Genomic DNA, 139597 nt, shown 5'->3' on the forward strand with positions numbered 1-139597 from the left:
ATTTAGGAGGCAGAGGCAGGTGGATCTCTGTGAGTTCAAGATCAACCTGGTCTACATAGAGAGTTCCAGATGGGTTGGGACTACTTAGCAAGTGCTTGTCTTAAATTAAAAACAAAAACAAAAACAACAATAAAAAACGCTACTCTGTAGCAAGTGAATAGAAGACACTGGCCATCCTTGCCTCATGCCCTGCTCCTATCCTTTCTAGGCTTTGGGAATGCAGACAAGTGGAGGAAATACTGTAAATCCAAATCTTGTCAGTCCTCCACTTTTTGTACAAAAATACTTAAAAGGTCTGTAAGTAATTCTTAACTGTTTTAGGCTTTCCCGGTGTTTGATATGGGTAAGGCACAGATATCTAGAATCACAGCAACAACTTCCTACTGAAATCACTGGGGAAAATATTTAATTTGTATTCTGAGTACATAAATATCTCTGTTCGAAAACAAATGCAGTTTTATATGAGAAAGATTATCTGAAAACAGTGAATGTCACCCACAAAACACAAAAGAGGGCACAGTGAAAGCCAAGCTGGAAATAACATGCTCATTGTCTCCCAAAGTCATAGAAAAGGAAAGCTGGCAAGTGGTTCAATCAAATGAAGTCCCCGTTTACACAAGTATAGTGAGTCAGGAGAAAGTGCGCAATGAGTAGAAGCAAAACAAAAAAAAAAAAAGCTTGGAGGGACTTAAGTTTCAGTTCGGACAGATTTCAGAGAGCAAGTAAAATGATTCCAAAGAGGTGTATCCATACACAGTCAGATAATTGTCTTAAAAATATGGATGGGTTTTGGGAAAACGTACATACATATAAGCAGACAAAGATGGGATAATACAGTTTACCTACAAAGAAAGCAGAATGAGATGATTTCTCATTCATGTTAAGTTCAGAAGAAAAGGAAGGAGTTGCAGAGTTTGGTGGAAAACTACACAAGAGTCAAAAGCTGTCGAGCCAGGTTCATTTCCCTGCAGGAGGGGATGGAGAAAGATATTCCCATCACATATGCTCCATGCTAGCTTCGCAGAAACTCTGGTGAAATGGGCTTTGGAGGTCAGTAAGAAGGAAAACGCTGGAATTGGCAAGCCTTCATTTCTTTAACATTTAATACACATTTTGTTACCAGCAGCTGACATGTCTTACCTTATTTAGTATATTTCAAATATTTACTGTTCACCAGAGGGGTGGCACATGCCTCTAATCCCAGCACTCTGGGGGCAAGATGCAGGAAGATCTCTCTGAGTTCACGGTCTATCTAGTGGGCCCCAGGCCACTCAGGGCTGCATAATATGGCACTGTCAAAAAACTTTAAAAATTAGCATTTTTCATTGAGTCTTAGCTACTACTATGTAACCTCACAAGACAGAATTGCCCTGCTCGCTGCTCTGTTCATCCTAGAAAACTGTCTAGAAGGAGGTGGTGTTTGGGTAATAGTTGTCGGAAGATGAGTCAATTAACTGAGGCAAAGGTTGGCCCCAGTCTCTCCAAGCAATGTGTTTTCATGTTTGATAATATTCTAATTTACGTCTCAATTTCCCAATACTGAACCATAGTCCTTCACTGTTGTGTACTGGAAGTACTTGGTTTCACTGACACGGTAAATGGTCTAGTGAGTCTAGTATGGGAGTCAATGGGGCTAGTGAGCCCCTCCTCAGGACTGGAGCTCGAGCCTGCTTCTTCTGGAGCCAAACCAAGAAGAGGACATCAGCCTGTTCCTCATGGCGGACAGCTCGCCAGAGCCAGGAAAAACTGTGGACAATGCAGCCAGCACAGAGGGACACTTTATCAAGCACACCAAAGGACACTGCCATGTTTACTGGTAACATGAATAAACAAACTCGTTTTCCTGAAGTCAGTTTGGCGGGATCCTTGTATGTCTCATTAATCAGAACTGTCTACACTTTTGAGTTCTTACCGAGTTTTAATACCAAGCTAAGTCAGCTCCACAAAACAATTTAGGAAGATTTTTCACTTCATCACACTCCAGAACATGCTGTAAAGCTGTTACTCATGCCTCGGCCACCCATGTTCAGACATATTGACAAATAGACACTTGGCCCAGGAGGAAATTAAAAACAATATACCCTTTATTATAGGCACCATTGGACTGAAGAACAGCTTAAAATCCATGGGGGCTGCTCTTTTCATGGAACTTCTCAGGGGCTGGAAGCTTCTGGAAAGTTGTGCCCCTCCTCCACCTCCCCCACTGGCGTACAATGGCAGCGGCGGTGTGTGGGGGGGGGGGAGTGGGAGCTAGAGGACTCTCAATTAACTTCACTTACTGCATTTTCCTAAAGAATTGCATATTTTATTTTGATTTTTCATCTAATTACATCTTTCTCGTTCCTAAGGCTTTATATTGTCATTTTCCTCATTTATCCAATGCCTACATTTCTGGCACTTGCTCATACCATACACAAAAATCTGAACAGGTTAAAGAATGAAGCATGTGACCTGAAATTGTAAAACTCCAGAAGAAAACAGAGAAGCTTCTCATCACTGGTCTTAGGAAACATGCTTTGGGGGTTATCACCCCAAATCCACAGAGAACAAAAGCGAATGTGGACAGAAGAGGCTGTATTTTTATTGTTCTTTGTGTGTTCTGCAAATGGGTCTTTCAACCTTTTGTGATGATGTGTGAATCCTTCCTAGAGCTGGTGTGTGTGTGTGTGTGTGTGTGTGTGTGTGTGTGTGTGTGTACACAGGAACTCACAGAGATCTGCCCCCCTTTGCCTCCCGAGTGCTGGGATTAAAGGCATGTGCCACCACCATTTTTTTTTTTTTTGGTTTTATGAGTCAGGGTTTCTCTGTATTGTTTTGGAGGCTGTCGGTCCAGCCTGGCCTCAAACTCACAGAGATCCGCCTGCCTCTGCCTCCTGAGTGATGGGATTAAAGGCATGCACCGCCACCACCACCACCCGGCTTGTACTCACTTTTTAAGAATCTTTATGTAGTTAAACAGTTGTGTCTCTCAATATTTATGAACTTGACACCAGCTAGGGTCACCTGGAAGAGGGAACCTCAATTGAGAAAAGGCCTCCTCTTAGGTAAGTATGTGTGGCATTTTCTTAGTTAATGATAGATAAATGAGGGCCAGTAGACTGTGAGCAGTAGTGGCCCATGTGCTATAGGAAAACGGGTGGAGTAAGCTATGAAGAGCATCGGTTCTTCTGCAAAAGGCATGTAGGTTCCTAATTTCCATTTCCATTCTTTACTCTTTAACTACTGTGGGCAGCAGAGGTTTTTGTCAGAACCACTGATCAGCTATGTCCTGCCAGCCATCTCCCAAATAACCACACAGAGACATTACTAATGATAAATGTTGGGGCAATAGCTTAGGCTTGTTGCTAACTAGCTCTTACATCTTAAATTAACCCATATTTCTCACCTATGCTCTACCATGTGGCAGTACCTTTATTCAGCACAGCATGTTCATCTCCTGCTTCTGCATCTGGCTGGTGACCCTGTCACTCTGCCCTCCTTTTCCCAGCATCATCTTAGTTTGACTCTCCTACCTAACCTCTTTTCCCCTAGCTATTGGCCAGTTGGCTCTTTGTTAAACCAATGAAAGAAATACATATCCACAGTGTACAAAAAGGATTATTCCACAGCAAACTATTGCCCAACTGTTGTAAATATGAACTAATATTAAAATCATATTCTTTCCCTTAAAGTAACCCAGTTTTCCTTATTAAAGCTTACAAAGTGTTCTTTTTAATTTTTTGAAATTAAAATTTAACCTACACATTTTTACTCCCTCTAAGGATTTTTTTAATTTCAAATATCACTTTAAAATTATATTTTCTCGTTTCTTGGAGTTCCTTCTTAATAACATCTTCCCTTCATGTAGCATTTTCATGACTCTGAGGAGTTTCATCACTGTGTTCTCATTCCTGCCTTTTTCCTCCTTTCATTTTGGTTAAATCAAACCAACTTTATTTTAATTTGCCAATATTAAATATTAAATATCTCCCTTTAGGCCTCTCATTGTTTTAAATTTCCAGCATTTGCTTCATAACATTTTAGCTTCTTTTGTATTCCCTTTTTCATAAACACAGTCCTAGAACCACCCATACCAACAGCAATGAACTTCAAGGGTCTTCAAGGTTTTGCTTGCCTTTGCAGGTAGATCAAAAATGGCAATGAGTTAGACAAACTTGGATTCTCCAACTTATGAAGTAAAAAGTCATTGAGTTAATCAACTTCCCTTAGCATACTGAGACGAAGGTGAGCCATGAAAAAGAGCAGTGCCCACTCCACAGTGCTGATCCCAACCAAAGGGAATGGTGCCAGCAAGACCAAGTGCCTCTGGGGCTATTGACTACCATGACTGGCGAGCCAGGCTCCTGCCAGGCTCTATTGTTGCTCTGTGAGGTGAAAGCTGTCATCTTGGGCTATAAACAGATCCCAGGCTATGACTTGAACAATCTCCATGAACCTAAGGCTGTTAACAGTCAGGCACCTCTTCTAGGCTCCTTTCTTCCCCTGGCTTTAGAGGTGAGGCTTAGCTGCTTCAAAGGAGTTTTAGGCAGACAGTGAGGTCAGACAGAGAGAATTTAATTTCCCCTATTCACTGTGGAGGGTGATATTACCATATTTAAAAACTAGAATGTAAAAATTATCATTACCTTTAAAAGGGATACTTGCCATAGCTTCCTATGTTGATCTGGAATGTCCAGTACTGGACATACAGCTTAGAACCAGATAGTCCTATGTTTTTCAGCAGCCGCACAGGCTAAGGCCCCTCTTCCCAACAGCCTTCTGAAATTCAGACAGTACTGAAGTGAAAATGATCTCTGGAGACAAAATGCTGCTGAACAAAACTAATGCCTTTATTAATATCAATACGAATTAGAGTCACGATGCAAATTAAATGACTTCCTCAAATAGTAACAAAATTCCTGTCACTAGAAGCATTCGTGAAGTTGTGCAACCTCCTCTTAGGGATGCTTGGGGACAATGATGCATAGGACATTAGCATCATTAATCTCAAAGTCTCGTTTCAATTTTTTTAAAGTCTGTGAGCCGTCTAGCACTTGGAAGTGCCATAAACCTGGGAACAAAAATTTCCTCAAAGTTAAACTCAACTCTGTGAGTTTGAAATCAAGGAGGAGCAAATATATAATAATGCAAACTGGGGTAAAGGATGGCCTTAATATGCGGCTGATGTATGCAGATTTTTCTACTAATGACAGAAAAGTTACAGTGGGAATTCTTTCCGTGAAATAACAAGCTTCAGCCCATTGGCATCACCCTGGCAGGCTGAGGGAGCAGTGGGTCCCAGATTTAATTAGCAAAAGTTGCCAAATTATTTTTTCTTGCCTTAGGCTACAAACCCACCTGCACCTCTGCAGCCTCAAAACTCAAAGTCTCTAGTCTGTCCCTACATGTGGTGTAACTTTATAGGCTACAAGTTATCAGGAAAAGCTGCCCACCCATGTCTAAGTTAAGTCTAAGCAAAAGTGGCCTGTTTGTCAGTATCAAATGTAACATGGCCAGGAAACCAAGGAGTCCAGTTTGATGACTCCCACTGGATACTGAACAGAGCCCCTCCTTGTTGTGAATTATTACTTTAACTAGACAAGATGTGTTACGTTTGTTTATGCTGCAGAATATTACTTTAACTATGTAAAGGTGTGCTACTTTTGTTTATGATGCATTTGTTTAACTGTGAAAGATGTGTTGCTGTTTTGGCCTAAGATACCTGATTGGTCTAATAAAAAGATGAATGACCAATAGCTAGGCAAAGCAGTAGAAGGGTAGGTGGTGTTGGTGGACAGAGGGAATAAATATGAGGAGGAAACTAGGCTCAGAGAGGAGAGAAACAAGGCAGAAGGAGAGGAAGACACCTGGGGCCAGACAGGCAGACACAGAGCAAGTGGGGAAGTAGGACTTACAGAATGAAAGAAAGGTAAAAGGCCCAAGGCAAAACGTAGATGAAGAGAAACAGGTCAGTGTAAGTTAAAAGAGCAAGCAAGAAATGAGCATAAGATAAGGCCAAGCATTCACAACTAATAATAAGTGTCCATGTCATGATATGTGAACTGGCTGGTAGCCCAAAAGAAAAAGCCTGCTATACCTCCTCCTGTAGCCAAAGATAAGGACCTCAGATAAATGGATAATCAGTTTGACTTTAGATGACTTTGGGTGTTTGTTTAATTTACTTAACTCAGTAATTCAATCAACTTTAACCAAATGCCCTTCATATGTTGAAGCACTTGGCCTAGATTCATGGAGAAGATCCAGAAGGTAAATGGGGATGGTTTTTGCTGAAGATAGATAATAGATTATAGAGATGAGGTATAGAGATGAGATATAGATAGATATGAGATATGAAATATAGATAGATAGTAGGTGGATGATTGACAATTTGATGATACATATGAAATAGATAGATGATAGATGTGGGATTGATAGATGAGAGATAGACTGTAGTTGGATGACAGATAGTAAATTAATGATATATAAATGATAGGTGATAGATAGATATGAGATATGAAATATAAATAGGTAAATATATAAAAGATAGATAGATAGATAGATAGATAGATAGATAGATAGATAGATAGAATCAAGTGATAACTGCTGTAGCCTTGCTCCAAATGTGTTCGATGACCTAGGATGGATGTGTGAAGTCGGTGTCATGAAGAAATTATGACTATCCAGATAGCCTGGGCTGTCTTTATTTACACAGTTTCAGTGGTTTTCACGAACAATTTTATAATCCGTTTTACTTCCTAAGTTTCTAAAAATGGTTACAATAATTACCAATTTGTTCCTCCCTCAACTTTCCCACCAGTAGCCATTACCTTTCTAATCTATATCTCTACTATTAGAAACACAAGCAGTCTTGTGAGCTACAAAGGAAGTTTTCTAACTAGGCACACCTACAGGTAAGAATAGTGTGCCCAGTTGGCAGCCCATCAGTTACAGCGTCATGTGGGGCAAGAGATAGTTTCGTCTCTTATGGTTAATATTTATGTCTGGTAAGGTCTGGGTTCTCGCAGTCAACTCACCAGACAAAACTGGATCAATCCATTCTACATTCTGTACTATTCAATCTCCTCTGGGGGATATACCAGGTTTTCTCTTTTATCCTATAAGCAACACAACTCGGAAACTTACTCTTAATAGTTAGCAATGTTTATCCCTTGTTCTCATGTCCTTCTCCCTTAACTTCTTGGGGTATTGGCACAGTTATCAGAAATAAGAGACCTGTGGGCTTTCTATGATTCTACTCCATTCCCTGTCTCTAGATTCATCTATTTATTCACATTTCTCCAAGACTTGTGTGGTTAAAATCATTCTTTACAGAACAGTTATACAAGTATGGAATATTAAGCTTCATCATGTGTGATTCATTCAGGTTAGCAGTACAGCTCCGTGTGGCACACAGGCAGTGTGGCACGGTGAGGGAGTGGCAGACTTCCTATCATTTACGTCAAGTGGCATGCGTCTTACCCCTCTGAACTTCCCTCTCATAGGCTTATAGTTCAATGAGGGCAAGTACGACTCTGTGGAATACTGAAAGCAAATTTGGAAAGTGCACACAGGGTTGTAAACTTCTCCTGATCATGTACCTTGATGCAGCAACAATAGAGAATGTGAAAGAGTAAAGTTTGGGGTCACAAATCAGAGAAATGACAGATTTTTTTCCAAATAGGGAAAGTTATTTTGGAAATAGAAAAACCGCTTTTTGTATCCAAGATTTTTACAAAATTTTGAAATTCAAATGTCATTTGTGGACCCTCACTGAGCCCAGCACAGGCCCTGCACCTGAGAACCTCAGAGGGATACTCCAAGGAGTCCTCCAGCTGGTAAACTTGGGTGTTTGCAAGGATCGCTGCCTCTGGCAGTCACTGTTGTCAAGATATTTCTTAACATTAAGATGGGTTTATGGTTTTTAGTTCTGTCTCCTCATACACAGAGTAAGTGACTCTCCTTGCTACGGGTCTTAGGGTACTTACCTAAGGTAGTCAAATGCCCCTCTTCCCTTCTCATAATGATGGAGCAGAATGGAGGGATATATGCTAGACACTGAATCTATGGTTGTGCACATGTATGCATGTGTTAGAATTAGAATAGTATTAAAAACAATATTAAAAACTAGGTGAAAGATGTTTTGAAACAAGGCAGGATGCTGCATGTCAAACTAAGATGGCTAGCATTTAAGTAGCACAGTCATAGTGATGGGGCTAGGCTGCAGAGAGATTATTCTGCTCATAGTACAGAGAAGAAACCTGCAGGACCAGTTCAGGGAGGTCCATTAGGGAAACACTGTAGAAGTTCAAATGAGAGCCAATGAGGACTAGAAATGTCAGAGAACACAAAGATGGGAACCATGCATCTTTAAGAACTGCCCAGGAGGGAATGTTAACTTGGACAGAAATCCAGTCTGAGGTGGAGGAAGAAGAGGAAGAGGAGAGAGAGAGAGAGTGAGAGAGAGAGAGAGAGAGAGAGAGAGAGAGAGAGAGAGAGAGAGAGAGAGAGAGAGAGAGAGAGAGAGACTAGAGATGATACAAGGGCTTTGGATTGGGGGTGACGGGAGGGCCAGCAGATGGAACATCTCCAAAAGGTTGTTACTTCTAGAAACTTTTATTTCATGGCCTCTTTGGAGCCCTTTCCAAGTAGTTCTCCACAGGGAGAATTGCTGCATTAACTGTGGGAGCTGGCAATGACAGAAGCAAAGGAAGTACTAATTACAGGCCAAGATAATTAACCAGCATTGGGATCAGCTGCACGTAACCTCAGCTCATCTGCTCCTGGAAATGGCCAAGGGAGGGAGCAAAGGAAAAGAGTGGGCGGGACCTTTTGCAAATGCTAAGGGAGCAGCTGAGCTCAGACCTCGACACTTGAGTTTGATGGGTTTGGCACTCTAGCTCTGGTGTCTGGAGCCCTTGGTGTGCCAAATGCACTGTAACCAGCAGGGCAGTTGTCCAAATGTCATTCATGCCTCTGGGCTGCTAATTACTGGGGTCTCCTATAGCCTTATTGCTGTACTCCATTAGGGTGACGTGCACAGGAAATGGATTGTCAGCCATTAGACCATCCAGGTTGACAAAGGTCAGGTCTTGCCTTCTGGGAGAAAAAGTCTGGGTACCAGCTTTCTAATCTGGTGCTCAGAGCAGGAAAAAGGATCAGGATTGGGAATGAGGAATAAATTCCTGTCCCAGCTCAGACATACAGTCTTGGACTTGCACATCATTTCGTTCACACAGCCTGCCATGGCTTCTCCCAGGTCATGAGGCTCAGATGATGTCAAATGCACAGAAGAGACTTGTAAATGGTGAGGACCTTAAGGAGTGACTGTGACCATCAATGTCATTTCATAACATGAGCATTTGGGTATACTGGACCATAAAGGAATAGCACGTGGCTCTAGTATCCTTGCTGCCACTGGTAGTTCTATGACCTCAGGCAAGTAGATGCCTCTGTGCCTTAGGCTCCTCATCTGACAACCAAGAAAGTCGGTCTAGAAGCACACATGAGACTTGCGCGTGAGGTTTCACAAAAATGCTAGGGATCCACCCTAGATGTGCTGGGATAAATCCTCAGGGAAATGAGACTTGTGTGGCCACAGAGAGCCATTGCGATGGAAGTCTAAGCCTTGCCACCTTGCTGCTCTGCACTGCACGCATGCTCACCAGGCACCTAGACACATGTATCTCTCTTCTCAAGACAAGGCTGACCAAAGCCCCGAGCACTGATCCTGCATCCTCAGCCTACAGCTCTCATCTCCAACATCATTAACCTGTGCCTAAACTGGTTGTGACTGTCAGTCTCCAACCTTTATCTCATCAGTGCCAAGATAGAAAGCTCACATTGTTCCCTGGGTGAGTTCTGGGTGGCCTTGTCCATTTCTGTTCTGCAAGTGTAGTCTTGCTGTTCTGAGTCTGTATCCAGGCTATGAGGAAACCTGGAGCTAAACGGTCATCCTGCTCTGGACCACATGTTGGATCACCCAAAATGAGCGGTGGAGCCCCCTCATCAGGCACCAAGTGGACAAAGAAGCCTACTCCAGCCTAGTGTACTTCCCTTCTAGGACCTATGTGGCCTGTTGGCAAAGCAAGCAGGTAGCATTTTCTGCCTGCAAACTGCCTCCCCAAGCCCTAGGTTCACTCTTCTCACCCATTTTTTCCTGACTTCCACCAAGCCAAGACTATTTTGACAGTTCTGCTTCGGCCTGTGATTTCACAGCCCCCTCCCAGATGAAAAGCCATAGCTAAAGCGGTTTCTATAGACCTCAGGGAAAAGCACTGGGCTTCTCTGCCCCCAATTTGTTGATTTGTGAAGTAGGAGTGACAATTTTTGCTTTGTAAAAGCATCGCCCGACTCCCACCCTCTCCCCCCCTCCGCTATTTCTTCATCTTTCTTATGTGTGTGCAGGGGGTGGGGTGGGAGGTATTATTTTGATTCCGTCTTGCTATATAGCCCATGCTGGTCTTGAATTCATTTTCTCCCTGAGTATTGAGCTCATAGGTGTGTCCCACCATGCACAGATGTTGGTGATGCTTAATATTGACCAAAGTTTTGTGGGATTGAAAGATGCCTAGGAGGTTGGCAAGGCACACTCCTGGGTGCATTTGTGAGGGCATTTTCAGGGGCTATTGTCATGCAGGGCAGCAACAGAGAGTCAACCTACTATGAAGGTAGACTGCATAAATCAGGCTGGACATCCAGACGGAACAATGGCAGAAGGGGTTCTCTCTCTCTCTCTCTCTCTCTCTCTCTCTCTCTCTCTCTCTCTCTCTCTCTCTCTCTCTCTCTCTCTCCCTCTCTCTCTCTCTGCCTGTCTCTGTGCCTCATCTCTCTCTGTCTCTCTCATCTCTCTCTGTGTGTATCTGTGTCTCTGTCTCTGTCTCTCTCTGTCTCTCTTCCTGTTCCCCTTTGCTTCCTGCTCTGTTATCCTGTCCTCCACAGCACCCCACCTCACCTCAGTCCCACAGCAATAGAGCCAGCCAACCAGGGACTGAAATCTTTGGAAGCATGAGCCAAAAGGGACCTCCCCTCTTTAAGTTGTTTTTCTCTCTTGCAGCAACAAGCAGCTAAGAGCACATCATTGGCCAACTGAACTTTCTCCACCAAGTCCTTCAGCCTCAGGTCTTAGATATTGCTTTATGGTATTTTCCCTTTCAACATTCCGCCACTACTGTTCTGGGTCTCATGGTCACCTGTACTTTTGGTCCGGCATCTCTTTACATATTAATAGTCATCATTATTGGCTTAAAGTCTTTCTCCAGATCATAAACCATACAAGGTGAGAAACTGCCTTGTCCATTACTGTCAAATTTCTACGCCTGCTATATTCGACCTACAATAGATACATGACTGCTGACAGTGAAATACAGGATTTCTCCAACACGCAGCAAGTTCAACAAACATTATTCTCTCCTTTCTGCTCTCAGAGAGCCCCAGTAAGCTGGTCCCAAAAGTAGAACCCTGCACAGGGCAGGACTCAACAAGTGCTGGAGGCCATGCTGGCCTCCTCTGGGCCCTATGACATCTCCAACCCAAGCAGAAACTGCAGCAACCAGAGTCTGGACCAGCGGTGGGAGCCCTGAAACTGCATCCAGAGACTGATGAGGATGGAGCTGGACCAGCGGTGGGAGCCCTGAAATCCTCAGGAGAGTTCTGCCAGGGTATCTTTTTAGTGGGTAATCTTTTTTAATGCTGAGGCCTGGCCATAGAGATTTCATTGAATGGTCTTGAATAAAGTCTGGGTTTGTTGTTTTAACATAACTCCTCTGGATATTCCCAGTGCGCAGGCCTGGATGGGAGCCATCAGTCTCCATTTTCAGAGCCAAAAGCTGAGGCCCTGGAGGGAAAAACATTAGCCCAGAGCGGGAGCTCGAATTGAGCAGACCTGCCTCTTCCCACAGCTCCCTCCACACACAGCAGCGTTAGATGCTCTTAATGGAGAGCAGAGGTGGCTTTCCCGGCATCAAACAAGGCTGGAGAGGGGGAGATCTAGTTCTCCCCACCCTGGAAGGTCTGTGATTAAAAGCCTGTTTATGGAAGAAGGGTGTAATTATGAGTGAATGAGTATAATTCCTTTACTGTGATGAATATTAATTAAAGGTAAACACAGCATCAGTATTCATTTGGGGTAAAAAATTAAAGCTAAAAGGCAGACTGCTTTTACTAGGGTTGTCGCTCACATTAGAGAGTAATGAATTGACAGGACCCCAGGAGCAAAATGTGGCTCTGTTTCCTCCAATCCTCTTGATTTGGAAGTTGGCCAGAAGGAAACTCTGCTGAAAGGCTGGCTGGCCTGCATCTGCTTGCCACACTTTGCCTCCATAGAGTCTAGGTTATAAAGACTCCTCAGGAACGTATGGGACCCTGTGGGGAAGCTGGCCTTCTCAGCCTTCCTAGAGGAGAGGAAGACGCCAAAGAGGCCCAGTGGCCTGTCCTGTTGTTCTACACTAATCCCAGGGAGAGGGCAAAAGGACAGGCATTCCCAAGGCCCGGGAAAGAATAAAAGTGCCTCAGCTTGAGAAGGTTTCAACGATGCAGCCTGCAAGCCTCAACCCAATCTTCCTGACTCAAAACCTTTGGAGCTGAACCGAGGAACAGGCTCCCTAACAAGCTCTCGTTCTGACTTCTCTTCCAGCTCCAGACCTTTGGCTGAGATACTCAGTCTCTGTCCTGCCTAGCCTTCTGTGTCAGTTTGACACAACTTAGAGTCAACTGAGAAGGCAGACCTTACCTGAGGAGCTGCTGAGATCAGACTGGCTCGCGGACATGACTGCAGGAGATCGTTAACTCACCTAAGAGAGCCCTGCCTGCTACGGGCAGCACCATTTCCTAGGCAGGAAGTCCTGGGCTGTTTGGGAAAGTCAGCTAGCTATGACCCTGTGAGAGAGGCAGCAAATAGTGCTGGTTCATGGCTTCTGTTTAGAGTTCCTGCTTGAATTCCGGCCCAGACTTCCCTCAGTGACGGACTATGAGCTGAAAGTAGAAGACAAATAAACCACTTTGCTCCCATAAGCCGTTTTTGGTCAGAGTGTTTTATTACAGCAGCAGAGACGACACTTGACAGGGTCTCAGGTGAGTCGTCCTTTGACTTATCCGTCCACTTGATAAATGTTTATCTTTATGCACTGGCACTGTGGTAGCCTTGAGTGAAAACCAGGGGCATGCCCTCTAGTTTGCTGTGGTTCATCTAGAGAAACTAACATGAAGGAAATGGACTTGTATTACCCTGTGAAGGTGGCTACGAAGAGGGAGGACAGCAATATGGGGAGGACAGCAGGGAGCCTCACTTTAAATGTAATTCAAGATGGCTTCACAGAGGATAATGAACAGAGAAATCGGTGGTTGGCACCTTCTGCCAGCAGTGCAGGGGCGGAACCTTGGAGGACAACGCTATTCATGCAGGTCCCGTGTGGTACACTGGAAAAGGAAGCCATGTGATTTAATGTACCGGTTGTTGTTGTTGATGTTGTTGTTGTTGTTTTTCGAGGCAGGGTTTCTCTGTGTAGCTTTGGAGCCTGTCCTGGAACTCGCTCTACAGACCTGGCTTCAAACTCAGGGAGATCCGCCAGCCTCTGCCTCTGCAGTGCTTGGACTAAAGGCGCGCGCCACCAGCGCCAGGCTTAATTTACCTTTCTGAGATAGGTCCCGCAGAATCAGTTCCTCTCTAGTAGGGCCCTTGGTTGGCTCCATAACAACTGCTGAGAGGAGGGCCGCTGGGGGAGCGGAGCCTGCTCTTGCCCCCTCAGCCCTGTCGTAAGGTAGCCATCTCCCCTGAGCTCCCGTCCTCTCTCCTCCTGCTGGACAGTTTTTAAAATGGGATGTGAGAGTCCAGTCCGCAAAGAGTGACTGCTGATTAATTTGGACTGAGGCCTGGGAGTCGAGAGCCTTTCTTACTCTGGATTAGGCAGTCAGTGGGCTGGATTAGAAAGCTGTCACAGGGTTCGTCACCCAGACGACTGGAATCTCAGCATCCAGAAGCCTTAGGCAGGACGACTGCCACAAGCTTAAGGCCAGACTGGACTACATAATGAGTTTAGGGTCAGCCAGGGATATGTAGGGAAAGCCTGTCTCTAAAAAATGTAAACAGGAGTTACCCAGCAATTTAGGTTTCAGCTAGCATGTATTTGGTTTCCTTTTAACAGGGTCTTTTCTGTGTTGTGCACATTTTGTAGATTTCCTCCCACACTCCAAACACAATTAACACTGCAGTGGCCCAGATCGTGTACTAAATTATTTTCATAGATCCTAAAATTACTCTTAATCTGTTTTATTGCTATGTTTTTTTAAACATTAGTGTGACTTCCAAAGGTCTAATATGTTGGGGAGAAAATCAATAACTAAAATAAATACCTTGAATCACAGTCCCTCAAAAACAAAATATGCAATACTACTTTAAATAATTAAAAAGACCCAAAAGGTTTAAATAATCTACACATTCTCAAACTTAAAGTCATAATTGAGTTGAAATTTAAAAAACACACTTTTAGTTGCTAAAGGATGATACTGGTAGAGTTAACACAAGGTGGGGGTCATTACACGACTCTGAAAGGACGCTAACAGAGACAACTCAGGGATCCCAGATGCATGGGTGTGGACACTCAGAGACCACTCAGCTGTTCCCCTCACACTGTCCCTTGAGGCTAGAATCCTTCTCTCTCAGGCCTTCCCGTCTCCAGGTGTTATTTCCCCAAACAAAGAGTTCCTCTAAACCATCCAACATGCTCCCTGCCATGAATCCAGCCTGACTTATTTTCCTCCCCACAGAGAGGGGGACAAGAATACTGCCCCATTCTAAGATTGGCCCTGTCTTAGTCTCCGACCACAACACTCCTATTTTTTCAAGCTTCTTTGGACAAATTGTCAATAGCAGATGACAAGCTTTGCAAATTGTAATGCCAAACAATGCCTGACAAGAAAACTGGGTTTGTTTTCTGAAAGAAACGAGGAAAAGTTCAAGTGATGGAGGAAACCACTGGAGAGATAAAAACAAAAGCAACCAAGCTATATCTCACTGCCTGCTCCTTGCAGCTCTGGGGTGTGTGACTGTGTGTACTTGCGTGCGTGCGTGCGTGCGTGCGTGCGTGCATGTGTGTGTGTGTGTGTGCGCGCGCGCGCGTGCGTGTGTATGGGCAGGCATGGGACACACATGCCACAGCGCACATGTGGAGTTCAGAGGACAAAATTCGAGAATCTGTTCTCTCCTTCCACTGTGTGGGCCCCAGGATTGCAATTGAGCTTAGGTCACCAGGCTTGGCAGCAAAACCGTTACTCACTGAAGCACCTCGCTGGCCCCAGCTTCAGGTTTGTTGCTGAGTGTTTTCCCCATTGATAATAACCAGAAGGTCAGTCTTCGGCTGCCCATGTCCTTCAGAGCAGTCACTTGGGTCTCAGATCTACCTACCATTGTTCTAGATTTCACCATAAGCTTTTGGTGGTTGTTTTTGTTTGTTTTGTTTTGTTTCATTTTTCAATTCAGGAAAGTTTCTGATGATTTTCCATTTTATTCCTGTTTCATTTTGACAACTTCGGAAGCGTTGGTAATTAGCATTGCTGTATAGAGCTCATAAGATTGAAATGCACTGGTTTTGACCCTACATTCCAGTGACACTGTGGGTTAGTTCAGAATGGAAGCTTTTATTCCATTGTCTTTGGTCTCCATTACCAACCAACAGAAGCCTGGGACTCATTGTTGTTACAGTCTTCCAGAAGTTTTCTTTCCAGACACTTTTAAATTGTTTTCCTAAGGTTTTACTAAAACATGCCTAGTGTTGAGTGTGTGTGTGTGTGTGTGTGTGTGTGTGTGTGCGTGCACATGCATGCATGTGCTGCTGTGAGCACACATGAGTGCCTCCCCTTTTAGTCTAAGAACTCCAGGCTAGATTATTCTCTTATATTTTGTCTTTTTTCTCTCTCATTCATTTTGTCTGTTTTCTTAATGATTGCTGTCCAGTCTGATTTATCTTGGGTCCTGGGCGTCTCCTTCAAAAAAGTGAGAAATCCATGCAAATATAATAGCTAGGACTAGTGAAAATGCAAAGGACACATGACAAGGGAGCTGTGGCTTGGCTGTGGCTCAGCTGTGGCTGGGGCGTGGAACCAGCTCTCTTTCCTGGTGTTCCAAGGAGGAGGAGTTGCTTGCTAGGTTGGCTACAGATGGTTTTCTGCTGGCAAACTCCCATTTGTCAGATAAAAGCATGCACTTTCTGTGTAACCATAAATCTCATATCTAAAGTCTCAGGCATATGTATGTCAGTCACATAAAGGCGTGCGACAGTAGGCTGGGGTTTTCCCAGAAGGTCACTCTGGGGACACAGTTGTCTTGTGTCAGTTTTGCGATTGCTTCCTCTAGTTCCAGACTGTGTTTGACCACAAACTAATCACAAAAGTTTTTTCTCCAGTCTACACTGCAGTCCATTTACTGATTTCCTTTTTAACTAGCTTTCCCTACCTCATTTCTAGGATTTTTAACTGAAATGCTTTTGATTGAAATTATTTCAAGGATACAAATATCAATTATGTGTTGTTCATCTCAATAAATGCTGTGAACTCCTGCCCCCACTTTCTGTTTTTGTTGTTGATTTTTGTTTGTTTTTTAAAAGGTCTTTCTAATATGCAGCCCTGGATATCCTTGGACTTACTATGTAGACAAGGCTGGGCTTGAACTCAGAGAGAGCCACCTGCCTCTGCCCCCTGTGTGCTGGGATTGACCATGCCTGACTGCTGTATAATCTATTTCCTCTATATTTACTATTCCTTTGAATTTTGGCACTGAGTTAGAATGGGGTTGGAGGTTATTTGTTATAATTCCTTCATCTTGGTGTTTTAAGGTTAGTCAATACATTCATATTTTAACATTAATATGGGTTCTTGCACATGGGCACAGTGGTACACACCTATAATTTTAGTACTCAAGAGATAGAACTGGGAGGAGTGTGAGTTTCAGGTTAGCCCGAGCTATATAATTAGTTCCATCCCAGAGCTACATAGTGAGATTATTGTCTAAAATAAGTAAATAAAGTCAAATAACTGAACAAAACCCCCAACATACTCTATGTAGAAGCTGTGAAAAGAACAGAAAAGATAAAATGATACACTGAAGAAAATATCTAAAAGCCCACAAGACAGAGGCAATTAACAATACCAGTTCCAGACTCCATTCTAAATGGGATGTCTTCATCAAATGCCTTCCCTTAAGTCTCAGGGACCTGTGCAGAAGAGACGGTGGAAAGATTGTAAGAGTCAGAAGTGGTGGGTGACTCCAAGGAATCTGTGTCTCCCAGATACAACAGGACTGATGCAATGCGAACTCACAGACAGCACAAACAAGACCTGACCAGGTTCAAGCCAGAGGAATCTCAGCATTGAGAGGCAGAAGTGGACACAGGCTCCGTCCAAAGCTGAGAAAGTATCTGCAATTGATACTCACCGGCAAAGAGAAAATCAGTTTCCTCCAGTGTAGTCTCACTGGGTATATAAACCACACCACAGGGCAGGCCCCATGCCCAGGAGTAGTTGGCCAACACAAAACAAACTCAGTAGTATTTTTTGTAGACTTTTCCCCTCACTTTGCTTTGAACATTTTTGTTTGTTTGTTTTATGGGTCTTTTGAGTATTTATTTTGATTTTCATCTTTATGATTTTGTAGGGAAATTTGTATTTGTGTGTTTCTTGGTTTTGTTTTGTTTGTTTTCTTTAAAGAGAGAGAGAAAAAAACAAAGTAGGAGGGTAAAGAGTGGGGAGGATCTGGGAGGAATTGGGTAGGGGAAACATAATCAAAATACATACTATGAAAATGTTTTTTTTTCATTAAAAAAAGTTTAAAAAGAAAGGACTATAAAAATATTCACTTTATTACTTAGGAACTGAAGCTGAGGAAGGAGAAATGGTGAGTCACCAAGTGACCAGCAAGCCAATCACCCCTCCTCTACACAGATCCTATATTCGCTGAAAAAGAAAACCACGTTTTATTCAGTCTATTGAAGAAACATACTATTGGCTGTAAACTCACATGTAGGCATATACATGTACACACTACACACCAAGAAAATGGAAAATGAAAAACCAGTGTAGAAGGCATGTAAGTGGTCACTTAACTGTGTGATCACTGATTGGATGCATCCTATGGGATCTTAGATCAACGCTGCCAGCAGTCCTGAACTTGACTTAGTCAATGTACAGCTCCCCTTCAAGTAGCCAGGTCTAAGATAGAGGAGAACACTGTGTCTAAAGGGAAGACCTTTACAATATGAAAAAAGAATCGGATCCAACACTGGAGATTTAAATTGGAAGGTCAAGCCTACAGCTAAGCAATAGTTGGGCTCGTTTCTTCAGGATTCCAAGCATGTCCTGAAAATGTCTTGTCTTGAAATTAGAAATAGGAACAGTTGACATGGGAAACTAGTTATGGACACATAGTGAACGATGAAAATGAAAGAAGTATTTAGTAAAACACTAGATATTTTTAAGAGAAGAAACAAGGAGGATGAGATGTAGGTAAAACAGAAAAGACCCACAGGGGTCCTGGGATATCCTAGGGGATAGGACTGAGTGACTTGTGGAATCACAGGAAGTTAGTGTGGGATGGTCTTCTAACTCTGCTCCAATGTCTGTCCTTCTGCTTCTGTCCTTTGTCTCTCTCACAGCTTCTGGTTCTGTATCTCTGTCACAGTAAGCCAAAAGCATGCATGCTGAGCCACAATGCCTAAGACTTGGCTGCTGGCTCTGAACCTCAGCAAACACTTCCTTTCTCCATGTACCAGCTTTGTCTATAAAACTAGAGTAACTGCAAGATTCCCCACATAGGCACTTCTCGTCCCTCTTACCGACTTTATTTCTGAGCTATCATCATGATTTTATTATATGCATTCCCAACCCCTTGTCTCTGCCTCCCAGGGACTGCATTCGCCTTGTGAGAATCCAGATCTCTTTGATCACGATTCTCCTGCCTCTATGCTGCTGAGTGGGGCTTGGAAACAACTTACTATCTGAGGCAATTCGAATGAAAAATGTTTCATGTAGACCTACATGCTTGAACCTTTGGCCCACTGCTGACACTGCTTTCTGGTAGGGTTATGAACGTTTAGGAGGTGCAGCCTTGATAGAGAAAATGGGTCTCTGGGATCAGCTTTGAGAGTTTACAGCTTTGCCCTGTTTCCAGCCCAGCCTCCCCACTCCTACCCCCGCTTTCCATGTGCAGTTGAGTGAGATATGATTGCTTAGTTAGCTTCTTGCTTCTGGCTTCTGTTGCTATGCCTCCCCCACCATGATGGACTCTCCCCCTGGAACCGTAAGCCAAAGCAGATTCTTCCTTCTGCAAGTTGCTTTGGGTGATGGTGTTTGGTACAGTAATAGGAGAGTAACTAATACAGCATCACTTGTTCTTCTACATTATGAGGCCAAGGGTCATGGGTATGGCCTCCAGGCTGCCTGGCTGCCATATTGCAGTTCCTTAGCTTGCTTACCCTCTTTGTCAGTAGAAACAATTTCACAGCTTCCCTCTCTCTGCCTGCCATTACTCACACCTTTCGCTAAGGACCTTGCTTTTCATAGTTCGGAGAAAATTGAAGCAATCAAAAGAGTATTTTCAGGTCCTCTCACAATATGCCCATAAACCTGCCGCATTTTCAAACAAAGGCTCTGCCTTGCCCTCTGTTGCTAATGATAGACTGTCCACTTCTTATCTAAAGCTGTTCCAGGAGGGAAACATATTTACAGATAGGCACCTGGGAGAAAGGCATAAGAAGATGAAGGCTTGGACCGCAAGGATGAGCCTAAAAGTCAAGGTACATGAAAGACTGCCAGCAAACCACCAGAAGCTGCGGAGAAGCACAGTTCTGCTCACAGCTCTGGGAGAAACCAGCCCTGCCCATGGCTTGACCTGGACCTCTGGCCTCTGGACTTTCACATTCAAGCCACTCTGCTTGCCGCTTTTGTTAGGACGGCTTAGCAGGCTTCTACAAAGCTAACGCTTCAGTCACTAGAAGAGGCTAACTCTCAAAGCTCACATCACATCACTATTCCTGTCCTCTCAACACAGCACTCTCCCTTCCTACAGTGCAGGGCTGCCCCTCGCTGTGGCCCTCATCAGCATCCACACAGGTCGCTGTTTGTCCATCACATAACTTTTAACTCTCATTCATCCCTCTTCCTGCCCTGGACTTCCTCTTTTCTCTGCAACATTTGATTCTTGTCTCCAGTTCCTCTCCTACTTGCCCTTAACTTTACAAAATGAGCTTTGCCTATTGTTGCTCAACATAAAGGGTCCTACACAAGATCACCCATGATCTTCATGATCTTCAGGTCTCAGCCTGGCTCCTACCTGAGCCTCTAGGGACATTCACTGCAGCAGTTCACTGCTTCCTCCTTGGTTTCTGATGGCCCCCCTTGGCTTTCTCTGACTGATTCTGTTGTCCATGGGGTGGCAGCGTATCTTTTCTAAGACTGTGATTTTTGAAATCCCAGGGTCTTGAGCTTGGTCCTTGGTTCCTATATATTTTCTTAGTGTGTTCAGCCAGGCTCAAGGTTTGTTCTATCATCCTCGTATCTAAGACTGTCCTCGCATGGTCTATGACCCTTGTGATTCGATGTCCCCAAAGAAACTCCCATTTTCCTCCAAAAGTCTGCTCACCAACATTCTCCAACTCAGTAAAGGCAACTGCAGAATCTGGTATCATTTTAAATTCTGCTTTCCCTACTGCCTCGGACTCTTTAAATGAAGGAGCCCCGGTGAAGCTACATTTAAAATACCTTTGCAATCTTTCTCGCCCTCTGTACCAAGCTACCATTACAGTCGCCTCCTAACCGTGTCCCTTCTCTTCTCTGGCACCTTGCAATCTGCCCTCGGCACAGCAGTCAGAGATCATGTAAAACACAAGTTGCTGTGTTCTCAGGTCCCTCTCAGCAGCCTCTAGCAGCCTCTTTCTTGTTCCTTCTTGGTTCAGAGAGAAAGCTTAGACTTAGAGAGCTCCTCAGCATGCCCTCCCCTGCCTCTAACCCTTATGTCTCTCACTCCCTTCTCCCTCCCTCCAGCCACTATGCCTCTTCACCCTCCTAGAGCATCCAGGTTGTTCCCAGAGCCCGCTGCTCCCAACACTATGCCACAGGTGTCTCCTGAGGACTGCCCCTCACCTCCTCTCAAATATTTTTTTCAATAAAGGTTTACAGGGACCAACCAGCACTGCAGCCTCTGCTCACAGTCACTTCTTTGTCCCCCCAGTCACCACCCAGCAATACACTTGTTCATTTACTCTGCTTACCATTCATTTCCTGTCTCTATGAGCCAGAGTCAAGGTCTGGGCTTTCGGTCTTGTTTGTCTGAGGATGAAATAAGTACTTCACACACACACACACACACACACACACACACACACACACACACACACACACGCACACGCACACACACACACACAGGAGAGAGAGACAGAGACATAAACAGAAACAGAGACAGAGAAGAGGTGAATGGCTGTAAAAAAAAAAAGATTGAGAAAATGTCTCATCAACCGAGCAATAATCACCACTATTAACCAAATGGCTAGTAATCATAAACCACCATGACCATCACCTCCATCCCTCCAATCAAGCTTTGCAATGCAAATATCTAGGAACTGGGCTAGCAGAGCACTGCTTGAGGGGAGGCCAGGGGTAAAGGAGAACAGCAGGGGACACTGCAATTTAATGAACCTCAGTCAAGACTCATTTATTTCCAGTTGACTTTGCAGAGGCTCTTTGAGTTTTCGCCCAATTGCTCTCCTGTGCCAGCCTTGGATGGATCCCTTGAACCAACTCTGGCAGGGCTCTGTTGAAATCACTGCTCTGTGCTGCTAGGGAGAACCATGGGCCTAATTCAGCCAGCAGGAAATAAAAATTAATAACCTCAGAGAAACCTCAGCCTGGTTTTGCTATTGCCTCATTTCTAGGGTTTTTCAGTCATTAAGACCATATAAGAAAATTAATCCCAAAACTAAGAGCTGGTAGTGGTTATCACTTTTGAACAAGGACAGACAGGCTCAGGTTTCCAATGATGGGCAGAGGACACAAATCATTTTTAATATTTTTGCGTGGAAAATTGGCCTAACGATACTGCTGTTTTACATAATGTTGCTGTCTGTAATTTTGAATTGGGTGTAGGGATCAAGGATAAAAATGAGGACTAAGAAACAATGGCAGTCACCCCAGAGGGAGATGTGACAGTGGGGGAAGGAAATGGGCGAATTCCAGAATCACCTTGAAGTAGAGTACCTTGGGATTTTCTGGTTTGAGAGAAACATAGTGTTCATGCACAACAATCCAGTCTGGGACTGAGCCCCTGGGAGAACAGGACGACAGTATGGCACTTATATTAGAAGGAAAAGGCATCCACCTGACATTGGGACCTTGTTGGTGTCTGGCACTTGTGTGGATGTGTCCATACAGGCTATCTTAAATTGTTTTGTACACAAGTCTGTCCATTTTTACTCTATGTCCTTTACTCCATTGTTCTGGGAACAAGAAAGGATCCAACCTCAGAGTCCTTAACCACTAAGTCCTTCCTGCCTTGCTTGTTGGCTGTCTTCAAAATACAAGACTTTTCCGAACAATTCTTGCAGAACAAAATTGTCCAAATCAGCGCCCCTGCACCCCAACCCCACAGCTACCTTCTGAGTGAACACCAACCCTTGCCCTGAAGAGCTCGTCTGAAGTTCTTAGTATCCACATCATGGCCCACAGCAGACGCAAGGAGACACTTCAGTAATTGAAAGCATTTAAGAAAAGACTGGACAATGTCTTACACTTCTAAACACTTGGGGTATGAGTGGATCTCTTTGGGAAGGAGGATTCCCGACACTCAGCAGTGGCCTGTCACTTAGACTTGCCCAGAAGAGGCCACTTGGTAAAAAGAAAAGGGGTCAAGAATAGACACTATGAATTTGGGGTCTCCAAGAGCCTGTTACCATTTTTTTTTTTTTTGGTTTTTCGAGACAGGGTTTCTCTGTATTGTTTTGGAGGCTGTCCTGGAACTCACTCTGTAGACCAGGCTGGCCTCGAACTCACAGAGATCCACCTGCCTCTGCCTCCCGAGTGCTGGGATTAAAGGCATGCGCCACCAACGCCCGGCTGAGCCTGTTACCATTTTAAATTCATTTTATATCTGCAACCAATGGTGATTGGGAGTTCAGGAGTGAATAGAGCAGCATGATCCAAAGGAAACTTCATCTAGGTTGTCTGGGGACCTCTGGGACCCAGAACACTGTAGGAATAAGTGCACACAGTATGGCAACATGGCTGACATCAGGGCCCATGAAGCTTCAGATAGTCCAGTGATGGCCAGGGACATAGACGGGGACTCTGTACATCATCTCCTTCCCATTTACTTTCTAAAAAGAACAGAATTCACATTTAAGCTAGAAATGTTGGTGACGTAGGAATATCTGTGAGTTTGTCAGGCCATTGGGCATCAATGGAATCACTAAGGACAGCTGTGTCTGAACCCAGGCAACCACCTGCCTCTCAGAACAAGAGCCATTAGGTCTGTGTCTGGCACCATCAAGGAAAGAAGAGGGGACTGAGCAATGGGAGAAGCTACCATTTTCTAGAGGCCTCACTGGGGACCCTGGCCATCCTTTCTTGAAAGCAGCAGGTGAAACAGCTCAGGAAAAGTGTGTACTCTTAGGGAATCACACCAGTCATTCTTGATATTTGAGAAGTATCTGAACCTCGGGATGTTCTTTATGTAAAAGGAGTAGCTACTATCTATAGGGAGCCCTGGTGTGAGAATGAGAGACACTGGCCAGGTAGACAGCCCATGCAGGGAAACAGCCCCTTACGGAATCTAGAGACTTCTTTGTCCAGTTTTGGATTGATGGGGCTGGCACAAGTCTTTGTGGACAAGTCACACCACATCTCTGCATCTCGGTCTCTTCATCTATAAATGGCAAGCTGATTTTCTGAGACTCCTAATTCCAAGGTCACTGCTAGTTCCTTTGTCCGATGCTGATTCTGACTTTGGGATGCACAGAGCCCCTCAGCATGCATGTATGGAGCAGCTACATGAGGCAGAGAGAAGCTGGCACCGTGCTTGGGGCTTCCTGGCACAGGGAGAAGTTTACAAGGCCGAGCATCAGATGGGAAGATGACAAGAAGCTGTGTCTTTCCTGTGTGGCCTGGGCACAGTCCCATTAGGCAGGTACTGGCTGGAGACTGGGAGTCTTTAGCCTCTACTGCAGCACAGCTCCAAACCTCAGCATTTTCTCAGGACTGGAGTGTACCTGGGAAAGCTCAGATCCAGTCAGTAGCCTGCTGGGTACCACCAACACAATGGTGGGAGTCTTCACGTCCACAGCTTCCCTTAGTAGAGTCTAGTCTCACCACAAATTAGGAAGCTGCTGTGGCGTGTGGCTATCGCATATTGTGACTGACAGACATTAGATATTTAAGGCTGGGAGAAACCATCTGTGCCTATAGAGTGTGTCTCCGGAGAGGCTAAAAGAGAATTCTGGATGGGAAGGTCTGTGACAGTCACCAGATTGCCATGGGGGAGTCTCAGTCCCAGACTTATAATGGTCTAGAGTTCCCTCTCCTTGCCCTACATTTGCTCAGAGCCCCAGAAAGAGGGAGCAAATGTCTGCAAACAACCCATGAAATTCCCAGCCATCTATACCCCTCCTCTAGAATGGGGTAGGCGAGAGATCCTGGGACACCGGGACAAGACAAATCACTTCCTTGTCTGTGTCTGGGATATGGAGTCTGAGCCAAAGATGCTGGGACAAGTACTGAGACAACCTTTGAATGCTTTGAGACTAGTGGAAGGGGTTGACTTTTTAAAATGTGTATATTCAAAGACAACTAATGAATACTTCTATTGCATCCTCCAAAATGAGTGTTTTCTCCAGATCTCAGAATTGCCTTCTTTTGAGATTAGATTTTGACACTTTGGCATTTAGGATGAGGATTCCGTAGTAGACAAGCCCTGTTTGTGCTGAAGGCAGTCCTCTAGTGTCCCCTGGTGGCTAGTACTTGTTACTGCACCTTTCACAACCCAATTTGCACCAAGTTCTAGCTTTAAATTACCTTTAACCCACCTGCCTTTGCTTACTTGTGTGTTGGCACTCAGAGACTTCCTAATCTTCTAATACAGTGTTAGTGACAGAGTCAGATCTATTTTTGTCATTGCCTAACTCTCTCCAGTTCTGTGAGGTGCCTCCCCATAACTTCCACAGGACATATCATCCAAAGTAGAGATGGGGACAACTGCGCATCCTCTCTTGTTGCCACTTTTCTGGGAATTTCCCTCTAAAAAGAACCGTTTAGTCAAAACAGTCACTTTTGGCTTACTAGAGTCCTTTTCTCTGTAACAGTCTGTTCACACGATTCCAAGGGCCCACCCCTCACCTGTTCTCTGGAGACAGGAGAAGCAGATCGTGGTCCTGTGGGCTGAGCTCACACACCTCCCTACCCACAGTGCTGATGGTGTGGCTTACACAGGGCCACCTTAAGGACAGAGAGGAAACATTGGGCTCAAGCTATGATGCTCAATGCAGCCACCAAGACTTGACAATGCTGGCCTTCAGGAGGTGGTGGTATTTCTTGTTGTTTTGATTGTTGTTTCAGTGTCTGGTTTTTGAGACAAGATCTCGCTATATGGTCTAGCTGAAGTGAAACTTGGAGGCGTTTCTCCTGTCTTAGCCTACCACGTGCTGGGGTTGCAAGCGCACACCATCATGCACTGAGGTAAAGGTGAGTTTTAGAAGCGTTTTGGGTAGGAGTTTTTAGTAATAGGAACTGCCATTCCCAAAAGTGTAAGCCAATGTGTGTTAAGGGTGTGCCTCCGATTACAGAGCACACTGAGAGTCAGCAGTCAGAGGCTAACCCAAGAACTACACAACGGCCAAATCACAGCAGGCTATGTTTGCGGGATATCTAAGGATGACAGGGGTCCTGAGGGAACCACCAGTGACATGGCAGGTGGAGATCAGTGGGGACAGATGGTGGCTGAGAGGCATTAAAGAGCACGATTCAGGGAAAAGGCACGGAACCCCAGAAGAGGCCATCCATCGTGCAGATCCCCGGCCTGTCAGTTTAGCCAGTAACAAGCCATTGGGCACTTCAACTACACATGGTTCCTGAGCCACACTGGAGGCCCCAGAGAAAGCAAGGAAGAGAGACAGAAACAGTATGGCAGCGAGGAGATGCGGAAGAGCTGCAGAAGGAGGCAAAAACTAAGGGAACAGTGTTCCTAACAAACACTCACAAACACTAAAGGAACAGTGTTCCTAACACTCACAAAAACTAAGGGAACAGTGTTCCTAACACTCACAAAAACTAAGGGAACAGTGTTCCTAACACTCACAAACACTAAAGGAACAGTGTTCCTAACAAACACTCACAAAAACTAAAGGAACAGTGTTCCTAACACTCACAAACACTAAAGGAACAGTGTTCCTAACAAACACTCACAAACACTAAAGGAACAGTGTTTCTAACACTCACAAAAACTAAAGGAACAGTGTTCCTAAAAAACACTCACAAAAACTAAAGGAACAGTGTTTCTAACACTCACAAACACTAAAGGAACAGTGTTCCTAACAAACACAAACACTAAAGGAACAGTGTTCCTAACAAACACTCACAAACACTAAAGGAACAGTGTTCCTAACAAACACTCACAAACACTAAAGGAACAGTGTTCCTAACTCTCACAAGAACAAAGCCAGCAGGGCGGTTGAGTGAGGCATGAGCAAAACAAAGGCTGACAGGACATGGGAACTTGGGGTCCTTCAGGATGTCTGGGACAGAAGCCAGACAGCAGAGGACACTAATGAGCCAAGGGAGAGATAGTATCACTTGGAAGCAGTCCTCTGTCTACAGCGTGGTTCTCAGCCTTTGGGTCACGACCCCTTTGGTGTCAAACCACCCTTTCACAGAGGTCACCTAAGACCATCAGACAACACAGATATTTACACAATGAGTCATAACAGCAGTACAACTGCAGCTATGAAGTAGCCACGACAATAATTTTATGGGTGGAGCTCGCCACAATGTGCAGAACCGTATCAAAGGGTCTAAGCATGAGGAAGGTTGAGAACCACCGATCTAGAAGCTCCACCGAGGACGAAAGTGGAGGGAGGCTGGAGGACAGCAGGAAGGGGGAAACACAGAGACAGAGAAGGAAGCTATTTTTATTTCATTTTACATTCCAACCACAGTTCTCCCTCCCACCCCTCTTCCAATCCCCCCTCGCCTCCCACTCAGCCCACCCCGAGTTCACTCCTCCCATGAGGAGTCAACAAAGTCTGGCACAGTAGGTTGGGGGAGGACCAATCCCCTATCCCATGATTAACGCTGAGCATGGTGTCCCCCCATAGGAAATGGGCTCCAACAAGCTAGCTCATGTACCAGGATTGTATCATGGTCCTACTGCCAGGGGCCCCTCAGACAGTCCAAACTTCACAACTGCCTCCCACATATGGAGGGCCTAGTTCGGTCCCCTGGAGCCTCCCCAGCTGCTGGTCTAGAGTTCATGAGTTTCCATGAGCTTGGTTCAGCTGTATCTTTAGATTTCTCCATCATAATCTTGACCTCCTTTGCTCATATATTCTCTTCTCCCTCTCTTTGACCAGATTCCGGGAGCTCGGCCTGGTGCTTGGTTGCGGATCTCTGTGTCTGGTTCCATCAGTTACTGGATGAGGGCTCTGTGATGATAGTTGGGGTATTCACCAATCTGATTTCAGGGGTAGGCAAGTTCTGGCATCCTGTCCACTATTGCTAGGGGTCTTAGCTGTGGTCCTCCTTGTGGGTTCTTGAGAACTGCTCTGGCTCCAGGTTTCTCCCTAGCCCACAGTGGCTCTCTCTACTAAGGTATCTCTTTCGTTGCTCTCCCACTACATCCCTCCCCTGCTTTGTGGTGGAAATACTGGGGTCTCTGTGCCATGGGATGAGAAGACCCAGCAGTGTCTGCAGGATGCAGGGCCAGAGCTAGAGAAGGAAGATGCTCTGACTGGAAGAGGGGCCCCGCAGCCAAGGAAGACAGGCCTCCTCCAACGAGCTGGCGTGGAAGAGGAAAATGGGTGCCTCCTCCAACGAGCTGGCGTGGAAGGGGAAAGTGGTGCAAGCCAAGGGCAGGTTAACTGAAGGTAGGGAGGGAGGAAATGCCATACTGCAAAGCCCACCTAGTAAAGTTCCCGTTGAGACACATCTTGGTGAGGCCATGGCATCCATTCAATAACTGAGTGGAGATTCGAAAAGACACTGGGAGTCTATGGCCGCACATTGGCCACAACTATGCAAAGGGAAATTGTGCTGCTGGGTTCAAAGTGCAAACACAAGAGGGTGGGCTTGGATTGATTAACAGAGCCAAACAACTGCACTACAGCACCCATGGACGATAGTCTCTGCGGTGGTTTGAACACGAAAGCTCCCCACAGGTTCCTGTTCTGTGCTCTGTGTTCCCAGGTTATGGCACTCTTGTGAAGCCCCTGGGAGCCTGCCTGGCAGCAAAGCAGTCACTAGGGTGGGCCTTTGAAGTCCCCCCAACCCCACCACCACTCCACCACCACACCACCACCCCCAGCTCGACCCCCACCCCCACCCCCCAACTCAGCACTCTCCATTTCCTGGTCCCACTTTGTAAAGCAGTCACTCACAGGCTCTTGCTCCTCCTACAATATACAGGCCTGCCAGGCCTTCTCACCTTGACAGACTCTGAAATTATGAACCAAAATAAACCTATTGTCCCTTAAGCTGCTTCTGTGTAAACATCACCACAGCAGCGCAAGAATAACAGGCATGTTTTCCATTTGCTAAAAGGAGCTGGGAGACTTTGAAAGCCAAGGAATTGGGGCTATCAATATTTGGGGATTTCTACCCTACCATCTACTATTTCACCCCTGTCTAAAGCTATGAAGCCGTGAGTGCCTTGGTTATTGAAACAAGGTCCTCTTCTCTGATATATATTTTTTCATGTATTTGCAAGAAATGGCATTGTAATCACAAATTGGGGCCAGTTCTTCGAGACTCACTGTCAAAATAAAATAACCAAAAGGCATGGCTGCAAATAAGGCTCATAAATACCCCCAGATATGTGGAGAAACTTTGTTGAAGGGAGCATGAAGACCCCTGACAGTGCCTGTTTCTGCAGGCCGGGGATGGAGGTCAGAGACTGTCTTGAATGGAACTGGAGCAAGGCTTAGAGCTGCTTAGCAACCCAGGAAACCACACTGTGCATAACTGATTTCCATCCTAAACCCCAAAGAGAAATGGTCTTCTCTGTGCTTCTCATGTAGTCCGAACCAGCCGTAAATATGACAAACGCGTGTGATTAAAATTGTATATTCACGGCATGTGTTGGTTATTGTACAAAAGCATGTAGACAGTTGGTGTCACAATCCCAGCTCCCCAGGAAGCTGGGGCAGGAAGATCACTTGAAGCCAAGTTTTCAAAGTTACCCTGGACAACACGGTGAGATATTGCCCTTGAAAACATTACAAAATACAAAAAACAAAAAAAATCTAACTGCTGCTTGGATTTGTAAAGCCTCATTCCTTATTAAAGAATTTTGTTTCTGAAATAAATCTAAGCAGTGTTCACCTGATCAATCCACTGGCTGTTTACAAACCACATATAATTTAACGATGTTTAATGGTGCTGTGGATACCGTGTGAGGTTAACACACTGAGAGGTGTAGACCGAGCTCAGCATGCCTGAAGACCTCAGTGCGCATGAACCAAACCCTTCCTCACCCCCATCTCAGGCTCTGCCAGTCCCCACACCTCCTGCATCTTCCACCCTCATATCACGTGTTTACGCACTATAGCTGGACAGTTTGGCGGTGCTACTAAGTGTATTCCGATATGCAGCCATCATCGGCTTCAGAGCCCTCTCCTTACCCCAAACGGCCCCCCTCCTCTGTGCATTCCTTTAGCTCAGCAAACCTCTGGCCTGCTTTCTGTCTCTCTATTGTTTTGCTTTTCTAGAAATTTCATATAAATGAAACCATACAATAGTTGTCTTTGATGTTTAGCTTCTCCGTGTAAAATACTGTCTGCGATGACTGCCCCTGTTTTACAAGTGTGTATAATTCATCCTTTAGTTTTAGATCTCCTCTTTGGGGGCAACCCACTTTAAACCAGTTCTGCCTCCCAGGTGAAGTGTGGAAGTTTCCAGGTTTGCTGTTGGTGTATTGGTCCCCACTACAGCTTACATGGGCTGTCCTTCCCCAGCCCTAGAAGCCTTGCAGCCTCTACAGGAAGGCTTCTGCATTGGTTTACCCATTCTGTAGGAAGGGTAAATGTTTATTTGTGAAACTTCCTTTGTAGTCACTCGGTATGCAAAATACTGGATGACTGTGAAAAATGGATCTCCCATTGAGAATTAGAGTAAAAATATTGCTTGGGAAAACATTTATTAAGTATCTGTAATAAGACACTGAAGAGTCCTAAATAAATTAATAGTATATGTGGGTCCACAAAGATCCTGAGATTCAGTAAGATGCTCTGCAGAAGACAAGGCTAAGACCCTGGGGAGAAAGTTAACTTTCCCCGACTGAACATGAAGCAAGCCTGGTGCTAGCCTGGTAAGCCCCATTTTCCTCTGCACCAGAAGCCCCACCCCCAAGTTCCTCTGCAGCTCCTTGCCCTTTCCACCTCTCCCAGGTCCTGCCAGCAGGCCCCGCAGAGCTCATGTAGCTGGTGACCTCTCCCACTTCTCGCTGGACACTGCAGGACTGTGGCGGACACCGCCCGCAGACACTGTGCCCTTCGCTCTGCTCATTGTGCAGTAATGGACCAGCTGGCTTTCCTCCAGGGACTGGGCTCCAAATGCAATAAAGAAAGCAACACCACCAACATTCAGTGGCACAAATGTGACCGGAGCATCTTGCTGAAAATCATGTAGATGGCCCAGGAACATGTGAACTGAATTTCTCTCAACTCACGTGGGAAGGACTGTTATAAGTCAGAGCAGCGAGGACAGGTTGCCACGGGGCCCCGGCAGTCACAACTCTTAAGAGTTGTCATCGCTCCCGTTCCAGAGCCTCACTCTGAGTACTCCATCCTGTAAGCCAGCTTTAAGGGGCTCCTTCCTTCAGAAGTTGGCTGTATTTCTAACTGGCCGGTCCTGGCTGTCCCTATGCCCAGGCAGCAAAGCTGCCCTTTGAAGGACGAGTGCCTCTGCAACATGCACCTGCTTGGGGTTCATTCCTTCACCCATGTACTCAGCTGCTGATGTGAGCAGGGACCAAGGGAGCACGGTTATAGAATGTTCTGAGGCTCAGCTCAGCAAAGAGTATGACAGCATGAGTTTCCTTTCGGCAGAGATTGACTCTGGGCTCCAGATCCCTCTCTAGGATAATCTCAGAAGACTTTCCCATTCTTACCCACTTCCACCTGTGCAGTGGGCAGCAGGGCCCGAGGAGGCCTACAGAGGTCTTGCAGAAAAGTTCCAGTACCTCCATGAGGTTGGGCCTAAATAGGAAAAAAGAAAGAAAATGCTTAGGCAAATATATAAATTCTGCATTCTTTATTCCTGTTAGGCAAAATGCCCTCGAGGATACACAGGGAGTGTCTGTAATATTTCTATGACTGACTGTCAGTCTACAAAGACTCAGAATGCAGAGTTTAAGTGGCCCCTCTGTGGTCTTCAAGATGGTAAAGTAGAAAGGCAGGGACAAGAGTAAAAGAATGTAAGAGAACAAACAGTATTATTCTTACATTTTTATATACTCAAAACCATTTTAACATGCAAAGTCCAAAAACCATTTTAAAATGCAAGCAACTGTTTATTGGTAAGGTTTTGGTGAGCATGGCACTGGGCATTGGTAGACACTGGCTTTCTACATGACCTTGGGCAAGTGCTTCCTCCCAGCCCTTGCCCATCTGTGGCATAATGATTCAGTAAAGGAGCTCTCCCCTTGCTTTAGGTAGAGTCCCTCCTCGGTGGTCCTGCATCAGCACCACTCCCTTTATCTTCTCTTTCCCCAAAGCGACTCCAGATTACTATGCAGATCACTTCTCCCACTTTAGAGGATGCTGAAATAAAAATTAAATGAATCAGTGGTGCAGATGCACAGACCATGGTAAGTCCTCAGGAAATAGCAGACTGGCTGCCGATAGTCCCTCCTGTCCCACAAAGCAGAAGTTAGCTACTTAAGTACCTCCAGCCCTCCACACAAGTCCCAGGCCTCAGTCTGTGGAGCCAGCATGTAGCCTTTGACAAAAACCTGAAATGTCAGCGTGGGGCTTGGCAAGCATCAAAGCAGAATGTTCAGGCGCTCCGCTTTCTTTCATGTTTTATTTCCTTTAAAACTGTGGTTTTCAAATCTTAACACATACCAGAACTGCCTGCAGAATCCCTAAGAGCTCGAATTGACTCTTTCCCTCCCCAGCACTCTCATTTTGTGGGGCTGGCGTAGAAAACCAGTGAATTGTGTTCCTGCCACTGTCTCAGATGGTATGGAGGCTGCCTGAGCCCAGGGGACAACTACTTCCCCAGGTCCCAGGGCAAAGCCGACTCCAGGGCAGCTTGGCCAGGGTGACAGAAGCAGAGTGAAGGAGCCAAGTCCTATAAAGGATGAGCCACATCTCCCTGACAGGACAGCTTTTTCTCTTTTCCTCTCTTCTGACATAGTACAATGCTCCCGTAGTCACCTGAGGAGGCTCCGGAGCTGGGAGGCTGGACCTCAGGTACAGAAGGTGTGGCAAGGCAAAGGGATGAAATGTTGGCTCCAAGGACAGAGAGAGGGGAAGGGAGAGTGGAGAAAAGTCCCCAACACCCAGGACACACAAGATGGAAGGGAAGTGACAATGCAGTCAGTTCCAGACTGGGTTGCTGGGAGTGTGTTCTTGGGTGGTTTGGGGAAATGCGTAAGTTGGAAGATGCCCCTGGCTGTGTTTGTCAACACCCTTGTGCTCCAGCGGAAAAGGAGGTGGAAGATGAAGAATAGCCAGTTTCTATGAAGTGTCAGTGCCTAGGCCCGTGCTAAACGCTTTGCATATCCTATCTCCATGGAGTAGCCCTGCTCCCACTCGTACACTGCGAGTGTCGTGTCGGAGCCACACTGCCTAAGGTCTGGCCCCAGACCCTTGCCCTGAATCCTGGGTTGCTTCATAGCTTCTCCAGCTTTGTCATTTCCTGTAAGTATTGGAATTTAAAACAGACAAACTTCTTTGCTTCCCAGTTCCTCTGTCAGTAAAAGGAGTTACAGCAAAGATTCCCAAAGGAATTTTAGAGGCTCAAACATAATAACAAGGGGACACTGCTACAGGAAACATAAGGTCTTCTATGTATCTCAGCCACTAATCTAATGACTACAGTAACAGTTGCAGCCTCTGGACAGCTTCTTGAAGGCATTCACTCAGTCCTGGGAGACACTGAGTTAACACTTCATCGTATTTTAAATAAAGCTATTACCCACCAGTGTAACTAATGTTTTATTATTACTAATTCTGGAGTCATTGTAGCATGGAGCCTGAGTTTAAAAAGAATTTAATTGAAGGCCAAAACATACTAAGTAGCAAATCCCTACTTTATAAATAATTTTGTTTCCAAATTCCAAGTTGGTGTAAAAAGTTATTTTGGCTGTATTCGATTTTTCAGTGTTCGGTATAAAATGTTTTGATTGTGGCTCTGTGTGGAGTCCTGTAACACTTATAAAACACCAATAAGCACCAATTACCTTTGCACAGTGCCAAACAGCAGGCTGGAGAGTGGCTGGGCTCCCTTATTAGAGATTAAAGAAGCAAGCCCAGGTAAATTACCTGATATGCTCAGATCAGTCAGCACAACAAGGGCTGCGACAGCTCTTCAGGCCTGGATCTCTGTCCTCTACCATGCCCACAGGACATCTGAGGAAAGAAAAAAAAAAAAAACACCATCAACTTTCCCCTGCTCCCACCAAGGCATCACTTTTCTTGTGTAAGCATGTACTGGTGGTGAACTGAGAAATACCCCTGGAAAACAAAGATGGTGTCAGAGTCACAGGGACCTGCAGATCCTAGGGATGCAAGGCATAGGCCTCTAAAACACCCACCAAAAACCAGAAGGGGCTGGAGTCCTGAGTCCTTCTCGGACGTTCTAAAGTGAAAGTCTATGTCTAGTTAGTTCCAGAGCTTTTGGCAGAAGACACTGGAGGACCAAAAGGAAGACAGTTGTCAAGGGTTGGGAGGGATTTCTGGAGCACCAGAATGGGGAAAACTGTATAGAATTTTCTGATGAGTTCCAAGTCTAAATTATAGTTCACCCCTTGAAATATTATAGGTCCTAGAATCATCAACTATTAGAGCAGAATATGATAGTAATCCATTTACCATATGGAAAAAGCAGAGTTTAAAAACAAAATGTGACTTCAGAAAAGACACTATATTTCACTGTGACAAAAATAACATGTAAATAATGACATGTAAGTGCTAAACAGGACTCGGGTACAGTGGTAGATTTTCCTAAGCCATCTCACACAAAGCTCACAGTAAATGAGGGCTGAGGTTCAGAGAGGGAAGACCTCCTCAAGGCCACACATCCAAGAAATGGTAGACTCTAGATTCCCAACCAGATGTGTTGGCCTCCCAGGGTCATGTCTCCAACTCTATCAACCGTTACATCTCAATATGTACTTAAGAACTCCTGGTGAAGCCGGGCGGTGGTGGCGCATGCCTTTAATCCCAGCACTTGGGAAGCAGAGGCATTGGATCTCAGTGAGTTCGAGACCAGCCTGATCTACAAGAGCTAGTTCCAGGACAGCTTCCAAAGCCACCAAGAAACCCTGTCTCAAAATAAAACAAAGAAACAAACAAAAAACAAACAAACACACAAAAAAGAACTGTTGGTGAGAATAGTGGATATACTAGAAATTGAGAGCCTAAGAGCAAAAAAAAAAAAAAATTAAAAATTCAGACATCCTCACAAGGTTCCAGATGACACAGTGAAGACTTCAGCCACAACAGTAGCAGAGATGTGGCACATGGAGACATGACAGCATGTATCCCATCGACTGCTAACACCTGGCATGGAGGCTAACATGAAGATAGATGCTACCAGCCATGGGGAAGTCCATGGGGTGTATAGCATATCTTCTAAAGAGATGATGACTATGTGGAGAATGTTTAAGGATGTTTATAACTTTTCTCAACAGTTTTCGAGAACATTTCAAATACTGCTGTGGGCCAGAGAGACTAAAGCACAGTGACATTAACAGCTGTCTCTAAAAGACACAGTGAAGGTGAAATTCAAGTAACCTGCCTAGGACATTTCAGTAACTATCTTTATCCAGGTCCAAGAGGGTCTTTCTAAAATGTCCAAACCATCATTTTCCCCCAATACTCTTCTAAAATGTCCAAAGCATCATTTTCCCCCAATACTCACGCATGCGCTCTTTTAGTGACATGACGGTTTACAGGCTGTGAAGAACTGTTAAACGTGTGAGGCATTGTGACCGTCCTTCAGGTCCAGGAATAAGCGAAGCGAGTTATAGGTGCAGCCTTCAGAGCACTAACTGATTGACGAAGGTGTAAGGCACAAACCAAATGAACTGTAACAGAGATGGATCGAGATGGATAACTTCAAGACAAAGGGCAGGAAGGTCTGAAATTTCAAAATAGACTGGAATTTTTCTTCTGGTTGGAGAGACTGAGGAAGAAGGAGTCCAGAAGGCTGGAGGGGATGACAAGCTACAAGGTGATCTAGAGAGTATTCATGGATGTTCACTGCACAGATTGGCAGGCAAAGCCGAAGGGTAGGTTTGGAAGGGTATCGTCATCATTGTAAACAGAGAAGGACACTCACACTCAGGATGTGACCCCCTTTGTAAAGCAACACAGGGGAGAAAAGACAGGACTACATCCCAGATTTCCTGCTCCTCTTGTTACTGGCTTGGTCATGACCTGACAGAATTTATAACAGGAGTAGAAAAGGTACCCTTCAAATGTTGGAGGGGTGAATTGAAACTGTAGGGCACATGAGTATATATTAAAATCACATCAGAGAAACCAAGTACAAGAACTCATCAGAAATACTAGACTAAGGAAAGGATATAGCTCACTCCCCTAGACCCCAAAAGAAGTGGACACTCACTGCCACAATGGCCACGGCCCCATCCGCTTGTCAATTGACACCTCGTGTGTGCTCCAAAGACCAGCAGGCAGAGAACTCTTTACTGTCCCTGGGAATTCAGCTCTGAGAGGTTCATACTGATGACACAGTCTACACAACTGCATGCTGTTCACCTGTCTTCTTCACCCATCCAGACTGCCCCCATCAGTCTGCCCCTTCCGCGCCTGAACTGAGTCCTGGGCTTCTACCTCTTAGCTGGAACCTTCTCAGCGTCATTGCTCTCAATCCTATGATCCACAGCCTGACTCTACAGCTGGGACTTCTTTGTTCAGGAGACTCAGACCCCACGGTTTATAAAAGCAGATTATATTTACATTTCTATGAACTACTTCTGCAATCTCTTAAAATTCTACTGTAGCCTCTCTAGTCTTTTGTAACCACCATACTATAGCACAGATAGGTATATATAGATATATGCGTATAGAGAGATTTGCTTACTATGTGATATGTGATTGTTGTATGTGTCTTTTGCTCAATGTTGTTCTTGCTGGATGTAGTTTTTTGTGACAGGTTTTAATTACCTTTTTAAACTACATATTAACATAATATAGTATCACATTTTGATATTTTCACACATGTGAATTGTGTGCTTGTATCATATTTATCCCATATTTATCCCTCTTTCTGCTCTCTAGTTCTTTGATTGTTCTCAGTAGTTAATAATTCTGATTCATTTTTGTTCTTTCGTTTCACATTTTTAAAAATCTGTGATATTGGCCTTTGTGAGGTTGACTACTTTTCTTAAGGTGAAATACATCCATTTTCTACACCATTTCATACCAGTGATGACACATGAATAGCTGTGGTGTCTCCATATGAGAAACATTAATGACAGATTGGAGCTGCAGAGCTGGCTCCATGAACTTCCAGAGGAAGTGAGTTCAAATGGTTCACAAGTGCATGTAACTCTGTCGCAGAGGATCCAACATACTCTTCTTGCCCCTGTGGGCAGGGGCAATACATGTGGTGCAGTACATACTCTGAGGTACATGCACATACATGAAATAAACATTTTAAAATATGATCAAAACACCTCGGGACTGGAGAGATGGCTTGGTGGTTAAGAGCACTGGTTGCCCCTCCAGAGGATGCAAGATTTACTTTTAGCCCCTTTATTCTCATTAGCAATATCAAGGTTAGTTCCAGCATATTTTTACTTTGCTGTGGTAAGAGAAAACACCTTCTAAAAGTGACATGAGTACTTCTCATCTGCCTTTGCTTATATATTGGCATGTTTTTTATCTGTTGTAGAATGCTAAGAATGCAGTTGCAGAATATCGATTATCCTATATCTGACTCCTGTGTCATATACTGTCATAGTGAGATATTTCATTTTAGTACTTTTCTTGCATCATCTACTATGCAATGAATAATTAGCTATCCAATGATGATAATTTTTCAAAAATGTAAAACCAGCATATTATACAAATTATTATATGACAATATGCAAAGTATATGTTGATCTAGAAAATGTACCTAAAAGACCAGCATTGTCTGAATACTCAGGCAATATTTCCTGCTCGTATTTGGTGGTGGTGTTTTTATTTTATGTGTATGTGTATTTTTACTGCATGTGTGTCCATGCACCACATGTATAAAGTCCTTGCAGAAGTCACAAGAGGGCATTGGACTCCTTAGGATTGGAGCTGTATATGGTTTTGATCCACCATTGAGTGCTAGATATAGGTTTTAATTTGTGTATGCTTACCTTTCCTTTTCCTGGAATACACTTGACATTTGCTATCATTGTACATAGTTTTTGCATCAGGCTTAAAAACTTCTTTAGACTAAAAGGGGAATTGTAGCAGCATCTTCCTTCCCAATGTATTCGTGTTTGTGGCCACGCCGCTTTGGGCGTGGCTTCAGGTGCAGATGAACTGAAGAGAGAGCAGCATGAGGTGGCATGGTTCTCTATCTCTCTCTTCTTGGGTCACAGATTGGATTTGATCAGAAGGGCAGAGAACGGCTGTAGTAGTTCTTTGTTGTTGTCTTTGTAAGTTGTTCCCCAATAAAACATCCATTTATCATTTATCTTGCGTCTAGTGAACTCATTAACACCTGCCTTCACGTCATATGAGAGTTGGGAGCCCACTCCACATGGAGGGATGCTGTCTCAGTCTGGACACATGGGGAAGCGCCTAGGTCCTGCCCTGGATGAAATGACAGACTCTGAAGATCCCCCCAAGGAGGGCCTCACCCTCCCTGGGGAGTGATGTGGGGATTGGGCTGGGGGTGGGGGGTGGGGCTGGGGCTGGTGGAGGGAGAAGGGGGGATCTGGGATTGACATTTGAAGCATGAATTTTTCTAATTTAAATTTAAAAAAATTAAAAATTAAAATTAAAAAAAGATTGAAATTCTTAAAAACGGCTTTTGCCGCAGCCAAATGTCCAAGGAAAACGAGATCATCAGGCAAATTTGGCCTTTGAAACTGCTAAATTTTTGTGAATTTATTGCTATTTAACCAACTGTGACATTGTGGAGCGTCACAGGAACCTCTGTTTCTGATGTAGAGCAACCCGTATGCTACATAGTATAACTTTGTTTGTCTCATTCCAAGTATATTTTGGAGAAGCTGTATGGGATCACCAGCACCGCAAAGTACCCAGGCCATTATATATCCCATACCTGTGATTCCAGCCTTAGAGGACTTGAAGCAGTTTGAGTTCAAGGCCATTCTGAGCTTCAAAATGAGACCATGTCAAATGAAGAAGAAAAGGAGAAAAAGAAAAGAAAAGAAACAGATGAACATTCCAGAATGTCTGTAAAATTGCTGATTTTTTTTCTCCTCAGACACTAGCATGAAACATTTCCTGGAGTCTGTGAACTTCCATACCTAACCTAAGTGTGGAGTCACCTAGGAGAGACAGCTCCAAATGTGACTAGGGTGTTTGCAGACCAGTTTCACTGAGGAGTGACACCCACCCTGAATATGGATGGCACCATCCTCTGGACTGTAGTCCTGGACTGAATAATAAGAAACAAGAGGAATTCTGCTAAACAAGATCTGGCTTTTCCTTCTCTCTCTCCTCTCCCCCTCCCCTCTCGTACCTCTCCCCCTACCTTTCCTCTTCTCCCTCTCCCTCTACTTCTCTATCTCCTCTCCCTCTCCTCTTCTCCCTCTTCTCTCCCTCCTCTCTTCCTTTCCTCTTCTCCCTTTGCCTCCTCCTGTCCTTCTCCCTCTCCTCTCCCTCCCCTCCACTTCCCCTCTCTCCCCTCCCTTCCCGACTACTATTACCTCACACTCCTGCACCCTTGCCTTCCTGCCATGGTGTACTGAATTCCCTCTTGAGCCATGAACCAGAACACTTTCAACAGGTATTTGGTTACAGCGACCAGAAAGGTGGTTAATGCCAGACTCCATTGCTACATCTTCTACCCAAACAGACAATGCAACACTGTGGTTAAGGTTCTAGGCTGTAAGCGGATAACATTGGACAACAACTACTGTGTAAATAATTCTTAGGTTTGGCATATGTAAACTGCTATTTTTATTATGCCTTTCCTAGACCACAAAATTACACAGAATCTTTTGTTCTCATAAAAATACCTTTAAAAAACAAGTAAAGACTTCTTTATGTCTAAAATTTGAAAAAGAAAAAAAAAGGTTGCCTACCACTAAACCCATATTAAAAGAAATATTCAAGAAAGTGATTCAGACAAAGAAAAAATACTGAAGGAAATAGGAAACATACAGAAACAAAGGCACCTAATGGGTAAATATCTAAGATTGTCTTCATCATTATTTCCATTTTTAAAAAATATGGATGGCTGCTTACTCAAATAAAACCAGTGAGATGAGGGATTATAATGAATACTTAAGAAGAGTTAACGACCAAAGTAATATAAAGATGTGGAGGAGGAAAATAGAAATTACCAAAAGCTTCTTATAACACACAGGAAGAGTATAACATCAGCTGAGCTGTATAATGATAAGTTAAGCTGCAAAACAAACGGTGAAATAACAAACCAATTACAGCTATAGAATATGCTATTTCTATTTAAATTGATCTAAAATAGAGGGGGAAAATGGAACAAAGTGAGCAAAGAATAGCACAGACAGAACAAATGGAGCACTGTGACACACCAAATCCAATTGCAGTAATATTCATCTGAAATGTAAATGTCTGGGTTGGCAAAAGGGGAGAACAGGAAGTCCTCTGCCTGTACCCCATAACTCTAAGAATTTGGTAATCCCACATAGGCAATGTGTCTTACCTAGGAACATTGCAACCTACAGACCTAGCTTCAGACTCCATTCCACTCTGCTTATCCTTGAGACTACCCCATAAGCCCATAAACCCAACAAGGAGCCAATAGGAAAGAGCCTTCAGGTGCTGAAACCAGTCTGCGAAGAAAGAGAAGAGGTATTCGTTCTTTAATTGATAAACACTAACTCAAGGCTATAGGGATAGTAAGAAGCCAGCAAACAAGATGCGACAGACAACTGAAATCTGGGAAACAATGCATAAACAAAACCAGAAGTTAAATTTAAAACTAGAAACTGTAGAAATCCTAGACCTGAAGAGCATAATGGCAGATCTGAAAGACACAGAGCAAAGCTTCAGTGAAGATGAGACCACATCTTTCAAATGTTTTCAAACAATTCAAATGCAATTTATGCACTTAGAGAAACCAAAAGTGAAAAGATCATAATGTATCTATAGGATGAGATTAAACAAGCAATCACATGAACTATGGGATTTTTGGAAGGGAAGAGAAGGAGAAAGAGGCACTATGGTTATATTTTAATTTTAAACAAACGAAAATTAAAAAAGGAAGAATAGACTAAAATTTCTATACTGTGAAAGATATGCATAACCAGATTCTTGAAGCTTAAGCCTCTAAGGAAAAAACGTTAAATAATAATATCATGAGACAAAGCACAACTGTCAAAAGAGAAAGTGTCTTGAAAGTAGAAAGAGAAAAGAAATGTATACATGAGTCATAGCTGATTTACCAGCTAAAACTTTAAAAGAGATAATGGGATTATACATTCAAGGTACTAAAAACCAAATTGAAAAAAATCACAAGAATTCTATACCCAGTGAATCTATCCTCTAGAAATGAATGCAAGACAGTGATAAAGACATAAAAGACATTCACAGACTAACAAACTCTAGGTGAGTGTAGCATCATTATATGTGTCTCACAAGAAATGCATCTGCCTTGCAAGAAACGCTGAACAGAAATCTTATAGCTTCAATGGGATGAGACCAAGTAACAATATGAAAACTTCTGTAAGTATAGGGCTCACTGATATGGTAAGTTGGTGCCAGTCAACATACAAAAGAGAAGGTTCTGAATTTCATAACCCCTCAGACATTGAAATCCTGAGACCCAACTCTCCAAAGATAAAATCCTGAGTCATAATAACAAAATGCTCCAAATACTGAAATTCTGAAAGCCTACACACTGATAACTGCCATTTCCATGAAAAAATAAAAGGAACAGAAAGTTGAATTCTGGTAAAGAACTAATACTTTCTTTGATTGTGCCCATAGCAGCTGCTGAATTATTCAATCATGTATTGTCTGTGCCTCTTTCACACATAGTGTGTCAGGGAGCAAAATGAATTTGGCTCAAAGACAGTTGATGATTAGAGTCTCCTGTCAAAGCAGACTGCATAGTGAATAGAGTCTTGGTTAGTGATTCGGCTGTTGAAAGAGACAGACTTCTTATACTAACCACTAAATATAACATAGACAAACTACGGCATGCCTTACTGCAACTAGTCATTGCACTTTCAAAATTGTTCCCACTACATTTAAGTCATATACACACAATGTGTGCCCCACCAGGGAAAATCATAGAACCTAACCATTTGCTTCTGGATTATGAAATGAAAGTGAAGCATCCTAGCATTGGAATGTTTTGCAAACTTTGAATGAGAAAATAATGTTATAATGACACACATGGAATCAGATATGAGCAAGGAGTCTAAAGGTGAATTTCAATGTGTTACCAATCAGGTTTGGTTTTTTTCCCATTCAACCCTGAGTATTTGGTGGAAAATTTCAACAAGTGGATTGGCCACATGATAGAGTAATGACAAAAATTTTAATGTCAAAATGCGTCATTTGTCTGCATTGACATTCCTTCCAGCTGATGAAAATCCAGGAGCTCTTAATGAATTCAAGCCACATTTGCAAGAAGCCAGCAGAGTTACTGGCCAGTTTGAAAGTAATTATGCACAGGGTAGGGCAAGAAAGCCCTTACGCAATGGTGTTGTTTGATCACCAGTATTGTTTCCATAAAATCTGATGTCTGTATATGAGCAAATAGGGAATAGATTCCTCTGTGTTCCCAATACTACACAGAAGAGCGGCCCTAACCATGGAAAAATTACATAAGGAGTACACACATTGGTGGATACCAGTTCACAGAAAATATCTAGTAGAGTGGCATTGCAGAGCAAGAGAGAGTGAATATGTCCTTCAAGGATAGCCATGGTCTTAAAAAACAGTCAGCTATTAGCATGATGTAGGAACAGTCAATGGTTGTAAAAGGTGGTCTGTGCTAGTAGAACCACCTCATTGAATTGCCCATAACCTATGACTTACCATACTTTTTCATCATAAATTTCTTCTTAGTTCTTTATCTTATTTTATGATTTTTCTACTGTTTGTAATTATCAGCATTTCTTACCATTCTCTATGCTATACATTTCACCAATCCATTTTTCTAATAAGGGGGCTATAGATTGTAAAGACTTCTAGAGAGTTCTAATCTAATTAACTTCATGCCTTTTTTTTTTTCATTTCCTCTCTCTCTCTGATTTAACTCCATAAAAGCACATTATCATAGCATTGTCTTTGTGAGTAGGAATTCCGCTTGTTTATAAAACATTGAGATCTCTTCAGTAAATGAAGAAAGGTCATTTTTGTGTATCTACATTTGTGAACCATAAAATTTCTAGAATCACATTTTGCCTAAGTACATATTTGGTGGTGACCAACCATGAATTTATTTCGGAGACTGAGGTTCCTTTTATTAGTTCCAGGCAATTTTGTGGAAGAAGAAGACAATTTTGTAGAAGTGCCAACAAGCCAAGTGAAGTTGTGTGGGCTGGTTCATGTGTCCAAAATGTGGTGTGACATTGCAAACATTACCCAAAAGAAGGGCTCACAGATCATGCCAAAACCAAGAGATACTCCAGAGATGCTGCAAACCTCAACACAATGCCACACGGAGGCAAAAGAAACCATGGTTGTGAGACAATAGAGGGTTGGTAGAGAACACAGGAAAAACTGAGTTCCCAGACTGAAACCCTGGCCTGCTCCGACAGCCTTGAAGGCTGTTGATGGCCATCCATTACTACTGTCAGTGCAAATCATCTTTCCCAAGCTGCCAGCTCTTCTCCCCTTCAATGCAGTAAAATCTATGCTGTGTCCCTTGACCTGGGGAAGGGTCTGAGTGGGGCTCAGTTGCTGTCTGTGCTGTAACCAATATCCAAGGATGTACTAGCTGGCTCCAGGGGAGAAGCCAGAGGTTTGGAGTTCAGGGTGAGCTATCATTTTTTTCTCTGGGGTACCTGGGGTAGGTGCCGTCTGGCTTTGTGATCCATAACAACCGCTTTCGACTGATGTCCATTATCATATGACCACAGGTGACTGCACATATGAAGTTGGAGAGCACAATTATCAGCTGTAGTGATATGTATTTATACAGTTCACTTCTGAGCAATTTTCTCCATGACTGAGATTTCACTGATGGTGATCACTGAAATTCTGATAATGTCATCAGGGTACTTGAACATTATGCTTGTAAAACTCCAAATCTTTCCTTATCACCTATCTTACTGTGTATGGTGTATTCTGTGTTTCTCAAATCTTCTTTTAATGCATAGATGAATGTCTCTTAACAAATTTTAAATCATACTTAGAGGATTTTGATCTTTGGGGATTCAGGATTATTGTCTTCAGAACTTCATATTTTGGAATCATGGCCCAGCCTCAAACACAGATATAAAAATCAAGTTGAAATATGGATACTCAATAACTTACAATAGTTTGGCTTCTGACCTTAAATTTTATGATGTCATGAATTAATATCCTCCCGTTAGGATGAACAAAACCTAAAGGGAGAAATAGACTGAAATACAATAGTAGGTGATTTCAGTGCCTCCTTCCAACAACATAGGTCACCTAACAGAAAAGGAAACAATGAAACAAGTGACTGGGAACATAATGCACACTCGACTCAAGTGAGTATGCTATATTTTCCAGGGTACTGTGGAACTTAGAGAAGAAATCGGTTCTCTTTTCCCCTTTCTTTTCTTCTCATTTCTGTTGGTTTGTTTGTTTGTTTGAGGGAGGTTGGGGAGATGGGAGCAATGGTTCAGGGGTTCAGGAGTAAAGAGCACTTACTGCTCTTGCTGAGAACTGGAGTTCAGTTTCACTAGCATCCACACTGTGCAGTCCACAGCCACCTGAAGCCCCTGCTCCAGTTGTTCTGATGGTGTCTTCTGGCTTCCACTGGTACATACACATATACATATATTCATATATATATATATATATATAAACCCCACTACACACAACACACACACACACACACACACACACACACACACACAAATAAGAGAAAGTTATTTTAAAAGAAGAAAGACATTATATCAGGCATTTTCTTCAAACACAAATGAAACTATGAATCATAACAGAAGTAACTACTAAAAATTCAAAACCATGTGGAAATGAAGCAATATTCAAACAAAACAGCAAGAGAGAAATATAAAAGTATCTAAAAAGTGAAAATTAAATTAAATCAAAGCACACCAAAAGCTATGAAAAGCAGCAAAGACAATCATAAAGTGGACATTCAGATACATACTGGGTATAGTCATGCCTGCTTGTGCCCCTAGCTTTCAAGAAGCTGAAACAGGAGGCTAAAGAGTCAGAAGCTAGTCTGGGCTATACACAGGGATACCCAATGTTAAAACACCAGAACAAAACAAAAGGGAGGTAAAAAAAAGATCATGTGGCCATACATTATTTATGATTTATTAAAGCTTTCCTGAGGATTCAGAAAGCAAGGCCATCTTCAAGTTATAAAGATCAGGCAGTGATGCTACACACCTTTAATCCCAGCAGTCAGAGCTAGGTGGTGATGGTACACACCTTGAATCCCAGGACTCAGATCTCTGTTAGTTCAAGGCTACAAGTGACCTACACAAGAGTGAAGGGTAACAGAGCTCAGGCCTTTGATCTTAGCACTTGGGATCATACGCCTTTAATCCCAGCACTAGAGAGGTGGAGACAGGAGGTGAAGAAAGGAATAAAAAGGAGGAGGAGACAGAAATTCAGAGCTTTTTGCCTCTGAGGATTTGTGGATACAGGATTGCCATTTCAGTCTTGGTAGAGGTAAGATCTATTGGCTTGGCTGCTTTGCTTCTCTTATCTTCAGCTTGAAGCTTGAACCCCAGTATCTGTTTCTAGGTCTTTTATTTATCATGCTCTAAGATCACAAGCAACTTAACAATAGACTTCAAGGAACCAAATCAGAACAACAACAATGACAATAATAATAAGCTAACTTCAATAATATCAGAAGGCAAGAAATAATAAATGTTTTCCCTTCCTTACGGTGGCTGCACTTTAAACTATTAGTAGCCTAGCCACTAAGACTGTAGCCTGTTGGGGGTGGATTCCTTCCCCCAGACAGTGGTTCTGTTGTTGCCACTAAAGGTAGTTCTAACTAAATCTCTATTGTTCTGGTAAAACTCAAGATTCAAAGGCTGGGTGAAAACCTGTGAGCTCAGAGAATTAGAATAGCAATTGGCTAATTTTCTCTCTTTGCTGGTATCCTGCAAGTCACTCCCTTTCACACTGCCCCAACTGAAAACTAAAACAAAACAAGCTAAGCTCCTCCCTGCTACTTCCTGTCAACCAGTTGCTAACCCTGCCAATGTGAGCCCAGGTTAATTTTATTTTATTAATGCAAATGCAACACATCTTTACATAGTTAACGAATGCAGTATGAATGAATGTAACATTTTCGCCTGGTTAAACAAATATTCCACAATAAATAAATATTGAAGTAGAATAATTGAAATAGAGAATAGAAAGATCATGCAAAAATTAAAAAAAAAAACACCAAACTAACAATTGTCTTTCTAAAAAGACAAGTGGAAAACTCTATAAGCATCTCTTCAGGAGCAAAAAGCTTTAAGTACATTAAAGTACAGATGAAAGATTTTATCTAATACTACAGAAACACAAAGGATCATTAAGACACAACTTTGAAAACATTTATACCAACAATTAAATAACATGAGATAAATAGGTAAACGACTTACCAAGATTTAATATAAAGAAACAGAACCTCTGAAAACACACCAATAATACATAAAGAGATTTAATTAATCATTAAAAACTAGATTGACAATGGTGGCACATTCCTTTAGTTCTGGCACTCTGGAGGCAGAGATAGGTGGATCTCTGTGAGTTCAAAACCAGCCTGGTCTACAGAATGACTTCCAGGATAGCCAGGGCTACCCAGAGAAACCCTGTCTTGAAACCCATCCCCCAGCTCCCCAACCCCCCACCCCCACCCCATAGACAGTCTCTTTTATCCTGCCAGCCAGTTCTCACATAATCACACAGAGACTTATTAATTATAAATGCTCGGCCAATAGCTTAGGCTTGTTTTTAGCTAGCTCCAACTTAAATTCACCCATTTCTATTCATCTACGTGCTTCCCCAAGGTTCATTTACCCCATCTATGCACTTCCCATGCTGCTTCTTTCTGTGTCTGACTGGCATCTCCTCTTGACTCCAGAGACTCTGCCTTTCTTCCCAGCATTCTCTCTGCCCCCAAAAATCTGCCAGTCAGCTTCATATTAACAATGAGAGTAACACATCTTCACAATGTACAGAAGGATTGCTTCACAGCACCCCCGCCAAAAAAAAATTGAAAACTTAAAAAATAATTAAAAACTTCCCCACAAATAAAAACCAAGAGCCAGCGGCTCATGACTGAGACACTAATATCTATACTTCTCTGGCTTTTCTAATGAAGCTGAAAAGGAAGGAAAGCACCCAGACTCATTTTGTAGAGCTAACACTACCTATGATCAAAGCCAGACAATACTATAGGAAAATAAATCCCTGCGACAATGCTACTGATAAACTGACTTAACAGGACACTAACAAACTAAATTCAACTATTTTTTAAGAGATTATGCAACATGACAGAGTGGAATTTCCCATGGGGATGCATGGAGTATGAAACGTCCCAATAGGCTCAGATAATTGGAACACTTTTGGTCCCCAGCTGTTGGTGCTCTTTGGAAACCTGAGAAACACTGAGATGAAGCTTCACCGACACAGTGTGTCACTGGAAGTGGGCTTTAAGGTTGTATAGCCAGACTGCCTTCCTGTTTGTTCTGTGTCCTGGATGCAGACACAATGTAACCAGCCACCTCAAACTCCTATGTCTATGCCTTTCTTTCCTCAGTAATTATAACCCTAAATTTTAAGCTAAAGCAAACTCTTGGTCCTTTAAATTACCTTTTTGTAAGGTGCTTGGTTACAGCAACAAGAAAAGTAACTTACACAGAAGTTGGTGTCAGGAGCAGGTTTGCTGTTGTGATATACCTAACCATATGGTCCTTTGGTCTTTGGAAATGGTTTGGGAGGAGTCAGGAAGACCTTGGAGCTGCAGGCTAGATGGGCTCTAGAATGCTATAACGCATTCTGATAGGCATTTGGAAGATGAGCATTTTGACGGATCTGATGGGATGGATGGGGATGGATTATGGAACTCAGTAGACAAAAAATGCTAGGTGTTACAGCTTGGTTGGAAAGGTATTCTGGCACTCAGGAGTCACAGAATACTGGGTGTTATAGCTTGCATAGAAAGGTATTCTGGCACTTGGGAGTCAAGGAATACTACAGGTCACAGTAAGCATAACAGCTTACAGTCCTGCTTCAGGGAGAGGCTTCTCCAGTGTATCAGCTCTGATCTAGCAGGAGAGTGCTTCCCTGGTGAAGTTGTTACAGTTCAGTTCCATTCCCCCAGAGAGTGTAACTTCAGTTCACCAGGGGAAACTTTACCCCAGCAAAAAGTATTACAGCCCTGCTCTGTTCTGCTCCACCCAGGGTCGTCTCTGCTCTGACAAAAGAAGGTCTCACCCAAACCTCATTCAAGAGACGTATTGGGAGGGAAGAAACCAGGAGAGTGGCTGCCCTCTGCTGAACAGACATAGGGTTTATATAGGGATTCCTGGGGTGGGGGCAGAGTTTCCAGGGTGGGGATTGGTTAGTTTTCTGCACAGGGTTAAGGTCAGATTTGGCTCCAGTTTCAGGGCCAAAGTGTGTTTCTTTCACTGGTCCTTTTTAGTCTTTTGGCTCTTGTTTTAGGGCCAGGGTGTATTTCTTTCACTGGCTCTGATTCCAGGGACAAAGAGTGTTTCTTTGGCACTGGTTTCAGGGTCAGGGTATATTTCTTTGGTTCTAGTTGCAGGGCCAAAGTGTGTTTCTTTGACTCTGTTCAAGGTGTGTTTCTTTGGCTGGACTTTTTCCCTACAAATTCTAAAAGAGGTGTGACGGTGGAGTTCTGGCTCTTAAAGCTTCAGAGAAGAATCAGAGGTTAATAGGGTATCAGGCTAAAGGCCATTCATGTGATGTTGTCACAAAGAATCTGTGTTCATTTTGGCCATGCTCTAATAATTTAAGAGGGGCTGAATTAAAAAGTCACAGTCTAATTTGTTTAACAATAGTCAATTTCAGCTTTTCATCTTCTGTGGAAACAAAAGCAGAACCTCTTTTCCAAAGTAACATGTCTTTAGACTTAAAATTTGAAGTCAAGGCATTTTCAAAATATATAGGTTGAATTAATCCAGCAACATTTATAATCAAATGTCTGTTAGCAGCTGTTGCTCCTACCTCAGCAGTCAAACAATTCAAAGATAACACAATAACATACAATATCCAGTCTCTGTATATTTTCCATCTTTACATTACTTTTTATTTTTTTACTCTATTCCTTCATTTTTATTTTTTACTTTTTGAGATGGTGTTTCTCTCTGTTTCTTTGGCTGTCCTAGAACTCATTCTGTAGACCAGGCTAGCCTTGAAATCATAGAAATCTGCCTGTCTCTGCCTGACTTTGTTCTTTTGTTTTTAAAATCTTTTTTTAAGCTTTTGTTGGGATTCATGTGGAAATTCTTGCCCTATGTTGGAGGCATTTTTTTTTTTTTTTGGTTTTTATGAGACAGGGTTTCTCTGTATTGTTTTGGAGGCTGTCGGTCCAGCCTGGCCTCGAACTCACAGAGATCCGCCTGCCTCTGCCTCCCGAGTGCTGGGATTAAAGGCGTGCGCCACCACCGCCCGGCGTTGGAGGCATTTTTGTAGATGGAGGGTTCCCTAATCAAAAACAATTGCCTAAAAAAAAGTGTTTTCCTGACTCAGCAACCAATACATACAGCTTTGGCCCAGGCAGGACAGGCTATATCTTTAGCAGACGGCAGAACTTGATAGTGTCATCCATGAGGTACCAGTTTTGCAGCAATGCAGATCATATGATATTGGAGATATCAAAATGATAGGATGCCCATTGAGAAAAGGCGCAGTATAAAATGGAGCTAGACCACAAGAGAGTGCATGTTTGTTGCAGGTAGCAGAAGGGAGAGCTACTCACTGTTGCTGAATCCCAGATGATTTCATCATGAGGCCAGGTGTCAGACACAGAGATGCCAAATTAGTTGTATGTCTTAGTGGTATTTGGTTTTTCCTTGTTATGTCCTGTTCTTGCCTTGTGGAACAGCAATGTTGACTTCAGGTCATTGTATGTTGAAGTATATATCTTGTTGTTGATTGGGAACTTTGGTTTGTTTGTTTTGGGTTTTTATTTTTTAATGTAACAAAGGACACTCACAGTCTAGAGAACTGCCTTGAATCTCAGAAGAGACTTTTGACCTTGAATATTCTTTGAATCAGGAGATTGCCATGTGTCTCTAAAGGCCAAAGGAGGAATGCTACAGTTTCCCTGTAGGTCCCTGTGTTGGAGTACTTGAGCCTCAGCTAATGATACTGTTTTAGAAGGATGTGGAACTTTTAGGAGGTAGACTCTTGCTGTAGGAAGTTGGTCATTGTGGGAGGATGGTTTTTAGTTCTGGTCTCACTATCCCACCTGCTGTCTACTGCCCAATGCCTACTACAATGTAACCAGCTGCCTCATGCTACTGCCACTGACTTCTCTACCATGATGGGTGGGAACCCTTCACATTATAAGCCAGATTAAACTTGCTCCCTGTTGGGTGGAAGGGAGGTCGAGACACATTGTCTCAATTGTAGCCTTCGCTGTCCTGGAACTTTCTCTGTAGCCCAGGCTGGCCTCAAACTCATAGTGATTCACCTGCCTCTGCCTCCCAAGTTTTGGGATTAAAGGTGTACACTACCAACTACCACCACCCGACCTACCCTCTTAAATTGCTTCTCATGGGGTTTTTAGTCGCAGCAAACTAATACAAACAGCTTGATAAATGCCAATCGATAAACATGATAGTATAACAAAACAGACAAAAACTGTGTGATCACCACAGTAGATGGAAAAAAGAATTGATAAAACTGAATGTCCTTTCATGATATCAGCAAACTATAGAAGTAATGTATCTTTTGTTGTTGCTGGGTTTGTTTTGTTTATTTTTTGAGAAAGGGTTTCTCTGTGTAGCCCTGGCTATCCTGGTACTCATTCTGTAGACCAGGCTGGCCTCGAATTCAGAGATCTGTTTGCCACTGCCTGGGATTAAAGGAATGTGCCTCCACCACCTGGCTAAGTAACATATGTTGACCTAACAAAGGCCATATATGACATGCTTATAGCAACACCATACTCAACTGTTAAAAACCATAAACCTTTTGTCTTCCTCTTACTTCAGACCAGTACAGGAATGTTAAGCATTGAGCGTGCTGGTACTGCTCAATGTAGAATTAGTAGTAGGCAAAACAATAAGAAAAAGAAATTTAAATCAAAGATATACACATTACAAAAAATTTAATTGACATGATCTTACATATAGAAATCTTTAAAAGTCTATTAAAGAAAATTATTAATTTTAAAAACTTGTCATAGGATACAGTCAACCCACAAATACCAGTAGCATTTCTATGTATTCACATCAAACTTGTAAAAAAAGGAACTATAAAAACAATTCATTTACAGTACCAACAAAAATATTAAAACATTTAGGAATGAATTTAACTAAGGTGATAAAACATTAATATATTGAAACTATAAAGACTGGGGAAAGAAAGTAAATAGACTAAAATGAAACCAAGTATATGCCCCTTATAAAGGATTTGAAGAATGGATATTAACATTTCTGGGCTAGCAGGATTATCCACTAGGTAAAAGTCCTTGTTACTAAGACTATGGAGCTCATTTCAATCCCAGGAGTGCAACTGATGGAAAGGCAGGATCAACTCCCCCAAGCTGTTCTCTGACCTCCACTTGTAGTCCATGGCACATATGTGTATATGCATATATATGCAAAAATAAATAAATATAAAATATAAATAAAATACACATACTACCCAATGTTATATATATGTAATACTGTCGCTTTCAAAATTCTAATGACATTTTTCACAAAAGTAGAAAAAGTATCAAAAATTGTATAGAACCACAAAACATTACAAATAGTTTCAAAAAAACTTTACATAAAAGAACAAAGTTAGGGGCAGCATAATTTTTGATTTTACATTATAGTGAAAGTAACATTTAAATCTATAACACTTAAATCAAAATAACTTGATAATGGCACAAAAATAGATATCTGGACTAATGGCACATAATAGAGACCCCCACAAACAAGGCAATGCAGAGGCAGTCAGCAAATCTTTGTCAGAGGTATCAAGAATACCCAATGGGGGAAAAGACAGACTCTTCAATAAATAGTATTAAGAAAACTATCCATATTAAAAAAAAAGAAATTAGGGCCTTAGCTAATAATAATCAACTACACAAAAAACTTTAAATAAATTAAATACATTAGAAGAAGACACATTTGTTTGTTTGTTGTGGGGCAGTTTGCTCTGGGAGGCTGTGAAACACTAGGAAATGGTGCTTCACTGGAGGATGTGGGTTGCTATAAGAGTGAACTTTTAGGTTGAGAGGTAGACCTATTTTTAATTCTAATTTAAATAGAGGTACATCTATTTTAAGTTATATTGTGTATCATAAACATATACAATTGAAATTGATAATTGAAACTTTTTCATAATGGTGGCCATTCTGACTGAGGTGAGAAGGATTCTCAGTGTAGTTTTACTATAAATTTCCTTGACAGATTAAGATGCTGAACTTTTTTATTTATTCATTGACTGCTTGTACTTCATCCTCTTAGTGAACTGTCCATTCATTTCACTTATTACTTAGGGTTTTTGCCTTTAGAATATTTAGGATTTTTATAGTTTAGGCATTAAATTTCTGCCTGACATGTAGCTAGCAAAGATTTCCTCTTGTTCTCTCTGTTGTCTCCTCGATAGATTGTTTTCTTTGTTATGCAGAAACCTTTCAATCTCACAGGATCATTTGTCCATTTTTTATTTTGTTTTCTGAGCTGCCAGAGTCCTTTTCAGAAAGTCTTTCCCTATACCTACATCTTGATACACCTTCCCTGTGTCTTGCTCTAACAGATTCGGGGGGCCAGGTCTTACATGAAGTCCTTTGACATACTTTGAATTGATTTTAGTGCTGTGTGAGAGATGAAGATCTTGTTCCGTTCCCCTGTGCGTGAATACCTAGTTTTCCCAGCACTGCTGTTGAAGAGGCTTTCCTTTCTCCAGGGTGTATGTTTAGCATATTTGTAACAAACCATGTTTTATGTATAAAAGACCCTAAGGACTCTGTCAGAAAACCCTTAGAACTGATAAACATATACAGCAAAGTAGCTGTACAAAGTCAACATACAAAAATCAGTATCTTTCCTATATACTGTAAAATAGGGTGCTGAGAAAGAAATCAGGAAAATAACCCCATTTATAATAATGATAACAATAATAATATACATAGGTGTAAACCCATTGGAGGGAGTGAAAATCTCTACAGTGAAAATTGTAAAACACCAAAGAAAGAAATAGAAGAAGACACTAGAAAACTGAAGGATTGGCAAGATTAATACTGAGAAAATGGCTATACTATCAAATTCAAGCTATAGATTCAATGGGATTCCCATCAAAATCTCAATGATATTCTTCACATAAAGAAAAAAATCCTAAAAATCATATAGAAGCAAAAGAGTCTGGAGTGATTTTTTTTCTTTCTTTCTTTCCAGACTTCAAGTTACACTACAGCACCAGAGTGACAAAAACAACAGAGTACTAGCAAAGAAACCTATGGGTAGCTCAGTGGCATAGATGACCTAGAAACACACCCAGGCAGCTACCGCCTCCCAGGATTTTGACAAGGCTGTGTGTGTGTGTGTGTGTGTGTGTGTGTGTGTGTGTGTGTGTGTGTGTGTGTTTCTAATCCATAATGGCTTATATTGTGAATATTCAAATTCAACAAAAGGCATCAACAAAAGGAAGTCTACTAATGAATAGAATGAGCCCTGGTCTGAGGTCAGGCAGGCCTGAACTGCAAACATTAATCATGTGCTCACAGGGACTCAGGGGTTCTCTATGAGACAGAACCCTTACCACTTGGTCATTGCACCTGCTCAGGCTTTCTCTAAACCTCCATGCATCAGTGAAAAACATGTGACTATTCCCTGCAATAACATATAGGTGTTTCTGCAGAAGCCAAAATAGATCATAAAATGTAAGGAGATGTTAACTCTAAGATGTTCTATGTTGTATGTAACAACAACAACAACAACAAAAAATAGTACAATCATGCCAGGCAGGGTTTCACCCAGATTCAACAACCACATTGTTGATTAAGTGAATTTGAGTCTCCTGGGACAAAGTGTGGGAATTCTTTTAATTTCTCACATTATTGTGATGACCTGGAAGGTCAGAGGTCGTGGCATACTGATGGTCAATGCGCTGAATGAACTGAAGTTTAATTTTTCTTTTGCTTTGGTTTTTGATGCAGATATCACTGTGCATCCCAGACTAGTACTGAAGTCACTGTCTTCTTGCCTCTCTCCTGAGGACAGGGTTGTAACTGTGCTCTGCCACACCTTCCTCCACACTTTAATTCCAAATTTCACTCTGAGTTCTCTATTTGTTTCTCAGATGTTCAGGAGGAAGCCTGGATTTCAGGCTTTGCCCCCAGCAAAAAGAAAACCCATTGACCGAATTCTTTACATTTTCTGACGCATTAGTAGAGTTCCAGAAACTTTAACTCAGCCCCTTCAAAATAAATACTTTGGTGGAAAATGTAAACCCAGTGTTCCAGAGTAGAGATGCTGTAGAACTCACTCCCTTAGAAGCTGCCTTTCTGATGGGACTTCCTGACTGCAACTGGAGGGCTCCGAGCCCACCCTTGTTATCCCCATTTCTTTGCTTGGAACTAAAGAGCTTTTCGTTCCTTGTGAACATTTTAAGCCATCTTTGTTAAACTTTCAAGGAAGATAATTGAATCTTTCCAAGCATGATTTGTCTTAATATCTGTGATAGGATTCTGGGTAATGAATGACGGCACTGTCAAAACCACAGAAGAAGCGAGTGCCACAGCTGTGACAGCTCTTGTGGCCTGTCTCTGCACCGACAAGCAGCTCATAACCAGTGCCTCTTCTCATACCCACATCATGCTCTGCGTGCTCACAGTCACACTGATGCCACCCCTAAGGAAGCAGGTGACTTGTCTGAGGCCACAACTGGGGCAACAAAACATGAGCCCAGGGATCTTACCCCCAGAGCATCATGGGCACCCTCCCACATCCAGATCTGATGGGGACACCTCAAGGAGTCTTGAAAAAACAAAACAAAACAAAACAAAACAAAAAAACATGGTCCAAACCAGTGTGAGCTGTCAAGAGTCACACCTACAGCCTTCACTGCACGTCAGAGAGTGTCTTCACCCCAGCAGCCCCTACTGAGTCTTGGCTGACTCCTAGAGGAGGCACATACCAGATCTGCTACATATTGCCAGGACCTTAGCTCAGAACATCCTTCAAATGCCCCCCATTGATCACTGGCAGCCTTAAAAAAGCACGGGCAGGAAGCTATTCCCAGAGGCCTAATTGCTCTATGTGACACTTTACAAGGGGCAGCTTCTGGCTTTCTCTCCAAAGCCCTTCCCTCTGTGCCCAGATCCAGAGTAACCTCCTTCCCTAGTATGGATGCTAAACCCAGGAGAGGCGGACTAGGCTGCAGGAGAACTGCGGGACTCCTTTCCCCGGCCAGGCCACTGCACACTGTGAGCATCTTGCCAAGTTCTTTCTCCTTTGGTTTGAAAACCCTTGTGTATTCCAGAAGAAATGCAACCCATGTGTTTCTGATTCGTTTACACTTAAATCATTAAAATGTTGTTTTGAGAGAGTCATTTGATGTCTAAAGAGCCTGGCAGTCTGCTGAATGGGAATTGTGCAGACTTTTCTCTTTATCCTGCCTGAAACAGAACACACTTCTCTCAGACAGTGCCTGAGCCCAAGCCTCTTTCCTCATTGCACACACTTGCACCTGCATTATCAACCACAGCCTCGTAACCATGCCGAGCACACGAGGCTAGCACTCAAGAGCTAAAAATAGAGAAACTGGAGAGAATGGGCAAGAATTACAGGGGATGTCAAGTCACTGCTTCCCCAAATATGTCAAAGGAGCACTATCTAAGGGTAGAGAATGTATGCTTGTCAACTTGATTCAAGTGGCAGGCAGCCTTTTGGATGACTGGAGGGCACCTTCCACAATCATAATCTCTCTTGTGCCTCATCACGGCTTCCATTCAGCAAATAAGGAGGCAGGATCAGAAACCGTGTCATGCCTGAAGTGTTCAGCCAGGTTGGACAGAAAACACAGATCACAGCTAAGTTCTCGAGCGGTGTCTAAAGCTCTTTTCAAATTATTCAAAATTGATATTCTCCATTAGTGAGTGTACAAATGCCACATGCATTATAATAAATCATAGAGAGCCGGTATCATAGAATGTGTAAGAGATCGAATTCTTCCTCCCTTTCTAGCTATGGGACCAATTTCTCTGGGTAGTGTCTTCACTGGAAAGTGGAGATAATGCTACCACTGACCAAGACACAAAGGTACTCGAAGGAATGAGTGGGTATGATATGTGCTTACCACAGTGCCTGTTCTGAGTAACAACTGGCTTGACGAGGCAATTGTCTCAGGAGTGATAATGGGTGTCTGGAGATCTTGGCCAGTCATAGAATTGCCTAGCCATCATGTAAAAGATGCATCACAGAGAACTCTCAGAAGTTCGTGAAAGTAATTTAGATAACATTTGTGCCTAGCACAGAGATGATGCTCATTGAGTGCCACTTTTATACTCTCTTCGGTGCTGGCTGCCATTTTTGTGGAAGGGATTATTGTGGAAGGGAGTGGGCTATGTCACGCAGAGAAGTCAGAGTGCAGAGGTTATATTGTGGTGGGAGTTATAGTATAGGGCTTAATTGTGGAGAGGCTTACCTGTGGAGAAAGTCCCCATTTGGGCTGTCTGTCTTTTTTTTTTTTTTTTTTTTTTTTTTTTTTGGTTTTTACGAGACAGGGTTTCTCTGTATTGTTTCGGAGGCTGTCAGTCCAGCCCGGCCTCGAACTCACAGAGATCCGCCTGCCTCTGCCTCCCGAGTGCTGGGATTAAAGGCGTGCACCACCACCGCCCGGCTTGGGCTGTCTGTCTTTATGAAGAACGCTGTCTCTTGTTACTCACCTCAGCTAAGAACCACTCTACCATTTCTCCACAGACCTGGGACATCGACATCTCATAGGCACAGGTCTTCCTACACCCATAGGTCACCTGGTTCTCCGAATATGCTGAAGCCCTTTCCCAAATGGGTAGATTAGACCTTTGCATGCTGGAACATGCCACGTGTCTGTCTACCTCTCTGCACGGAAAACTAAGTAGCCAACTGCAGAAACTGGTGCTCCCTCACAGTCTGGGTCAGGCACTGGGGTTCCAGGAAAGCCTGCAGATGTCCACAGACAGTCTGAGACTTGGGATCTGCATTCTTTTTTATAATCTCCTAGAACTGTCTTTTTAGTTGGCAGTTTCTGTTTAATTGTTCTTTTGCTGGGATCCTGAAGTAGAACAAACTTGGGCAAGGGAGGCTGAAGAGAAATTAGTCTCTCTCTTTGTCTCTCTCTCTCTCTGTCTCTCTCTGTGTGTGTGTGTGTGTGTGCCTCTGTCTCTGTCTCTTTGTCTTTCTCTGTCTCTGTCTCTTTGTCTCTCTCTGTCTCTGTCTCTTTGTCTCTCTCTGTCTCTCTGTCTCTGTCTGTCTGTCTGTCTCTCTCTCTCTCTCTCTCTCACACACACACACACACACACACACACACACCTCTGGGTCTCTCAGATTTTTTTTTCTCAAGGGCTGCAGTCCCTCCCAAGGAGGGGACTGGCCAGCAGATCTTCCAAGGAAACAGTTCTGTCAGGTCCCTCTGAGTGTGCATGAGCTCAGTCAGAGAGAGGAGAGAGGGAAAGCCAGAGGGAGAGGGGGAGAGGGGATCTGTTGCAGGCAGGGGAAGGCGTGACCTGAATGGAGAATGCCAGCCAATTCCAGAGACACACAGGGACCTCAGAACAAAGATAAGACATCGCTGACACCACACCGGGGAAGGGGACGAGCTCACAGACAAGTCTGGCAGACAGGACCAAGGCCAGGAGCACACAAGGCAAGAAAATGAGGTGAGTGCCAGGTCAGGGGAAAGCATCGGGTTCCCTCTCTAAGACCCAGCCTCTGGGTCTGACCTTGTCTCTAGCAGACTCACCTGCTTGCCCTCTGTGTGCTGGGGACTTGGGATTCTCATCAATCCTCAGGGCCCTCCAAAAGCGAGCTTTGTCCCTGGGGCACCTTCCCAGAGACTCCCGACGCACAACTTGAAACCAGAGAGTTTGTACAAAGCCTGTTCCTGGCGCAGCAGAGGCTCACATTTCTCCCTCTGCCAGCACAGGGTGCTGCCTACTGGCCAATGTGATCCTCCTCCTCTTGCCCACAAGACTGATTCTTCATTTTCCTACTCAGCAAAGAGCGATGCTTTCTTTCTCGCACCACTTTGAGAGTTAGATAATGTGTTTGTGTGTTTATTTCTTCTAAACGGGAAAGAAACCAGTCCCCCCACAGCCCAGCTCGTGGTTTCCCGAGCCTTCAGAAGTTTGCCAGTTAAACCTCAATTTAGAAAACTAAAAACCTGTCCCCATTTTACAGTTCCCTATAAATTCTGCATTTCTCACTGAAATCAGAGGCAGCTGGTGACATGAATCAGGCTATGAAATGCACCAAATGGCTCTTAAAGAGACACCACAGTTTTTTAAAGGAGCATTTGGGATTCTGAAACCTATCACTTTAATCTGAAACCTATCACTTTAAATTCTAAAGGCTTGAAGCTTTTCAACCTTTCTTGTCTCTTGTTGTATTGCTTGAGGCTCCTCACTAGGCATTTCTTATGAGCTTTCCCAGAGTCTGAAACCCCAACTATCCTAATTATTTTTTTATCACTTTTAAGTGTCAAGGCTGCTGGCAACACTCAAAGAGAACAAGAAAAACACCCTGTTGAGGCATTAAGTCCCTGCACACCTATTTCCCCATTCATTTTCCCTTTAAATTGGGAGTTTCTGTTTTTTTCTCGTCTTCACTCACCTGGCCACTTTGCTGAGTCCAGGGCCAGTAGGGAGCTTCAGTATCTGTAACTTTGAATTCCAGGTACCTACGGCTCAGAGGAAGACCAATCTCTAAGAGTTAATTTCATCATCCTGATCTTCGTAAAGTCTTTTTTTTTTAACCTGCCAGAATATTTCATTTTCCTTTCTTCTAAAACAATGACTTTTCTTCTTTTGTATACAGAATGATAATCTGCTCTACCTGTGTCTCCACCATTCCAAAGCATGCAAATGCTTAACCCTTGATTTAGAACGACCCTCCTAACAATTCCCCACCTAGAATAGACTGGCAGGCTCAAGATTGCGTCTTCATTCCTAGTCTCCATCCCCCAGACATGGCTCTTCTTTCTTTGTTCTCTCCTGTGACTGTTTCTTATCATCTTTGGTGTGGCGCCTTATTTAAATGCCCACTTCCCCTCTAAGAGATGCAATCAGTGTCTTCATCTTTGTAGAATGTCTGCATGTTCGTGTTATGAATAAATGCATTATGTTAGGTGACCAGCATTGAACATAATGTCCCTTTCCTGTAGAAATACAATAAATATGATTAAGTTGAACTCAATTACTGAATATCAAAGTGAAGTTCTAGGGACCTGTTCCAGTAGCTGTCTCTGAAAGGGTTGGGCTCACAGGCACACAGCACTTCAGAGTTTGCAAGACACTTTGATGAGCATCGTTTCCTGTTAGCTTCAGATTTTGTGTGACATAGGACTAATAAACACATGAGATAAAAGCAGTTAAGCAACTTGCCCAGAGCCACACTGATGAACTTGAAAGGGCCCAGATTCATTCTTGTGTCTTTGCACTCCAAGAATTTTCCTGCTACACTCTGCTAGGCTCTCAATCCCAGCTACAGATTACAGTGGTCTCTGGTACTTCAGGAATGCCACTCCCCAGGCAACAGAACAGAATTTTATGCACAGGGGGTGGGGGTGGGGGCTGTTCAAGCATTAGTATTTTTTTTTAATTTCCACATAAAGCTATGGGTTTTTTAAATTATTTTTCACAGGATTAATTGCTTTGGCCTGATGCCTGGGCATGATACGGGCAGGGACCCAACTTCTTCTGTGAGCTTTTGTTATTCTTCTCTGCTGTTGAAGTTAATTCACCATATGGTATTTGGCATGATGTGCCATCTCTTAGGGTATACTTTCCGTCGTCTGTCAAGTGAGGGTGGTGGGTAAGGGATTCTTCCAAGTCTGAGTCTTAAAATTGGAGTGCTGGTGGTGCACACTGAAAAGAGGGGGTGAGTGGAGGCGTGAGAAGCCCCCTTCATCCCACAGCACCCTACGCATGCAGCCTCTTTATGCACCCCTGACAGCCCGCTCTCCCCACAGAGTCTTTGAAACTCCAGTTCTCCGTATCACTTTTGACATTTCAAGCAAATGTAGCTCAACTTTTTGATCAACTGGAGGACAGATAACAGGTGTCAGGAATTGTACAGCCAGTGCCTGGTGCCTACGAAGCCAAAACATGAATGTGATGAGAAATGAAAGCTGCCACGTACATCCTTTGAATCACAGCCCCTAAGGCAGGCAAGCAAACATATGCTTCAGTCTTGTACATGGATGGAGATAACTGCTTCATGTGTCTACGTCTGTCTTGAGATGCAAAGAACAGAACACTCCATGGGGCCTTTCGTGCACACTCACCAGCTGCCTGCTGTGCGCAACCTGGGGCCTGGGCTAAGGTGTCAGTCAACCGCCAGCCTCAGCAGAACTGGCCTGTGGAGCTTTCTCCTCTGTGTGCTCTGGAAAAAGCAGACATGGAGGAAAGCAACCTTTCAGCCTTGTGTAATCCAGTTGTCACTATTGCAGGAAAGTCAGGCTTGGGAGTCAAAGGTTCCTACTTTCAGGAAGTGGCATGATGATGGATCGTCAAAGCAAGCCTTCACCTAGGGCTGGACACTCAGGACTCTTTCCAGTGCCCGTGTGCAGAGCAGCCCCATGGGAAGTCGTTACTATCATCCTACATGAGATGAAGAACTAAATGGAGAACTCCCACCACTTCCCTAGAATGGGTAGGAGAAGTAAAGTCAGGGCCTGGAGTTGAATCCATTCTTCCGGGCACAGCTGAACCTGCACTCCCAGCCCTGGACAACTAGCTTGTAATTCCAGACCTGGGGAGGCAAAGGATGGGAGGATCCCATCTTTTAGCAGGCATCTAGCCAGCCTAACCTAATGAGCAAGCCCCGGGTCCCAGTAAGAGAGCCATCTACAAAAGTAAGATGGATGGCTCCTGTGGAACAGGGCCTGAGGTTTATGACTGGCCTCCACATTCATGCATACACATATGCATACACACACATACGCATGTACACACATGCCCATGGACAGACAAAAATATCAGAAATGTTTGCAGGAACCTGTTAGGAGACTAGCTAACGAGTCATGCCTGAGATGTTTGAGTTCAAAGTCCTTGGGTCTTGCTGGGAAAGTGCTATGTCGCGACCTGACCATTAGGACTTTGACCAGCCTTAGTTACCCTGCCTTGGTATTGCATCATCCACATTTGATACTGTGTTTGAAACTCTCTTAGTAGTCCACTACTTTTCATTTCTCTAGAAATGCATTATAAACTATGATTCTTATAGGGTAGTCACCAAGACTTGTTTTGTTAATTCTATCTTTATCAAGATTTGTCTATATATTCTATATGTCTTCAATACATTTCAGAATATCATTTGTGTTCAATATCTGTAGACTCCTCCACTGAGTTTAGGTTTTATCCCAATATTAGTTATAATTACTTATATCTTAAAACTACATAATTTATGGTTCTTAAGTGAGGTGCAATTGAAGAAGTAATACCAATCATCACCTAATTATAATCGTTATGCTTCTAAGAGTAGGAGAACATGTGTCAGGGTCCCAGATGTGCTACTTTACAGAAAACTTCAGTATGTGTAACAAATTGTCAAAGACCAAAGCTAAAAGCAATTGCAGAAATCACCTAGTTACTTTCTCCAAACATCCTGCAGACCAGGAGAACAAGGCCCCTGGTGAGAGCAGGTATTTAGCTTGGTGTTGGAGACCTGCAACTATCGATGTGAGCAAATCTTCTTTCATGTCTTTCAGGTTGCTCCTTCTCTGCCATGCTCTGTGCCTGGCCCTGTTAGAGGTTTCAGCCCATACTGTGGAGCTAAATGAAATGTTTGGCCAGATCCAGTCCCCTGGCTATCCAGATTCCTATCCAAGTGACTCCGAGGTGACTTGGAATATTACTGTCCCAGAGGGGTTTCGAATCAAGCTTTACTTCATGCACTTCAACTTGGAATCCTCCTATCTTTGTGAATATGACTACGTGAAGGTGAGACCTCCAATGTTCTCTAACTGGGCATAGATTAGGTACCATTCTTACCTTCATGGGGGTGCATCCAGTGAGGGAGAAACACCAGGAGACTGTGCAATGAATGATGTAATGGGAGTGGTATGCCAAGTTCAAGTCTATGAGAGTTGGTGATACGATTTGGCATTCGGCTAGACACATCTTTTCCCCTAATCTATTCTCACTGCCTGTAATGTATCCAGTAGCATCTGCTCCAACATCCCAATAAAGGGTATAGACCCAAGAATAAGTAGTAATCACGGAGAATCATAATCATGCCTGACACTGAGATACTAGAAAGCACTGCCAAATTCACTATATAATGATTAAATTTTAGAACTGTAGGCTGTGCAGCAGTCAAAAGTAAGAGATAAGGTTTGGGTGGAAGGTTGGTGTGTGGTACTGAGGGTGTTGAATATCATGTCAAAAGTTTACATTTTATTAGCCAAGTATAAGTATGTGATCAGGGAAGGAATGTGATTGTTAATAGGAAATATCAAAAATGTATAGGGAGAACAGGATAGTATCCACATATACAAACAGCATTCCTGGGAATTGCCATGGGTGGGAAGTTCTGGTTTTAAAATGGGGCCAAACTGGGTGTGTATGTCTGTAACTCCAGGACTTAGAGGCTAGGGACAGGACAATGGTTCATGGTTAGCCTTTGAACAAACTCAGGTTGTGTCTTCAAAAAATAAAACAAAAATTTAGCAATAATAATGTGGGTCTGAAAAAGGCTTAAAATATTCTAACAGTTAAGTTTATTCAGGGTGTATCTGCTTCAAAAATTTTTGAAAACTGAAAATAAAAATCAACTTTCTTTTCTTTTTTAATTTTATTTATTTTTTTATGTATATGAGTATTTGCCTGCATGCGTGCAGTGCCCATAGAGGCCAAAAGAGAGACTGGATTCTCTAGAACTATGGTAGGCTTTTTTTCCCTTCTTCTGGGGGCCTGCCACCCAGCTCTCAAATAAATACACAGAGACTTATTCTTACTTATGAATGCCTGGCCTTAGCTTAGCTTTTTTTCTAGCCAGCTTTCCCCATTTCTCTTAAACTACATTTTGCCTCTGGGCTTTTTACTATTCTTTATTCTATATCTTTCTTCCCTTCTTACTCCATAGCTAGCTGTGTGGCTGAGTAGCTAGCCCCTGGCATCCCTCTCTCCTTCTCCTTTTCTTGCTCCTTCTCCTTTTCCCTAGATTTCATCTCATGGTTATTCTCTCTGCTTGGCATTCCAACCTATTCTTCCTCCTGTCTTGTTATTGGTCATTTATCTCTTTATTAGACCAATCAGGTGTTTTAGGCAGGCAAAGTAACACAAGTTCACAGAGTTGAACAAATGCCACATAAAAGAATTCAGTGCATCTTTGCATCATTAAATATCCCACAGCATTTACAAATGTAACACATTTTAAACTAATATTCCACAAAAAGCTACATTTACAGGTGGTTGTGAACCACTGTGTGGGTGCTGGTCCCAGGTCCCCTGGAAGAGCAGTCCATGCTCTTCACCACTGAGCCGTCTCTCCAGCCCCAGGTTGTCATAACAACAATGTCTACAGATGTTGACACTACCCCAGAACCACTGCTGTATGGAATATTGCCATTGTCTGGATGCCCCAATGCTATGGACAATAGGACAGTCTGATGCAAAATATCCAACTCTCAAGAGGAAAAATAAGCCTAGAGAACTTCAAAGTATACTTAAGACAACTTGCAGAATGAGCTGCTGACCTGAAATCCTTGTGAATTAGGCACATCTGCCCAATTCCTGTTTGGAAAGGGATTCATATGGGGGAGAGAGTTTACATGGTTGACTCTCTAGAACACCCTCATAGTATCAGCAGGAGCTCCCTGCAGAGGTTCTGGTAGCCATGAGCCAGGAACAGGCCTCTCACATCTGCTGGCAGCTGGCGCTTACAGAGACAAAGTTCTGTGTGCTTGTCCACACATGTGTAAAAGAGTTTCCCTCTAAGATTCAAGAACTCAGAGAAGTTAAGTTTCAGGGCCTGTAGAGGCTCACACAGTCCCATTTCACAGGGTTATGCTAAATGTTACTGTGACTTCAGTATTTTCTTGTGATGAATATATTCTCATAACCCTTCAGTTTGGTCCAATACACAAAAAAGACAGATATGGAACTGTTTGGGTCTAGGTGAGCCTTCAAGTCCCTCTGCTTGCTCATTGACCTTGGTCCCTACAGCACTTTGAAGCCCAATGCTTAAATTTGTAACTCCAGTTAAGTTCTCTTTGGCTGGAATTGAATTCTGAAGGTCAGAACTCAAGGGTAAAACTAACACTCTGCCTCTGAACTCACAAATCCAGAAGTCTCATGCAGAGTTGAATTTGCATTCCTTTCCTAAGTGCCTTCCCACCCCCAGGCCCCAGGATAGCTACTAGGTTTTACTTTTACATATATATATGTATATATATATATATATATACACACACACACATTTATATATATAATTTATTTTTAAGTTTAAATTTAGATTAGAAACAAGGTTGCTTCACAAGTCAGTTCCAGGTCCCTCTCCCTTTGTCTCCCCTCCTCCCGTGCCCTCCCCCAACCCCCACATTATCCCCTCATTTTAATGGGAATCTTTTCTCTTTCCATCTGAATACAAGCACAAACATGCCATGTGGCTCCAGGATACATCAACACCACTCTCCCAAATTGTATTTGTTCATCTGTTTAGTGAGGGATTGCATCACTTCCCTGAATGTGAACAAATGTACTTTCCCTGCTAGGAACCCACAACTCACCAGAGAAATGATTCTACCAAAGTCTGAGGTGAACCAGTGAGTTCATTGGGGTAACTTACAGGTGGATGGATAAAGGATTACTTACAATGGCTCAAAGGCAGCTATACCATCAAAAATTAACTCAGTCTTGGTGACAACTCATGAAAAAGCCACATCCTGCATCTCTGTATGACTTGCAGATTGTTGGAGACCGGCTGGAGAGGCTTCTATGGGGAGCTCAGAAGGTGAGAGGTTCTCTTCTACCCAACAAGGCCTAGTGAATCTTGTTAGTTTCAGTAGCTTCCTGAACCTTTTATAGTTGCTTGAATCTCAAGGAGTTTTCTCCAGGAGAGAATAGTGCAGCATGGAGGAAATTGATGGAACAAAATGTGGAATGAGATGACCCCTAAAGTACCTTAAATTATCGGCCTCTCTTTGCAATCTTAGTTGCCAGAATTTTCCAGATGACCCCTCCAAGTCTTCATGATCCTACTTAGCCACTTCTCAAAGTTCCATGGTAGTTTGCACTCTAAGCAGAGCCTACACTCTTCAGGGAAATGCTTTAGTGACACACTATTTGAGTCAAACTTGTAAACATAGCACACCACTGCTGTTCTTTACCAAGTAACTTAAACTACCATCAGTTTCCTTTGGCAGGATAACATCCTGAATGATTTTGAGGATTCTTTTGCTCCACAGTTGAATTTCCCTTGCAGCTAAGGGGTTGGTTTAAAGGACCACCCAGCTCACTGGAACCCTTTCCAGTCCAACCCACATCAACAATCCTCCCTTCTCACTCACGCCCATCAGGGTGACCATGAGGGAACCACTGACACTGAATATCACCAGCCCAAAGGAGAGCAGGATCTCAATGCTGTAGACCGGATGCTCATATTTATGGGAATTCCTCTCCAGCCTGCTTTCCAGCAGTCCTTGGTCTTCAAGTCACATCTGCACAGCAGCATCTGCTGTGGAGTCCTGCGGTGCACAGATGAGGAGTATGCATCGCAGCTGGTGGGTGCTGGGGACCAAGGGCCCAGCACAGATGCCAGGCACTAGGCTTGGAAACCTCAGTTCTGCTGATCATGCTACACTACGACATTAGCCTGAGGCAAGTGACATCTTCTAGAAGGAATCACTCTTTATCCATCTTTCCTTCCCCTGTCAATGGAGTTGATTTACATGGTCTATAAGGTCCATCTATGCCCAATACTCAATGACCTTAGAAACCAAGGTCTAACTGCATCACCATCATGTCAAAATACTGGGGAAGGACAATTCATTGGCCCATGTCATGCCTAGAGAAGAATTTACATCTAAAAATAGTCAGGGGTGGTGGTACACACCTTTGTTCCCACCATTCGGGAGGCAGGAGCCAGTGGATCTCTGTGAGTTGGAAGCCAACCTTGTATATCAGGTTCTAGGCCAGCCAAAGTCTGACAAAGAAACCCTATTTTTTAAGCCTATCTTTTCTTCTTTTAATTAATTAAGCTATAGGAGAACCCCATTTTTTGAATGCCTAGGTTTTAGGTTGCAATATGTGGCAAATGTTGCCTGTAGTCAAACTGTTAGAACTCCCTGAGAGTTTAATTCTATCATATAGCCAGAAAATAGAGGACTTTTCCCAGAAAATGCAACAAATTACATTTGACTGAGCTTCAGATCAAATGGCTGACACATAAAGGGGTCATGAGGTGAGAGCTGTGAAAATGCAAACCTCAAGACACAGAAGTTCACACCTCATTTCAAGTTCACTTCATGCCATCTGCTTGTTAGGAAGAAGTCAAGCAGCGTTGCGGTCTCTCTATCTATCTCTCTATCTATCTCTCTATCTATCTATCTATCTATCTATCTATCTATCTATCTATCTATCTATCTCAGTTCCTGCCCCCAAAGCTCAGCTGGTACCTACTAAGTGTCCATGAGATGCAGTGCCACTGTTCTGTTAACTCTGCATCCCTTAGCTAATGAATAGTTCTCACTTCCTTCCCACTGTGAGGCCCTTAGCTCAAGTCAGTAGTCAGCCCGCCTAATGCATTGCAGTGGCACCCTACACATTTGCTAGATACCAGCCTCTCCTTATGAGCCTACCCTCTGTAGAAATGCAGAGGGATCATCTTCAAATATCTCTTCGTTGGTGCCATCCTCCTAATCTTTCAATACCTGCCCACTTCCTAATGATGCCCAAGAATTCTGTAGGTAAACTGTCCTAAGATGAGCACTGCCAAAGCTGGGTACCCAAAGACAAACATCACCATCCTGGCCTCTAGGAATTCACAGTTTCAAAGGACATAATAAGACAATTGCATTGTTAAAATTTAAAAACCCACACAAGAAGCATAAAGCAGCACCAACACGTGTGTGAGTGGTCGGAAAAGGCTCTGGAAGTCCTCAGTATTTGAAATAGTTCTTTAAGGGTGAATGGAAGCCCAGCATTGTAGTTCCTGGAATGAAATGTGTCAGCACGTAGCTATGGTGAAGACTAAAAAGGATGCAATGGTGAGGGCATAGAGTAGTCAGTGTTGACATGTCTTAGGGACATACACAAGAAAAGCCTAGAACAATTACATGGGGAGTAACTAAGAAATTGCCTAGTAAATTTGGGTTTATACATGGGCATTCAAAATGGCAGACAAGTGATAGGCTGGATAAATTGATCTGGGGACTTAAGCGTGTACACCCATGGTCAAAAACAAATGATCAGTAAGTTGAATTAATGTTTCAGTATATTTTGTGTGCCAGTTTTATACGCGCTTACTCTGTTTTGAAAAAGAAAATTAGTAACAATGATAAAAAACACCCAAACAAACAAACAAAAAATAACAATATCAGCATAAAACCTCTGATCTCAAGCAAAAATCCCCATTTCCTTTAATGAACCTGGCAACACTGGGAGACAAACAGCTGGTACCCTCATAGAGTTGGCCACGCAGTTAGGGTGCCCCCATCCCCCATGGACCCCTCCCAAGGCTTTCTCACATCTTGCTTTCACCATTTTACTCCCCTTGTAGTAAAGAATGTGAAACTTTCCCCTCCAGTGTGTCTACCAAAATAGGAAACAGGAAAGTGCCTAAGAAGGCGTATATTTCAAGGAAAAATTTTTGAAAACATTCTTTTGTGGCACGAAGAATCTCTGTATTTAATGTGCAAAACATGTCACTGTCTAAAGAGAAGCTGCTCTTCTGCCCTTTATACTCTCAATGTGTCGTCATTTGGCATCTGAGTCTAGGATTTCCAAGGGAAGCTATGAGCTGTTTGGGGACAGAGGACACGGAGGTGACATAGAAGAATGTTTGAGTAAGTTTGATCTAGCCATACAAATGCAGGAGTTAGGCACAGGCCACAAAGGGACCGGCTAACTAGCCTGAGTGTGACTGGGTGGGTTGCCTAGGACACATGTCTGGAGGAAGCTGCAGCAAGCTTTGGAAGCACAGGCAGAGCACCGCAGGAAATGGGTGCCCGGGGAGGGGGAGCATAATGAGAGCTTCCAGCCCAGGTTCTGAAAGCCCGGGGGACTGCTTTCCAAGCATGAGATCCAGAGCAGTCAGGGAGGGACCAGCAGGTTTAGAATGCATGGGGTGTGTTGAAGAGCACTGAGTCTGGAACACACTGGAAGTGCTAATCCAGATTTTAGGATGGGGCTTAAAGGGACATAAGGATAAAATTAACTAAGCCACTCTGCGTGAGACCCCTTGGCCACACTTCTTCATCTCCCTTAGCTGGGGCTTGTTGTCAGCTTTTTAAAAACCCAGAATGGGCACAGTGTCTTCCTCACAGTCTGAGGCGGGGCAGTTGAAGTGGAGTGGGCTGGAAAAGGCAGTCAGTCAGACTCACAGTTAACAAACTCACCACGGGGGCAGGGACTTCCTCCATGGTGCCCTTGAGAAACTGAGATATCATAATCCCTTTCTCTGGGGCTCAATGTGAATGTAAATGAGGGGAAATGCTTGTAAGACCTAGGTCCCATGCATATTAGTGAGGAAAGGCAGAGTTGGCATGGTGTGAGCCTGGCATCTCCAGCTGCTCTGTGAATGGAAGCATCCTCCCCTACTCTCTCTCTGCCTTGCTGTGTTTCTAGGTGTGTTCAGGTATTTCTGACTAAGCACTTTGAAAGAACTGTTTCAACGCAAGAAGCTCTGTGTTTAGCATCACAATTTTTATGCCAGTTTCTAATCTGCTGCCACATGTAATTCTTCTCATGGACTAGGAAACACGGGTATTATTATACCTATCTTACATAGAAGGAAACTGAGGCACAAACAGAACTGTCTAAATCCCTCTGGAAAAGCCAGGTCTCAATCCCTGGTGTTTGCTTGGCCAAGATGTGGTTCTGTTTCCCCTTGGTCCCCCTCTTCCATGCCAGTTTTTGTCTGGAAAGGACCCTGGTTTGTTTCTCAGCTAATGCATTTTTTCCTAAAGCCGTAGTATGCCTGCCATGGTATTTTAGTGAAGTCTGTAAAATGACATCAGGGGTTTTGAGGGTTCCTGTTTTGTCCAGATTCTACTAAGTAACTTTCTCCTTGATCCTGACTCTGGGAGAAAAATTTGTTTTAAAAGTAATAAGGAGTGAAGCCTCCCACAAAGGACGGGTGTGCTCAGTTGACACATTTGCGGTACATACATTCCAAGTGACTCCCACTAGACTGCCAGCCCCAGGAGTTCAAGACTGTGTCTGTGTTTTCCCTAGTAGCATGCACTACCCTGGGTGAGACAGAAAGAGGCACAAGTCTCCATCCAGGCAGCTGTGCAGAGACAGGAAAGAATACAATGCTAGAAATCACCCAATGGCTCAGGATGAGACCTTGGGCAAGTCACCAGTGCATTCTGGGTAGCGGTTTTCTCAGTGATGGAAGTCCATTAGCAGGCTTTTCTGGGTCCTTCCAGTTTTTGTTGGTCTGAGACCCAGTCCAACGCCCTTTTCCCCAAGCCACATGGGTCAGTTTGCATCCTGCTGCATAATTAAGATAGAAGACTTCTGACCTCAGCTCCTGATTGATTCCATCACAGCTCTCTGTTTACTTAGAACATGGCCACGACCTTCAGGCCACACTGACCCCAGCTACTGCGGTGGCTCTGGTCATTCTCTGGGAGTGGACAGGAGGCCTTGGCCTCAGAAGGAAATGAGAAATGGATGAATTGTGTAGTCCCAGCAGGATTCTTTCCTCTGGGATGCTGGGCCCCAAATACCAGTTCCCCCTAACTGAAGCGAACTAAGAAGTGAGAATGAAGTAAGAAGTGAGAATGAGCTTCAGGAAAGTGTGACCAAAGCTTATTTTAAGCAGGAAATGCAAACAGCACAGGCTCTGGGGTGCTGAGAAACAGAAGGAAGCGCCTCATGAAGGGCCGGGAAAGCAAGGGGTGTGGATGGGCATACATGAAGTTCTTTCTCTGGGGTGCGGGTGTTCAGAGTGTACATCTGTGTGCTTATGTGTCTACAGAGAGTTTCTCCTTACAGGAGAGAAGGGAACGTGGGAAAGGTGTGGATTCAGGAAATACTTGCTGTGTAGTCACCATGTGGAAGGTGCAGCAGGTGGGCCTCACATTGCACAGGAAGCAGACAATAAACAAGAGCAATCAGTATTGTATCTAGTGAGTAATGAGCAGACCGTCCAAGAGACAAAACCGAGCTGGCACAGGGGTCCTGTCCAAGTGAGGCGTGTGACTTTAATAAGGACTTTAATAAGGCGTGCAGGGAAGCCGGGCTGAGAAGACAATATTTGAGCAAGATAACAAAACATCTTAGTTTTGTGCTTCCTGGAGGAAAAAGTACCCGACTCAGAGAAAACAGCACAAGGACCCTCAGGAGGGAAATGTCTGGTGGGTCTGAAAAGGGAAAATTAGACATGGGGGGAGGGGTGTCAAGAGGGTACACCTGATGTCTCCTTTGCCCTGACAAAGGATAATATTAACGTCCAGGTTGCATGTTCTGGAAAGTCGAGGCCTAGAGACAATGATATGTGCATTCAAAACTGAAGGAAAGTAGGTGCATAGGATGAACAAGAGATGGGTCTTGGCATATCATCTTTGTTTGATTACAAAAGACAATAAAACTCCAGGAGCAATGGTAGGACAATGCTAAAATACTTAGAAAGGATGAGTTTTCATAGAATTCATTCTTTCATAATATGGTCTGTTTAATTGTCTTCTTTTTAAAAAAGAACTTAGCTTTTAAGGATGGCTGTGTGGCCGTGTTAAACAATAAAAGCAAAATTCCAGAAAATTTGATAGTTGGCTCTTGTAAGCTAATAGGCATTTCCAGATTCAGCATAGCACAACATGGCAGAATTAAAGTAGCAAGGGTGTGACAAGGCTATGGCAAGGGCCCAGGGCCCCTGGATCCATATTTCCAGACAGCTGAAGGATTTATGTGCAGAGATTTGAGGGTACGGGTTCGAGATTTGGTAGGAGGGTTGGGGTCACAGCAATGAACACAGCAGCTCACACTTTGCTGCTAGCTACCGGTGATGATAGTCAAAGCAGAGCTGATCACTGTCCCTCAGTCCAGACTGTGACAGACCTTGAGCCTGGCAGCCTTGCTAGGGAACACAACCACCCTTTGTTTTTTCCCAAGCTATTTTCCTGCACTGAGTTGTGGGGCCCTGCCTCCCAACACTAAAGGGGATTTGCATGTGAATGAGCAACCCCCAATCCTAGAAGAGATGAGATGAAGAAGTCCCAGCCATTCACAAGCTAGAGAGATTGTAAATCCACCCTGGCCCTCCTCCCCAGCTACAGTACTAAGAGCCCCCTTGCTGCCTGCTCCAGTCGAGACATTGGGCACTGCTGGTTCCCACCTGCGGGATGCCTGGATGCCAATTCCCAGGCCCTGGGCCAGGCCCCCATCCCCTGCCAGTCCTTTCTTCTCTCTGCACACGCTGATCCTTTCTGTTCACTGTCCTTCTGGCACCAGTGGCATCCACAGACTCTCAGGACCTGGGAGCGCTTTCTCAGGCCCCCTCGTCCTTTATGATGTCTGCCCTTTGTACAGAGGCAGGACCTTCCTGTGTATTGTCAAGCTCCATTAAGAGGTTTTCCTGTGATTAGCTAGAAAACAAAATAAAATACAGCACTGTCCTGGGAAGACCTGGGCCATTATAGTGTACTTTGAACAGGGTTCAGTTTCTCCACCTAAGAAATAAAACGTGTACACTTAAGGTCCTTGGCTATCTTTTCCAACTCGGATCATCTATACAATTGTCTGACTCTAGTTATTTGACCACAATTGGAAGTCAGGACATGTGAATTTTACAAGCTGTGTGACCTTGGGGAATTCAATATGACCTTTCTGGGCTCAAAACATTGATTTCTGTTAGAGATATACTCATCACATGATCATGACTAGGAGTAAATAAAACAGATTTAAAAAATGTTCCATTGAATGAGGATGAGTCACCATCATCATTTCATTTGCTTGTTGATTGATTGATTGATTGATTGATTGATTGATTGATTGAGACAGGGTCTCATTGTATAGCTCTCATTATCCTGGAATTCACAGAGATTCTCCTGCATGAGCCACCACCCCTGGCTGTTCATCATTTACTTTTAAGGCCACATGATGTGGGTCACAATTGAAGTATCAACCTCCCAGCATGTCTCTCTGAAGTCTCCCATCGGCCAGCTGTGGTATTTACAGGCATGACTTTCAGGGCCCAGCACACTCTGAGATACCCCCTTTCTCTCCAGGCCCAGGTTCTTATCTGGTATCTGGTATACTTCTTCTGCTTCTGCCCATGCTCTATAACTGAAATTTAAAGCCACAGGCGAGAGTAGCAAGACTGGACCATCAACCACTGGCCTAGCCCCCACAAGTAAAGGTGGTCCCCTTCTTTTTACCAAATGCTCCCATTATACCTTTGTGTTTGTGTGTGTTGTTTTTTATCTAGATTATGCATTTAAGGAAAATATTAGATATTTGTCATTCATGTCTGGCTTATTGTAGCAATGTGTTTTTAAGTTCAAGATTATTTTTAACTCTGAAAACAAAAAATGACCTGTAGTTTGGTATTAATTCCTTCTACTTTGTGCTCTCAATGTATGTGGTCAGTGTTTGTGTGATCACACCACATTATATAGTTTCCCTTGCTAAGAATATTTGGTGGTCATTTTACATTCTCCATTAATGTGACAACTGATGTTTACTAAGTTAATGGGAATTTTTACCCTCTCTCTCTCTCTCTCTCTCTCTCTCTCTCTCCCTCTCTCTCTCTCTCTCTCTCTCTCTCTCTCTCTCTCTCTCTCACACACACACACACACACACACACACACATACCATTTACCATGTTTGATTCTTTCCCCCAAGGCTAGATTCCCATGTATAAGACCAAGGCATAACTTTGCAAGTGTAATTCTAAATGGCCTGATTAGTCTTGGAAGGTACCAAGTTTCTCACTTCCTCGGATGCTAGTGTAGAGGTGGCAATTGCTTTTCTGGTGAAGGTTGTAGAAAAATCTAAGGACAAGGACAAAGAGCAGGCGTTTTTCAAGACTCCAAGAACCTACTAGATTGTCGTACTCCAAACGTCCACTCACAAATGCCAGGCTTACTCACTGTCCCCCCAAACACTTCTTTCACAACTCTGTCCCCACAAGTTCTTTTTCTCTGTAACAAACCACTCCTGCCCATCATGACTAAACACCATCATTCTGTTTGTTTAAAATTCTGTAGCTGGGAGTTTAATTTGGGCTCAGTGGAATGGTGCTCTGCTGGGCTAGCTAAGGGTCAGCTAAGCACCAACAATGTTCCAAGATTCACTGAAGCTCAAAGGAGTAAACTGACCTCCCACTCCTGTCTGGTAGCTAATGGTGAATGTCAGTTGGTGTCCAAGATATCTCATGTGGACAACCTTCTGTTTCCTACATCACTTTGATACTCCAATAGGCCTCCCAAGGCTTCTCATGATGGTGACTTCAGAGTGGTACTCTACATGTGAAATCGTGTTAGAGGAAAAGAGCTAATTAACAAACCAAAATATCTAGTAACATTAAAAGAACAGTACGCAAGCTGCACTCAAGGACATCACTCCCGTCTAAGGACTGCAGCAACAGGATTTTTTTCCTTGCTGAGAATTTCCCAAGAATATTTCCAGGTCATTGTAAATTCTCCATTAATATGGAAACTAATGGCTCCCTAATGTTTACTGTTAGTACAAATTAACTATTATTAGAGTTTGCACCCTGTTCAAATATAGCCCAGGAAGCCAGGAATGCATGGAATAAAAAAACTGCTAGTAGGAAACATCCGGGTTAATAGACATTGTGGCTAAACTGATCTTGGTGAAGACAGGTCAGGATGATCAAACATCATCCAGGGAGTAGTTGATTCTGGGGAAACCCATCAGATACCTAGAGGAATGGGGTGGAGTGCTTTCAAAATCATCTTATCAAGGTTTCATGCTAACAGTGGATTTTACACCACAGGCCTAACTAACAAAAAACTCGGTATCTTTACTATAGCTGAGACAAGAAAAAAATCTTGGTCAATACCTGAAACTGTGAGGCCTAAGCTCAGAAAAGGCATGTCACTTGGAACACATAACATGCTTTTGTCAGCTCAAGTCATCAGCTCACTATACATAGACTCTTCTGCTATGTGACTTTGCTGTTCCTGGAATGAGACAGGTGCGGGTACTTGGGGAAACACTATGTCACACTCTCTGAATGAAATCACCCACGGTCTTTCTGCACACCAGACACAATTTCACCCTGGCACCTAATGGCATTACGAGATAGGCTTGATGTTTAGGACCTCACGGTCCAAACCAGGTACAGCAGGCCCTTGTATGCGGTTTCTTTTGACTATCTATCTCTGAATCTGTAGGGACAATTATTTACACACACACACACACACACACCCTGGGTCTGATTCTCTCTGCGATCAAGGTGAATATAATAGAGCCCTCATTGAAAAGTGAGGAGGATGGGAATAACACAGCAATTGCCTATCCTTAGTCGTTATGAGATTCAATAAGGTCTGTGTTGCCTGATCAAGAACTTAGGAGTGTTCCTTGGCTAGAGCCCAGCTCTGTTCTCTGAACGTGGTTCCCGGTCCACTACTCTCTGTGGCTCAGGACTATTGCCTTGGTTCTGCTTCTGGCTTCATAACCTCACCCGCAGAGACACCCTTTCCCTCCCCTAAAACAGAGCTCCTGTTGGCAGTCAAGTGCTCTCAACCCACTTTCTGTGCTTTGAAACCTTGAACCCAAGACCTCGTCTCATCTAGAATTGTCTTGTCATCTCTAGTTGAAGCTGGCATGTCCCCCTTCAAGTCCCTTTTGAGTCTTCTAGATGTGAGAATATAGTTCTTTATAGGAAACAACAATAGACAAAACAAAGCTAGAGTTCTTTTCCCAGTTGGCTTTTGTGCTTAGGAGAGCACTTCAAAGCCCCTAAGATCTGTAGTCACCTCTGGTTTGGATGTTAAGGAGTTCCAGGCACTGCCTTGAGTCCCCAGAGCTTAACACACAGGTCTCAACACCATGCCTTTGACTCCATCCTTTCCTAATAGTCCTTTTTCTTTCTAGTGAAAGAACTGACTCCTAGCCACGCCCTGGTCCTCTGTAAGTTCTCACACTTCTGATCGCTCAGTGAATACTTGCTTCTTCTTGATGACTGCGTATTGCATAGCTAACAGCATGTGCCCCCTTGAAGTGTTCTGTCTGGATGTCTCCTTAGCCAGAGCTACCAGACCACTGTGTTGATGCAATCTTCTAAGCTATCTCAGCTGGTATCCAAATTGATTCACCACTACAGAGTTCACATGATCTTTTTTTTTTCCTGAGACACCTATGGTGATTTCCTTACCACTCTTCTAGAGTCCATTTGTGACCCAATCCCCAACCATGGGCAATGGACATAGTTTTCTGACACTCCAGTATTCTACTGTCAGTCACCATTCAGTTAGGAGAATTGAAACAGAGACTCTGTGAGCATTGGGAGATCATGAATGTTAGTGTACACACCACTGTAGGAAGAGTTAGCAGAGTGACAGTTGTGAATAAAAAGGTAGAGGGACACAGAAGAAGCTACCAAGCAATTCCCCCAAAGCTCTGGCACCAGTGGAAATGTTGGCACCTGTAAATGGATCTAATTAAAGAAGCCTCTGAGAACTTTCGGCTCAAAGAAGGCAGCACATTTATGGGTCCACATTCCCATACCTGACAGTAGATACAGACCACCGCTGGCCCTCAGAGTGTGGTGTGGAATGGAGAGGTGACTGTATAAAGGATAGGAAGAGAAGTTAGAACATAAGGGGCTTTCTCTCATCTGTCCAAAACCATCTTGACAGAGTAATGGTTTCCACTTTCCAGATTGGCACAAGCTCCTCTTTGGGCCAACCCTAGCATTATACAGGAAGGAAACCCTTACTGGAATACCTCACTAACAGTAGTAAGGTGTTCCTTACTAGTAATGTCTGATGTCTGCCTACAATAAGTTTGAAAAGTTCTTCATGGGCCCAGAGCAAGTTTCAGAAGGGCCCTGGGATAGCTTGTGAGTGTTGACAAGCTAAGTGCAAGTGCCTGGACCATGGGAGAGTTTTTTTCTGTCTACTGTTCTTAAAGCAGCTCCATCTCGGGCAGTGAGCCAAACAGAGAACTTAAAGGAAGTCCAAGAACATAGGAGAATTCTCGTGTTATCATTCTGAGCCTGGACCCATGGCTCACTGTATTCATCTAATAATAGATCATGTGTCACTCACTGGTTCTTATTCATGCTGTCCAATTCAGTAAACTTGTCTAGGCATAGCTTTATTCATCTGCAGAGCAAGAATGATCTCTCCCAAAATGCTTTCTCCGAGTGTTCTGAGCGAAACTATTGTGATACATCTACACACATGTGAGCCCTCACTGTCTTTCCACAGAAACTTACCCGGCTTCCTGGTACCCACCTCAGCTTTGTCTGGGAGGCTTGTGTTTGGAAAAGAATTATGGAAAACAAAACCTAGCCTCTCTCCTGAGATGTGTTGTCCAGTCCCCAGTACAATAGGACCCTCTCTGGTACAGCAGGTGGCCGGGGCATGGAGGTGCACACTGGTGTGAGACTCTAAACACTCTTTCTTCTGCCTATATGTTCTCTCTTCTCCATCACCTCTCTCTACTGCCTAAATCCTACTCACTCTTCACTTCTAAGGATATTTTCCCTCTTCTTGGGTGTTTTCTTTCTTTGACCTTTCTTTTTGTGGTACTAGGTGCAAAACTCAGAGTCCTTAACAAGCTGGGTAAGTGCTCTACAACTGAACTATGTCTCTAGATCCCAAATATTTTCTGGGTCCTCTCAGCTGGCTACATTTGTTTTCCTTCCTGTAAGCCCAAGGCTATCCATCTTTCATTGCAGTTATCATAGCCCATACATTTGAGCATTTATATTATTCTCCTACTAAATTTCACTTCCCCAGGGGCAGGGGCCATGCTTATTAGCTCATGTCACAGAATAAGTAATTTAGGGCATCCTTCATATGGTAGTCCAGACAGAACTTAGTATGTAAGTATCTATCAATGGAGTTAAAAGGAGCCAAACGGACTACGTGCAACCACATACTGGTGCCCTAAATAACAATAGCCTGGGACAATATGGATGCCACCATAAGAAATGGGAAACGCAGAGCCTATAATGCTCAGTCACATGAGCCTCAAGCTATGAATCACGTGTTTTCACTTGACCACAGTTATATGATAACTCTAGATACAAGGACAGTCATAACGGAAGCTACAGATCAACATTGCTGCACTCAGAGGCCCACGGTCTTTGCGGTACTACTTAACCCAGCAGTGGGATACAAGTGTTTACCAGGGTCACTGAGCCTTGACTTAGGTTAAGGCTGGAGCTGTCACTGAGCCACATTCTCTCTGGGAGAAAAATACATGAACCCCAGATAAGGTTTCAAGAGGCTCTTGAGCCAGGAAAATTGTTTGGCCAAGTGTCTGTCCTTTGTCACACTCTGTTTCACTTACTGGGTTTGTGGCTTCTCCCGAGTCACAGAACTGTTTCAAAAGCAAAACTGGTATCAGAAGTGCTTGTGCTATCTCTCTGTTCTTCCGGAAGTCACTTCCCCTCCCAGCCTCAGCTTCCTCTGGAAGAAGGGAGACTAAATCTCTTGTTGGCCCCCCTCACCAGCAGTGTGCTCGGCTTCTATTCTGGGCTGCAGGCTGAATTCCTAGGACCTTAGACTGTCTCTTGTCTGTTTCTAAAAGAGTGTATGACTCAGGTTTCTGGCTGTAAGCTGGAGCGCACATCCCTGGTCTCTAGACGGTTGTGGTTCTACAGGTAAAGACTGCTTAATCATCATGAGAAGATTCTCAGCCCCACAAGTTGCAAGGCTGAGGAAACTCATTAGAGGCCCTTGGTAGATCTCTGTTCCCAGCCATCTGTACTTAATTTTGTGTGAACAAGCCTGTGCTCCCTGCACTGCAAAAACTGAGAGATGGCGGGGCTGCCAGCCTGAAGGAAGGTTTCTGTGCCTGAGCTCATATTGCTTAAGGCCTGACAGTTCATTGGTATCATCAATTTTCAAGCATGTCAATGTGGTTCATAAAAAAGCTCAACTTCACTAGGCAGCCCAGATCTGTGCGTGATGATGCCTACTCACCTTGTTCCAGTGCATTTCTTTAGTGTATGGCAGTGATGACATTTTAGGACAACAGTCCTCAATCCGCCCAGCAGCTTAAAACCCCTGCTTTACAGGAGAAGAAGTGAGAGGCAGAGAGAGGGGAGCAGGGGCAGGAATAGAAAGCCTGGGTGAGCATGTGGTCCACACCTCTTACAGTACTCCAAACCACCGACAGCAAGCTACAGCACTGGGGTTTTGCTGTCCTTCTAAATCTCCTGTCTCCTTCCTGTGGAATGCCAACAAGAGCAGCGTAAGTAGGTTCTACTTTAATTCACAACACATTAAAAGTAGGCAGACAGAAAAGCATAGCCACTACCCTGATTAAAAGATACAGAGTAGAACACCTCATGAGGAAGGCATAAAAACCTCAAAGGCATACAGCTGAGCAGAGGTCCATGCAGCGTGAACGTTCTTGGCTCAGTATCCCTGAGGGTCCCACTTTGATGTAGTAACATGACATTTGACATTTGTGATGCTTGATCTCTGTAAGGAAAGCTTAGTTTAGTGTGTTGTACTTGAGGAACTAGTGATTCACACAAAACATGCCTTTGAAAGGAAGTACTCTGCCTGATAGAAAGGGGTTGGAAGCATTACTGCGAGAAAGCCTTTGGGTATCTGGAAAGCCCCCGAGCCCCATGGCAGCTAGGAGGTGGAGGAGCGGAGTTTCAGCTATATAAAGAGAGGTACATTCTGCAGTCAGAGGCTGTGGGAGACCCTATCTGCAGAAAGAACAAACGGCAAAGGCATGATCTCATCTCCTGTTTACACTTCAGTTCCCAACATTAGTGATTAATTGTCCTTGTGTTTTGTTGCCAGGGAAAATTGCTTTCCTTCTTATTTTAAATAAATAAACCATTAGTCTCAAAACAGAAGTGTCAAATGTCAAGCTATTCTGCCATACTATGCTAAGGAACAGAACAATGGACTTAGTAAAAGCCAGTCTAGACAGACAGCCTTTGAAAACTTCCCTTTAGTGGCAGAAACTATTCTCCATAGGATCTTCTCCTGCAGCTTGGTTAAAACATCAATGCAGAACACAGAAATACAAGCTTAAAAGAATCAAATGACCTTCAAGGCTACAGAGCAGGAGTAAGGAAGTTGGTTAAATGCATAGTCAAACAACTACACCAAATAGCTTCCCGACAAGACACAGAAAGTCAGCTTTAAGCAACCAGTCGATTACCTCTGCTTTGGTTTCCAAATTTTGCACAGGGTCTCTAGCCCTTCCAAAGTGAGAAATTCTTTTATCAAGTAGGGACATTTTGCATCTGATCTCAACACGCTTATATGCATGCCACTTCTGGATGCCTCCAAAAGAAGGTCTCTAAATTTTGAGGACTAACTATTAAATGCAGTTATGAGTACATGAATTCATATTCAAAAATTTTCAGTGTCTTCCACTCGTGGCATTGATGTCATCAAAGGTCAACCACAACAGGCTGCAATATCCTTTCAAGCCCAGCCACCTCCTCCAGTTTTCACCAACTCCCCGACTCCTCACAGCCCTCACAACGTGTCTTGAAGTTTTAGTTCTTGCTAGCAAATATTTATTGGATAAATAGCTATATTCCAGGTTCTGTTCCATGTACCAGGGAAATGGTGATTAAAAGCCAAACACTCCTAATATCCTGTCGCTTATGTTCCATTGGGGACCCTTCACCCCCAGACTGCTTCTATGAATTCTCTTGTCACACCGCCACAACTCCACTAAATGCCCCGACCCCGGGAATAACACTGAGCCTAGCTCATCTCTCACCACCCCATCTCACGCTTTGTTCGGTGGCAGGCACACACTGGATGCTCTGTGAATGACTTATTGTGTGTAGTTTCTCTTCCCTGGAAGTGTGGTTAAGTTCCTGTTGCATTTAGAACACGCCTGTGAGGTTATCTAGCTCTCTTTTAAATTTTCCATTGAATTGTTTCCAATGAACAACTAACTCATCTGGCTGGCAATGAGAATGGCAGGCACTAATCACCTGCTGAGAGAACTAAACAGAACGAATGAGACTGACCTGGTGGCCACATTCACATGCACAAGTCCCGCGTCTTCCTCATAGCCTAGAGTCCCTACTTCCCTCTTTCTGAGTTTCCCAGGCTGCCTCATCTGCTGGGGGCAGCCCTGCCCTCTGTCTTCTTGAAGATCTGGAGAGAGGCTGGCACGGGAAGTCATTCATCTTGTTCCTTTTCACTTTGACCCCAAAGGTAGAAACAGAAGGTCAGGTGCTGGCGACCTTCTGTGGCAGGGAGACCACTGACACGGAGCAGACTCCCGGCCAGGAAGTGGTTCTTTCTCCTGGCTCCTTCATGTCTGTCACTTTCCGGTCCGATTTTTCCAATGAGGAGCGGTTCACAGGCTTTGATGCTCACTACATGGCTGTAGGTAAGTCTCCTCATCATCCGGTCTCCCTTCGTCTCTAGACATGGAAGTCACCTCGTGCTTTCTCCTCAGCTGGCGCCTGCAGGTGGGTTCTGCCTTCAGGGGCTTGCTGCATTTGCTCCACAGGTCACAGATGCATCCATCTAGCTAGCCACTACTCACCCAACAATTCACCTGTCTGGAGAAGTTCCAGAGCAGTGGCAGTTATCAGTATATACCGCTTCCTAGTTTAACACCTCCTAGCAATGTTTTGTTTGGCCATAGCATATGCCTATGATGAAATGTACAAATCTTAAGTATGCATTTATTCTATTTTGAAAAAAATATGCATTTCTGTGTGACCAAGACCCTCAGCACACATTAAAATTCACTATCTGCCAGAAAGTTCCTTGTGTTCTCGTCCAATTAAATTCTTTGCTCCCAATTCCCTCACAGTAAACACTGGTTCCTTCTTCTTCCATGAATGAGTTTTTGCCTCCAAAATGTCATATAAATGAACACACAGGAAATATAGTGGGGACATGATTGCCCTTTTGCTCAGCATAATGTTTCTAAGATTCATTTATTTTGTTGTAGCTTCCCGGCAGAACTCATTCAATTGCGTGAATACACTGTAATGTTTTTGTCCATTTTCCCATTGACAGACATGTGGGCATCCCCCCTCCTTTTTTTACACTCCCTAACAAAGTTTCTTTTAACCTTTTTATGAACATATGTTTTCCTATTAATTGGTGACTATCTAGACACAGAATTGCTGGTTTGAGGACAGCTGTGTTTAGTTTTACAAGAACTTGCCAGCTTTTCTCCACACTATTGTGGATTTTATGTATCAGTGTATGACATTTCTGATGGCTCTTTGTCCTCGTCAACATTAAATGTTGTCAATCTTTTTCCCTCATTTTTATTTTCCCTGGTGAATATGTGTGGCTTAAACTGTATCCCCTGATGCTTAATAATGGTGGATATTTTTTTGTATACTTACTGGCTATTCCTGTACTTCTATAGGAGAAATGGATGTTCGAGCATCTAGGACAGGACTTGATCTAGGACAGGGGAAGAGGGATTAAGGATGTTGTCGGAGCCAAGCTCTGGAAGAAGCCCCAAGTTTTCTGCCTCAGTTTCATCATCCACAGTATGAGGGTGGTAAAACTGTGGAACAGAGTGAGGCAATTATTGCAACCAAGATGTGGCCATTACCTCTACCAAGGCTCAGATTGCCTAGGTTCAGACCTAGCTCTCTGTGATCTTGGGCAAGCTGCTTAACTTCTCTGGTTTCTGCTTACCTCATTTGACAAATGGAGATAATGGCCACCTCTGGGCTTTACACAGGATTAAGTGTAAGAAAAGCATGATCCTCCCTGAACAATGAATGACCTCAAGTGTTTTGTAAATGCGGCCTCATGGCCACTCGTGCAGTGACTGATGAGAGGCCCTGCCTGCCCCACAGACGTAGATGAGTGCGAGGAGAGAGAAGATGAAGAACTCTCCTGCGACCACCACTGCCACAACTACATCGGCGGCTACTACTGCTCCTGCCGCTTTGGCTACATCCTCCACACGGACAACAGGACCTGCCGAGGTAGGGTCGAAAGGTGATTCTGTGCCATCTCATGATATGTCACGTGCTCCAATAAGATCATGCGAGACACAGACACATGGTGCCTACAATTAAAAAGCAAGTCAGGGCTGGGGAGACGGCTCAGTGGGTAAAGAACTTACTGCACACACACACATGAAAACTTATGTTCAGAACTCCAGCACTTGTGTGGAAGCTGGCCTTGGTGATGTGTGCTTGTAATCTCAGTGCTAACAAGTAGAAGGAGTTTGCTGGCCAACCAGTCGAACAGAAATGAAATGGCCAGCTCCGGGTTCAGTGAGAGACCCGCTCCCAAACTTAGGTGGGGAGCACCAAGAAGATCACTGACATTGAACTCTGGTCTCTGTATCATATATGCACAGGTGTGTATACCTGCATTTACACACACACACACACACACACAGAGGGTGGGAGCACTAAAAAATGAAGTCAGAGATACTCACACATACTATGTGGATATATGCTGACCCTACTATAAGTCCAGGGTCCAATGTCAGAGGAGAATACAAGAAGTTCTGAAGTCAGAAAGCCCTTGCTGGGCAGAAAGTCTGTTTCACAGGTTTCTGTCCCCTCTCCTACTGCAGGTAGCCAACCTGGCCAAGTGATGGGAAACCTGAGTTTTCCAATCCTTTCTCTGTGAGCCATAAATTCAGCCAAAGATTCCTTTTTCTCTTTATTCAGTAGCGGCCCCTCTGTCCCTCTCTAACGGAGCTCACCTCAGACCAAAGGACAAAGGCAGAAAGAGGGTAAAGATAGGGAGAAAGCGGCTCATCCCTTCATGGCTGTGTCACCTCATGCCTTCGTGACTTCTGCTTTGCTGTTTCAGGTTGGGTCAGAGGTGGCGAGTCAGGGGTAGTCCCCAGGCTAACTGGGCAGCAGCCACATACACATGTGTTTATACTTGCTATGCTTGCATAAATGAAGCATGGTCACCTGAGCTGGCCTGGAGAAGTGACAAACGTGCCTCCTGACAGGAGTGAAAGCATATGGGAATCTCATTCCACACAGGCAGAACAAATCCTAAAATGATCCAGAGGTGTGGTAGAACATAAGACATTTAGGGAATTGCCTGTATGTTAGTATGGCCCAGGGTGGGTTCTGCACTTGTGAACCTACTTGGAGAAGGCTCAGGGAAGGAAGCCAAGATTGGAGACAGGAGCTCTTCACTTCTTCCTTTAAGACTTGCTGAATAAAGCCATGTGCTTCCTATATAAACCCACTTACATAAAGTAGTACTTTTTAAAAACAATTTTCTCAAAGAGAAGCATGAAAGCTCAGAGTCTCACTTTTTTCACCCTGACCCCAGGAATCTTTAAAAAAAAAAAAACTACAGGTATGCTGTGCATCTGCTTATGAACCGTATTTCTACCTGTGCACCGTGAATAAGAACAGTCAGATTTCCCCTGCCCATTTCATTCCTAGGCCTCCTAAGGGTGAAACTTCCCCCACGAGAATGCTCAGGGTAGAAAGTGAAAACAGATGGGGATTCAAGAGGCCTCATTCTGCAGTACTTGTTGGAACTTTACATTAGTCATGCTTGCCATTCTGGGCTACTGTTTTCTCATTTGCAAAATGAGCAGAATGAACAAAGGCTTACAAGGCACAGACATGCCAAGCCTGGGAGGGGCCAGTCCAAGGGACCAAGGTTCAACAGCCTATAATGGGTGAAGTCATGGCGAGGCTCCCGAGGAGCTGCACGTTGGGTAGCAGGAATAAGACAACAACAACAGAATCCTGGGGTTCACAGAAGTCAGTTTAATGGGGGGGGTAGCAAGGAGTCAGTAAAGGAGTGTGTGACATGATGTCAGACAGTATGGACCTGTGCAGACAAGAAAAAAACAGAGGCTGAGCAGTGGGGGTTGGTGGAAGGGACTTTTCTTAGATGAGGACCAAGAATGAGTGAGCAAGACCTGAGAGATATCCAGGCAATGGAGGAAGAAAGACCCAAAGAGGACCAGACATACCACCTGCCCCTTCATCTTAAAACCTTTCTTTCTCAGAGTGGCTGCTTGCCCCTGCCAGAGCGTTCTAGGGCAAGGGTCATCATCTGGGAAACCCTACCTAGAGAGACTTAGAAAGTCTACAGTTGAATCCTGACTACAAATTTTTGCACAGGTGATGGTGGATAGACCATTGCCCTCCACAGTGTTTCCGTTTCTCAGTAAAACAGGGATTCCTTCTCTGACAACCTCTTGGGAACACTCTAAATATTACACAGAGAGATGGATGATCAAGGATTGGCTGTGTCTGTGTCAACAGAGTGCCATTTTCTGTTATGTTCTCCACAGTTGAATGCAGTGGAAATCTCTTTACCCAGAGGACAGGCACCATCACAAGCCCTGATTACCCCAACCCATACCCCAAGAGCTCCGAATGCTCCTATACTATCGATCTGGAGGAGGGCTTCATGATCAGCCTGCAGTTTGAGGACATTTTTGACATTGAGGACCATCCTGAGGTGCCCTGCCCATATGACTACATTAAGGTAAGCCTGCAATGGTTGCTTGTCCCAAGGATGCTGAAGCATCTTGGCTCAATTGGGGAAAAACAAATCAATGTTCTGGGCTGTTGGCTTTTCATCTTCTCTTAGGATAGAGAGCTAAGCCACCAGCTTCCCCGAATGCCATTGCTTAAAATGCTATTTTAGCTTGTCTGCTCCAGGTTGGGATCTCCTCTGATTCCAAACCAGCACTCTGGTCACTAGGGTGATACGAAGTAGAAAATTATAAAGTCAAACTTATATTTTAGGAAGGTCCCCTGAAGCTGATTCAGCCAGTTGCATGGGGCTTTGTGCTCACAAAGGACTCATTCTGGGTTTAAGGTGCTACTGTTTCCACCTTGAGCCTCTTAATACACTCTGAACAAGATGCTCAGAGGTTTTGTTTGTACTAGATCCCATACATTTGAGGGAAGAGACAACTATAAGGGCAATAAGAAGGGAAGAAAATGTCCAAGGGCAATAACTTGCAAGGTAACTAATTTTGAGCTTTGACTGGAACAGTGGAAGAAACAGTTCTCAGATGTATAGAAGGTGGAATATAAGTTCCAACAGCGCCAGGTAGAGCGTCTGAGTGAAGCCAAATATTGGGCTCTGATTTCAGGGGAGATACTGAGTCTGAGAAATAAAGGTGCCACCTAGTATGTAAACAGATGCTAATCTAAGCCAAGCACACACTGAGCAGTTCAAGAAAGCAAAAATGATGAGAGCTGGAACCCATGAGTTCCTAGAGCTACACAGGCAGAGTGAGCAGGGCCATCATCGAGGTCAGAAAAGGAACTGTCATCAGGGACAGAAGCAGGAAAGCGCAGGAACCCCTGTGAGAAGCTCAAGTACTTGAAGCCTGGTCTGCCCCCTAGTGAGTCCAAGCTAAGAGGGAGCTTGGTTACAGGTGACACAGGAGGAATGTTTGTGACACAGGGCAGGCTTGAGTTGCTGTGGAGTAAGTTGCTCCCAACACAACAGCTTGCAACAACCCTTATCACATGCTTCAGTAGACCAGAAGTCCCAGTGGGCTCTATCAGCTCTCTGTTGGAGTCTCATGGGATTGAAACCAAGGTGTCAATTTCATGAGATGCTTACCTTTAGGCTCTAGGGAAGAAACCACTTCCAAGATCATCTAAGCTGGTGGCAGAATTTTATTCCTAACTTTTGCAGGTCTCAAATTCTATAATGGTGAAAGAGCTGTTCTCACTTTCCTCTTTATTCGTCTCTGAGGAGTCCCTCTTATCAGCCTCATGAATTCCAAAGGCTTCTGTACAGTAAAGGAAACCACAGAACTAGTGAAGAGGCAGCAGCAGTATGGGAACTAATGCTTGCTGTACATCTGACAAAGGATTAATGTCTGGAGTATACAAAGAACTAATAAAACTAAACATAAAGAAAAACAACAACCTAATTTTTAAAAAAATGAACCCGAATGGAGAGTTCACAAAAGAAGAAATACAAATGACTAAAACAATTTTTAAGTGTTCAAAATCCTTAGCCATTTGAGAAATGCAAATTAAAATCGCTTTGAGGTTTTATCTCACCACAGTCTGAATGGCTAAGATACAGAAAACAAATGCCAGCAAATGCTGTTAAAAGAGGAACCATTACTCACTGTTGGTGGAAATGTAAATTGATGCAGCCATTATGGAAATCAGTGTAGAGGTTCCTCAAAACACTAGAAACCAAATTACTATATGACCCAGCTATATCACTCCTTTGTGTCTGTTCAAAAGTTTCTACATCCTATTGTAGAGATAACTTATTATCCATATTTCTTGCTGCTCTATTCACATAGAAAAAAAACCTAGATGCCCATCACCTGGTGAATGGATAATGAAAATGAGGTATATATGTACAATGGAGTTCTATTCAACTGTAAAGAAAGCTGAAATTATTAAATGGTAATGGATGGAACTGGTAAATATTGAGTGAAGTAACCCAGTCCTAGAAAGGCAAGCATTACATGCTCTCTCTCATATGTGGGTGCTAGCTTAGAGTCTTTAGATATGTGTGATTAATTCAGAGTAACTGTAGAAGCCATGAAACCAGAAAGAGGCCACACCAGGGCGAGAAGTAAAATTTTCAGGGAGTGAAGATAGCAGGTGACAGGAGGCATGAGGATAAAGGAGATGCTGGGGAGAAACGCTTGGATGGGACAAAGGCGTCAGTGGTTTAAGGGAGTAAGGCAGAGGAGGGATTGGATGTGTGCTGGCTAACCTCAACTTGACACGGGATTAGAGTCATCTGAAAGGAGGGAACCCCAACTGAGAAAATGCCTCCAATAAGATTGGGCTGTCAGCAAGCCTGTAGAGCATTTGCTCAATTAGTGATTGATGGGGACGGGGGCAGCCCATTATGGGTGGTGCCATCCCTTGGCTGGTGATCCTGGGTTCTATAAGAAAGCAGGCTGAGCAAGCTATAGGAGCAAGACAATAAGCAGAACCCCTCCATGGCCTCTGCATCAACTCCTGCCTCTGGTTCCTGCCCTGCTTGAGTTCCTCCCTGACTTCCTCTAAAGATGGATAGTGATGTGGAAGCATAAGCCAAATAAATACTTTCCTCTCTAGTTTGTTTTTGGTTGTGGTGTTTCATCACAGCAATAATAACTCTTACTAAGACAGGAGGGATAACTAACACTAAAGATGTTGAAAGAGCCATATGGAAATATACTAATTTAGAAGCTTCATACGATCAATCTATCTATCTATCTATCTATCTATCTATCTATCTATCTATCTGTCTATCTGTCTATCTCTCTATATATCTATCTATCTGTTATATTCACAAGAGTTCAAATGGAGTTATCTAATATAAGGGAATAAGGCTTCTTCCAGAAGGTATAGTTATCAAATGAAGAGCCCAGTGGCAGGTATAGGATACTACCCTTCAAGTTGTCAGCCAGAGAGATCCCATAGAACCCTGATAAACAAAGCACAGTTTTCATTTGCTCTTTGCTACCCATCAGAAGTAAAGGTAAGAGCTTCTTGCTGAAGACACCATACACTTGAGAACAGAGTGTGGAAAAATCAAGCTGGCTCTGACCTAGAAGTTTCTTTCTTACTAGCTAGGTGCCTGTGGTACCACAGAGGCTGCTGAAGGAAGATTGTCACCAGCAGTCATACCCAGGAATGAGCCTTGTGAACTACGACAGTAGCCTGGCAAGATAGGCCCTTGGATGCAATAGTGACATAAATGTTAATGGGGTGACCAACTGTTTATGGATGAATTTAAGGCCCACACCACAAAATAATATTCATGCCTAGCCCTGCAAATTTGGCAAAGAATCTATGCCTGGAAAAGTCATAGACCTCAAGAAAGAACCCACTACTATCATTTTGTTAGGTAGACATACTGTCAAACTGCTTTCTAAATACTTCTCTCTATGTGCATGGATTAGTGATGCTCTCAACCTGAGCAGAGAAGCTTCTTTTTACAATGAGCTATGATTAATACTGAGATGCATTTCTGTTCAAAGTGCAGAAAATGAGTAAAGACTCAGCCCTAAGTAGTCATCTAAGTCACACCACTCCCCAGTACAGTTCAAGGACTACCGTAGAAAAGGAGGTGGAAGGATTGTGAGGACAGGGGTCACTGGGGAGGACTTCTGCAAAACAGTGTCTTCTGAACACGACAGGACTGCTTCACTCATGAGATGGGAGCAGCTGTGGCTGCTCCCATGAGACCTATTCAAGATCAAGTCAGTCAAAGTCATCATAGATGAGAGAGGGGCTCACAAAGACCAACACCTAGCTGAAGAGCTTTGGCAGGTGAAAGTTTCCAAGGTAAAATGCATTTCTTTAAGGAAGTGGGCCCTGGTAGGTTGCCTAAGCTTCAGTGGATGGTCCTACATCCATGTACATACGGCCAGCACTGAATAGACTCAGTGGATTATGGAAAGAGGAATTTGTGGTGCTGGAAGGGAGCTGTGGTGGTGGGGTCTGGGAAGGGATGGAGGGATTCGAGGGGCAAATATAATCAAAACACATTGTAAATATATGAAGTTTTCAAGAAGTTTCCCACAGTATAAAGGGCTACAGTGAGGAGATCAGACCAGGATTGCGCACAGGCAGAATTAAGCTAAATTCCTCAACAAAACAAGATCCTTGTCAGTCTGTCCAACCTCATCTTCTACCACAAGGACTCCCCCTACTCTTCACACCTGCCAAGATCTTTATCACCTTTGGCCTTGCTTTTTTCTTTCTGGAAAGTGGCTGGAAAAATATGCTGCTTTTCTGTTTCCTTCCACTCGTCCTTTGTGTCAGATCTAATGTCATTTCATCATAGGGACTTCCTTAATACCTAATTACACAAATGGTGTCTTCTCTAGATTATATACAGTCTAATACTGGAGTTATAAAATATGGCACACGTTCCTGTTACATATATATGTGTGTGTATGTATATATAATTATTATTTCACTTATTTATTGTTAGTCACTGCAGTAAAATACAGATTCTTTGAGAGTGGGACCCTCAACTATTTTGGGTACTGTACAAGACTGCCCACAAAATGTTCATTGCTAACCACAACATTATTAACTTGCTTTCTTAACTCCAAAGGCCACTGAAATTATGAGAAAAAAATGAACATAAAGCCATTTGGTAATCAGTAAGTCTAAAAGAAACCAAGAGTGTATACTATAGATTTACATTAGGGCTTCCAGAAAATTCTAGCACTCACCTGCCTGAAGCAGGGCCCTGTACCACTCAGATATGAATATATATATATATTGTTTTTCTTAGATTAAAGCTGGTCCAAAGGTATGGGGGCCCTTCTGTGGAGAGACATCCCCAGAGCCAATCAGTACGGAGAGTCACAGTGTCCAGATCCTATTCCGCAGCGACAACTCAGGAGAGAACCGAGGCTGGAGGCTCTCCTACAGGGCAGCAGGTAACTTTCCCCTTCCCTGAGCCACTGTACACCCTGCTCACAAAGCGGGTTGTTGAGGGAGGAGGGGAAAAGTCCAAGTGGAACTTCAAGAAACTGGGAACCAGGGAGAGTGAGCTTATACTCGAGACACTTCGGTATCACGTGGAGAGACTGAAAACACACCTGTTCTTTTCCCATCACACGGAGGGAGATTCCTTAAACTGAGGGGTCTAGGTTAGGACTGTTACACTCCTCCAAGTCTGGCACTGGAGCCTGTGGTCCTGGAGCCCCGCAGAGACCAGTCTCTATGCGGGTCCCTGGCCTGGCGGAGCCTGCAGCTCCAATTCCTAGTGTCCCAAGGCAGCTAGTCCCGATACAAGCCCAGAGGGGGTTATGACTCAGTAAGTCTGTAATAACTCAAGGAAAAAGAAAGTAGACCCCAATGGGGAGTGACTAACCATCTTCATAGAACCAGGAGGCCTGCATTGCCACATGGGGAGAGGGGTGACCAAGAGTTAACAAAAGAAGGTTTGTTCCTGAGAAGGTGTCAGGGCTGGACCCACTGAGCTTCTTGTCTGGATCAGCCCCTTAAGAGAAGCAGAAGCATCTGAACACAGCCTCTTAGTGTCCCGGAAGAAATGGTCACTGTGGTCATCCTGAGTAGCCAGTGAGTGAAAAATGCCAGGGCACCAATGTCAAGTGAATAGGAAGCCCTTGTTTATTTAGCCCCGTGTATCCCTGGAGTTCAGACCCCAGGGGTGAGCTCCCTGTTGTTGCTGTGAGACAATGGCCTTTAGTGTTCCTCCAATCTGCCAGTGTTAATGAAATTATTTGGCTGGACTCTTCACTTTACAAAGGAAGAAATGGAAGGCCACATTAGAAAACGACCCACCCCTGGTTTCCAAAATCTGGACACCCAGTCCCGTTGTTTCCACCTCCTTCAGGCCTTGCTTCCTAGCTGCTGACCCTTCGCTGATGTCTTTTCGTTTGCTTCCTGCCAGGAAACGAGTGCCCAAAGCTACAGCCTCCTGCATTTGGGAAAATCGAGCCCTTGCAAGCCGTGTATTCCTTCAAAGACCAAGTGCTCATCAGCTGTGACACGGGCTACAAAGTTCTAAAGGTGCAGAGCCCTGCCGGGATAGACGGAGTGGGCTGGAGGGACTCCCCAGAGGCCCCCACCGTGTGTGAGCTGCCAGCTCAGTGTTTCCTAGCATCCCCTTAAGCAGCTTCCCAAGACTCCAGGGATTCAAAATGATGCATCCCAGCCCCCTCTCACTTTAGGACATGGTACAAAAACAGCTTATCGGGGCATGAATTGCCCTGAATTTTTAAATACAGGATCATAGGGCTCTAAAATTCGGGACCTTTAACAAAGTTCATCAGAGACAGAGTGCTCTGGTGCTGAAAGAGAGGCAGGGGCTTTAAAGATTGCAGATGGCACTCCTCTAATTACTAAGTGGCGGTCCACCTACCCATACCTTTCAAGACAACAGGAGTTCCAATGTGCCGAGACTGGGGGATGGAACCAGTGCTTGGTATCTTCATGTTCCCCAGGTGAGCCCATTGTACAGCCAGGCTAGAGACCCACTGCTCTGGAGGAATTGCCCTCAGGAAAGGGCTGCGTTAGCAGCAGCATCGCCTGGGAGCTTGTTAGAACTATGACTCCGTGGGAAGGTCAGTAGTTCTGAACTGGAATTGTGGTGGCAGGGAGCAGGAGTCTGTCTCCGCTGACAGCTAGCTCCAGTTGGAGAAGCCTTGCTCTGAAACTAGAGTCAAAACTATAACTTTTTTCTCTAGAGACAATTGCCTGAGCTCAGAGTACAAATGTGGGTGACAAAGTGAGCAGCTGTCTTTTTGTTATGGGCAAATTTGCCTTTGGGGCTCCCAGGGGAATTCCCAGTTGAAGTCAGCCAGGTTTGAAGTTGGAGTTATCTTTGCTGAGATATGTTCGCTAATCCACCCCCTCCTTCTTCTCATTGCCTTCTGGGTTTCTTTTCAGGATAGTGAGATAATGGACACGTTCCAGATCGAATGTCTGAAGGACGGTACATGGAGTAACAAGATTCCCACCTGTAAAAGTAAGGAAACCAAATGGATTGGCTACAGCGATGTGTGTCTTCGTGGTGGGGTCAGAACAACAATCATGCAGGGTTGAAAGCTTTGCCATGGCTCTCTGAGAACGGTGTTGGAAATCAATCACCATGATATAAGACTGGACGAAGGAATACGGGAGCCCATTTCCATTTCAGAAATAAGATTTTAGAAACACACACGCTTTTTGAATGGCCTGGCTTAACACAAATTCTTCTCTCCACCTGCAGATAGAATACTAAATGCAGTAAACGGAATAGCATTTCCTCAAGGTCTGAAACGAGCTCCAGCTGGGGTTTACTAGTTTGAGAAATTAGTTTGGCACCGATGCTAAGAGTTCATTGAGTGGTACTGAATGTCTACATGACAATCACTCAACTTCTAAGTCTTCCGAGTCAGCTGATGACTTAGGGCTCTGTAGGGAGGGCTATGGCCCCAGCATAGTGGACTTATATAAAGTAGAGGACACTTGCTCTGGTGACCCAGAGTTCTTGCCTTGTTTCCCCCTAACATATCACATGACCATGGACAAGGTCTTTTGCTGTAACTGTAAAGCACAGAGTTTAGCTTTAATTCTAGAACATGGTTCTAGAGAGGAATAACCCACATAAGTTGTCTTTTGAGTTTTGTAAAAGAATATAGATTTCCAATTACTACCAGGTTACTCCTATACCCATGTGATTTCAAATGTAAAAGTTTGGGCCATGATTTTAGCAACTATACATAAATGTATAGCAAAAGTGTAGTGGCAGTTAGGTGAGGCGGCCTCTGGGACTTGCTTTAGAGTAAGAATGAGAAGTCCAGACATTATAGTCACTTGCATCGATGCCCATTTCATGCCCTTGGGCTCTTTCCCCTTCCTTTTCTTCTAAATAGCTCCCATCCAGCCTTCAGACAGCTCCCTTCCCTCTGTGCCCAAGGAATCCTGGCAGAAGGACTCCCTTCAGGCAAACCTCAGGCAGCACCTAAAATCAGAGTGGGCTTTTTTCCTTTTCATATGGAGATAGGCTGTAGTGGGGGGGGGTGTAAGCACAAAGACAGTCACTTCATAGCTTCAATAAGGTCAGTGCTTCCTGGATGGCAATGCAGGGTTCTGTAGAAAATTTAGATGGAAAGGGCTGGGTCTAGCCTGAGGACCTCAGATGCCCCTCCACTAGGTGGCCCAGTATGCAATGTGACAGGGTTCTAAACCAGATCCCCTGCAGGGCATAGCAAGGATCATTAGCAGTGGAAGTATCTGGTGCTCAGGACTGATCCCAACTCTGTAGTCGGGAAGCTGTGGCTTTAAATGTAGATTCTAGCAGTGGGTGGGCCTAGGTAACTTGCTCACACTCTTTTGGCCTTATCCTCTGTGGTCAAGATTGTAGTGAGAACTAACTGGGTTCCTATACACACCCATGCCTGTAGAGAGCCTGAAATACATTCCAACGCAGGAAGCATTTAGTTATATGCAGCCCACCCCGGTTGGTGGGCAGGGGTTTGGTGTCTCTGTTTCACATTTCTGGAAGCAGAAAGTGCTATTAATACTTTTCCCTGGTGAAACGCACGGGTTATTGCAATGGACACATTGACAGAGTAAGGCCATATCAGATCGTATTATTTTGTGTGACCTGTGCTAGAAAGCCACAGAACTTAAAATGGTAAGTATAAAATCTTACCGTTTAATCCTTAAAAGTTGACCCAATTCATTTGCATTAAGCTAGATTAGGACTGTTACAGCTCTTGTTGACACATGCCCAGCATCTATGAGCATCTGTGGGCACCTGGTACTCTGCTAGGTCCTAAGGAAGACACACAGGTAAAATATGAGTTGACTCATTGGGATGTGCAGTGAGGGGTTTGAGACAGACACAAAGTGTGCAAGGTGTAGCTAAGGAATATGCAGTGGAGAGACAGGAATGTAGCTCAGGTGGTAGCATGCTTGCCTAGAATGCACAAGGCACTGGATCCAATCCCCAACATTGAATATACCAGGCTTGGTAGCACATGCTTGTTATTACAGCACTCCACAGATGGAGAGTGGAGACAGGAAGATTATGAATGCAAGGTCATCTTCAGCTATGTAGTGAGTTCAAGGCTAGCCTAGGACACATGATACTCTAAAAGAAAAAAAAAGGGGGGGATGATAAAAATGTACAGAAGAACAGGAAGTGGGAAATTATGGGCTGTTGTCCTGGCCCTGCATCCACTTTGTGGTGACAAGTCCCGCTATACTCTGAATGCCATCTGTCAAATAAGCGTTTTTGGCCAGATCAATCCAAGCTCCCAGCCAGGGGCAGAATTTTATCTTCCTCAGGAGCCAGGATGTAACACTATGCAAATTCTCAGAATGATACAAATTCAGCAATCCTAAACTGTCCTTCACACTGGCTGTGCCTAAACTGCATTCTTAATGTTCTGGTAAGAGTGGTTTCTGTATTTCCTGCATGAACTATTTCTGCTTTGCTTGCTAACTTTTCTCTCTCTTCCTTTTCTCTCTCTTTCTCTTTCTCCCTGTTTCTGCTTTCTTCCGTTTGTCTCCTCATCCTACTATGACTTCACCATGGTTACAGAAAGCAAGATCGATTTGGAGAACGAATTCGAGTCAGAGCCAGTGACAGAGTGAATGACGGGAACCCCACACAGTGCAGACATCCAAGAGTGGATTATTTACAGAGACCCCCCCCAATCCCAGAGATACCCCACCCCACCCCACCCATCGACACTCCATTGCCCACTTCAGTTGGGTCAGAGTGGATGCTGAGAAGGCAGTAGCGCCTCAGCAATGGAAAGTGCTGCCTGCCTGAAACAGATTCTCTCTTGACGATTTACTCACCATTCAAACTAACTCCGAAAAGCAATGAAAAGACAATGGGTGATTTAAAAAAAAATCTCTAAGCATACTGTACTTGTTTCAAAGGAAAATATGTCCTTGGGTCAAGAAACGCAAATTTAATATACAATCATGTGTCTTAGATCAACATGGACCCTGACTACTGATCAAGTCCATACTATAAGTTTAACTGGGTCAGGATGCCAATGACTTAATGACTTTCAAATTTTTGGCTTGTGCTATTGTCTTAACAACCATGAGTTTATAAAATGAATAATAACACCAAATATGGATTTTTGAGAGTCTGGATGTCTTCTCATTCAGAAAGTATATTTCCCATCCACACTGTTGGACTGAAATTCTACTATCCGAGGTTCTTTATTACTGGGCCTTACAAGTTTTGTGTTTTTTAAACCTCACTGATTAAAACTGAGCATCAATCACATCTGGAGGCAGTGGTCCTCAGCTTGGGGTGGTGGCTATTTCTAGGTCATAAACAATGGTGAAGAAAAGGTCGAAGAGTATCAGCATGCATGCTGCAATCTACAAGGCAGTGTCTGCTGAGCACACATGTCAGGGAGGTCCTGATCTTAGTCTATGACTACCCAATCTCATGGTTAGATGGTCACTTAGTGAATGCAGAACCCTGCAAGCATGGATGGTGAGCAGTCTGGAGCCTGAGGTGCTGTCTTAGGGTAGAGATGCCCTTGATGGAGGAGATGGGATGAACACTAAAGATAAATGTCACCTGGGCAGATGTTTGTCACCCATAAAGTATATACAACCATGCAGAGGTGACAGAGGGACTCACAACTTGAGAGGAAGATTTGACATGTGTCCAAACAATTGTAATAACAAACAACACAACATACATATCACCTAAGAGACGTGAGTGATGATTTCAAGGACACCGGAACATGACCTGTCCAGTTAGAAGGGTTACCACATTTTAGGAAGAAGTCATGGTGGTATGGAAACAAGTGTCCAGACGTCAGGTGTGACACAGGCAATGCTGGAGAGTCTGATGACATTTGGATATAGGTGCACTGAGGGAAAAAGAACAAGGCCAGGAAGGTCCTGGGGCTTAATCCTTGGTCCTGAGTACCAGGGTCAGATGCTTATGTGTGGCTCTCTAAGAAGCCCTTGAACTACAGAAAAGCATGTTTAGAGCTTGGTCCAAGAAAGATGCGTTAGAAGAAACAAATGGTAGCAAGGAATGACCAGAGAGACAAGGTGTGGGCTGGCACAGTTCATAGCACAGAGTAGTGAGCAGGGCAGGCTGGGGAAGGGGAGGAGAGAAGACCATTTTGACTCCAGGATGTAGAAGGGGCCAAAGACAAAGAGAGGGTGTGTTCCTTCTCTATAGCTAACAAGCTAGCAAAAAGATGGCAGCTAACACCATGCGTGCTGACAGCTCTTGAAGTTAGGCATCTGGATGCCTGAGGCTCAGGGCTTTGATCATCATCTCCAAGACTAAATTCTAGTCAGTCAGGAGTTATGGTGTAGAACTCGAGTCCCTCTGGAAAGTTCGCAGAGTGAGGACAGAGGCAAACATAGAACAAGAAGAAAGCCTTATTTGTCAGCTAGGGACACAGTTCCTGATTGTGTCAGGCAAGACCCTCTTGCTCTTGGGAAGGTTTTCTCATCTCAAAGACACAGCACTTTCTCCCTGTCATTCTGTACTTGGGAAGAAGTTTGCTCCATTCACACTGACTACAATGAAGTGGGCGTGGCCCTCTGTTTTCTGTTTATCACCCCCTCTCTATGGGAGCAGTATCAATGTGTAGAGTTTCATACCTGGGGCAATGTGAAAGCATGCCCTCTACTGAGAAGACATCTCTCACTAACACAACCACTCAAGCACAGGAACAGGTACCCAGTTCCTCCTTTGGGGACAGGGTAGTTGAGTCATGAGGATTATTGAAGCTAAAGAAACTTCCAGAAGGTCCCGTAGCCAGCAGTACTACCAGTATCCAGGTAACAGTCTGAGGGATTTCCTAAAGGTAGGATATCAGCTTCAAGTCCCATCAGGAAAGTAAATCTAAATCTACATAGGGTTTTTAAATAACAATTTCTAGTTCTTATTATCCTAGTGTAAACCTTCACATGCTTACCCCACAAACCACATCTGCATTCTGGGCTATCAGGTCAAAGTTCAGGAGACTTTCAGACCAAGACCCCTATAGGTAAGAAGTGCCCACATGAACTTCCTTCCCTCATCCCCCTTTATCTAATCTAGAAAGTTCTGAAATCAGACAAATGGTAACTTAGGTTAACCCTAGTCAATCTAAAGGTGAGTGTAAAGTCCTAGGGTTAAAAACCACAGTGTCTGACTGGAGCTCAGAGGTTAGCTGCCCCTCTCTGTTGGGTTAATGTGAGGGGGAGGTGGAATTTTGGAAATTCTGCCAGAACTCTGGAAATATTGACAGCTCAGGCCCACATCAGCCAGCTAATATTTACTATTTAGCTGGAAAGCAGATATTCAGGGACAGCTAGTACCATTTTCTGGAAGAACACTGAACCCAAGGTCAAGGCTAGTTCTCACACTAATAATAATTCCCTAGGTGACTTTAGATCAGTCAAGTCTTCTTTCTCGGCTTGTCTCTGACATAAAGAGGAAACTCTACATGATCTGCCTCCGTTTCTTTTCCAACTGTGGAATTTCGTGTTTCTTCAATCTAGCATAGACTATTATATGTAGGATTATGGTTTTCTTAAAAGACAAGCAGCCTTCCCTAAAGGTTGCCCTTTGAAAGAAACCAATAGATTGGGTGCTTGGCCTCTGATGCAATCATGAAAAATGCCGGACTAAGCTGGGCTCCATCCGTGCTAACATCCATGCTAGCAGCTCTCCTAAAATGTGGTGCCCTAAAGCCCATCCAAAGAAGGTCGTGTCTCTCTGGTCATGTCCTATACTAAGATGATAAGACAGTCCCAGTATCCAACAACCATCAGAGGAGAAAATAAGCAGGTGGAGACTGGAAGTTCATCCACGTGACTCTCCCTGAATTCTGTAACAGATGAGCTGCCTGCAGGAAGCCAGCAGGGTGGGGCTGTATACTCACTCACAGAGAGACTGGTTTTTTTTTTTTTTTTTTTTTTTGTTCATTCGGTTGGTTGGTTGGTTAGTTTTGTTATTTGAATACTAAGTTCCAATGTGAGCACATTAAATGTTCTTATTCGGCCTGCGGTCGGGACTGGAAAAAAGGGAAGATGATTTAATTCAGGTCAACCAGAATTTTCTCATTGAGCTGTGGGCTTCATGCCTGGGCAACAGAAGCGGGGAAGATTGCAAAACAAACTGGAAGTCAATGAGGCTATGGTAGGGGAGAAACTTTGGTCCTCATAATTCTCAGAAAATTTGGTCCCCGCCCCTGCCCTGAGTTTGACCCCAAGGCAGGTAAGTTGACCATAGAGGAGGACTGTAGTGGAGATGCCAGCTATATGGATGGTATACAGCAGGTGCCAGGGTACCAGTCAGATAGGATATAGTATTTCTCCCTGGAGTTGGGTGGAGTGTATAACCTGCACATCTAGGGAAGATAGATGCCCTGGTGGCTGCAAGAGGAAGAAAAAAAATGGTAGCTAAAGGGTCTCACTTCTCTCTCAGTTGTAGACTGTGGAGTCCCAGAAGGGTTGAAACACGGACTGGTGACCTTCTCCACAAGAAACAACCTCACGACATACAAATCTGAGATAAGATACTCCTGCCAGCAGCCCTATTATAAGATGCTTCACAATATCACAGGTAAGTCCTCCATACCTGTACCTCATACTTCCTGGCCCTCGGGCCGGGGCTGAAATAGCTCTAAGAGTGGCTGTCTAGACATGTACAAAGCCTTGTGATACAAAGTGTCATGTCCTATAAGGCACATCATTTGACCCTTGCTCTCCAGATGCTCGAGGTGACATATCCATTTAGATACACTTAACTAGTCCCAAACCCAAAGCCAGGGTGTTTTTCCTTTACTTTGAAATTAAAAAAACAAAAATTATAGTGAATGCAGAGCCTATTGATGGGGCATGAAAGACACACACACCAAAAAATTCAGAGAAGAATTGAGCCTCTCAAGGAAGTCTGGACTCTCCCAAAAATAATTCCTTCATGTGTCTGAGGTAGAGCTAGGGTTTCTAGAAAATGGCCGCTGTAGCCTACCCCCACTGTTCTCTGCCTCCGCTTTGGGTTGACCAGACCAAAGCCACCCAGCAGAGTTGTAGCAACACGGTAGGACTTCCTTCAGAGACATTCTCTTATGTCTTGCACAAAGGTCAGACGGGTTGAGAGAACGAGAAGAAATTGACCCGTTTCAACAGGAAACCCAACATGTCCCAGACTGAGACTCAAGCATAGCCACAGCTGTTGCTGTCCAGGTCTCTGCACAGTCTCTGGCCAAGATTCTTGTCAGATAGCACGTAGGCCAAGGGTAAAGGGCTAGCACAACCAGTCTGTTGGTCACAGTGAAGGTATGGGAGGAGACTGAAGGAGAAATAATCAGAAGTGTGCCCCACTTCTCCTGAGAGTGAGGCCTTGTGGACTCAAACCAAGAGTGCCCTCAAAATCACTTGTGGTCTCCAGCAGAAAAACAACCCTCATGGAGACAAGAAAGTCTGCCCTCTGCATGTGATCACTGAGAATAGTCCCTTAGTTCCTCTGCATCTCCAAAGCTCGTCTTTAACTAAGGGAGTGTGCTCTGTAGCTCAGGGGCTATTTATTGTCAGGCCCAGTCGAGCAGTAGGCACAGAGATGGCTTATTAAGGAGCTTGAAGAAGGGAGAGAGAGGCACGTGTGTCACACAGAGCTTTGTGACCCATGAGGAGACACCTGTCAGGGCCCGGGAGTATAGAGAAAGGCACAGACTACCCTCAGGCAGGCAGGGATAGGCTCTCAAGGCCTATGGAGCTTTGCTGAAGAGTGTGGTGCTGAAGAGCTGAAGAGAAAGCTTCTTCAGGTTGCAGAGAGGACTGGCTCATAGAGACCCTGGGAAAACTGTGGTGAGCTACGTTAGAACAGCTGAGAACCCAGACCTATTTCGTAGGTGTTCCACATAATCAATTTCTTTCTCTGCTCCCTCTGTCTCGCTCACAAAGGTGTATATACGTGTTCTGCGCATGGGACCTGGACAAACGAAGTACTGAAGAGAAGCCTGCCCACCTGCCTTCCAGGTACCTCACCCACTGAGTCCTCTGTCTCAGTTTCCCATGCAAGGCCTGTTAATGAGATGATGAGAAGGAAATGCTTTGTTTTTGAAGTGATGCCATCAGAAGGTTAAAGGTCAGAAAGGTCTAGCCCCACCTCCTCTCAAACAACCAGTGTCCATACTTGGCCTGCTTAAGAAACCCAGAAGTTCTCTCATCTTGTTGATGTTCAACTCCAACCTTTTCCTACCAAGTATTTCATCCAAAGCAATTTGTGTGTGCACCTGGTGTTGTGCCAGGGAAATCAAGAAATGGACACTCTGTTCTTAGGCCTACACCAGGCCTCAAAGAAGATAGCTGTAATGTGCTATTGATCCCCAAAAGAGTTATGTGCACAAACAGTTATGCTTCTGCCTCCTCCATGTTTCATCTACGGGCCCCACTTTAAAGTGCAAAGAGGATTTTGAGCTAACAAGAGGGATCAGGATGAATGTAGATGTTGGGGAATTTGCCTTGGCATTGCATAGATGATTGTTAATGTTGCATCATGACTCACGGCGCATCCATGAACAATTAGAAAATCATAACCCAAGATCACACACTGTGGGGCTAAATACAACCCACAGAAAGTAACTTCAGTACACACAATGCTGTGATTTATACATTTTTAATTTCTGAAATTCAAGAATATTAGCAATTAAATGATGTCCTTCCCGAGTCCACACACACACATGTCCATGGACATCAGCTTTGGCCTTTGTGTTCTACTGAATGAAAATGTTGGGTAAACTGAGATATTGCACTGTATGAATGGTGTCAGTAGCCATTGACGTTCAGTTAGTAGGCTTGTAAATATTGGGTCACACATTAACATAATAGGTTAAGGAGTTTTCTGAGATTAACCCTCATGACATGAAGAACACAGCAGCGCTCTGAGCCAGTTCCATCCCAGGCACACGGTGCCTCCTAGAAAGGGGAAGTAAAGGTACATGCTTATGCAGGAATGGAGGGGTGAACACCAGAAAGGGACTGACACACTGGTATAAGGAAGAGGCCATGCCACTCACACTCTTAACAATTCCACTCACCTCAAGTTGTCTTCCATAAGCACATTCAAAGACTCAAAGTGGGGAGGACTTTAAAAGAGCAGAGTAGTGGGTCTGTGGCAAGCTGGAGATTCAGGTGTCCATATTCCTAAAAGATTATGTGGCTAAGAAAACTAAAATCAGTTCCCACCCTAGAAAGCTACACTGGGATGTCTGGATGGGTAATACGTACCGGGCTGCATGCCTGCTGGAGCTGCTTCCCACTGGGGTCTTTGGTAAGAAATTATATTATCTGGGGCTGGGATTCCATCCCTCAGAAATGAGTGAGCAAGAAATGGCTCACATTTTATGGTTCTCCTCACTCTGTGAAGAACAGCTCGGATACACTGAGTCATGAAATTCTTTTGACACACAGAGTTTGGCAGAGCTATAGTGGATCTGTCAAAATTTTGGAAAAAGAAATTTCCAAATTTTTTCCTTCTGAAAGCCTGGGTATCAAGCCAGAAAGGATAAAACCATTTCATTCACCACCACAATGTCTGCCCTTTTGGTGTGGTGGGCCATAAACAAAATCCACCAGAAGGGAGTGGTAACTTTTGCAGGGCTACCTTTGGAGTTGGGGCCGAACTACAAGATAACTCAGAATATGTTGTCTACATGTGCAGTGCTGCACTTCCTTTAATAGGTTATCATTCATTTCACACAAAGGTGTTCGGAATCCCAGAGCATCACCTCTTTGTTTTAAGGAACCCACTTCCTTTGGTGCCCACCATTTCATTTTATGTTTTAACCTGGCTTCAGCATCGCCAAAGCTTTGAACATTCCAAGGACATTCTCTGTCCAAGGGAAGACTGGTAGGAGAGTAGCAGTAACCAACATGGAGGATTCCAAGCATGGTATCTGAGGTCATTGTCACCAACTGCTGGGTTTCATTGAGCTCAGTGAAACACACCTACTTAGAAAGATGAAGCAAAAGAGGATGAGGGGGAGGAGAAGCATGGGGAGGAGGAGGATGGGGAGGAGGAGGGTGGGGAGGAGGAGGGTATTGTTTTGGTGAACTCCCCCAGTGACCTGTTGCATCACTTAACCCCTTGAAAAATCAAAGGTACATCAGAAATAAAACATTGTAAAGGGCAAATGAAGCTAGACCCACGAAGCAGGCTGTATTTCCTTTTCTTCGTATATATAACTCTTAGTAAACAAATGACCTCTTCTGAAACTTTTTTTCTCCATATATACATTAACTGTTCGCTAACATTCTTTGGGTTGTGACCTTTGTGACCTTGGGATTATACTTGCACCTTGGTTGGCGAAAGGAACCATTTGTTGCTGGCCATGAGCTCTGTGTGACATGGACTGAGTCATCTGTTTGTCCCTCACCAGATTATGGCCTTTGTATGCTAGATGAGTTTTTATGTAGAGCATGTCACAGACAATGCCTTGAAATGTCACCTTGCTGTCTGCTGTTTGTAATGAGAAACTGACCTCAGCTTCAAAGCCCAGTCCGAAAAAGGGTTAGAAGGTCTGTTTACATCCGGCTTGGAAAAAGAGATGGCCCAGGATGGTGGAAGAAGCATTTGGCACTGGGCAGAAGAGCATCCGAAAAGCATTAGCCTGTTCCAAGCTTACCCTCCCAGATTCACAAATGCTCCTTGGTCTACAGGATTGTTAGAAGCGCTCAGGGCCTGACCATTGCAACAGGAAGCACACACCCACACCAGCCTCAAAAACCCTTCCTGGGAAACGCTCATAGGAGGCTGTTCACAGCCAGTGAGGGCTTGTTACTGAAGACCCTCTGCTCATAAAGCAGAGAAGTGTGGCTGTGGGCGTCTGGTGACACATGTGTGTGCACAGGGTGCCGCTCTCTTGAAGGTACTAAAGGACCCCCGGGTGCAATGATGGGTGACCCTGGGCAGGGTTCATGCATCATTGCTTGTGGATTATGCCACCTTTTCCTTACCCCGTATACACTGAGCCTTAATGCACAAACACCAGAGAGAAACGATTCAAGCCTATGACCATGGTCTTAATATGTAATAAAGCAGTACAGGATACAGGTGAAACATCTATCTTTATGCTCTAGTTTAGGTCCTGCTACCTGCTTTGATAGCCATGTCACCTTGAGTTAACCTCAACCTTTTGACAATGACATTCGTGTATAAATTGTAGACTTGGTAAACAAAGAAAAAGAATCCAAGAAATTTAAAATTTGGAGATTATCTTTCAGGAGTTGAAATCCAAGAGTACTGACTCAGTTCACTGGGAAAGTGGCAAAGTCAAGTCAAGAACCCACACGTCCTGGTCTGGCTTGAAATCTACAAAATTCTCACCGAATTTAGTAATTGTGCCATTTACTGCAAAAACCATAAACTAAGCACTAGTAGCATATCCATTCTACAGATGAGAAAACTGAGCATCTGAAAGTCACACAACTTGCCTAAGGTCCCATGGCTAATGAAGGGGAGTTATGGAGTTGGAAGCTTGACATCTGATGACTGTTTAGGCTCTCTCTATTTCTCTGTGGACATCTAGACAAAAGGCCAGGAGGTTCTCTGCTAATGATGGCCTGGCTACATATGGTCAGTTCAAAAGTGGTTTAGCCAGAAGTGGCTCAGGTTGGATTGGCCAAAACATAAAATGATCTGATACAGGCATGGCCCTGGTTATGGTGGTCCAAGCTAAATGTTGGCCAATTCAGAGAGATTTAGATGTGACCGAATCACAGCTGAGCTTTCCCAAGCTTGCAGGACTCAGGCAAGGGAGGGTTCCGTGGTGGCATAATCCACAGTGGATGAATATGAATTTCTTTTGGTTCTTTTCATGTGGTTGACTCTGTCCCTGTCTCTCGTTTCCACTTCCTTCTTCTTACAGTGTGTGGGCAGCCCTCCCGCCCCCTGCCCAACCTGGTGAAGAGGATTATTGGAGGCCGGAATGCTGAACTTGGCCTCTTCCCATGGCAGGCCCTGATCGTGGTGGAAGACACATCGAGGGTACCAAATGACAAGTGGTTTGGGAGTGGGGCCCTGCTCTCTGAATCCTGGATACTCACAGCAGCCCACGTGCTGCGCTCCCAGCGTAGAGACAACACAGTCATACCTGTCTCAAAGGAACATGTCACCGTCTACTTGGGTCTACATGACGTACGGGACAAATCAGGAGCTGTGAACAGCTCTGCTGCCCGGGTGGTGCTCCACCCAGACTTCAACATCCAGAACTACAACCATGACATAGCTCTGGTCCAGCTGCAGGAGCCCGTGCCCTTGGGAGCCCATGTCATGCCCATCTGTCTACCGAGACCTGAGCCTGAAGGTCCAGCCCCTCACCTGTTGGGGCTGGTGGCTGGCTGGGGCATCTCTAATCCTAATGTGACAGTGGATGAGATCATCAGCAGTGGCACGCGGACCTTGTCAGATGTTCTACAGTACGTCAAACTACCTGTGGTGTCACATGCTGAATGCAAAGCCAGCTATGAGTCTCGTTCAGGCAACTACAGTGTCACAGAGAACATGTTCTGTGCTGGTTACTATGAGGGTGGCAAGGATACATGCCTCGGGGATAGTGGTGGGGCCTTCGTCATCTTTGATGAGTTGAGCCAGCACTGGGTAGCCCAAGGCCTGGTGTCCTGGGGAGGACCTGAAGAATGTGGCAGCAAGCAAGTGTATGGAGTCTACACAAAGGTTTCCAACTATGTGGACTGGGTATGGGAGGAGATGAACTCCCCGGGGGGTGTTGGGGAGTTCCACGTGGAACGGTGAAGGCATTTACTTCCTCAGGGCCTGCCTCCCCTGCCCCAGATCAAATGAGGTTACACTACACACTGCCAACAGCATACTCCATGTTACCAGACCAAATAACCCACAACACACTGACCTGGCTGGGCACTCATCCTGTTGAGATAGCCCCCCCATTTCCCCAAGAATGGGGTTAATATGGTGCAGGGAAAATCTCTAGGCAAGAGAACTCAGTCCAAAGCTACGACCAAGCCTCTTTTCCTCTCTCTTAGCCTTGCCTCTCCAGCAGTGCAGGGGAAGCTACTCCAGAAGGCTTCTATCCCAAGTGTCAATCACTCCTAATCACGTGTCAGTATTGATGTGAGAACGACTGGACCTCATCATTAGGACAGGATTCCTTCACCTAGAGTCTGTATTCGTGTATGTGCCCAGCTCTGGTTTCTGGGCCCGCCCTAAGCCTAGTTCATCATGTAGGAAAGAACCATTCAGATTCGGGGGAGCCAGAGCAGAGCTTGAGCTAGCTTTCCGAGGACAGTACCTTGGGGCACTTCTGTTCTTGGAGTTTCTACTAAAAGCTTCCTGCAGTGCGAGGCTCATGCTTTGTGCTCTCAGAGTTTCAGATGACTGAGAGATTTCTGTGAGGGTTGTGACGACTGAAGGAGGAGACTAGCAACAGCTCTCCCAAGCCCCCTAAACACCTTCCGTCCACTCAGAATACACTCGACCCATGTGCCATTCAAATACTGGCTGGCACCATAAAGTGTTAACACCTGCCACTCCACACAAACACAAGGCAACCTTCCATCCCTAGATATTTCATCTAGAGACTTACTGTCCCCGACACATGTATGGAGACCCAGCAACTATTTAGAGAAAGAGAAGACTGTGCCCCATTGCTTCTTGGCAGGAAAACAGAAGAAAATATGGACTCAAGACATGATGAATCAGTCCAATTCTGCACTCCACCCTGGAGCCTGAGCTCAGTGGACAATCTACCAAGTAGTATTCTCTGAGCCATCCACTCTTTGGAGGTCCAGGGACCAAGGCCAGGGAAGCGAAGACTCACTTATTGGAAAGAGATAGAGAACCTGAGTCCTAGGTTCTGTCTCTAGCTCTACCTTTGGCTACCTGGTGACACTTGACATCATTTTCTCCTCGAAGCCTCAGCCTCATCTGCAAGGTGAAGGCAAAAGATCCATTGGGGTCTGTCCAGCACTCTCAGTGGCCACCTCCCTGATTGCTAGCAGCATCCCTCACTCTCAAGGTTGAATTCTCCATCAGACAAAGGCAGCTGGAAAGGCCTGGAGAGGAATGTGGAGAGAACTAGGAAAGGCCAATCAAATCACACTCCTATATCTATGAATGGCGCATGTAAAGGATACTATATTTTGTATATTTAATACCACAGGCTTTGCTACTCTCTAAGGGGCCTCTGCACGCTGTTTCTCTTGTCAGGGGTCTATGGTGGCAATAAATCTGTGGATAACCAATAGTCTTGGTTTGAGAGCTTGGTGTGAAGTGTGTTCATTCATTTTGACCTTTTAAAAAGAAATCGGCCTTCATTAAGCTCCCACCCCCTTTGTAGGCACAGCTGCTGATATCTGAGCATCATCTAAGATAGTGAGGAAAGGAGATTATTCATTGGTTAATGACATACTTCTTTCTCAGAAGTAAGGCTGTAACCCCCCTCATTTAACTGCCTATAATTGCACCCACGGCTTCAAAGAGCTCACACCAGCAGACAAGACAGGGCCATGTGCATACAGACATCAACACAAGCAATTAACACAAGGGAGCTCACTGTCACCAGAGAATGAGATTTAAGTCTCATGGAGACGTGATTAAAAGACAATGTGCCTGTATAACTGCAGGGGCTTGGAATGGCTTAGGAGAGGCTGCAAAGACGCAAGGGAGGAGAGAGAAGGACCAGTGGACAAGAGTGGAAAATCAGGACAGCAGGCCTGAGATGAAGACAGAACAGTGGACACTGACAGACAGACAGTCTTAAAAGCCCTGGCCTGAGCTGCTTCCTAATCAGAGATTCTCTGAGTACATCATGTTTGATTCACGTTATGGTACTTGCTGAACATTGCAAATCGCTGAGTCTTACACCATGGAAATAGTGAATTCAATAAATCTTCATACAGCTAGCATGGTAGGGAAAGTGTCAGGGAAGGCCTGGACTATTAAAAGTTATCTCGGGGAGACATGCAGAGCCCTCACCATGCATGATGATGCAGATAAAGCAGTTCTGGTCCACTTAAGTGGCATGTCAGCAAAGCTTAGGCCGTAGGCATCTCCCGAGACACCACACAAATGAAGATACAGGAGCAGAATCATTTACCATGAGAGTGATGCTTCTTCATAGGACATACACATGGTTTGCCTTCACTTGAGATTTGTTTCATACTTTTGGGTGTGTGTCATGCTTTATATGCTGTTGAGAACTAAAACAATCCTAAATTAGCCTTTGAAAGCTTTACACTGCTGATTTCAAAGACTGCATGACTTGAATGTGATGATATTTCTGATTTGTATTTTCCACTAGCTACACTGACTTTGTATTGTGGCTCATGGATTATTTGCAGCATGCTGTGATGTGGAATGGGGAGATGTATTAGCCTACATCTGGTAACTTTGCACCGGCTTAGTGACTGATAAGACACATAAGTGAAAGAAGGAGGGGACCAGTATGTGGTCCATTCCGACATCTAAAGTCTGGAATAGCCAGGGGAGGGAGGACGGCTTATGGAGGAAGAGGGCAAGGCTTTGCTAGATTTGAAGTATTCTCAAGCAACACAGCTGGAAATGTACATTACCACTCCAGAAGAGAAAGCACTTTCAAGACACGAGTTGATACTTACCAGCGACAGGAAGAATAAGGCATGGAGATAGAAGGTATCGTCTGGTGGAAAACTGCAGAAAACAGAAGGAAGTCAGGGGCCCCCAGACAGAGGATTAAAGACAGAGGGAGGCAAGAAAAATGTGCTTCTGTAGCTAAGGATAGAGGCTGGAGAGTAGTAAAGAGGTCACCCATCCAGTGTGGACTGAGGGTCTTGGCAAGGGCCACTGGGGTGGACATTCATCGAGGTAAGAGTCAAACTGCCATTGTCCTTCCTGAGGGACTGTCAGGGTGCAAGCTGCCTGTGTTTGAACAGCCTAACACCCCATCTCGCTCTACCCACCCTCTTCCTTCCAGCATCCCCTCCTTCCCTCCAGCTTTTCCTGTGCCTGAGAAAGACTTTCAACTCCCCTGAGAGGCAGGAAGCTGCAGCATCACCCCCTCTCTGTGGTATCCAGTAAAAGTCAGTTCCCAGGCTTTGCTTCCTTCAAACACATAAATCTTTTATGCTTACCACAGTGCCCAACTTCAAAGTCTTTCTTCCCCTCCCTCGATTTCTGCTTTGTTCTTTAAAGTTGAAGTCTATCTATCCTTTACTTAAAAAGATGGCCAGCTTCCATGGTTGGGGAGCCACAGGGCAAGGAAAGGTTGTAAGAATGAAGAAAACACATCAGACACAATTTCAAAACCAGTGTTCTCTCAGATATGTAAATATCACTGTTGAAGTTCCACTTAGGGCCTAAAGTCACCTGAGCGCAGGTCTATTGACTATTCCAATGACTGCCTTATTTCCAAGTGTGATCAGTAAATAGCACCTTAATCTATATACAAGACCATGCAAGGAGAAGAATGTGAAGGATTCGTGTTCTGTCCTCTGGGGAGAGGCTTCTTTGCAAGGGAAGAGAAAGAGGGACTAGACCCAAAGGAAGTAAGGAAAGTTATTATTTATTTATTCATGTAGCGTGTGTGTGTGTGTGTGTGAGAGAGAGAGAGAGAGAGAGAGAGAGAGAGAGAGAGTAAAGCCTTGACCGTGTTTTGTAAAAGAAGGAGAGATGAAAACTGCAGAAGAGTAGCAGTCGGCAGGGCCCTGAGTGTCTGCTGGGAATGGGGTAGGATTGGGTGAGACCACTGCCTAAACTACAGTCAGCAACACAGGGAGTGCTAAGGTTGTGATCAAGAGTGCAACATATTTGTCTGTGATTCAACCCAGTCTTTGCCTTGAAAGTGGTGCATGACTTCCTGGATCCAGAGAGCTCTGTGAGCCCTGGAAACCACATTGTTGCGAGTTAAAGATTCTGGCTGGAGTGGAACAAGCCCAGAGTTGGGGTTGGTGATCCAGAATTATATTCTTGCCATTCCCCAATAGAATAGCATTCAGCAAATCAGCTATTTTCTCCAGACATTGTTGTTGTTGTTGTTTTTGAAATAGGGTGTCTCTGTGTGACAGTCCTGGCTGTCCTGAAATTCACTTTGTAGATCAGCCTGTTGTCGAACTTGCAGAAATTAGGCTGCCTCTGCCTCCCACCACTGCCCAGCAGGCTCTGACTTCTTGAGGTGTATGATGATAGAGACACACAGATGGCATATAAGGACATTCAGCCGTGGGTTTGTCTGTGAATCCATTTCAAGGAAGGCAGGGGAAGGGGAATAGAGGAGAAAGACCTTCACTGTGGGAGTATGCAGCTTCACAGGCTCTGAGGAAGGTTTTCTCTGGGGACAAGGCCCCTGCTGATGGAGCATGAAGCTTCTTCATTAGTGACTTTCTGAGTCACAGAAACCAACATCAAGAGGAGGAGGAGGAAAAAAAGAACGGAAAAGGGGAGATCTTCTGGTTCATATAACTGAAAAGGTCATTCCCAAACACTCTCGATACGGTTCCTTGCCAGAGCTCAGCACTGAGATGCACCTCAACCCTTACCTTTCCATACTGCTTTCCTTGGTGATTGGCAGCACTGCTCTCCTGTCCCCAGCATGTTCTCCACAAGACCAAAGCTGGCAGATCTTGCCCCACAAACAACAGCTCAACCATCACTTACTCTTATTCTAATGTTTAGTAAGATCTTCAGCCCAAACGTTAATAGGTTGCCCAAGGACACACCTCTCATTTTAAAGATACTGCTATGGCCCAGGATCTAGACCTTTGATGAGTCACATTCCTATTCCTAAAACCAGAGTTGAGGCCAGTCACACTCAGGCTACCTAGACCACAAATGGTGAAAGTATACACACACATACACACACACACACACACACACACACACACACACACACATGCACACGCCAAGAGCACACACAGAAACAAAACCTCAACAATAACACTATTAGAAGGGTTGATGGGTGACGGATAATCTGGTAGTAACAGATGTTCCTAACAGAATGATAATGGGTAACCCTAATGGGTAAGGTGGAGTATAGAATGTGACCCTCCCTCCCTCCTTTGGCTACAGTGTGTGGTCTCCCCAAGTTCTCCCGGAAGCACATCCCCAGGATCTTCAACGGACGCCCCGCCCAGAAGGGTACCACTCCATGGATTGCCATGCTGTCACACCTGAATGGGCAGCCCTTCTGTGGGGGTAGCCTTTTAGGTAAGGAGAGGGTGAAGGGGTGAAGACCCAGGACTGGGGACAGGGTGAAAGCTAAGGACCAACCTTCATTGAGAATCACTGCTCCAGAAAGACAGTGCAGAAGAGCAGGAGAGAGCCTTCAGCTAGAACCAGGACAAGCACACTCCTGGGACAATTCCTTGAGCTGTGGAGGACTTCCTGAACTCTGGTCAGTCTCCCGTCAGACGGTTAGACATGGATTGTAACCCATGGCGCACACAGAGAGAACCAGAACTCTTACCCACCCCTCCCACACTGCAAGCCTGGAAATCAGGGGAAGTGAGGTTTAAAGGGCCTTGGTCATGAACTTGAGAACTTAGTCCAGATCTTGGACACAGAATCAGATTTCTAGTCACATCCTGGCAAGCCCAGTGGGGATCAAGGCACAGGACAGGACCGAGAAAGAAAAAGGGGAGGGAGAGAAAGGAGAAACAGAGAATGCCAGTGACAGAGAAAGACAAAAGGAACGGCACACACAAGACCTAGGACGTAGAGAGAATAAAGACAGAGTAAGACATAAATTACTTGAAGGTAGAATATTGAAAACACAGCCCCATGATGCCCTGCTTAGTGTGTTTGGTGATGAAGGAACTAGGAGAACAGAGTGGCTGAACTGGACTCTTCTATACACTGTTGCTCTGTTTTAGCAAGTAGAGTGATATTGTCTGTGTAACGAATTGAGTCAGTCACTTTCAAACTGACTACTTTCTGCGTATTAAATTTATTTCCCCACACAAAAAAACAAGGTGATGTGTGACAAGGGGAAGAGAGACTGGTGGGGACAAAGTCACCCAAGGGAGAGGGAAAAAGTCAGGAAAGAAGGAAGGGAGGGAGGAACCCTGTTGAAAAAAACGGGAGGCAGAGAAATGGAGAGGAAGGGCCACAGGCAGTGCATGGAGTGGGGCGTCTGCCAGGTTTCCAACTTCATTAGCAAGAGCAAAAGATGGACTTCACCCATTGCCTTACGACTTTGAAGTAGTTTTTTTCTAGCATCAACTTCTTACGTCAATAATATTCATTCTGTGCTTGAAAGCTGAAATTCTTTTTACAGTCAGCCGGCTAAAAGTTCCTTCACACTTGACCCTCCCCACAGCCCTGCAGATCTGTAAGCCCTGCTTCCGCTATTCTTTGAAGTGCATAGGAGAGAGCAGAGAGATCAGAAAGGGTCTAAGAGATCCAGGAAGGGGCAGAACACTGCCTCTGTGTCTACACTGAGGTTCTGTGGGGGATTGACGGGGGAGTTCTGGGCAGGCCAGAGCATACCACCAAACTCATCTAGAGAACCCTGTGCTGAGGCAGGGTTTCCTAACCTGGGTTCCTCAGCCCACCTTAGCCACCACTCCAATAATCCCTGGTCCTGGGCAGGTTCAGGGTGTGCCTCATGGGAAGAGAGTGTTCTGTGCTGAGATTTGTCCAGAACCAGGAACCAAAACATATGACCGCTTCTAAGAGGGGTAAGTGGAGTCTGGAAGCTGCTCTGGAACACCCTTCTGCCTTTGACTCTGAGCTATAGCCTAGACCGCTGATGCTTACATCCCCTCTTAGCCCTGTCTACAATGATGGTTTTCTGCTTGGCTCTGGCTGGGTGTGTCTAGGCCTCAGCCATTTGTGGACTTGCTTTAGCTCTGTTGAAAGGAAGGCCAAAAGTTTGACCATGCATTAAATAGACATGATAAGCATAGTCACCCAGGGAAAGATGACAGCCAAGAAGTACACTAGGCCACTAATCAAGAGACCTGGTACTACTGGCTTGCTGTCATTCCCGCCACACAACTGTTCTGAAAGACTGGCTCTGAAGGGTGGTCCTCAGTCCCGATTGCAGTCAAGTTACAGGAGGGGCCTTTCATAAATGTCTGCTGGGCCTAACCCTCCAGGTCCAATGGCCTGGATGTAGGTCACAATACTGATGCCATTCCTAATTCCCAAGGTGAATGCGATGTGCAGTCACCTAGTCAGCTACTAACCATTCTCCTCCGTGCTTGCCAAGCTTTCGTGTGCACAGGAGCTACAGGGACGTCTTGCTAAGGACATTCTGAGGAGCTGCTAATGCTGACAGGTGCTGCTAATGCTGACAGCAGAACCACACCTGCTGGAGTCCAGCTCCAGCAGGGTTCTTGTGCCACAGAAGGATGTGTGAAGTCGGCGAAAATCGGAGAGTCTGACCACCGGCTGTCTTTCAAACTGATGGCCCCAACGAACTCAGGCATCTTTATGTATGCGAGCTGTAATGCATTCAAACATGAGCGTTTCACATCATTTCTCTTTGATCATTTTCCAAGAATCATCAACGACTTAATTTCTCTCCTTCTTTCCCACTCCCTTGACATCATTGACCTTTACCCCTTATCATTATATAGCAAGCCAAATGTTTATCTCTAGCTAGGTACATCTTATTCATACCGTGCCCTAGCCGGCAGCAAACATGTGGCTACAAAGTAAGAGATCCGAGCCCCGTGATTAATTCTTAACAATATGAAAACAGCTGAGTGTGTTGTGATGCCTATGATATAATTTTCAGGTGTATACCAGTTTCTGAGTAATCTGTATGTCACCTTTATCATATGGATTACAGTTATAATCCTATTCTTTATAACTTCTCAAAATAATGATTAATACCTAACTCCTTAACTATTGACACCAAGTTTCTTTGTTCTTCCTGGCAATTTCTACATGTACTTTTAAAGGAACTAGGAGTTTTAGATTTCTTTATTGATACTTTGATATTGGAAACTTGAGTGTTCACATACTGGTGCCAGAGAAATGTCTGACCTTTCATGTCCTATCTCTTTTTCCTTCTGTGTTCCTATAAGGTTTTTAATGTCATCTTTTAAGAAACTGTTTTCTTGATTCTTAAGTTCTTTGGAGTATATTTATCTCTTTTTGAAATTGAATAAGCAATAATCATTAATCTTAGTGAGTTCCTCATGCTTATTCAGGATGATTGCAGAGGCAGTCAGGGACACCTGGAGAACCTAGTTTCTGTAACAGATCAGAGAAATGTGATTTTTCTATAGACTTTCGTTTCCAGTAAACTCAGGCATAATCACCACTAACAAGGCAAAACTAAGAGTTACCATAGGATTAAGCCCAGCAAAAGTTAGAGAAGCCCATGAGCTCCCTAGGATCAGTTCAGGAGTCTGCAGTATTGCACCCATAGGTCCTTGCCAAATGGATGGGATTCTCCAAAGGGCCTTGCCTTCTAAGGAGCTCCATATGCACCATTCCCAAGGGTGACAGCATGGCATCCCCCCACACACCCAAACAAGCAAAGCCTGGAAGGAATCCAGTGCTCACAGGACTTTTGAGGAGCCACTTTGGGCTAGTTGGCGCTCATCCATGCCCCAGGCCTTAAGGAAGCCCAGAACACCTATTTAAAATGTCTAACCTGGCCTAGATTGAAATACGAGTTACATGACACAATGGAGGCAGGTTTGGACATTTGTGGGGTTTCAGGCAGTGCTCTTGAGCAGCAGTAGGACCCTTAGCTGGACACAGTAGGAGGCCGGATGGGACAATGCAGGACACAAAATGTGTGTGCTCTGTTCTTCAGGTTCCCACTGGGTTTTGACAGCCGCTCACTGCCTCCACCATCCACTAGATCTGGAAGATCCAACCATACACAGCTCATACTTGCTCAGTCCTTCTGACTTCAAAATCATAATGGGTGAGTGAGGGTCAAGACTTCTAAGGCCAGTCGTGGTTCTCAGAACAGAGTCCCCCTGATACCATTTTCAAGACTCTTCTTTAGAAAATAAAGACTGCCTGCTGGCTGGATTCAGCTCAGTGCTCATGCACAGTCTAAATAAGAACTAGTGCCTGCCTGTGGCAGCCATCAACTTTATAAAACAAAAGCAGAGTCAATTGTAAGAGTGGAAGCTGCAAGTTTTGAATTGGGGCGTTTGTGGGGAGATATCCTTTTTGATGCACATCGAGATTTTTAGTAGTTAAATTTTTGTTTGGGGAATTTAAAAACAATTCTTCTAGAGCTAACTCTCATTATAAATTAGTCTCAGAGGATCAGAAAGATGGCTCCAATGTTGAGAGTACCTGCTCTTACAGAGAGCCAGACTTCCTGTCCCACATCAGCAGCTCCTGAAGACCTGACACCCTCTTCTCTCTTCTGACCTCTGCAGGGACCCGTGTGCATATGCATCACACACACACACACACACACACACACACACACCAGATACATACATACACACATATACACATACCCACTGTAATTCAATAAAAAAAAATCATTTGAAACACCAAAAACATAACACCAGGAATAAATAGATCAAAAAATTTTCAAGTTTTTATTTATTATTTTATTTTGGGGATCAGTTTTGAAATTTACATATATACATATTCCATTTTGGCTGGTTCTCCTCCCCCGCCCCCATCTCTCCTCTCCCTGCCCCTCTTCCCTGCTGTGCCTTTTTACTCCCAGAATTCCTGTGTTCCACTCTGCTCTGTTGTCTTCCCTCCCCCCACCCCTTTAGAAACCTTTTTTTTTTCCTGGTTACATGGGTCCCATTCTAGTTTCCTGGTCTCCACTCACATTTCCTCCTGCCTACACATGCATGTGTAATAGAGGCTAGGACATAAATGAGATATACAGCACTTGCCTTTCTCAGTCTGGGTTATCCACATAGGAAAAGCCTCTACTTGAGCAAGCAACCAAGGTGCAGACAATTAAGGGTGATTATTATCAACTGGACAGTGGCGATGGGCATCAGAGCAAATATTCTCAATGTATCATCAGAGGCGGAGCCATGAGAACGAGCCGGGTTTGGCGGGTGAACAGGATGGCTGAGGGGGCGGGGACAGAGAGAGGAGGGGTTAAGCCTGGAACAGGTACTAGATGGGACCGGGGCTGGTGAGGAGCAAGGCTCCCCCTTCCCCTACACTGTACTCTGTCTCACACGCCTTCCACCGCCCAGGAAAGCACTGGAGGCGCCGCTCAGACGAAGACGAACAGCATCTGAGTGTGAAGCGCATCGTCCTGCATCCGCTGTATGACCCCAGCACATTTGAGAACGACCTGGGTCTGGTAGAGCTGCTAGAGAGCCCAAGACTGAATGACTTTGTGATGCCTGTCTGCCTGCCTGAGCATCCCTCCAGAGAAGGTACCTGTCTTAGTTAGGGTTACTGTTCTTGTGATGAAACACCATGACCTGAGAAGGAAAGGGCTTATTTGTCTTATACTACCACATCACTGTTCATCATCAAACAAAGTCAGGACAGGAACTCTATCAGGGCAGGAACCGGAGGCAGGAGCTGATGCAGAGGCCATGGAAGGTGCTTACTGGCTTGCTCCCCATGGCTTGCCCAGCCTGCTTTCTTATAGAACCCAGGACCACAGCTTAGGGATGGCACCACCCACCATGGGCTGGGCCCTCCCCCCATCAATCACTAGTTTAACAGATGCTCTACAGACTTGCATACAGCCAGGTCTTATAGAGGCAATCTCTCCATTGAGACTCCTTCCTCTCAGGTGACTCTAGCTTGTGTCAAGTTGTTATAACAATCAGTCAGCACAGAATCCCCCGCCCCCCACACACACTGCTTCTCTGTAGTGTGGCTGTGGCTATGGCAAGGCATTCTTCTCTGGCGCTGACACGGCTCTCACAGTGTGTGCTTCCCCTGAAACAACAAAATCAGTACTAGTTCTGCGGTGGCACAAGAAGTATTAGGCACGGGTAAACCAGCATGCTTGTTTTTCCACGTACACAAAAACAAGCTGGGCAACTCTACTGGAAAACGTAACAAAGTTCTGATGAACTAAACAAGTAAAGGGAAAACTCTGGAAAAGGAGAGACATGCCTACAGGAAGAAACCACATACAGCCTAGTGGGAGGGGACTGGAGTAAGAACCCTGAATTATAGAGCCTAGAAGAGTAGGAAGTACCCCACTTTTCTGAAAACCCCAACAACCAAGAGAATCTGCCATTTCATGCTGTCACCCCCTGAATCACCAAGTAGCACACAGAGGGATGGCTGGAGGTGTGGCTCAGGCTGGCCACAGAGCTCTGTAATGGCGTGCTTGTCTCTTGTGCGCCCTGGGCCCTAGCTTCAAACCCCAGCACTACACAACCAACTGCGGAAGGACACATTCTGACACAACGCTGGCCTTCCTGGTGAGTCATCTTGAGGATGCTGCCAGCCTCATTAAATCTAAGTCCCTCACCTCTAAACTGGACATGAAACCCCAGCTGAGAGCAGAGGCCAGCCCAGGACAGCTGGCCTCCTTTTCATTGGAATTCAGTGTGTCATAGCCTCACTCATTTCCTGAAGCTTAAAGATGTTGCAAAAGAAAATGCTGGAATCTGAGAAGTGTTTAAGAGAAGTGAGCCCACAGGAAATGTGTAGGTAAGGCTGGCTGATTAACCAGGCACTGTACACTTGGCATGTGCCAGCCGCCTCGAATTCACTAACCTACTTTATTTCTCCTGGAAGCCTTGTTACAACATTTTGACATGATGTATCACCACGTCCATAGATTCCAGAGGTGACAGATGCCTACAGGGAGACTGTCTTGTGGGCACAGCAGGGCAGCGGCGCATATGAATTCATAGCAGTTGTTTTAGCAGGCACAAGACCTGTGCAAGTCCAAGCCAGACAAAGCCCCAGCATGGAGAGGGGAGCGCGGCACAGCTGAGGAGATACAGACAGGCGATTGATGGCTTCTGAGAAAAGCAGAGTCAGTTTTTCTTGAGGGTGTGGCCTCTATTGGGTCAACCACACTCCAGTGTAAGGCCACACAGCCAAATACAGAGGGCACAGACTGGATTTCTCCAATGAAAGGAGAAAGGGGGAGAGGTCATGAAGTTGAGTGGGTAGGGAAGGTGGGCGGGTCTAGGACAAGTTGGAGAGAAAGGGATGAATATGATCAAAATACACTATCGAAATCTATCAGAGAACTGAGACCGTGCAAAAGGGAAAAAGAAAGGAAGGAAAGGCCAATAAAATACAAAATAGAAAGGAAAGAAACAGAGAGAGAGAGAGAGAGAGAGAGAGAGAGAGAGAGAGAGAGAGAGAGAGAGAGGAAGGACTAGTAAAATGCAAAAAAATGAAAGGAAGGAAGAAGTAAAGAAGGAAAAATGAAAGAGAAAGGGAAGGAAAAAAGACAGACTAATAAAGTACAAAAAGGACGAAAAGAAAGAAAGAAATGAAGGAAGGGAAAAAGAAGGAACTGATAAAATAGAAAAAGGAAGGAAGGGAAGAAGAGAGAGGCTGAGGTTCAGCACTGTCATTAGAAGCAGATGTGGAGTAACGCTGACCGTCTCTGAATTTAAACGCAGTGCTGTTTTCAGTATCCAAGGCTCCTTATTAAATAAAAATGCAATTGCTCTCTGTACCCTCAGCGCATTTCCACATTGTCCCCAGATATGTGACTTCATAAGCTTATGGAATGCCTGGGCTGGTTTCCAGGCTTACCAAGTCCAGCCTCTTCATTTCAGGGGTGTGGAGTCTGAAAGCGAGGCAAGGGGACAAAAATATAGCCTGACCTGTAGCTGGCTAGGCTGGGCTCTTGGTTTATCGATAGTCATTGACCTGGCACCTCCTTCCTCCAGCCTAACACTACTGTGGACTTGAGGGTACAACAGGGAACACGGTGAGTGCAATCACAGCTCTCCCAGAGCCTCAGGTCCTTGCTGGCTGCCAGGAAGGTGAGGTGACTAAAGAAATCAGGTAGTAAATCACAGGATCAAATGCCACCCAACTCAGCACCCCCCCACTTCCTTCCCTGCTGCCTTTCTCTGAGGTAGCAACTTCAGCCCCCCCCACACACACACACATACAGTGGAGGATGACACAGTTGGCGGGGACAATCTTCAGCACACTCCACACAGCCTTTCTCCTCACAGTGTCTTCTCTCCTCCAGGAACCATGGTCATTGTCAGCGGCTGGGGCAAGCAGTTCTTACAGAGGTTTCCGGAGAACCTGATGGAGGTGGGATTCAATTTATATCCTACAAGCGGTGACACCATGGTTCCTGTTGTATGCTGCCTGCTCTGGGATTTGGAGGGTTTGAAGGAGAAGGGAAATGATAAGAGACAAGACAGGGGGCAGACTCAATTCCAAAATTTAGTGGGACTCAAAGTCCCAGAAAGTTTGTTATGTTTAACTGGACATGGGCTCCAGTCTCTAAACACCATTCTATGTCCCTGACAGCTTGTAAAAGTCTCAGGATATGGAAATCCTCCCAGAACACGGCAATTGTGGGTACCCTGCGGCTTATGATTCATCTATATGCCATGAAGACTGAATGCCAAATTAGCAAGAAGGGGCCTGGCTCTGAGAAACACAGTTCTTTCAGAAATGAGCTTGACCACTGCATTTGAAAGTCACACCCCTATCATTTCAGACAAGAGAGCTTAACTTGACCTAATGAGCTATAGCTCCAAATCTGGGGTCCTAGTGACTTTTTTAGTCACCTCAAAGAAGTCATTTTAGCCTTCTGGGTTATACGGGGTAGGGGATAGCATCAAACTTACTACATTTCCTCTATAGCCACCTGACTGATGTTATTGGGTTCTATTATGAGACTTGGTTCTAAATCCTTCAACACATTTAAATACTTGACCAGGATATGTGATATTTTTATCACATTCTAAAGTTTTGAATGTGTAGCAATCATCTGTTGCTTCATTCATGACTCCTGGGTGGTTACTCACTGTCTCCTGTAAACTAGCTACTATGTGCGCCAGGGAGAAGAGCGGGCAAAGGCGGTGCTCCAGTTCCCAGGCTCCTTGTGTTTATGGTCAAGTGGGATGGACAGGAAGTAGCTATGGGTGTGGTCAAGGTGAAGAAGAGCAAGATGCTCAGGGATGTACAAGGGAGCTCTGCCCCCAACTTGGAGGCTCAAGATGACTTCCCAGAGGACATTCTTAAATGGTGCCTGAATGATGTGTAGTAGTTAATCAGGGACTCGAGCCTATGCTGAAAACATGTCCTTGTGTCATGTTAAATGGTGCCTGAATGATGTGTAGTAGTTAATCAGGGACTCGAGCCTATGCTGAAAACATGTCCTTGTGTCATGGCTTCCTGTCCCCACTTTCCTAAGAAGACCATAGGCCAAGAAGAGTCTGCGTGGACTATAGTTTCCTTGTAACAAGAACTCACAGAGTGTGTGTGCTTTGGGTACACGGTCCATTCAGTTCTTGCAGTGAGGAGAAATGAGAGTTATCTATAAAGCTGTCAAGGACCTAGTTAAATGCACTGGTTGATCGTCCAGAGGACCCAGATTCAATTCCCAATACCCACATGTTGGCTGGAAATTGTAGCTATGGTTTCAAAGAATCTATTACCTTCTTCTGTCTTCCAAAGGTACCAGGTGTGCATGTGCCACACAAACACACAAGTAGACAAAACCCCACATGCATTAAGAATAATAACATTCTTAATTTAAAAAACACCTAGTATCCGTAGACAGTATCTATACACTGTCAAAGCACATGGTCATTCATTACCTCTGTGAAACTTCATGTGATTAGTTTATCAAATACTGTAAAGTTCATCTTGGAGACTAGGTATGAGAGTCTCAATGATATAAGAGAGATAAAGCCACATACGCCAGGTTCCAGAGCAGGGATGGAGGAAGCATATATGAACTGACATGGGTTTTCTACACATTGTCATATTTGAAGCTGGTATGTGCCAGGTGAGTATTATTGTCTCTGTATTACAGATAAGATAGTTTGGTCTTAAACAGGCAAAGCTGCTTGGTCAAGGTCACAGAGCAAGTCTGTAGCTGAGGCTACCGCAAATGAGTCTCCAATTCTCCATTCAGTTGTGCCCTTACCTGTACCACACAGCAGTGCCTGAAACCAAGTGTAGAGTAGCTGGAGGCATGCTCAAAGCTGTCAGACAGCAAGGTCCCCTCATCCCGGAGTGGGAACCAATGATAGCTTTGTGTTCCAGATTGAAATCCCTACCGTAAACCATGACACCTGCCAGAAGGCCTACACCCCATTGAAGAAGAAAGTGACCAATGACATGATCTGTGCTGGAGAAAAGGAAGGTAAGACAAGAAACAGGCTGCGGTATAGGTGCTGAGAACCTGGGGTGGACACAGATGGGGGAGGAGGTGTCAGACTATTATGGGTGGGGGGAGACACAGAACTTTCAGCATCCCTTCTGGAACCAGCTAGGATTTGGATACAATGGTCTGCTCCACCCTCTAGTGCCCGATTGTCTGAACTACAAGTCGGACTCAAGTTTGCCCTGGGTAAGGGGTTTTATCTGTACCTCCCTTTATCTAGGGGGGAAAGACGCCTGTGCTGGTGACTCTGGAGGCCCCATGGTGACCACAGATAAAGAAGGAGATCAATGGTACCTGGTGGGCGTGGTGTCCTGGGGCGAGGATTGTGGGAAGAAAGATCGATATGGAGTATATTCTTACATCTATCCCAACAAGGATTGGATCCAGACAGTCACTGGGGTGAGGAACTGAGTTTGGCTCTCCCCAGACAAGCACCCTCTGTGTGATCAGTCGCCAGCAGATGATGATGAGTGGATATCAGCAACATTTCCTCCCCTGGCCTTCAATCTTCGCTGCCCATTCCTGATAATGGGATTCCTCCAGCCCCTTCTCCCTGCTCTTGATAGAGGCAAAGCAGCAGAGTGGTCAAAGTGAAAAGCCAGCTGACCACCTCTTTAAGCCTTTTTTTTCAACCATAAGATCCAACGTGGCCATACCTTATCTACCTCACAAAAGTATGATGAGGAGAAAGTTAATCTATGCAAGGACTTAGCCCTGTGTATGAACTAACCATGTGTGACTTAGGAAAAGGGCATCTGTGTCCACCAGGCAGGTGGAGTTCTCTTATAAACTACTGCTTGGGTCTCAGGGATGATTAGGGACATGCTCCTCCTCCCACCTGCCTCCATTTTCTTAATCTGCCCCCTAAACTCTAAGCTTCTTCACCAAATGTAGTCCCGCAGTCACAGCCCAGTCCCCCAGTCACAGCCCAGTCACAGTAAAAGAAATAAACACCCTATGGCATGACTCTGTTCACACACCCAGCAATGTGAGCTCTGTACCAAATGGTAAGAGTGACTCCGGGAAGCTGGGAGGGGAGTGACCCAGGGAATCAGGGGCTGGAAGGGAATGGTGGATTGTGAAGTCAGACATCTATCCCCATCTCTTATGTGCCCCTCTACAAGTCCCTTTTCCTCATTTTAAGGACCTTGCAAGCACTGAAACTCTAGAATCCAACAAAGCCATGTTTTCTAAGATGGATTAGACTCGAAGTTACCCCAAAGGAAAACATTCGTTAGGTTCAAATGACCAAATTCTCTCAGTGCCCCTGCAATACCCACCTTGGTCCACCACACTCAGGTCCCAAAGGACATAACCAAGGCCAAGTGCAGCCAAGGATCTTCCCCTTACTTTAGGTGGAGTAGTTTCCCTCTTCCCACCCCCAAACGTGGGCTGTCCAAGGCACACCCTGGCAGGCTCAGTCTCAAACACCTGCTCTCTCCCTCCCCACATCCTAGCTGACCTTAAGCAGCCTGTCCCTTTGTCTCACACATTCCTCTTTGAAGAGCCTTCTAGAGGCCTCACCCAAGACAGAAGATTTTCAAACGAACAGAAGCCCAGCCCCGACTTTCTGTGTATAAGAATCATTGTTCCCAGAAGGCTTTGGCCCTCGAGCTGTATGACTGCTGCTAGAACCTAGGTGAGTCCCCAGTGAAAGAGGAAAACGGTGGGGAATGAGGACTTGTGGGCACTAAGGCCACCAAGACTGCACACTCAGGGACAATCCACAGCCTGCTTCCGCTCCTTTGAGTGAGTCATTCTACCTCTAAGGGTTTTGCTCTTGTATTGACTCTACAAGGAGATGGCACTTGGACCCAATAATCTGATATCTCTCAAGCAAGTTGGTACTCTATTGTACTGTCTGGTTTTCTGTGTCAACTGTTTCTGACCTCACCTCTTGGTTTCAAGGCCCATTCTAGACTGAGATTTGCTATACCTCTATATGTGACGATTCTAGTTTCTGCTCCCTGCATCTTGCTTACTGCTTGTTTGAAGTGTCTTAGGTAGATTTAGAGTCATCAGAGAGGAAGGAACCTCAGTTGAGGAAATAACTCCATGAGATCCAGCTATAAGGCATTTTCTCAATTAGTTATCAATAGAAGAGGTCCCAGCCCACGGTGGGTGGGCCATCACTGGACAGGTAGTCCTGAGTTCTATAAGAAGCAGGATGAACAAGCCAAGGCAAGTAAGTCAGCAAACAGCACCCCTCTCCAGCCTCTGCATCTGCTCCTGCCTTCAGGATCCTGCCCTACTTGAGTTCCTGCCCTGACTTCCTCCAATGATGGGCTCTGATCTGGAAGTGTAAGCTGAACAAACCCTTTCCTCCCAAACTTGCTTTTTGGCCATGGTGTTTCATCGCAGCAGTAGAAACCCTAAGACATCTATTTTCATTCCTGATGAAGACTTGCGAGACAGTTCTGAAACTGCTTCAAGGCAATGAGCATTCCCACTGCCAGCACTTCCTACACACTGTGCTGTTCTAGGTCATGCGGATTGCTGCATCAGGACTGATGCAGGGAGGAGACATGGGCCATGACTTCTAGGAGCCCATGACACATATATGACCGCCATATGGGGATGATCCCTGAGGAGTCTATTTTAGAGATTTAGAGATACGGAGATAGAAGAAAGCTTGCCTTGGTATGGAGTTTGAGGGAAGGGAACACCGGGAATCAGTCTAAGGGGAGAAGACCTTCAGAAAGTATGCATTTCCACAAGCGAAGCCAAGAAGACTATGTAAGTCAGTGTCTACTCAGGCTTTCCTCGACAACACCAGGTCCTCCCACAAAAATGCTATTTCCAGGAAACTAGCATTCAAGCATGGGAATCAACAGCTAAATGGGCTTCTGTCCTTAGAATCAGAATACTTAACGCTTTAAAAATCTCAGGGTTCTGGCACAGATACCGTCTGACTGGGCCCAGTTTATCCTCCAAATTGCAACTTCATCCTTATCTTGAGAAAATAACTAATTAGCCCATGGAACTTCAACCTTGTCCAATAGCATTGGTTAGATGATGTAGTAGTTTGAACATGAATGACCTTCATAGGCTAATGTATTTGAAAGTTTGGTCATCAGGGGATGGCACAATTCCAGAAGGATTAGGAGGTGTGGCCCTGTTGGAGGAAGTGTGTCACTTTGGGAGAACTTAGACGTTGTCGAAAGCCCAGGCTAGGACCAGGGGCTCTCGCCTCCTGCTGCCTGTGGATCCATATGTAAGACTTTCAGTTACTTCTCCACCCATGTGCCATCATGCTCCCTGCCATGATGAAAACGGGCTAAATCTCTGAAACTGTAAGCAAGCCACAATTAAATGCTTTCATTTTGTAAGAGTTGCCTTGGTCATGGTGTATCTTCAAAGCAATGGAACACTGACAAGGCAGAAGTCTAACCGCTGTTGTGGTCCAAGAAACCTGATCTTTTAGAACCACAGGAAAGAAAGATGGTATAGCCATGAGATCCACCTTGTCTAAGTTCATAACCTAATGCTAACAAACTTGCTACCTTCAAATCCAGCCAGTTCCTAAACAATTCTAAAATGTGCTGCTGACAAAAAGGCCTGGCTTCCAGGCAACGGAGATCTACCTCCTGAGAAATTAATTTTGTATAAAGAAAACTGTGATTTCATACTTTGAGCACTTTTATTAACAATGATGACAATGCCTGGGATTCATTAGTCAAAGAAACTGTTGTTCTTATGGGAAACTACACATTCGTTCCAATAAACATCTGCGTTGAGTCAAAAAGCCCTGCTTGGCTTGTGTGTTTCTTCATGCACTGATGAGTCTGGTAAGTTGTTTACATGTTTCAAAAATGTGTTCTATTCAATTAGGATCACTGTACCATGAAGGGAGAGAAACTGATGGGAAGGTTGAGTTATAGATACAAAAACATGTCTCAGGTTCTTTTGATTCATTCTGTCTAAAAGTCCTACACTATTGTCCCTGCCAATTATCAAGATACCATAAAGCCAACGTCTCAGTACACAAATTATATTTACTTGAATACCGTCCATGTCCAGATTAGAAAGCCTTATTTTTTTTTCAGTTTGTATGTTCAATGCCTGATTCAGAGAATATTGAAGCATGTCTACACTGGCATATTCAAGATTGGAATATGTACTCTCTTTCTGCTCTAAGTTAATCTTTTCTACAAAGTCATGACAAAAAAAATCTACCTAAGACACTTCAAAAAAACAGTAAGCAAGATGCAGGGATCAGAAACCAGGAGCATCACATATAGAGGTATAACACATCTCAGTCTAGAATGAGCCTTGAAACCAAGAGGTGAGATCTGAACAGTGAAGGTTGACTTCAGTCTATTCATTAAACTAAAAATAACATATTGCTTGCTTCCCTTGTTTGAGATTATTGAATCCATGAATTGGCAGATAAGAAAAAAATTGAGAAATTATAAACTTAGCTCAAATATACCAAAGCTTTTTACACACTCTCTAATTGAGCCCTAATGACAACCTGTGATGAAATTCCTCCTCCAATCCCCATTCTACAGTGAGTCAACTGAAGCACCATAAAGCTACTTCAATGGATCCTAGAATCAGAAACTCCATACATCTACAAGCACACCAGAGCCCCAGATCTTGGTATATCATGTAAACTCTCCAAGGCCTCACTGAAGGAGGTCTCATTGAAGCTGGTTCTAGAACTAGGGCATGAAATGTACAAGATGAGCCTGGAGCGTCTTGTAGTTAGTGCCAGAAAGTAAGGAAACATTCAAAAACCTCCTCAATGATGGGGACATCTCCAAGAGGCAAAGAGCCAACGGAAAGCGCCCCAGTGGACAAAGCTGGAACAATTTGAGCCACAAAACAAAGTTGTATTGAATAATGATCCGAAATATAAAACAAGTAACCACAAGTACATATTTTATGAATAAATTGTTTAATGAATACATAAATTGTGAAAGGAGACAAGCCTTCTGTGAAGAAACTTAATAGTACATAATAGTCTTCTTACAGAAAGCGTACTCTGGAGCTGGGTGTCGCTCAGTGGAAGAGCACTTGCCTAGCACACAGGAGGCATCAGGTTCAATCCCCCACCACACACACAATAAGGAAAAGTGCAGTGCAGGAGGAAGGAAAGAGTAACTCCACAGTGCAGACACCAGCTGACCCTACCTCAGCCAGGAAGTGAAGGTTACTAACAATAGTCAGAGCCCATAGTGAGGCTCAACGTGCCTCTGCTGTCTTCCCACTCTGCTCCACAAACTCTGCAGCTCCTGTCTAGCTGTGAGGGGCGTGTCAGACATGTTACAACAGAAGAACATTTTACAAAGTATGTGACCAATGCTCCACAAACTATTTGGGTCATCAAAAATGGAAGGGAAGTCATTTAAAAAAGAAGTCCCTGCCAACAGAAGCTCAGAATGGGTTCTACTGTGCCTCACACTGATACTCTAAACACAAGTCCTCTAAACACATGTGAATTATTTAGAAATATCATCATTACTGATGGGATTAGTTAAGAAGAGGTCATCCTAGAGCCAGTGGACCTTTTATCCAGGACAGCTGTAAGAGGAGAAGACATGAACACACAGGGGAGAGCACCATGTCGGTAGGTACAGAATCCTACAGCTACAAGTCGGGGAGTGCCAAGGGTCACCACCAAGACCCCATATGACAGGAGCAGGCCAGGAAGATCTCGGAAAAACATCTTGATTTTAGACCTCTGGCTTTCTAACCATACCTTAAAGGCTTGTCACCTTAAACACTTAGTTTGGGACATTAAGATAGGTAACCTCACAAGCAAATGCATCCTGTGTGGGATCCTGGAATGGGAGTGGGGAGGTAGGGGGTGGAATTAGACAAACACTAAGGAGATTCAAACAAACTATGGACTTAGTTGCAAGTGATCTATCCATATCAGTTCATTGATTATGGCAAAAGTAGCGCTCTATTGTAAACTGATATAAAGAATTTCTGAAACAGACACAACTAGTGTAGGATATGTCATAGCTGTCTATGCCGTCCTCATTACCTTTGTAAATGAAAACTGTTCCAAAATGGAGACTTTAAAAATTATGTGACTTGTCAGACAGAAGGTAGAAGAAACAGGATTTAAAACCAGTTTCTGATGGGCTCTGGGGCTTGAACGCTGAGCAAACACATCACCTTTTGAGAAGGGAGGGTACATAGAGGCATCAAATTGGGAGCTTAAGGACACATAGACTCCATGGCCCTTCTGTCCGGGGTAAAGGCTGAGCATTGGCACTTCTTAGAAGACCCCCAATGATGGTAACAAATGTCCACTCTGAAAATTGCTCTTGTGAGCTATCCTGCTCATATGATATGGCCCTTCTGAGAGACTATGAGAGCCATCATTTCCCAGGCTTCAGCCTTTGACTGAATTGGCTCAGCTGATAGGAGACAGGGATGGGATAAGGTGTCCTGGTGTCCTAGTCTGTGATCCAGAACTTTCCTGTGACTCAGTAGCAATACCATCACAAGGACATTACTGCTTTAGTGTTTGCCTAAACAGAACTCCTTTACCTCCAAGTAATAAACCAAGAAAAGGAAAGCACACCCAGGGCCTGGGGAGCAGCATATTGCAGGATAAGAAGATAAAAGAACCCTGGTATCTGGGAAAACTGAGTGACATGTGTCCTTCGAGAGACAGGCAGGTCTGAGGAAAGAACCCACACCATCTGGAGACCCGGGGGCCACAGGGTTGTGAACAGCCCTGGAAGCTTTGGTTTGGGGGGATGGGAAATAGCTTTCTGAACCAAGGAGATGCATGATCTTTCAAGTGAGGTTTTAATGCAGGGAATGAACTCAGGGACCCAAGATGACTGCAGGACATCAGGCAAGTGACTTAGTACTCCTCTGTGAGGTGAGCCCATGCAGAGGAGAGCCCTGTGCATCTGGATCCCTGAAAATCTAGGACCAGGCCTAAAGAAGATGCCTTTAGCTAATCTCACCCTCTGTGAATACTTCTGAGACAAATAGCAAAAGAAGAAATGAATCAGGGACCAAAACACAAAGGGAGTGATGTTTTTCCAGGGCCCTGGTCTTTCTCTGCCTGCTGGCAATGTACTAGAAAGGAAGCGTAGGCTACTCTGAGCTTGAGACAGGGAGACAAACAGGGCCTTCGAAGTGTTCTCCTGCATCTGGTACACATTGGTCTTTTTCCCCCCAAAGAGATCAAGACAATGTCATTTGGATGCAGAAACACAGGCTCAATTCCCAGCAATGAGCCTCTGATCACAGGAAAGAAGGGCCAGGGCCGTTTCAACATCCAGGCAGATCACAGAGGCTCCAAGGAAGTTCCCCCCCGAGGAACGGGGCCAAAGCAGCGTTACGACAAGGAGAAGGTGTGTCTCATCCAAGTGGTGCTCAGGGCATATGTATGTCATGAATAACAGAACAGGCAGGAATGCCTTGCCCCCACAGTTTCTGCTAGTCCTGTGGTAGCCCCTGCAAAGTAAGAGATCTGTAAGGTATGAACACAGGGAGAATCCCCTGCTCACACGTCCAGGGGTGGCTGGCATAAGGCCTGAATGAACACTGGAGGTTTTTGAAGATCTCCATATGGTTCTAATGAACATTGCTTGAGAGCCACTGTTCTAGACTATTCTGCCAGAATGCACCCTCTGAAGAATGTGGCAGCCTGTTTTGCACAGACTTAAGACTTGGATTGAGGTCACTCAGTTTGTAAGAACCAGGCAGAAGCAGAACAGGGGTAGCATTGTTCAATGGTGGGAACATTTTTAGGAGGTAGCTTTTAATGACAGATGCTTAGGTCACTGGGGCCTTGCCCTCAAAAGATTGTGGTGATCCATTTGCTCCCTTTCTGTCTGTTTCTTGGCTTAAAATATTAGTGCTTAGTCTATCACACATGCTCTACCATTGTCATTTGCTGCCTTCATGAGAACCGAGCCAAAATGAGCATTATGCCCTTGAACCTCCAGAACCCTTAGCCAAAATAGGCCTTGCTTTTCCTAAGTATCCTGCATCAGCTGTTTTGTTACAGTACCGTGATGCTAACTGGGGTTATGATGCTCCATTCTACAGTGATAAGCCAACACCAACCAGAGCAAATCCTTGGATCCTCTGGCTCCATAAAGACACAGCCCAGGCCCCAAGTCTCAGAAGCTGCTGACCCAATTAGCAAATGAGGAGTTTTATATTCCCTTGGTTATTTATTATGTGACATTATCTTTCCCAACTCCTACAACCATGTGGCTTATTTGATCCGTGCACATTAAATGCCATACATGCCCAAGGCCTGACAAGCGGACCCATGACAACTGAATTTGTTCCTCTAAACAACTCCACAACATCTCTGTTTTGGTGTGACCCTGTGTGATCAATTCCTAATTGGCAGTCTAGGTCTCACAGTAAGTCATTTTTATTTTATTGCATTTTTAAATTATGAAATACTTCAAACATGCTGGAAAAAAATAGAGACAAATCCATGTCCTACTCAGATATGACGAAACCTTACTCTATGTGAGGAATTCCAACAGGACTCCAAAGCAAGCAGTGAGATGGTGTCATGAGGGCAGGGAGGTGGCTTGGGCCTCTGAAGAGAGTTCTGACACTGGCTGTGAAGACCTCAAACACAGTCCCAGCTCTATTCTAGACTCAAAATCACTATCATATATGTCCTCTGTGCCTCCATAGTCACAGGCTCCCCCAGTGACTTCCCCTTGTTCTCTCAGTCTCTGTGAAGAGCCTGAGTTCCAGTCCTCAGGACTCCTCTCTATCTGCCCTCATTCCTGGATAGTGTCACTTAGTCTCTGGACATTTAGCATCATCTAAACATAGATGACTCCCTGCTTTTCTCTAGCTTGGGCCTCCCTTCTGATCCACTGATACCACACATTCTAAGATTCAACGTCTAAAAGAATGTCTAAAGAAAATCCCAAGCATCACTTCCCAAAGAATTCTCCCAGTTATTGCCCCCAAATAATTCCTGTTCCCATCTTAGGAATTGGCGACCCCATCCTTACAGATTCATAGGTTAATGCTTAGGGCCCTACACTTCTCTCCCTTTTAAAGCTTCCTGAGTCATAAGAAGGTCCTCTCCACTCTGTTTGTGAAATGCACACACTTGCTGCCACCTCAGCTCCAGCCTCCATCCTACAACAGGCCTCCGTTGCAGGCACAGCCTTGACAATCTTTCCTTCTCAGTCCCTCGGCAAATTATTAACACCACCGTGTGTCAGTGAATTAGATAACATTACTCACTGCAGTGGTCTGAATGACAAAAAAAAGTCCCTAGTAGTCTCTGGCATTTGAATACTTGGTCCCTAGTTGGTGCTGCTTGTGGAGGCTTAGGAGTATAAAACTTGCTGGAGGAAGTATTGACCCCATCACGTGGTTTATTAGTGATCACTCTTATACAAACTTAATGTCACAGCCAATGCTTTTATTAAAGGAGGTAAGCTTGGTGCCATTAAGGAGGCACCAAATCTGCAGTGGAATAAAGGGAAGGGTGCCATCGAGGCAAGACCCTGTCTGGCTGAGTGCCCGCCTTGTCACAGAAAAAGGCCTAAGAACGTTCTACTTCTAGAAAGGAACAACAAACAAAAGCCACAGCAAACGTGACTCAAGGAGTTAGGGTTCATCCTAGGTGGATACTGGCTTTAGAGTCATGAAGAATATGAGTAAAGGAGCCATGGAATCTTCCCCGGCAGTTTCAGAGCCACTGAGGCCAGGCATGTAGCAGGAGTCCCCGAGAGGCCATTGTATTTAGGTATAAAAGTGAAACCTGGGTGGCCCTGGAGGCACCAAGATGAAAGAGGTGCCAGAGTCTTGAGGTGTCTGCCAAGGGGAGCTGCACACAGGGAGTGGCACCAGCCCAAAAGAGAGAAGCATGTCACCGGTAGCCAAGCTGGAAGGGCAGAGCCATCGAAGGCCTCTGACATCAGACACGGAACTGCAGGGTTGGAGTTTGCCCTGCTGGGTTTCAGTCTTGCTTTGGTCCAGTATTTCCTCACTATGTCCTCATTTCCTTCCTTATGGAATGATAGGGGATATTTTGTGACATTATATTTTGGGAAAAAACATAATTACAACTGAGAGATTGCCTTTAATTTCAGAATTGATACTGGACTTTGGAATTTTAAACAGCATTGTGACTAAAAGACTAGGGACTTTAGAGGTTTGACTAAATGCATTTTGCATTACAATATGGCTGCAGCTGTTTTGGAGAGGTTAGAATGAGAAGGGCCCCATTGTCTCTGGCATTTGAATATTTTGTTTTGAGTGAGTGCTTCCTGGGGACGTTTAGGAGGTGTGGCCTTGCTGGAAAAGCTGTGTCTGGGAGTGGACTTGAGTTTAAAGACCCAAGCCATTTCAAGTTCACTCCCTCTGTTTTCTGCTAGTAATTTGAGATGTGAGCTCTCAGCTGTTGCTTTTGTCATGCTGGATACCTGCTACCACGCTTCTCCAACACAGTGGTGATAGCATTATCCTTCTGGAATGGGAAGCCCTAAAGAAACCCCTTCTTCTGTAAGTTCCGTTGGTCATGGTGTTTTATCACAGCAGTAGAAAAGTAACTAACATCCATTGGCTTCAACTCCAATGGCTTCCTGTCTAATTTACATTAAAAACCAGCATGTCAACCATGATTTGGGTATTTGATCTATGGTTTGTGTCCTCAAAGGTCACTCCTAGTTCTTTTACACAACAGTCATGGTGAACATTTCCAGTTGCTCCTATTTCAAGGCCTTGGCACAAGACACTGTTCTCAGTTCTGTCCATTTTTCTTTCAAATGTTACTTTGTTATTGAGACCCCCTTCCTGCTAGCTATGCAGCCTAACTCCATCCCCTTCTATTCATGTTACTTAATTTATCCTTCTAATCTTAAAAGCAATTTAATATGCCATGCATCTCATTACTATTAATCATTACCATCAGCAGGGGCTAGTTAGTCTCTTAGTCCTCTGTTGTGATAGTTAGTCACTACTATCAGCAGGGGCTAGTTAGTCTCTTAGTCCTCTGTTGTGCACTGCATGCCTGGAGCAATGTGCATCTCATTAAAATATACACTCAATGGACATTTGTTGAGTGAATAAATCCTGCACATAACAAATACCGTATTACATCTGGAACTATTTCTACATCCATAGAAAAACCGAAGTAAAGAATTATCAGGCTTATTATAAAAATGAGGATATAAAACTGCCACTCCCCTAAGCCCATACACTTCCTAACTTCATTTAAATACTTATCCTTATTCCCTCAGACAAGAGCAGCTCTCACCCCCATCAAAGACATTCCCCTTTTCAGCAGGCAGAGACCATCGCAGAAGTCCGGAGCTGGTTACATTGCTGAGCACAACTGACCAGGGGATGTCCAGCGCCACATGGTACATCTGCAATGACATCCCTCACTTAAGATTCAGGAACCATTAGAAGAGGCAGTGCAAAGATACAGAAGACCAGAATGCCTGCTGGGAGATACCATCATCTATGTAAGACAGGGAAGCTGTGCCATGAAATCTCAGCAATACGGTCACTTAAACAAGACAATGACAACACTAGTGGGCATGGCAACACAGAGATGGGAAGTCTCACAAGGTCCTTGCCCTACATGAAGAACTATAGGCAATCAATGGTTGCTGAGAAGGGAGAAGCATTCCTTTCCGGGGATGAACTCCCTAAGAGGTTATCCATTCACAAGCAGCCCTAAACAAATATACATATGAGCTAAACTAACCGGGCTCTGCAGGCTATATTTCTATATGCATATGTGTGTATAACAGTAATTGGATAAGAGAGGGAGAATTTGAGATGGAGTGGGGAGGGCAGGAGGAGTTGGGGACAGGTGCGGGTGGAAATGTTACAAATACAGTACTCATGGGTAAAATTCTGAATTGTTTTTAATGGCCTAAATAAAAAAGAAATGGAAGAATGAAAACACAAGCTGAAACTTCATCATTACCACTCAGATCTTCACACAAGGCCACACCTTTCAAGGTAACTACCTTTCAGAATAAGATCCTTAGAGGAAGGCAAGAGTGTTAGAAGGATGACAGTTTGCTTCAAAGGAAAAAAGGGAAGGAAGATGCTAATAATTTATCAGACTAGAAGGACAAATTCCAGACTGACAAAGGCATATGGAAATCCTGGGGTAACAGTTCTATAGTCCATTGGCAGGATGAATGCCAAGAAGCCCCTGAAAATGGCCAAGGACAGAGACAGCTGAACAGGGCAGAAGCAGGGTCAACTTGTGGAGGACCCTTCAGCTGCCCACCTTCCCCTTTGCTCTATAAACACTGAAACTGAGACTTTGTGCAGGAGAAAACCAGGGTCACCTGAGGCCGGCAGTCCAGGTAATGGTAAGCCAGCACTAGACCGAAGGTGTCTAACTCTTAGGCCCAGGAGATTTCTGCACCGGAGACACACATCCACCTGCCTTCTCAGGAAAAATCAGGCAGCTTTCATTTCCCTCCTGCATTTGTGCCAGAACCCAGACAATGCCAGAAATGACTCCAAAGGAAATTCCTTAGTCGGGAGTCCTACAGAGAGACAGAAGGAGACTTGGAAAAGAATTAAATTCTTCCTGGGGTATTGTAGCCAATAGGAACGGGACCCAAAAACCACTGGTGTTTTCTGTTTGAGATTTTTAAAATAGCAATCTTTGAAGAATGAAGTGTGGTCACCATGCTTCTGGAAAAGTGAAGTCACTGCTGAGAAATAAATAGAAAGACAAGAAAATAAATCACTATGGACTGCATGAAAATAAGCCAGTTCTTAAGATTGGCTGAGAATCCCATCCTTAGGCATTGACAGAGCAGAAAGGGTCTGTCAGGGCTCAAAGGAAAAGAGGCTAAAGGAGAAAGGACATGAGTTTCCGGTAAGCATGTGCTGTGTGGCAGGCATGGCCAAACAGTGTTGTATGTTATAACATTATCCCCGTTTTGATGGAGGGATGAAACTCAAAGTGCTCTAATAATGTACTAATAATGTAAAGGGTTATCCTCAAGTGACTCCCAGCCCCGTGTTTCATGACCTTCTTTGAACCCTTGACGCAGTGAGCCCATTAGGCTCTTCATTTGTCTAGGCCCCAGGTCCCCCCGCCCCCAGTCTGTGAGATATGAGTCCCTGTCCCTTTATTTTGCAGGTGCCTTCATTTTCCTCTTGTGAGGTTTCTCGGTTCTCGGGACTTAGGGCTAATGTTCCGTCTCAGTGGGTTGGGGGGACTCAATGAAAGCAGTGCTTCTTGCTGACCCTGCACTAAGGATTCCAGCCCCCGGAGCTGCACGTGGCACCTACGGGGTCTCCTCTTGGTGTGGACATCAGAACCAGTGTGTAGACACTCCAGTGGGAGAAGGGCCAGGTTTCTGGAATGTCACCTGAGGAGTTTATTTATAACACAGAGTACATCTAACAAGTTCATCATGTTGCGTGTAGCTTGTGGAACCGTCCTAGAGAATTCTGCAAAGACAAAGAACCCACAGGCAAGCCTGGAACGCTCTATCTGTCACACAGGGGGGACAACAAGGTAGCAGGTGAGGGCAGAGTAAGAAAACTAGAAGCATCTCCCTGGCATGGCAGGAGGAGTCCTGGGGAAGTCAGCTGCAGACTAAATCTATTGGTAAGAGTTGCAATCTGTCTGTTGCCTTGCCCAGCCTTGACGCAGGAGGAGGAGCTTGGTCCTGCCTCAACTTGATGTGCCATGCTTTATTGACTCCCGTAGGAGGCCTGCCCCTTTCTGAATGGAGATGGAGGAGTGGACGGGTGGGAGGAGGGTAGATGAGAGGTGGGGGAGGGACGGGAGGAGAGGAGGGAGGAGAAACTGTGGCTGGTATGTAAAATAATGAAAATTTTTAATTTAAAAAGAGTTGGAATCTGTTGTATAGTAATTTTGTACTGACTTAAGCATTTTCTCTAGGAGTTGAGGCCCCTTAAAACTCAGGAAGTAAATGAAACTTACAAGCTTGGAAAGCAGACAAAACTCACAAACCTCAACAAAATTCTGAAACTCCCAAGATGCACTTGGCTCCTCACCAAGGCAAGTAGTAATAACTGCTGGGGAGAGGTCCACCTGCCAAACAGCCTCCGGATGGTGCAGGGAGCTCCAGGGTCACCACTTTCGAGAGTCCGTCCCACGCTTGCATGAGGACACGCTATCAGCGCTGCAGCTGCCTCGAGGTCCTCATACTGCGTAAGTAACCCCAATAAACTCAGTGCTTCGCTAAGCTAGTCTTGGGTGGACTTTTTTCTTTGTTCTGTCTTCAGTGCCTTACCTGGGGTGAATAGATGTTTGTCTGTGTGTCTCTCCAGGAAAGGACACAGCAGGTTCCTTGCTCCGCGTCTCCTCACATGTTTGGGGACAAGACACTTCTACACTCTGATCATATTTTACCATCTGGGTAATAAAGTGATTGAATCTCTAATGGTTCTTCCAACTCTCGTATTCAAGGCTTTGCTAATATTTACTGTCCTAAATGTAGAAGGCACGCGGGTCCTTGTGCTCACACGGGGCAAACAGGAATGTTAAACACACAGAATTGTCTCTTCAAAAGGAGAGATGTGTAATCTATTTTCCACCCAGAAGGCTGGGAAAGGGTGTAGTTAATAGCCTGGTGACCTTTGCTCTGAATGTGTGGCTGAGACCACGCTGAATCCTCACCAATAAACTTATCTTGAGGTTTTCTCAACTGATATGTACACAGAATTGAGTTAATTATCACTGGGAAACATTTTTTTAACAAATTGTACTGTGCTTTAAAGATGCCTAAAATAAACTACTGGAGTCAGACTCTGGAAGTTTGAAGCAGCTCTAGCTACTGAGTTGTACTGAATCAAACTGCTTTCTTGCCTCTCAGGGATCGTTTCTCTGTTTGCCCTGATGATTGCAGAGACCCCCCCCCACACACACACACAGCTAGATAGCCTTACAGTTATAATGAGGGTCTATGAGAGCCAAACCAGAAGGGGCGACCAGCATTCTCAGCAGAAACACGGAGTTTATCTTCACATTAATCAACTGGAGAGGAAGTAATGGAGACAGGATACTAGAAACTACTGGAATTCCTTTCAGAGAGAAAAGGGGAACAGATGGAACTATAAAAAGTGTCCCCACCGCCCTGTGCAGAGGCTGGTTCCAATGAGGCCAAGAACAAGATGAGCACTTAAAGCCATTGCAAGAAACTGGTATGCCAGGAAGCCCCAAACCTGTGTTTCCCCACAGAAACATTATAAAATGGTCAGAAGATAACTAAAATAATCTTATAGATTATTATATAGCCCCAGACCTCATTCAAACATGTGGAACCCTTAGGAAATGTTTTTTTTTCTCACCTCAGGAAGGCGCCTTACTCTCAAAGTCTAGATGTTCTAATCAGTCTCGGCGTTGCCTAAAGGACTAGCCTCTGCCTTGCTAGGGTCTCAGCAGAAGTGCCGCTCTTAAGGCTGAAAGGAGGCCATACATCCACACATACTTAGGACAAGGCATTACAGGTGAACCACAGAACAGAACAGCCAAGACTGCGAGACACTGATGACATTCATCAGCAGCTGTGCACGTGTGGGGGACTTGAAGGGCCACAGGCTCAGGCGAAGGATGCTCAGGGGAGACTCGGAGAGACGGTACCTTTTGCTTCTCACATGCTCACTTAGTGAAACACTTCTGTGGCCCACAGCTAGTCTTCAAAGACAGAGAGCTGACTATTTTTCTAAATGTGTTCTTTATTACTTTAGATGGATGGTTGGATGATGGATGGATGGATGGATGGATGGATGGATGGATGGATGGATGGATGGTTGGATGATGGATGGATGGATGGATGGATGGATGGTTGGATGATGGATGGATGGATGGGTGTATGGGTGTACATGTCACGGTGCATATGTGGCAGTCTGTCCTAGTTTTCTTTCTTTGGCTGTGGTAAACACTGTTACAAGAGGTTGGCATGCACATCCCAGGTCACAGCCCATCGCTGAGGGAAGTCAGAGCAAGAACTCTAGCAGGAAACTTGGAAGCAGGAACTGTGACAGAGACTATATAGGAATGCCCCTTACTGGCTTGCTCTCTACGGCTCACTATGTGAGCTTTCTTAAATAACTCAAAGCCAGGGCCACCTGCCCAGGAGTGGCATCACCCACATGGGGCTAGGCCCTCCCACATTAACCATCCATCAAGAAAACGCCCCGTAGACTTACCTACAGGCCAATCTGATGGAGGCATTTTCTCAGATGAGGTTTCATCTTCCCAGTTGACCCTAAGTTGTATCAAACTAATAAAAATAACCAGCACAACAAGGTCAGAAGTTAATTTTCAGGAGTCAGTTCTCTCCATCTACCATGTGAGTTCTGGCAATCAAATTAGGGGACAGGCACATTTACCCACAGAGCTGTCGTGCCAGCCCCAGATGCTCCATTTTAAACAAAGGAAATCACCAAAAGAAGTAAAGGATTCAAGCATATGTATGGGCATGATTCACAGCAGTGTTATTCATGGTAACAAAAGGCATTGTCCTTTGAGGAATAAATGGATACAGAAAAATGTTGTGTGTACATGTTTGTCTGAACTTGAGACTTCTCTGCTCTCTCCCTGGATTTTTACCTCCTGTTTCCCTCACTGGTCCTGTGCCACCTGCCAGGTCCAGTCTTTTCTCCTTTCTTTCATGACAAAATGTTTCATGGATTTGAAACTTGGTCCACACTCTGGACTTTTCACCGCCCATGAATGCTGAAGGCATTCCCCACAGCTTCCCATCCCCACAGCTCTACAGACCAGCTCTCACACAGTTCACAAGCATCTGTCATATGGCTACACACAACACATTCTCTTAAGTCTTGTTTTTGTAACCCCACAAAGAATTCAGTGTTAATGACTGACTCTGAGCTTTATTTAGTTTCCCAGACACATGGTTCTTGATTCATCTTGTCTTTTCTGGTTTCTTCCTTCTGTCCTCTCTATAGGTTGCCTGCTTCTGCCTGATTCCTGCATGTGGCTGCTCTCTGCAGGGTCCCCTCTCCAGTGGACTACTGCAGGGTCCCTTCTTGAATTTCCTTCCATTGCCCCCTATCTCGTTTGTCTGTGTCTCCTGGATGGTCTTGTCTCTTCTAAGACTCTCATTTCCTTTGTGGAATCTGTGCCTTGAGGCCTGCACACTCCTGGGCCCTTACACTGATGTTTCTCTTGTTTGTCATCTCCACTTGACAATTTCATAGTCACTTTAGGGTCAACACATCCAAATGAGTTGCAAATTGGTTTTCCTTTCTGGAAGTCTGTGAAGTTTCTCGTCCTAACCTCTTTAAGTTGGACAATTTGGTGGTATTAAGTACATTGACTTTACTGTGCAATCCTCATCACTATATAGTCCTAGAACTTTTTAATTACCCTAAACTGAAACTCTGTCCCATTAAATGCTCCTCGCTGTGGCCCCTTTTCAAACATGACCCGCAGAGTTCCACAGGGGGAAAGCCTGGTGCCCTGGTGGCCTAGTTTTGATGCACAGAGGCAGCGGCCAATCTAAGGATAAAGTAGAATGTATTCAGAAAGTATGGGAGGGGGCTGAGCAAGGTGAGGAGAGCAAGTCAGTAAGCAGGGCTCCTCGGTGGGCATGGCTTCAGCTCTGGCCTGACTTCCCTTGGTGACCCTGTGTTGTAAGATGACGTGAACTCTTTCTTCTCCAAGATGCTTTTGCCCATGGTGTTTATCACATGGCATTTATAGAAAGCAAACTAAAGCACTTGCATTGTTCCCCTTTTCCTAAGCCCTTCTTCCTTGGGTCATATTCCTCTATAAAGTGCCAACACATAAGGCACTGTCTTAGACTCAGCGTTCTGGGGATCCAGACATAAGTACAGGCACAGAGACCAGGAATAGTGTGTGTAGTGGGAAAGCAGGTTGTGGCATGAAATAGCATGTCAAAGGAGGCCTGATTGTGGATGGACCACAAAGGGCCTTGAGGGAGGTCAGGGAGAGAGCCAGAGCCTTCATGAGATGATTAGAGTCACACCATTCTGACTTTTACAGAGGGATGACAGGGCCTGACTCAGGCTAAGATGAGAAAAGAACCTGGCTCAGAGAAGGAAGGAACCTCCCTGTGCCCATTCCACTTGTGAACCAGAGACTGCAAAACACAAATTCTTCAGAGGATGCTCAAAAGGAACAAAGACTTCTTCATAGGGCAGAGCTAGCCAAAGAGGGCATGAGCTACCTTGCTGATCTCCCTGCCATCTGCAGTGTTCAGAAACTTGCTGGGTAACCTGGCACTGGGACATGCGAGGAACCAGGCTTCGTGTGGCTAAGTACAGGAAGGGAGGGGGAAAGACCTCAAGATGTTTTTAACCCCAAGACAGGGTACCTGAGCCAGAGAGCAAATGAGCAGCTTCAAGTCCCAGGGGATCAGTCCAGAATTAAAAGAGAACTCACAGCTTCCAGTGGAGCCTGGAGAGTTCAGCATTGCTTGTCTAATTTCATGCTACCATCGGAAACAAACGAACTCTGTCCTCCAAATGTTTTGGTTTAAATATTTTATTTGGGGCATATGAGTACAAGATCTAGGAAAATAAGTCTTGATAGGAGAAGAGGACTGCACATATTGTCATACGCTACAAAAGCAAAGATCTGGCTGTAGATAGCCCTGTTCGTTGGTTTACTTAGTCATCCAATAAAATTTTACAGAGCTCTTGTCACATGCTCAATAGAGGCAAATACAATGTTTTCCCAGCTTGTGCTACTTGGAACCTATATTCTAATGGAGATTATATCCAAGAATGAGACATTACAACAAGTCTGATGGGTGTTCTAGAAAGAAAGACTCAGTTTTGGAGACCAAGGGGCAGATTAATGTCATTGTAGCAACAGATTACCGAGGTGGGACAGGTAAGGGAGGGTCACATTCCAAGAACAGAGTGAAAAGGAAGGCAGCTGAGGAGCGGTGCATTGCCGGAGTTATGGAGAAGCCGGGGAGGTTCATCAGAGGAGATGAACTGGCAGTTTGTAAACTGGATACAAATGAAGCCGCCACTCACTTAGAGGCATTATACCAAGCCACAGAGGCAGGGTGTCAGGAGATCTGTTCTTATTCAGAGGTTTAGATGCACTGCTATTTCTTTCAAAGCTCCCTGGGGTTTCTGAAAATACAGCCAGGCCTGACAATCCCTGAAGTGACCAGAGGCCTCCGATAGACTGAGCCTGGCCTGAGGAGCCTACTACTGCACCCAGCACCCAAATAAGAACTTGCTAGAGAGGAGGTGCCCGGGATATGTGACTGGCTAGAGAAATTAATACTGTGAAAGAAGAAGTCACAGCTGGTTACTACTGTCAGAGTGAGGGCTAGACCTTATGGTGACCTCCCACATCCCTCCTGACTATGGACAGGACTGGCCCAGAGCAGTAACTGTACAGTCTCAGTAAGAGAGAGGACAAGATGCTGAGAGAGGGGAATTAATGGCCCGATAGGAACCAAGGACCATGTGGGGAAACTCAAAGAATGAGTGGCCCTCCTGTCTCCCCACCACAGACATTGTGACTTTCATTCAGAGAGAAATGGCAGGAGGACAGGACGTTGGCTACTGACAGAGACGGTGAGCAAGGGCCTCTAA

At 44.5% G+C, this 139597-nt stretch overlaps 1 protein-coding gene and 1 long non-coding RNA gene across 5 annotated transcripts; one reads left to right on the forward strand and one right to left on the reverse strand.

Annotated features, from left to right (window-relative positions):
- Positions 1 to 17025: 17025 nt before the first annotated feature.
- On the reverse strand, positions 17026 to 58060 carry LOC106021249. Of its 2 annotated transcripts, none has more exons than XR_005878990.1 (4): positions 57870 to 58060; positions 33702 to 33788; positions 31322 to 31409; positions 17026 to 17180 (listed from the first exon to the last, which is right to left on the reverse strand). It is a non-coding gene; the product is annotated as an uncharacterized LOC106021249 (long non-coding RNA). The 2 variants fall into 2 exon arrangements; XR_001196573.3 differs by lacking the exon at positions 17026 to 17180 and adding an exon at positions 27199 to 27641 and having other exon boundaries at positions 57870 to 58058.
- Masp1 (MBL associated serine protease 1) lies at positions 57470 to 121033 on the forward strand. 3 transcript variants are annotated; one of them, XM_040751031.1, is made up of 16 exons: positions 57470 to 57786; positions 61836 to 62067; positions 80644 to 80821; positions 82266 to 82397; positions 84704 to 84900; positions 89647 to 89794; positions 90775 to 90893; positions 91773 to 91851; positions 98287 to 98424; positions 99765 to 99839; positions 109879 to 110016; positions 113585 to 113698; positions 114963 to 115148; positions 117908 to 117975; positions 119947 to 120046; positions 120288 to 121033. In XM_040751031.1, the coding sequence occupies exons 1-16, from the start codon at positions 57782 to 57784 to the stop codon at positions 120476 to 120478; spliced, it is 2100 nt and encodes a 699-aa protein (XP_040606965.1). In that variant the 5' UTR covers positions 57470 to 57781; the 3' UTR covers positions 120479 to 121033. The 3 variants fall into 3 exon arrangements, with proteins under 3 accessions (XP_040606965.1, XP_040606964.1, XP_040606966.1); XM_040751030.1 differs by lacking the exons at positions 109879 to 110016; positions 113585 to 113698; positions 114963 to 115148; ... (1 more) ...; positions 119947 to 120046; positions 120288 to 121033 and adding an exon at positions 103730 to 106095 and having other exon boundaries at positions 57487 to 57786; XM_040751032.1 differs by lacking the exons at positions 98287 to 98424; positions 99765 to 99839; positions 109879 to 110016; ... (3 more) ...; positions 119947 to 120046; positions 120288 to 121033 and adding an exon at positions 94417 to 94963 and having other exon boundaries at positions 57499 to 57786.
- Positions 121034 to 139597: the final 18564 nt, after the last annotated feature.

Source organism: Mesocricetus auratus, unplaced genomic scaffold (genome assembly GCF_017639785.1).
Source record: "Mesocricetus auratus isolate SY011 unplaced genomic scaffold, BCM_Maur_2.0 Super-Scaffold_100008, whole genome shotgun sequence".
Taxonomy (NCBI): Eukaryota; Metazoa; Chordata; class Mammalia; order Rodentia; family Cricetidae; genus Mesocricetus; species Mesocricetus auratus.

Excerpts from the sequence above, each read along its gene's own strand:
- Masp1 (XM_040751030.1), top strand. Across the intron at positions 80,822-82,265 it reads TGCTCACTACATGGCTGTAG|ACGTAGATGAGTGCGAGGAG; the intron begins GTAAGTCTCCTC and ends CCTGCCCCACAG. Across the intron at positions 90,894-91,772 it reads CGGGCTACAAAGTTCTAAAG|GATAGTGAGATAATGGACAC; the intron begins GTGCAGAGCCCT and ends GTTTCTTTTCAG.